Below are 138,684 nucleotides of genomic sequence, written 5' to 3'. Positions count from 1 at the left end.
GTAATACAAGATTAACATAGCCATGTACCCATAAAGCAGGCAGACGTTTGTGGGTTTTACTGATAACTTGTTTCCTTTGGCTTGAACACACAGCCTGGTTCTTTTATAAAAAGGTAAAGTAGATTGATCAAGACACTTTGGTGTTTAACTGGTGGTTACCAATTAGAAAACGCAGAAGTTGTGCTTTGTTTTTGTGTTCATAAGACACTGTGATAATGGATTCTAAGTTAACCACTAGGTTCTATATTTAGCTGTCTAAATTAAAATCAACATTAGTCAGCCTTGCATTTTTCCTTCAGTGACCCATGTTAGGCTCTTTTTCAAATACAATTATCAGTATCAGAGTTAAATTGGTTGCACTGTGGCATGTTACCTAATCAGTGTGGCGTTTGTTTCTTATGATGGATTTTGTTAGTCACATGCTTCACTAGTTGGCCACAGCCACATATCACACAGAGTTGCTTTTTTAGTTTAATATTTGTTGAGATACAGACATGATTCAGGTTATGTTTTCCAGAAACAAATTAGTGCCTTTATGAATTTCCACCAATAGTGCATTCTTATATGTAAAGTAAAATAATTATCGATAATTTGAGATTAAAATTGGCCTCATTAGATTTGAGTGTATAACTGTGTGCAACTATAAAACCAGAGACTGGCACATTCCCTCTAAAGTCGTATAAATAGCACAATCTATATAAATTGTCTATTTAAATAAAGAATACCTTTTTTCTGTAGGTTTTTTAAGTTTAGGTTAAGGATAAGGTTAGGTTTAGCGCTGAGTTAGCTCTCAGACTACAGTCATAAAATACGTGCCTGTGTGTGTGTGTGCTTCTGTCCTGCAGGAGCGGGAGCAGGTGCCTGTGTACCACCCCACGCCCAGTCAGCCCCGTCTGGCCACCCAGCTGACAGAGGAGGAGCAGGTGCGAATTGCTCAGCGCATCGGTCTCACCCAGCACCTGCCCCGTGGCATCTTCGACCCAGGCTCAGAGCCCTCCGACAAGAAGATCAAAGAGTAAGTACTGGCAGTCTTCCACAGATGGCAAAAACATGACTAACATTTGAACGAATGTGGTTAAAGGGATAGTTTTGGTGGTATCATGAGTTCTGACTATAATGAGTTTGGTTTAGCCTATAAACATGATTAAAGGCACTGTTCAGACAGAGAGTGCTAACTGGCAACCTTAATTTTCATCTGGCACTCTTTGACTGCACAGTGACTTTTACTCTGCTTGTGATGATTGATTAGCATTACTTGCATGAATTGTACATTAAAATTCAGAACATTTTTTAAAATGTTATTTTGTAGAACAATCATGAACTGAATCAAAATTTAATTTCTATAGGACGTGCAAGCAGCTCGTGAAAAACAAGTCAGTATCGCATCTGTGGTAGATGGCAGACTTGGCCGGCCCCTGTAGCAACTGGTGTGTGTGTGTGACGCGTCCTCTCTGCAGGTGTGTGATCTGCATGCTGGACTTCGAGTATGGCGACCCGATCCGGTTCCTGCCCTGCATGCACATCTACCACGTGGATTGCATCGACACCTGGCTCATGCGCTCCTTCACCTGCCCCTCCTGCATGGAGCCTGTGGATGCAGCGCTACTCTCCTCCTATGAGACCAACTGAGCGTGCCCGATGCCATGGAGACTGCCAGCATGTGGGGAGGGGCCGGTACACACTGGAGGGTGTGTCTGATGTGTTGGCCAAGGGAGGGGCAGAGAAGGTGGTATAGGTGTACGATTGAGTGTGCGAGTGCGAGTGTTAGTACCAGCTGAAGATCAGGAGTTAAAAGAAAGATCTAAAGTAGTATGGGTGCAGATTAAAAAAAAAAAGCCCTGTGTTGATCAGAGATGCATTTTTAAGATGTTTTCTTGAGATCAAGTAGCTTAAAATTTGATGTACAAGAGTATAGAACTTAACCCGTATGGGATAATAGATGATATAGATCTTTAAAGGATAAATGTAGGTCTTGTGTAGGATCATTTTGGGAAAGTGCTTCAATTAAATGTGGTTGGATTATTTTATTGTTACCCAGCCATTTTTTTTTCTCTAAGCGTGCAATATATATATAAGAAGCAGCCGTCTTTTTCCGATTGGTCTTTTGACCTGCCCATCACAGGTTTCTCCCGTGGAGGTTGTTTGCTCGCTAAGAGCAAAGGCTTGGGTGTGCTGTTGAGGTATCTAGTGAGTCCTTGGGTCTTGTGAGTCATACTGAAGAACAGCATTCTGTAATTACAGGATAATCAGAGCCATTTATTTGTAGCTGTTCAGTGAGAGACAACATGCAAACGTAAAAGGCAGACGTGCAGTAATTGGCGTGTCTGCTTTACATATATTGCACTTTTCACTTTCAATCTGCTGCATTGCATGTCTTGATGTGAGGCTTCACACTGGAGATGGGTCGTCCAGTCCTGGCAAAGCACAGCACAATGCAGTGTCTATCTGGCGCAATCACACCTGATTCAACTTGCCTTTGCTAATTCGAAATACACTGCGCTAAAGACTAAGAAACACTACGTTGTACAGCACACAAGGAATTGCCCTTCCTTGATATAGTCAGGCTTGTCATTGGAACACTGACATGTACTTTGAATAACACACGGAAGGTAATCTCCAGAGATGTCTCTTTAGAGCAGAGGAACCCAGCCATGGTTTGGTAGGGCCAGAGTCAACGGCACAGTCTGGTGATATCACTGCTCAAACACACCTAGTAACCCTGGTAATCAGCTGATGAGGTAGATCAGGTGTGTTAGACTAGGGAAGTCACCAAACTATGCACTCCAAGGCTGGGGTTAGACACCTCTGGTTTAAAAGATTATGTTTCTTACTCTTTTTTTCTTTGTTTTTGGCTTGTTTGTTTTGATTTTGTGTTTTGTTTGGTGCATTGCAGGAAATGGATTCCTTGGCTGCTTTTCTGTTGGCTACCAGAGTGGAAGATGCTCTTATTGTGCTAGTCTACTGAGATTCCACCACAAAAAGCCTTGTCCTTAACCATGAGAACAGAAAAAAAAAACAGCAGCCAAAACTGTTCTCAGATCAGCATAAGTGGGTTATCTTCACTATAAACTGTTCTTTTCATATGGTTTTGCCTTTAAATATATTGTACTATATGTCTTTCTATCCAGTCTGCTCCGCCTTGATCTTGCATGCTGTTGAAGTATATATTTTTTTTCTTTGTTTTTGGTGTCGTCGTGAATGATCTTATGATACTTGGAGGAAAGTTACGATGATACAATCGTGTTTGTGCACCTTTTCAATTATCTTGGCCAACCAAAAACCGACACTGAGAGTTGAAGCTTTACAGTCATTCCCCTTCCTTTTTGTAATGTTATTTGAAAAGAGACAAAAAGACTGTCATAAGAGCTTCAGCCTTTTCTCAATTTTGATACTGCTTGTTGTAATGTCTTTTGTATGTGTTAACAAAACAAAAGGAAAAAAAAAGTTCTGTTGTCACCAGATGATGCATTATGCTGAAAGCAAAAGAATTGCAACTTTTTTTTTTTATTATTGTTTAAGTATAGGGCTGATTTAATCAGGTTAACGTTATTGAACTGTATGATTGAAATGTTGGAATCTGTATTCAGAAAGGTTCTCATGTCTGATGTAGGATTCGATTCTTGACTGCATACGGCTTTTAAGATGTACTTTAAAAATCTGATTCAAACTCTCATGAGAACATTTATGAATGCAGTGACTGAATTCAGCCTGACAAGAACATTGGTTTTAGTTAAGGTTGTGACATTTTGTTTTGAGGAAATCAGCAGTCTGACATTTTGTGTACTACTTTTTTTGGGAGGGGGGGCTCAGGATCTGTGTGTTTAAACAAAAAATGAGAAGCTACATAATTGAAATATTGGGTGAAAAAAAAAGTTTGACTAATTGTGAGAGTAAATTGTAAGATGTGTCGATTGCATTTGATCTAAAGTTGAATATGCTTAGAAATGTAGCTCTACTATAACCTTTCTTCCATCTTTTTCTTAATGCAAAATGAAATGGCAAACTCCTGTGAAGTACAATCATCATCTTTGTGGTCTGTGTTTTTTTTTAAAGCTTATTATTTGAGGTGGTTGACTGGTGCCATCTAACAGCTGTACGTTTGTAATTTAAATTCCTGTGCCTTTTCTGCGTGCACAAAATGACGGTACGTCTTTTAGGAGTACGGCAAATAGCCTAGTAATAAATGGCAAATTCATTTAGATATTTCATTTGTTTGTGCATGTTATACGTTGATGATACTATTTACTGGCATCTGTGAATGTACTTTTGGATGATAGAATATGGAGAAAGTAATTAGGACGAAGCCAGTTATGTTCTGGAATATTCTCGTGCAGTTTTGTCTTCAACGATTTGGTTCAGTCCACCAAGGCCTCGAAGGTGACGTCAGAGAGTTGCTGTAACAACGCCACTGTATGGGCGCCATTTTGGCTCTAAGACTGTACAACTTGCTGTTCTCTTGGTTGGAGCCAATATGTCGTCGTTCGCGGACCCGCGGGCGTCTATCTTGGTACATTCCAAGTGACTTGTGTACAAGATGGCAGCTTCATTGGAAGACGAATTTGAAGATGCACCCGATATAGAACCTTTAGAGCCGACGTTAAAAAATATCATAGAACAAAAATCTCTGAAATGGATTTTTGTAGGAGGTAAAGGTGGCGTGGGCAAAACAACTTGCAGGTAATTCAGCGCGAATGTGTTTGAGACATGCTAGCCGGCTGAACATAAACGCTAGCATTAGCTTAGCCATCATGCCTGTCAAGCTAGCTAACGTTAGTTTAGCTTATCTTATCTTACATTTCTGCATTGCCAACTGGATTGTGTCACAGCAACACACTTTGTGACAAATGTGTGTAAGAAGTCATTTGGATTTGAAATAACCGAAAATGTGTTGAACATATTTTGCATGTCAATTAATTAATAACACTATGTAAATAATTTGATAAAAGGTATTCAACGAATAAACCGATATTTTCACGGGAGCGTTTTCTGTGTCGGTAAAGCCATTTTTGTAATAGTTCACAGCTATGTTGGTTTTACTTCACTGCATACTAGCTAAGCAGCCAGCTAATGGTAGCTTTTAGCTAACCAGCTAATACATTCGACATTTTCGTAAGCGTTAGCAGACAATGAAACCACTGGAGTAATAGTTTGCTAGCTGGCTATATTAACAACTGGGCGTTTACTCTTTGTTAAGTCTAATGTGTTGGTAACAGGTCTTCACAAATAACTATTGGAAAGGCATACCTTCTAAGTACACTTTACAGGCGTACAGACTGTGTAGCCCATCCGTGTTGGCTGTCCTCTACACTGTCGTCAATGTTGACTTTCTGACCACAGACCCGTTGATGGCTGGGTGTATTCTCAGTCCAGCAGTAGCACTGGCGCTCAAATTCGTCCCACTACGATGTCCTCGTTAAAGTTGGCTTGAGCAAGGTCCGCCACTCTAATAATATTCACTCGACGTCTGCCTTTGCGGTAAATGGTGGCTAATTGTATATGGCAACAGACGGGCTACGGTGTGTAAGCGCTCGTGTGCAATGCGCCAGGCCGATGGACATCCGTAATGAAAGGACTTGAGTATAGATATGTGTGAGTCACTTGCAAGGAAACCAAACGTGCTGCCATTTTAAGTTTACTAGCAACATGGGAGCGTTTTCGGAACATGGCAGAACAGAGCAGGGTTTATTTAAAGTTTATACCAAGTATGCTCTACATTATAAGTGCCTCTCACGCTCTTGCAGTTGTAGCCTGGCTGTCCAGCTGGCTGCTGTGAGGGAGAGTGTCCTCATCATCTCCACTGACCCAGCACACAACATCTCTGACGCCTTTGACCAGAAGTTCTCCAAGGTTCCCACCAAAGTGAAGGGCTATGACAACCTCTTCGCCATGGTCAGTTTGGGCCCTGTTAGTTTAGATTTTAAGCTTATGCTGTATGTATGTTTAAAACTAGAAGCAAAATGGAGGCCTACGATAAGAAGACGGTAGTCACAGTGTCCAGCTCTGTCTGTTTGTAATGTTTGGTTTGTTTTTATTGCTGATTGGATGTGTGTATGATGGCTCGCGTTCATGCTCTTCATCAGTGCTAATGACCTGAGTGTTATCTGGTGTGGCAGCAAGAAACAAGCCGGTCATGTTTTATCCGATTTGTAAAATCTACTGAACTACTCCAATTTTAGGAGTCAGAAAGCTGAATATCAAATGATGAGCTGTGTCTGAAAGCAGGGGCTGGTCAAAACGGTGCCTCACCCTGGAGCAGCCCTGCATTGTGCGCTTTAGTGTTATTCCTGCTCATTCCCTCTCTGTCCGTCTGAGTAGGAGATTGACCCTAGTCTGGGGGTGGCAGAACTGCCGGACGAGTTTTTTGAAGAGGACAACATGCTCTCTATGGGCAAGAAGATGATGCAAGAGGCCATGAGTGCCTTTCCTGGCATAGATGAAGCCATGAGCTACGCAGAGGTCATGAGGTCAGACACCTTGGCAACCAGTCACTCATTCCTTTAGCAAGGAGCATGTCAGATGTGTTTTTTTTTCTCTTCATTTTAAGAAACAAGTGGTTCTCTTAAAATTGGTAAAATCTATTAAAACTCCAGTTCATAAAATGTAGTCACTTATGGACCACTAGATGGCAGCATATACAGTCTTGAGACCCTCATGACAATTACCGTGTGACACATCCAGGCCATTACTGCTGTTTGTCTGTCTTTCTCTCGGTATCTGTCCTTTCAGCAACTGCCTTTTGAGGTGTGTGTGTGTGTGTGTGTGTGTGTGTGTTGGGAGCACTGTGTACCTGCTGTAACCTTGCCGTCTCGCTCTGCTACACAGGTTAGTGAAAGGGATGAATTTCTCTGTGGTGGTGTTTGACACGGCCCCCACGGGTCACACGCTGCGTCTGCTCAACTTCCCGACAATAGTGGAGCGCGGCCTTGGCCGCCTCATGCAGATCAAGAACCAGATCAGCCCCTTCATCTCGCAGGTCTGGCACACTGCATGCTGGGATGTGTTCTACATTCAAAGGATGTGAAAGTACATGCAGAGGCGAAACATAGGAGGCAGTAATATTAGCAAAATGTGTGTCGATCTTAGAACAGCTTACTTGTGCATGGAAGTGCTGTCATCTTGAGCATTGCATTGTGGGGAATGTAGTCTAATTGGATCCGTATCCCTTTAGATGTGCAACATGCTCGGGCTAGGAGATATGAATGCAGACCAGCTGGCATCTAAACTAGAAGAGACTCTTCCTGTTATTCGCTCAGTCAGCGAGCAGTTTAAAGATCCGGTAAGTCATGTCACGGCCTCACAATTCTAATGCAGAGCTAGTCATGATTTATTTTGTAGTAGGTTCTGCAAGGACATTTGGTTACACTGTAATTTCATTGTGGAGTTGATTTTTATAGACAGACTGATTAGTGTTGAAGAAAAAAAAACTCCTTTGATTGGCAGCTATAAAATTCTATATAATTTAATATTTTTTTGTAATCGTTTCAAATATTTTATGTGCAGTGCATTTCAAAATAACTGGTGACTCTTTGATATGTTAAGATCTTGAAAACTGCCAAAAAACATGGCTGTCTTATGTCTGTTTGTTGCAGTGGGCTTAAGTGTCCTCAGACTATGGCCCGTATAGCTTTGTGAAACTGGTTAGGCCCTGAGTGATGGGCTGTGTGTTTGTGTGTGTGTGTGAGATTAGGAGCAGACGACGTTTATCTGCGTGTGCATTGCCGAGTTCCTGTCCCTGTACGAAACGGAGCGGCTGATCCAGGAGCTCGCCAAGTGCCGCATTGACACACACAACATCATTGTCAACCAGCTTGTTTTTCCCGACCCTGAGAGGCCCTGCAAGATGTGCGAGGCCAGACATAAGATCCAGTCCAAATACCTGGACCAGGTGTGTGGGTGGGGCTACAGGCATATGTGCACATGCATGTGTAGTAAAGAGAAGTATGGTTTTTTGATGTGGTGTTTTTGTTTTGGAAATATGAAGATGTCCTCTGGTAAAGTGATTGACAGTAATCAGTCTCTCTTGATACTGTTAAATGTGTGTGTTTCAGATGGAGGATCTGTATGAAGATTTCCACATAGTGAAACTGCCTCTCCTGCCTCACGAGGTGCGAGGAGCAGACAAGGTCAACACGTTCTCCAAACAGCTCCTGGAGCCCTACAACCCCCCCAACAAGTGACTCCTAATGTCTCTTTCTCTCTCACTCTCTCTCTCACACACACACACACACACACACACTCTCACTCTCTCTCACTCTTACTCACACACACTTTTGCACACACATTTTTGACACTGCTCTCTGGTGCATTAGTCCCCTCAGAATCCACAGTTGCACACCATCTTCACTGATATTACCATCCTCCTCCTCACACCTGGAATGACTGATGAAAGCCTGATGGCCTGATACAGGCAATCAACACTAAAGAAAACAGCAGCACTCTCTCCCTTGCTCTTTCTCTTTGGTTTCTGTTCAGTCTCTTCTCCATATCTCCCATAAAGAACCAGTGCTATTCGCTAGTTCACTTACTCATCACTTACTAGTCACAGCCAGTAATTGTTCCGTTGCACCAATTAGTGCCCCATTTCTCTTTCTTCATTCAGGAATTGTTAATAGTTATTTTATTGTGTGATGGGCACTTGTGCATGTGTGTTTGTGTATAATACTATAAAAACTACTTTAAAGATGGTGGAACAAGCCTCTTCTGCCTCTGATGTGTTTGATCTACTGAACCTGAGAGAGACCAGTGTTCTTAATATACCAGTGTAAATCTAGACTGCACCTGCTATGATCCAATGACATCCAATGATCCAATGATCATTGCAGTTTCCAGCAGGGACACAAGTCCAATCCAGTCCACGTTTTTGCTCTGTTCCATCTTTGTTACTTGTTCGAACCACAAACAGTGTTTCCGCAGCCTTGCAGGGTGGACTAAGGATTGTAGGCCTGTGCTGGGCTCCTGAGAATGGGTTTGTTTTTGGCATGCTGTTTGGGCTTGTGAGCTGGTCAAGCAGTGAGAGAACCCAAACTCAATAGTGTCAGACCTCGTGACCTTCAGAAGGTCTGTGGGGAGCGTAAGGGGTGCAGAGTCCACAGTGCATCCAAAGGTGTGCACAGCTGGAATCCAAGGGAACCAGAGTCCAGCACCGCTTGGTTTCTTTGCTCCAACAAACCTGGTTCACCTTGTCAATTAAATCCCAAGCATAGGAGGTGTTTCTCAACTAGTGTTTCTCACTCCAGTCTCACTCTAGCCCACTGTGTTGGGAACTTGGATAGGGAACAACTATGGAACGGTCACATTCGTACTGAAGACTAGGGTGAGGAACATTTCCCCCAGACCAGTATTCTGTGTTTGAGAGAAGAAATTACAGAGAGAGGAAAAACTGGAAGTTAACAAACGGTGCTGGTCTCTGGCTTCTGCAAACTGCAGAATGACAGCCTCACTCCAGCACTTGCTGCATTGTAATGAGCTCCTGGGGTTCAGTGAGTCCCATACTGATGAGGGAAAATGAAGCATTGAAACATCTCTCTCTCTCTCACACACATACACCCACACACACACCCTGTGTGTGAATGTGTGCCTGAGACAGATGGGGTGTCTGTGTGTGTGTGCCTGCTTGTTTACTCGGAGGTGAATGATTTATGTACAGAAATGAAGTCTTCCCCAAGATTTTGTTCCAGCTCACTGGATTTGCTAATTCAAGCATGCAGGCACACGTATATTTACCAGTTTACAAATGTAACCTGGACTTGAACAGTTCTGCTTAAAGAGGGCCACGAGACATCACATTCTTCTTGTTGTCTCTTAAGATTCAGACACTACGTTTTGACATTTGTTTTAAATTGTGCATCTCAGTGATGTGCTAAAAAAATCCCAAGAGCTTGATGATCTCGGGAACGTGACGTTGCAACCCCTTCTGATTGGTGACAACATCAGAGAAGATTTAACATGTGGGGATTGGATGGTACAGCTGTCGTGTGAAATGGGTGGGTCTACAATGATGCAGTGCGTCCTTTCACAATTCTCATCCTGTACTTGCTTTTACACATTTTGAAGGGCAGCTTTTCATCCTTTTTTTGTCCCTTTATTTACAGTGAGAAATTTCTCACTAATTATTGCAGTCAGTTGATGTGTGTGGAAATTGGGTGAATGTGGAGATTATTTCTGTTTCGTTTAGTTTGATAGCAGGATTTCTCTGAGCGTATAATAAACTAGTATGTTCTGTTTTCCTTTGTTTTTATTGCTGCTTCTTACACACACACACACACACACACCTCACTAGCTGCCTTTTTCTCACACACATGCGCACCTCTCACTGTATCTGCCTTTTTCATACGTTAAACTTTCCAAGCCACTTTCTCTCATTACTACTTGTCATGTCTAATACTGAAGTAAGTGTGTGTGTGGTCTGCTTACACTGTTGTGTTCTGTGGCCTCTAACACACCCATTCTCCTGAACTGGAATTATTTTGTTTACACGTTGCCTTCCCTTGCATTTACTTTAAGCAGATGTCAAGACGTCAGGAAGCCTCAGCCAATTCTGTTGTTTTTGTTCAGGCCTAAGGAACTCTTCATTACCTGGCCCAGGTGTGCTGGGAATTGACAGTAAATGTAGACTGGCTTGGGGCCCGAGACATGGTTAGTGACTAAGCTGCTTACCACACTAGCTTCCATTAGTTTTTTGGGGAAGAGTTAGCATATTTTACCTTTTTGGGTATTCATTTTAATGTTTTACAGTTGTGGATTTTTTTTCTTCTTTAATTTTAATAAAAACGGTAGACTGTGCTCAAATATAAGCATTTTCAAATAAAAGGTTTTATTCTGTTTGTGACCTTATCACCAGTTTTATGCATGACTAGAGGTTGCGTGTCTGATTGCTTGTACCTTAACCTCTGCAAAAAACTTAATGAGCATCCACCCTGAATAAACTCAGTCTGAGATCAAACTGCTCCCAGTTTGACATGCGATGCATTGTGCGGGGTGGGAGCTGATCACCCGCGCGCTTTAACTGCGTGCGTAGGAAACCGGGAGTTAGTCCAGGACACAAACCCTATACAAGTCCTCCGCGCGACCCGGTCCAACGAAATTGAATTGAAATTCTTTCATCCCTCACGCGAATCACAAAGGGCTTTCTTGTGTTACACGGGGCGTTTGGCAGGAAAAAATCAGTGTATTCCTTAGTTTGAGTGATGCGAAACGACCGCTGTGGCGACCTGCATCTGCTCCTTGTCCATAATACATGCAAACTAGGATCCCCGTCGCGCCGCTCCAGGGGCAAGGTTTCTCAGCAGGCGGCCACAACTTGAGATTAAGTAAAACACTTGAAACGTCCACATTCTGCATTAGGCTGTATTTAACACACAAAACATATCCACCGTCTTATTAAGTTGTACGACGTCGGGGCAACTGACAACTGGCCCGTCGCTTTCAGTTCATCAGCGCGCTGAAGCGCGCGGTCGTCGCAGCGGGAGCGTGCGCTAACGAGCTTTCTCCACCCCGCTGTGCGCATTCATCCCGGGGCTGTAACTTAAAATGTGCTCATAACCTTCAGACCGTGCAATGTACCGAAAGAGGTCTCAGGACGGCCGGGGATTCATTTACTTGTAATCCTCTCTCTTACTGAAGAGGAGGAGGCGGCGCGTTTGATTTTGGGTTCAGTTACCAGTACAAAGTCAAGCAATAAAAGCCGATGGATAAATTTAACTACGTTAGAATCTCACTGTCACTCTGTGGAAGATTTACTGTAGATATTTAACCTTAAACGTCCTGTTGTTGAAAAGGTTGTGTTGCAAAAGGTAAGGATTCTCCACCTCGATAACGAGATTTGTTTAGTAACATTTAAAATACACTTAATTTATTGATTATCTAGTGTCTAAGTGTGCCTATTGAAAGTAATTAGTTAAACCGTTTTCTAAACTCTCACGCGCGGACCCTAAGCATATTCATGCAGTCAGGTTAATCTGTATACCTATTTACAGAAATTAGAAAGGTAATAACAATCTTGACGTTTACGTGATTAACATAAGAAAACTTTGGATTGTGAAGTATATTAATGAAATTATTACAAATGAAATATAAAGTGAAATGATATATAAAAAAATGATAAAAATACAACCCCACCAAAATTTTAAATTTGATAAATTACATACAGACCATGTCAAAAACAAAAGTAATTCTTGATCTGGATTTAAAAACACCTAGAGCTGCATTCCTGATATGTTCAGGAACGTTATTCCATAGTTTAGAAGAAAAAAAGTAATCCTGTGGCGTGCTTTCAGACATGCCTTGTGCTTGTTGTTTGCCAGTTTATTTTCAGTTCACGCTTCTGAATCTGAACATTATTTGTGCGTCATGACGGTGACGTATACCGCGAGAGTGGCCAACGCGCGCTTCTGTGGCTTCTCAAAGCTGCTCCTCGCGTGGAAAGGAAGTATTTATAAAGTTTTGTATAAGGAGTTTTTGGCTTTTTTCGCCATGTACACCGCCATCAGCATTACATACAGGCGAGTGATTAAGTTTCTTATTTTTATGGGCCTAAAATGAATTGTAGACTAGCTCCAGAGCTAAATTTGCTGCATGCATCGTGTGTTCATGTTTCTTTCCAGGTTCTGTCTTTTAGAAGAACAAAAGAGATACTTTGAAAGACTCTCAATTTACTGCAACCATTACGCCAGCCTCATTCCGATGTCTTTCGTGTTAGGTAGGCCTAAATATAACAAACAATTATTGGCCACTGTTAAAATTCTTATAGCAACTTAATGGTGTGCTGTAGTTTCTGCACCCATTTGGCATCACGTCTTCATTTCCACAGGATTCTACGTTACCCTGATAGTAACCCGCTGGTGGGATCAGTACACTTCCATCCCTCTCCCGGACACAATTATGTGCACGCTGTCGGGGGGCTTACAAGGCGCGGATGAGCGCGGCAGGTTACTGCGGCGCACGCTGATGCGATACGCTAGTCTGTCCGCCATCCTCATCCTGCGCTCCGTGAGCACCGCCGTTTTCAAGCGCTTCCCCACAATGGACCATGTGGTGGAAGCAGGTAATTCTTTAAAAATCGGCCCCCGCGAAGGGTTTTGTAGCTACGCGCGAGTTTAACACTGAAAGGCGCATGTTTCCCCTGCCATGGGGATGTTGAAACTTTCTCTCTCTCTCTCTCTCTCTCTCTCTCTCTCTCTCTCTCTCTCTGCGTATAGGTTTTATGACACGTGAAGAGAGGAAGAAGTTTGAGGGTCTGCACTCTCCCTACAATAAATACTGGATCCCGTGTGTGTGGTTCACCAATTTAGCCGCAGAGGCTCGACTGGAAGGCAGAATTAAAGACGATAATACTTATAAACTGCTGTTGGAGGTAATCGACCATTCAAAACAACTCATTTATAGAATTTGTCTAGATTATCTGACTAGAATATACATATATAAATATTATTACTTATACTTAGTTCTAGCTCACTAAGTGAATACACTAATTGAATTATATATATATATATATATATATATATAAGGAGGGTAAAGCTGCAACCTTTGATGATAAATGTAGAGATGTATAGAAGAGGATGTGGATGACGCCAACAAAGAGTAAAAAAAAAAAAAGTTAACTAACCCTCAGAAGTGACCCCTGACCTTAACTCTAATAAAAACAAAACAAACCTCCTAAAATAAATAACAAACACAAGGACTGGCAGCATCGCCCCCTCGGGTGTGTAAAAGAGGCGCAACGTATGTGCACACGTTGACTTCCTGAACGTTTCGGGTAAAAGTGTCACACAGCCTTGACTGACAGAGACCAAAGGGTGAGAGAATTAGCCAAACAGGCCATCCTTGGTCATGAAACACTGATGCATAATAGCAGGATGCCTGTGTGGTGTTTATATTTGTTGCAGTATTTTTAAAAGTTGTGATTTGCTTCACATGTAGTGCATGATGCATATTGTTTGTACTGAAAATATATTGTTAACTAAGGAACAGGATGGGTCATTTTATTTGGATCACATATCTTATTTCTGCTAAGATCATTCCATTAAAAAATTGAGAAATTTAATTATGTCAAGAATATGTACAAGATATGTACATTTATGACAAAAGTAAAAAGAGTTTATAGCAGAATACCTTTAATTAAATAGCTTAATGAAATGAACAAGTATTACTAGCTGACTAAGGTAGTGGCGTCCAAATCATGCATGCAGACACCAAAAAAGTGTTTTCGTTTCTCTCATATTTTCTAGGAGTTGAATGATTTCAGAGGGAAATGCAGCCTGCTTTTCCACTATGACATGATCAGTGTGCCTCTGGTCTACACGCAGGTGAGAAAAGTGTGTGTGTGTGTGTGTGTGTGTGTGTGAGTGATGGGTGAGTGATGGGTGCAATATCTTTTTAAGTGCTTAGATCTATGTGCTTAGAAACCAGCAGAAACAATGAAACCAGCATTTAACATTTAATTGACGTTTAATGATGGATAAGTGCGAGATAAGCAGTTTGGATGTTTTCAAAAGGGGCAATGTCAAATGTTAACAAAAAAGCCGGTGAACTGTCCTCCATGCCCCTTCAGGTGGTCACGCTGGCCGTGTACAGCTTCTTCCTGGTGTGCCTCATTGGGCGTCAGTTTCTGGACCCTGGCCAGGGTTATCCGGGTCACGACCTTGACTTGTATGTCCCTGTCTTCACCCTGCTCCAGTTCTTCTTCTACGCTGGCTGGCTGAAGGTCAGTACAAATGACTTCTTCATTTCATTCTTTACTCTTGCCCTTATTATTCAGATATTTAACTGTGTGTTAATAATTAAATTACAATTTTCATATATATTTCTTTGGTGTGTGTGTGTGTTTGTAAAAGCTTATATCTGTCTGTAAAGCATCCTTAAGTCTGAGAAAGGCGCTATACAAATGTAATTAATAATAATGTTAATAATACAGTTATGTTACTTTATTTATTCATATATTTTTGATTAGCATGCATGTTTTTTAATATTGATTTGTATATTGAATGTTGACAGTTGTGGGTTAACGTTAATAAACAGGTGGCTGAGCAGTTGATCAACCCATTTGGTGAGGATGATGATGACTTTGAGTCCAATTGGCTTATAGACAGAAACTTCCAGGTAAACATTCATTCATTCTTTCATTCATTCATTCACTCACTCACTCATATATTCCCAACAAAACAAACTCTTTTTTGCATGAGTGTATTTCTTTCTTTCTTTATTTTATTTTTAATAATTAGTTCACATATAAATAACTGACTCCCAAAGGAATATTCTACATTTTGTGTTCTATAACTTCCAAATGCATACTCTTATATTTCGTTAGTTTGCACTATCCTGGTGTGTATGTGTGCATGTGTGTGTATGTTATTTTGCTCCCTACAGGTCTCCATGATGGCAGTGGATGAGATGTACGGGGATCTCCCTGTGATGGAGCGCGATCGTTACTGGAACAATTCGAACCCTCGGCCACCCTACACTGCTGCCACGCTGTTTGTACTGCGCAAACCCTCTTTCCAGGGCTCCACCTTCGACATGGCGTGAGTCTCCATTCACAAACACAAGGGAATGCAAGTTGTTGAGGTTGGAACTATGGGACTAAATATGTTTAGTGGTTATAGCTTTTCCTTTAACCACATTTATGGCAGTCAGTGAAAAATATCCCCATGATCTCTTTATGAGATCAGGTTGGTTGATGAAGAGGTGGATTGAACAAACACCCATAATCTTGAAACATATAGTCAGAGAGACTTAATGGAGCACTTCATTAAACATGTATTGCCTTTCCTATGAAGCTGCGTTAAAAAACAAGTAAGTCTACTACAATGATATAGGTTGGCTATGGCTGTATTTGGACTCATTGTTACAAGCTAGAGAAGAATCACAAAATATGTCAATCTGTTTTATTTTTGTCTAGGCATACTCCATAACAGTGAACAAACTTCCTGCTTAAACCAATCCATGCAGTGATCAATATCATTAGTATTATTATTAGTCACTATTTATATAGCGCCTTTCTCAAACCCAAGAATGCTTTACAGACGGATATCTGCTTTAACAATGAAATCATTCACACGCCAACGAGAAGAAGCAGCCAATTTGCACACGCCATGCTCTCCATCAGAAACCACAGTCCCCTGGACATCACTGGACCAAGAATCATTCACACACGCATACACACACACACACACACACACACACACACAAACACACACACACAAAAACAACTCTGTACTATATATATGTACACAATTCACATTCATACAGGACAATTTAGAGTATCCAATCAACCTAAGCTAATGTTTTTTTGTACTGTGAGAGGAAACCGCAGATCTCCAAGGAAACCCATGCAGACATGGGGAGATCATGGACCAATGATACTATCTCCTAATTGGGCCATGAAACCATAATGCTATTCAGTAAAGTCTTTACCCAGCGGGTGGCGCTGGTTAACAAGTGGTCTAAATTCTATGGGCTAAATGTTGACTTCCTAAACCAACCATACCTAATTCCTGCTGGTACTTTGGAGCCTGCAAAAGCCCCCATGTGGTCAAACAAAAAGATTTTTAAAATTTAACTAAACAGTAAATTGGCTCCTAAGGAGCATTCACTCATGTTAAATAATCCTCATTAATTTATCGGAAGACATGATAATTTTTGTATTGTTGAAGTCCTCTACTAAAGGAGTTTATCTGCATTAAAGGAAAAACAGTTTCCATGGCTGAAAAAGTGACCCAAAAACTCTGTGCTTCCAGCCTCAATCCTTGCATCTGTAGCTATACTGTCTCAGTGAGTTGCAGTTGGTAACCAGCGCCACCTGCTGGGTAAAGACTTTACTGAATAGCATTATGGCTTCAAACCCCAATTAGGAGCTAGTATAATTGGACAGGCTAGTTTTTGGCATGCTTGCAGTAACAGTAACTCTGAAACTCCAAAACTCTGAACAGTGTTTTTGCTGTTGTTGTTTTACTGGGTTTTGTCATATTTATATAACACTGCTTTTTCCATCTAAATTCAGAATTCCCAAAGAAGAGATGCACTTCCAGCCCCTGGAGGAAATTGCCGAGAATACCGAAGAATCTATGACTCAGAATCACAATCTTACTTGCTTTGACCGACTCCTTGGCTCCACCCCCTCTCCCACAGGCTTTGTGGGTGGAGCTTCTCACAAAACCTCTGCTCAGCTGCCACAACTGACACATTCTGCCACCTCTGACCCCTCCTACTCAGGCAGGGAGAAGGAGGGAGATGGATGCATGGGATGGAGAGGGGGAAGAGAATTACCGCTGCCAGGCTCAGAACATCACACTCACAGCACCACCTGCAGCTGTGGAGGAACCATCAACACGTGCACTCTGCTCTCTGCACTGGAGTTCACAGAGAGTCAAGCAAGAGTTGAGAGTGGAGAGACTGATGGAGCAAAGAGTTCACAGAAGCAGATGGAGAGAGAGGATAAAGAGGAGAGTGAATCACTGCTAAAAATACCACCTTTAACTCAAGTACCTTTGAGGCCAAAGCAGGACAGGGTATGTGAACAACCTAAAGCTGTCTGCTCGAGTGCTCTCGCACTGGGCATAATGAAGCCTCGAATCTCCTATACCATCGCCACCAAGCACTCCATACCAGACTTCTCCTTCCAACCAATCAGAGACCAGGCAAAGATCATGACCCCTCAGTCAACCAATGGCAAAGCGCCATCTGGCTCGGTTCCAAGTTGTGACGTTCCTTCATTTCCTGATCCAAAATGGCCCTTGCTATCTGCAGAACACACACAGTGCCGGAGAAGTGTCAGTATGGGTCCAGAGGTTATTGGGTTGGCTAAAAAGACTAAGGAAGAAATTGAGTAACCTTTGGCCTCTTGGCTCTAAGTTAAACACTCAGATAGCTATCAAGATAATGATGAGCTGAATAGGTAGGTAAGTGAGCTAGAATATGACAGATTGACATGAGATAGGACTAAAAACACATTAACAAAACTAAAGTTCAACCAGTTAGTATTTTGTCCAAAAATAAAAATGTTTTTAATTCAGCTTTGCCCCAGTATTTATATATATTTGTAGGAACTTAGCAAGATGCCAGTCTATATTTAGTAAAACTAAATTACACTCGGATGTTTGTCAATTACAAAAATATATGGGCAAGTGAAGGACCTACATGTACTCTAACCTTCATTATGAAAGTATCCAGCCAAACCTGTCACCATGAACGTTTGCAAAGCCTTTGAGCGGTAAGAGTGGTAGAGCTGGGACTGATATAAAACTTTAGAAAAGAAATTAGCAACTACCGTGTAACTTTATATAACTCTCTCTCTCTCTCTCTCTCTCTCTCTCTCTCTCTCTCTCTCTCTATATATATATATATATATATATATATATATATATATATATATATATATATATAATATGTGTGTGTGTGTGTGTGTATATATATATATATATATATATATATATATATATATATATATATATATATATATATATATGTAAAAATAATAGCTAAAGTGCAGCTAAACAAGATGAAGAATCAGTTTACTTTGTAGTCCTCAAATGAACCACCTTATGGTCCCCCATATGGAGGTGACCATGCTTAAAATGCATTTAGTACAGAATCTCTGACACATCCAGACTACTAGGTGTTAGTGTTGTGATAGTTTGATAATCTGAAGAAGAATCTGTGGAAAATAATGACTTATTGTTCCTTTAATCAAATGTTTACACTAGACTACCTACCTGGACTACAACAGATAATAAAACAAATTAATAAAATACATATTTTGATATATTGTAATGGAATTAATGCTTTACTATTTTAAAGTTATAAATAATGCATATATCATATTTCAAAGATCAGTTTAAAAACCTTTATCGGTGTGTCTACCATGGATGAGACATATTTATGAATAAAAAGGACATTTATGGCAGGATAGTTGAATATACATTAGCCTGGCTGGTGAGATATGTTGTTACATTAAAGACCCTTTCATGAAGAACAGATGCATAGCATAAGTGTTGACTCAATGGGAGCATGACAGAAATTTTAGGAGTTCCAGACACTGTGGACCCCCTGTGCCCTGGGCCTCAGTACAATGCCCAACCACCACCCACCCACCTACCGGTTAGCTATGTGAAACAAACATCTGCGTGAAAGACAACCTGTTCTTTGAAAAAATCACAATGTTTAATTTACCTTTGCACAAATAAAAAATTTTATTACAACAGTGACACAAAACAATGCAAAAATATTTAGAAGACGTTTACATGCAAATAAAAAGAAATGAATTGGACTTGCTCTGCAAGTACTGCACATAGCCCCTTATCTCCACTCTCTAGTTCTTCAACACTGAAGCTGCACAGAAAGAACTTTAATTCATGCAGTTCATGTCTAAAGCATCTGCAGATTTGTTGACCTACTAAACACTAAATATCAAGGGGTGGCCAATTTATTTGAACTTCCAGAGGAAAACTACAGTTATCGTTTTCCAGATATCCAGTTTCTTTAACATACTGGAAGACTGATGGGACAGTAATGACTGAATGTGTTTTGCTGTTATACTGTTTTGCTACTGTTTGAAAACAGCAGCTAGACACCACATGAAGTGCATGTTTCTGGGGTGAATTTGGGACGAGAGAGGAATGGAGTGAGTGTGGCTCACACTGGTGAGGAAGACGAGGAAAACGAATTTTGTGCCTCTATTACTGCACTGTAAATGAGATTGGGATAAGTAATTCCTACTAGGTCACAGAAGTTGTTATCCTATTAGGAATGATCAGATAAAATACATTTCAGTTACTAGTGGTGGGTGAAGTACTAGGCATTTAGGGACAATGTGCTTGATGTTATTTGCCCACATTGTTATACAGGACCATGGAGACGACCATCGCGGCAATCTGAGGAATGACAGACAAACAGCAAGGCAAGAATTAGAATTAGAAGAGCACAAAAGGGAACAGTTTCAAGTGAGGTGCTGAATGTCAGACACAACTGTAGTTCTATGATGTATGTTAACTTGGTGGCTGGAGGACTTCAGCTTCAGACTCCAGTTCTGCCTACTGGGTTATCTAAAGTCAAAAGTTCAAGTCTGATACCTCCAGGGCAGCAATGCCAAGGGCCACACCCCCCAGTATGGAAGCATTGTCTTCTATGAGTGTCACCAGAGCGTTAAAACAGCCCACCTGTGCAGAGAAGGACGCAGCAGGACGGAAAGTAAAATTTCAGACAAAACGTTATATATATATATATATATATATATATATATATATATATATGTATGTATGTATGAAGATTCCAAGGAATATGCAGAGTACTGTAAAGATAGAACAGGATGTAGGATGTTTCAGACAGAGGTCCTTCATGACCAAGCTACTGTTTCTTTATAAACCTACACAGCTGCAGATTGGGCATTTATGGGGCCCCAAAGTTATGTCTGGGGGCTCTAATCAAAGACAGTAAAATACAATATTTACCCACCCCGTACAATCTTTAAGTATCTCCTTACTGCAGTCAGAACTAAACCGTCCTGGTTTCTTTTTCTTAATTCTCTTTCTTTTATGGCCGTCGCTGGGATACGAGAGATGATTTAAGAGAATCTTTAAGAGTTCTGATCAGCTAACTAGCATGTTATGGTATCTCTTTGATGTTGAACAATGAAAGAATGAATGTGTTTTTTGCATCCAATCTCTAGTGGCTAGGGATTCCCTGATCTCTGGGGCCCAATGCGTTTGCATGATTTGCATACAGCTAAAAACTGCCACTGAACCTACATATACAGATTTCACAGCTCCAACCCACATCTAAATCATCAGCTACTTATCTGACTCTACTTAAGATCAGACTGTGATCATTAAGACTGAGATTGTCACCTCTGCTGATGCCTCTGCTGCATTCAGATTGCAAATTGTGAGACTTTTAAAGCAGCAGGACTCTGGGTAATTGTTGGTATCTGTTACAAAAGGAGATCCAGTGAAGTCGGTGTAGTTGTTAAATCCACAGCATTTCAGCTAAAATGACACAAATATCTACATTTATTCATGTGAAAAATACCAGCAAGAATATCTTGTGATTTGTATGTGATTTGATATGATATGAATCATATAATACAAAGGTATATTATATTATATTATATTATATTATATTATATTATATTATATTATATTATATTATATTATATTATATTATGTACCTGAGTCATAGTTTCATTCATCACGGTTGTGAATCCAGCATCTTTTCCATAGTTTTTCTGGATGGTTACAACAAATTTCTCATTCACTTTCACCAACAGTTCCTTTACCTGAGGAAGGGAGAGGGAGGCTTGATGTGATCAATCTTTATGTTTATCGTTTGTTTGTGTCTCCAGCCAGTAGAGGGCGCACTTTGTTCATTGTTCAGGGAGAAAGAAGCCCCAAGGAGAAAGAGCCAAGTGATTCAGACCAGAGCTCAAGGTCCATGGAAGTGCTCCTATAAACTCTTTTAAACTCTTATATTACGCAGGGCTTTTATTGCTGTTTTAAGGTTTTTGATCTTACCAAGGGTTGAAACACGAGGATGACGATGGCCCCAGCCACCTCAGCAATGAAGATGATGAGCACAATGATGAAGAACTACAGATAAGGCAAAAGAAGTGACACATGAAGTAGAGAACAGGTGTTCTGTTTTTAATTTCAGCTTGAGAAACATTCAAGAGGTTCAGAAATCTTCAGCAAAATTTTTTTTAAATTTATTAGTGAATGATAGTAGCGATTGCTAACGTGCGTAGTGCTAAGGGCTCCAATATTAGCACTGTTATGATTCCTGAATGACACTACACCTTTAAGAACAACTTACCCAGGACAGAACTTTAAAACTCCCAGGCCGACACAATACATACCATTTTGTCCAGTATTAACTAATATAAAGCACCATCTCACAATGCATTCTTGCTTACATGGCTTCAAGAAGTGGCCGTCAGTCTCAAAGGTCAGGGTCACTCACCATGAGGAGCATGCACTTGTTCTCGGTGACTGCTCCACAGCAGCCCAGGAAGCCCATGAGGGCGAGGACGGTGCCGACCGCGATCAGCAGGTAGCCCACGTTAGCCAGCTGCGCTAACTCAGGAGGAGCGTCGGGAATGTGAGATAACACGCCCAGCAGAGAGCTGCTGTCCACCGACACCCAGATCCCCACGGCCAAGACTACAGCCCCTGCCAACTGGGGGTGAACATGGGACCGAAAAGGAATATAAAAGGGCAAGACACAAAAAAAGAGACTGTTGAGTTGGGGGGGGGGGGTTGCCACCTACATGTATGAAACCATATTATCTTAAAAACTTGTACAGCCTCAACGCAACTTTAATAGTGTACACAGAGCTCCAGAAAGCTGGTGCTAAGTTGACTGACAGCAGAGTAAACACAATTTAAAAAATCATGCCCAGTTTCACCCTATGAATCTCTCAAGGAAGGCGTCAGACCAGACACGTACATTTCTAACTGTAAATGAAACTATTTCTTCCTGAAAATTTCTCTTCTGGAAGGTTCTACAGAGCAAATGATATTTGAATTTTTTTTTTTTTTTTTTTTTTTTAAACACACGCACACAGGTGAGTCACTTTAAGTCTTTAGTAAAATCACAAGGTATGCATGTGATACACTATCACAATTTCCCAGAGATAAGCAGTTATGGTGCCCAATTTGCATGGGTCGGTGACAGACATTACCCTCTTTCCACTGTTCTCTGATCAGTTACCCTTTCGTTGGTTCTACTTTGAACCAACACCACAGTTGGTCTCAGGTCAGATAGTATGTCACATATGACCTTTAGGGTCTATTAAAAGACTCTGACCTTTGATTTGTATTATTATTATTATGTTACATTTATTCAGCACCTTTCTCAAATTCAAGGACACATTACAGTCACATATTTCACACTGACACGCCCGACGAGAAGTGTTAGCCAACTTCTCTTATAATCAAATAATAGGCATATCATAAGAGGCCCAGCGAAATATTACGCATCATGCGTTTAAGTACACAGTGACTGACCTAAAATGGACATGATGAAATCTACTACTCCATAAACTGGACCTATAATTGCCATCAAGATTCTGTCAGAATCAACCATCAACTCTATCCGCAATCTGTAAATACAGTTTAAAGAAAGAAGAGCTAGCTTACGAAGATCACGCCATTGAAGACGAACATAATGATTTTCAGGAATCCCGAGCAGCACATCTTGGCAGCCTTTTGTTTTGTTTTGGGTTTTTGGTTTGTTTTTTTGGGGGGGGTTAGTCCTAAAAAATAAAAGTAGTGTCAAACAGACAATCTGTAGCATGAAACATACAGCATTCCCATGGTCACCCTGAGCAGCGTGGACTATGAGCTCACACTATCTATAATGGTTTAAACACAGAATATTTGGTAGTGAGCTCTTATGTATGTGTGGTTATGCAAATCATGAGCCACTAGTCTTTAGTGTGCAGAGCTGACCGCTTCATCTTGTTGACAAATCCAGCATGATGCACTGCACTGTGACTCCCCAGAAGGCATGTTTTCAGGCACACACACACACACACACACATTCATTTCAGCATCGAGCTATATGTGCGCTCCCGAACCAGTGAGTTAACTTTAGTTTTTGACTTTCTTTTCTACATGCTCTAAACTTAGTTTAATCATTCATGTCTTATTATTTTTTTTCTTCTTGCAGTAGTGTAATTAGTGCAGTATTGTAATAGTGTAGGTACCACGTAGCATATTCTCTGACAGACAGAATGCCGTCAGCTGCAGTAGTATCTGGCCAACAGTGCTCTGTCTCCCTCTTCGTGCTATCAGTAGGGAGCCCCTTCCCACAACAAACATTGTACTGTACAACTCATTTCTATGTGAGCTTACATTTAACTAACATTTAATGTAAAAAAAAGGAGCAGGTGGCCATTTTCAACCTTCACCTCTTACTTCACACCAAGAATAAATCAATAACAATCAATGACTCTGCACTGAGTCTGTGCAGTTCATTGTTTAAGAGTATCTTATCACATAGGCTTTTAACCCAGTCCAGATCAGCAACACATGACCAGGCAGTGTGCATCGTTATAACTACTGCTATCGTCATACTGATCCGAGATCAGCCTTGCTGCTTTTGTTATATTGGCTCAGGGTGGTTGAGGGGAGAGATGAACCCAGATTGTTCACCTGGGGGTGACTTATCCTCAGAAGTAGCTGAACTCTTATACAGTAACATCTAACCCAATAAACTGTGACAGACTTGTTGAGTGTGCATCCTCTGGTGTTATTCTTTAACGAGTTCCTTTTCACTTCCTTATTGCTCTTCTGGACTGTCTTCTGTCATGAACCATAGCAGAAAAGCCCTGGATGCATTTGCCAACATATCCCACCAACCAAAAAGAGCTGGTGGACTTTGAGACCATTCACCAATAGGAGGAAATGCGTGTTGCATTGCAGCTTCCTGTTCTGGGAAAAGGAACCACGTGTAAACACTTGTAAAGCGTCCATATGACTGTACTTGACGTACAGAACAAGACTGCTGAACAGGAAGTGGACTAAGGTAAGCCACTGTCAACCAGGTGCCCAGACTAAGCGAAGGGCCCCAGAAACTGCCTTTACCATATAAGATTTTTCAAGCTTTTTAGTCTATCAAACAGAAAGGATACAAAAACCTTTCTGATGTTTTATGCATGTCTGCATTTCCTCAATGGAGTGAAAATCGTGGGCGCTCCAAATGCGCTCTGAGAGGGATTAGCTGTGATTGTCTTGTGTGAGGTGAGTGCTGTACAAAGCGAGGCCTGCTCTGGGTTTAATACGGAGCTGTGCTACTGCCCATTCTGGTGCCAAATCAGTTAAAAAGACTACTTGTGTTGAACATCGTTTATTTGACTTCTTATCTTAGTGTGGCCTGTGTACCTTCACCAAACAAATAGCTCTGTGATTGTTGAGAAAGTGTGATATAAACATTCAGGTTTTCCAGAAAGAGCAATTCCAGACTTGTACTCTAGTTCTGCAACACTAATATAAATTGAAATCTGATTGCTTGGGTTGATAACAGAAAGTGGTTTAGGGTGACACAGCCAGAACTTCTTAATAACAGCAATTAAATAAAAGTTTGGTAAATGATTAGTGCTGTTGAAAATGCGAGAGAGAGAGAGAGAGAGAGAGAGAGAGAGAGAGAGAGAGGGGGGGGGGGGGGGGGGCACGCAGACAGCATTTCCGTAGATTCAGTTAAAGTCATATTCACTAACACAAATAGTGAAATGCATGCTATTTATGAAGTTCTAAACAGCACCATTCACAACTAAAACTACAAAGTTAAAAAATAAACATGCACACAAAAGCTTACATGGAGAGAGAGAGAAAAAATTCTGGTTGAATTGTAGAACATATGGGAGAATTAAAACAATGCATATTAGAATGAAGTTCTAACCATGATGTTAAGAACTAAAACAAATAAATAAATAGTCATATTACTTGTACAAAGCCTGGATTGTTATCTGTGTGATGAGAAAGGTTCTTTCTTTGAGGTAAATGCTACATTTACATTGGAGACTAGATTGTGTTTGAGATCATTAGAGCAGTCTAAATTTGCCTATTTGATGTTTCAGTGTTGAACCACACAACGGTCAACATGTTTTTTTCAGTGATTAGAGTGGGCAAGCATGAATCTTACCTGTCCACAGATGAGCGCCCTTACGCAGTCTGAGATGTATATGAAACTTTGTGTATGAGAAAGTCTGTGTGGTGGTTTTATGGCCATTGGTTACTGTGGGAGGCGGGCCTTGAACAGAATGCTCTTTTTTCACCCAATGCACTTTTGGTCAAAGTCCACTTCAGAAAGCAGATGTCAAAACACAAGGTGATGAATCATCAAAGCTAACCAATCATTTTACCTGTTCTAAAGTAAAATAGCCTATGGGCTCACAGCCATTTGTTTACAGAGGTAGAAGGTATATGATGTCACAACCACAGCAGATAACTAGCTCAGCCTCACGTGTTATTTAACCTTGTTTTACGTCAAATTATGGAACACCAATTTTCCACATTTTATGGTTTACTATCTGGAAAGTCAAGGACAAAAGCATTAAAGTGTATGCCATGAAGTTAATGCCAGTATACATCATCAAGTAGTTTCCCATCACATGTACTTAGTGCATCCATAAATAATATGATACCACTCAAAGTCAAGAATCTGAAGGAATTAAGTTGTCTAACTGAAATGACCACAGAAACTTTTTGCTGGTGGGTGGTGTATTTCCCCTTGTATCTCCTCACATGGGTTTGTCATCTGTGGTCTGTGGGTGTAGAAGTAGCTATTTTATTTCGGGCCTTGTTTCTAATTTTCTAAAGTAAATGCACTCATAGAAATAATTAAAAAACAATAAGGCCATAAATACGAAAAACAAAAAAAAACAAAAAAACAAGCAAAAATTAAAAGTGCAGTGCAGAGTTTCTGCTGCTCTACAGGACTGCAGGTTTCCGCAGTGGGACAGCTGTCAATCGTCAGCCCTGGTGACTCCTCACACTGGCCTACACAGTGTGCGCTCACATTCGTATTTCCATGTGCCCTTGTTCCTGCGCTCCCTCCCTCTCTACACGGTTATATTTCCACACTGTCCGTTCACTCATTCAGTCTGTCATTGCATTTCATTTCACTGCAGTTGTGCATAGCACCTGCTATGAAGGCGCGTAAGACAAATAAGCCATATTTGATTTGATTTTGATTTGATACACACACACACATTTCTTTGCTAAAATGGACATTCACCCTAGTAAAACCCATCTCTAACCAAAAAGATGCAGGATGTCAAACAGTTTAAACTTTAAACTTTCACTCTGAAGTTGAGTGTTACTGGAAGTCATCAATAACCAATACCCTGGATCGGGGTTTAAAAATAGCTTCTACATAAAAAATGATAATAAAAGGTCAATAAAAGCAAACAATCAAAAGACCGATGATGATTTTGTAATCCACAGTTTTGTTATACCATTGTGGACGGGGCAGCAGACTAAATGGATGTTTTCCCGTTTTCGTCTGGGTAACCATTTTCCTTGGACAGTGCCTGTTTCTGGAAGCTCCTGTCTTTAGAAATGACCCCATGAATTAAGAACACACTGAAAAGTCCTAAGAAAGACCTGGCAACAGAGCAAACATTTCACATTGTGCTTGTTTTGGCCAGCAATGGGGACTAGCTGCTACTAACAACCTCCACCACTTGCTGGCTTAATTTTAAAGAACATTGCAGTGCAAAACTAAACCAGACGTGTTAGAATCCTCACCATGGCCTCAGTGTTACTTTCAAGAACTCTGTGGTTTTACAGTTGGAAGCTGCTCTTAAAAAGTTTCCACTTTCATGTTTCCTGACCCGGGCATGCAGATTTTTCCTTCATAACATACGAAAGGTTTTCTCTCACAGGAGGCTACCCAGGTGCTTGTGCAATCTCTTGTTATCTCAAAGCTCAAAGACTACCACTCATAGACTGTTATCTTAAAGCTCAAAGACTTATCTCAAAGACTACTGCAATGCACTACTTGCTGGTCTTCCTTTATGGGCCATCAAATCTCTACAACCGATCCTGAATGCAGCAGCACAACTGGTCTTCACTCCACTGCTGCTTCCTCTTCTCTGGTTTCCAGTACCTGCATGCATCAGATTAAAAACCCTAATGCTCTCCTGCAAAGCCAAAAATGGACCAGCCCCTCCCTAGATGATGACAATGTTAAAAACCTGATCCGTACCATGAGAACTATGAAGCTCAAATATGGTTCAGCTTCAAACACCATGCTTCAAGTCTCAAGACAAGCAACAAGACTATTCTCTGTCCTGGATCCCAGATGTTGTAATGAACTGGCTGTTCAGACAGCGCAGTTGAATCTACTTGTGGAGTATTTAAATGACTATTAATCCTGCATCTATGGACTTTTATACTACTGTTGATTAACTGAACACTCTTGTTACTGTTTGATACTGCACTTATTGTTTTAATATGGAACTTATGCTTATTTTGCATTTCTTTTAGGCATCTGTATTGAATCTTTAATTGTAGCAGTATTCAATGGCATCTTTGACTCTAACCTATTGTACTGGCCAGGAAACATTCACTTTCGTAAGTCGCTCTGAATAAGAGCGTCTGCTAAATGCGAAATACAAAATGTAAATATATCCACATCACCACCACATTTGTCTTCTCAATACTTCGTATCTATCGTTTTTAAATTGCTTCGGCCATCAAAATATGACATATGGCATATAAATGAACTGTATTTACTCAATCGCTGTAATTTGACCATGTTCCTTATTGAGACCCTGTTCGCACGTACACCGGTATTTTTTAAAAAAAACGAAACTTTTCTATATGGTTTGGCCTTCCGTCCACACGCAAACGGCGTTTTGTCACTACAAAGAAACCTTTTGCAAAACTCCGTGCATCGTGAAGATATTCGGGACGTCCGTTTACATTGTTCTCATGCAGGAAGGAAAAAGGCATTTTTTGGTTTCTGTCGAGAGTTTGTGACGTTATCTCTCGTTTGACCCAAATGAAAACACGTGCGCTACATGCACAAGAAAACAGAAACAAGGATTCATCCACATTTTCGTTATGTCGTTTATGTTTGCCAAACCAGCATACGGTTATTTTTTGTGTCCGTGTACCATTCATTCATTGGTTTTTTGTTTCTAATCCTAAAACAGAAAAAGGGGAAAGGACCTCTTGTTCAAGTAGGCTACTGAATTGGAGCTACTGCTTCAGATGTTGACAGTAATGTAAATGAAAGCACAATGAAACTCTGCTAAAGTAAAAGTCATATTAGTATCCTACTCATTTCTTTATTCTACATTAAAAGTAGAAAGCAGAAAGAAAGCGTTTTAATAAAGAAATTCGTAAGCGAGCCAACAGTGTTTTACTCAGAAGTCGGTAGTAACACACTGCATTGACTACGTTACATTTGTTTTAACAAATTGTACTGTACGAGTTGTTTAAAAAGAGGGTACATTATACACGAGTACATTTTTGAGGTCAAAATATGTACTTTTAATTTTTTTTACATTTTCTACGTTTCGTCACCACCTGTCATGTGTGGGAGGGTTAGTGAAATCCCTAAAGATGATCACCGCTTTGCTTCAGCCAGTTAGATAACCGGACACTAGACCGACACAATGAACAGAAAACAGGCGCAGGAAAGAATGGCTCGCTAGCTACGCAGCTATAAACTGCAAACAGCAGAAAAATCAATTAAGCAGCTGAACTGCACTGGCGTGCAGGAGTGTAGGAAAATATAGAGGCATATTTTCGAGATTAGAAAGGTTTCATGATTATAAGATGAAGGTTTGTAATTGATTTTATATATTGATATTTCTTTCAAACACATACATGCGCAGATATTAGCTAGGCAACGTAGGAGATCTACATAGCTAGCCAGCCAGTCTGATTAATCGGTCGCTTAATTACAAGTTAAATATAACCGTAAGATGTCTACTATGTGACCTTGGGCAAGAGCTCGGAATATTCCCGCAGACTGTACTAATCACAAAGTGATGACCAAGTCCAATGTGATGCTTGTGTCTTATGTTATATGCACAATATTTATCCTATATGAAAAACCCTCTTCACACGAACTAAGTAGGACAGACCAGGAGCAAAGATGTAATTTTGCACGTTGAATCCAAATATGTTTTCAGTTTTTTACATGTATGGCAATTAGCAGAGGTGCTCTACCATATAACTTTTAGCTCTCTACTTAGAACAAATAGTTTAAAACCGATTACACTTACATATCAGAGCCCCCTGCTCTACTCACTGCACACCTACGACTGCACAGCCACTTCCAGCTCCACCATCATTGTCAAGTTTGCTGACGACACAGTCATCTGATCTCGGACAACGACGAGAGGGTCTACCTGGAGGAGATTAAACACCTGGAAAACTGGTGCCAGGAAAATAATCTCCTCCTAAACGTCAGTAAGACAAAGAAGCTGATCATGGATTGCAGCAAGAAGCAGGAGTGGCACTACCAACCTGTGAGGATCAGTGGAACCACGGTGGAGAGAGTAGATAGTTTCAGGTACCTTGGAGTTCACATCTCGCAGGACCTGTTGGTCCCGCCATACCAACTCCCTGGCAAAGAAGGCTCTTCAGCGTCTTTACCACCTCAGACGCCTAAGAGACTTCAGACTGCCCTCCAAGGTACTGCAGAACATCTACACCTGCACTATCGAGAGCATCCTCACGGGGAACATCACAGTCTGGTTTGGGAATAGCACCAAGCAGGACAGACAAGTACTCCAAAGTGTGGTGCGTTCAGCAGAACGCATCACTCACACGGACCTTCCTGACCTGCAGACCATCTACTACAAGCGGTGCCAGACCAAGGCCAGGAAAATTGTGAAGGACCCCACCCATCCCAACAATAGACTCTTCTCTCTGTTGAGGTCAGGGCGGCGCTTTCGCTCCCTGAAGACCAAGACAGAGAGGCTGAAGAGGAGCTTCTTCCCACAGGCCATTCAGGCCCTGAATCAGGGAAACTGATAAACTGTGGGGACCACCACCACCATGTAACATAACTGTATATCTGTACATCTGTATATATAGATTTATACTCAATTACCTTGTTACACAACAACTGTAGATATGTTATTATACAAAATGGATCTGTACATTCTGTAGATTGTGTACATATATACCCAACCATATACATTGTACATTGTGTATATAATCATAATATACATATATTGTACATACATTGTTAATATATTTTTGTACATACATAGAATATATATATTTATCTTTGCATATATATATTTCACATATAGAGAATATCTATATTTCTCTATGCACCCCTGTTTTCTTTTCCTCAGTTTGGACAGAGCACTCTCCACCATTTCACTGCGGGTTATACTGTGTATGACTATGTATGTGACGAATAAACCAAACTTGAACATAAGTCTAATAACAGCCTTATATATTAATAAATAATATATATTATTATTGTAAAATTAACTTAAAAACCATGCCTGAGAGAAACATCTTTAAAACAGATTTTAATTCAGTGTAAAAAGAACTACAAGGACCATATATATGACTTATTTATATATATTATATATTATATATATTATATAAATGACTTATTTATATATATATATATATATATATATATATATATATACTTATTTATATATATTATTCAAGTAAAAGTACTGTTACTTTAAAATAAGTCATTTATATATATATATATATATATATATATATATATATATATATATATATATATATATATATAAATGACTTTTAAAGTAACAGTACTTTTTTAAAGTAACAGTACTTTTGCTTGAGTACAGGTTTTGGCTACTCTACCCACCTCTGGTCTTACTATACGGCAGTAATGGTCAACAGTTTTGTTCCTTTTTGCACAAAGGAGGAAATGGCTAAAGAAGCAGGCTTGCTGACTGCAGTTCTATGGCATCGCTCCATGAAATCTGTGGTGCCTTTATACTCTGAGGCTTGATTAGGCTACACACGCGTTAGATAATCAAGGGCATGGTTATTATATAATGAAATGAACAGGTGTGGAAGCGGAAGGAGTGGGTTAAAAATGACTTATCTCTGTGAAGGAAAGAATCAATCATATTTTAAAGAAGCATATTTTCCCTTGACCTTAACAAGAAAGACCATCTTTTCTTAAACTGTGTGCCACACATGTGCCAAATCAACAAACTTTGTAGTCTCCTGCATCTTTACATATACATTAGGCCCCCTTTTGTCCTCTGAATTACCTTAATTCTTCATGTCAAAGATTCAACAAGGTGCTGGAAACATTCCTCAGAGATTTTGGTCCATATTGCCATGATAACATCACACAATTACTGCAGATTTGTTGGCTGCACATCCTTGATGTGAATCTCCTGTTCCACCACATCCCAAAGGTGCTCTATTGGATTGAGATCTGGTGACTGTGGAGGCCATTTGAGTACAATGAACTGATTGTCATGTTCAAGAATCCAGTTTGGGATGATTTGAGCTTTGTGACTTGGTGCATTATCCTGCTGGAAGTAGCCATCAGAAGATGGGTCACTGTGGTCATAAAGGGATGGACATGATCAGCAACAATACTGAGGTAGACTGTGGGGTTTAAACGATGCTCAGTTGGTATTAAGAGGCCAAAGTGTCCCAAGAAAATATCCCCCACACCAATACATCACCACCAGCCGCCTCAACCATTGATACAATGCAGGATGGATCCATGCTTTCATATTGTTTACATCAAGTTCTGATCCCACCATCTGAATGTCACAGAAATCGAGATTCATCAGGCCAGGCAACATTTTCGGTGAGCCTGTGTGAATTGTAGCCTCAGTTGACAGGATTGGCACTCGGTGTGGTCTTCTGCTGTTGTTGCCTGTCTACTTCAAGATTAGATGTGATGCACATTCAGAGATGCTCTTCTGTATATTTCTGTTGTAACGAGTGGTTATTTGAGTTACTGTTGCCTTTCTATCAGCTCAAAACCAGTCTGGTCATTCTCTGTAAATCCTAGAGATGGTTGTGCATGAAAATCCCAGTAGATCAGCAGTTTCTGAAATACTAACACCAGTTTATCTAGCACCAACAACAATGCCCTTTTTCCCTATTTTGAGGCCAGGTCAGTTTGACCATGTCTACATGCCTAAATATATTGAGTTGCTGCCATGCGTTTGGCTGGTTAGATATATGCGTTAGTGAATAATAATAATATATATAAACAGTAAAGTGTATATATCTACACTTTATTTTATATATATATATATATATATATATATATATATATATACACACACACACACACACACACACACACACACACACACACACACACACACACGCAAAAACAAACAGGTGTGTGTGTGTGTGTGTGTGTGTGTGTTGTGTGTGTATAAGTTATTATTATTTCAGGCTGGCTAATGGCAACCTAACAAAGCTTTAAGGATGCCACATTTTCCAGTGAAAACAATGAAACGTATGTTTGTTTTGTAGCCTAGACATAAACAACATAATGAAAATTCAGTTTTAATGTATTTCTGCTTTCTTGTGTATAAATGAAAAAAACAAGCCATTTCTCGTGTCTACAATTTATGAGCTCAGTGGTTAAGGTACTTGGGTTGTAATCCAACTGTTACTGGTTTAAGCCCCACCGTTGCCCCCTGTTGGGAAGCTGAGCCTTTGCCTTCAAGTTGCACTCAGTCATAATTGTAAGTTGCTTTGTATAAAAGCATCAGGTAAATATGCAGACCAAGCAATCTGTGTTTGTGTCCTTTTATTTATTATGTGGTCTATATCATGTACAGAATATTTAGAAAGTTATGTTTCATGGTCTGAACCAGTACCCCACATCTTTGACCTGTAGGTTTTGCGCTACACGTTTACCTGAAACATGACAATCAATTCAGTGTAAATTGTAAATAGATCTAAGCGAGACCACTGACGTGACAAAAAACATGTAACACACAGAGGTGAGAACATATTTCTGCGCATATAACATAAATACAAACACAACCATTTTACGATTTTAGACTATATTGTTTGCTGCTTTACATCTTCCCAAAAAATTAACTTCCCTTGAAGGTTTCCCTTGACCAAATGGAATAACCAATATAGTGAGAGAAACAAGTGGCCAGAGAATGAGCAGATCTTTTTCAAGTTTGCCACCCCATTCAGACTTTTACGAACATGTTGGCTGAACAGAAATGATCTATTTCACAATACTTGTCACCAAGAAACCTCTGATTCTGATCATGAGTAGCCAAGCTACAGAATTTCCTCTGATGGTAATACAATACTTTAGTGACTCTCACCATCATATCTCATACAAGAACAGCATTTGATTTTAGATCTCAGCGCAATGGTACCCAACGCTCAGGACAACAATCTTGGCTCTGTATGAACATTTTACTGTTAGTAAGGTCATGAAGCCTCAGTTGAGGTAAAGCCACATATGTAACATATATTCTGCCAAAACAGTGGCAATTGTTGACATCTTTCATAAGATAAAAGATATTTTAAAAACTAAGACCCGATGACTCATTCTCTGTGATACTGTCCAACAGTGCATTTACATGCATTTAATAATCCAATCATAATCAGATTTCTCCAGTTATCTGATGATTCAAGTAGTTGTGTAAACAGCATACTCCAATTTGTTAGATCGGAGTAGAATTAGAACTCTGATAAAGAGCTGGATTTTAGTTCAATAATCTGACGTCTCAGCACATGTATACTATTACTCTGATTTCTTTCAGATCCCTCAGTCTGCGCACGCACACAAACGTAACCGGACAGCGTCGCGCTGCCCTGGAAGTGCCTAGCAGAAGTAAACACAGCACCCACTTGTTGAAAAGAAAAAATGCTCATTTCCATCTTTGCATCAATAGAGAATATAGAAAAAGTTGTATAAAGGGCAGGATTGCACACTATTAATAACCATAAATAAACGTAGGCACATATTAGCCGGTAAAGTAGGTCCATGTTTACAAATTTCCGCAGCAGGAAGTTTGAAGTTTACATCACATCATTCTGTGAGATTATTGGCTGCTTGTGTGTAAACCCAGAGTGTTCCCGTCATCTGAATACACAAGTGTAGGTAGTTATTGGATTATTAAATGCATGTAAACATACTCTGTGTTTTAAACTTAAACAACTTCACTGAGCTATATTAGTGAAAGTAATGTGAAACTATTCTCGTTTGAGAAATAGAATTTGACAAAAATAAAATATCGAGTTTTTCTGTACGTGACGAAATAGGTATTTCTAGTAGTCATAGTCTGCTTTGGTACCAGAGACAGCTAAAATAACACTGAACAAAAAGACCATTCAGTGGGATGAGCAAGTCCAGTGAGTGAACTTCATTTAAAATACAAACCAAAATGGCCGTGTGGTATAGCGGTGCAGTGTTAATACATTAGTGCGAAGTCTGGTATTATTATTCAAAAGCTGTTTGAGTGTCTCAGTGTAGGGGAGCTTTTGCTTGGGTAAAAACTAATTTACAAGATTGGATGAATGCTCTAAAGTGGCATCTGCTGGCCATAGACAAAGACATACAGGCTGCACACAGAACGGCCTGAGGTTATTTGCCAAATCCAGCACACTTAAGTGAGGTCTATCATGAAGCAGAACTGGGAGTTAGAGGTAGGTACACAAAACCATACTGCGCTGCGGCCTACTGGGGGAGAATGTTCAGAACTTACACACAGCGTAATCAGACAGCTGACCTGTGACTCACTGACCCCTGTGGGAAATATCAATTGGGAATTCATTTAGACAAAAAATAAAACCCTCATAAATCCTTAGAAAAACGCCTTCAATTCATACATTCAGGCTATGGGGCATGTTAACCTGATATTCTCACAAATCTAATCCAGGTTAAAATTTAGCCCACATTAACCTGGAGTTTTGGCATTAAAACCCACCGTCTACTTCTTGCTTTCTGTCTCCTGTTTCAAATAATCAGCTACTACTGAGTAGGCTAAATGCACCCAGTCCTGCAGTGTGAACGGCTCCAAGAAGCACAGGGAGAAGTCTGGGAGGGGACGGGCTTTTATAGTCACTAGAAAGTGATGAGAAAGGGAATCAAACGTTCCTTCCATGTTTGATTATGGGGCTCACTGAAACTCAGTTCATACCACAGATTCATACTGGTTTATGCTCATGTGTGTATGCCCGAGCATGGTGACAAAAATTGTGTGTGCGCGCGTGTATGTGTGTTTATGTTTGTTTAGCTTTGTTTATCTTTGTAGCCATATTAGTCAACGATAGCTGTGTATTGGCCTAGGATTGTGTGTATGTCATATATGGGAGTGTGCTTGCGTGTGTGTGTGTGCACATTTGCGTGTGTGTGTGTGCTTGCATGCGCACTGAGTGAGCGATCATTAGCATGAGCAGCCACTCTGCCCAGCAGGGGGCGTGTCCTGCAGGCTGGGGCCCTTGTGATTTGCCAGCGGGCTAGGCTCTCCATCCATACTCTCGTTCATCTTGTCGCAGATGACGTCGACGAGCCGCTCAAACACCTGCTTGACGTTGATGTTGTCTTTAGCGCTTGCCTCAAAGAACTGGAACCCTAAACATAAGACACGACAACACGTGGGCAGGTCAGACCGGCAGAGATTAATTCTAATGTGTTGGAGCACAGAGCCAAAGCAAGGATAACTGTGCACCGCATGTTATGTAATAATGCGATGATTTCATTTGGAAGTATAGAAGCAGTGATTTATGCTTTAGGAGGGATTAAAATGCAAGTATGTGTAACAGTGTGGCATAGATGGGTATTTCTGGTTTTATGATGGTGTTATTGTGTGAAATATTTGGGTAATGATGGCAGATTGTCATCTCTGGGCTGAAACACTGGCCTCATCAGTTGGGTAGCTGGGTAGGGTACCTGTCTGTGTGGTGGGATACAAATTACTTGTTATAAAGTTTGTTTGTTGAGAACCAATTCTGTGTGTGTATGAATGTGTGTGTGTGTGCGCTGGCATGTCACCTAGCTCATTAGCTAGTCTCTGCCCATCTTCCGTGGCCACCAGTCTGTCATCTTCTAGATCACACTTATTCCCAACCAGAATTACCTGAGCATTGTCCCACGAGTATGTCTTAATCTGAGTTGCCCTGACACACAGACACACACACACACACACACACACACACACACATTTAGTATGAAATTAAGGTGTTGACAGTGACTGTTGTTCAGTACAAATACCCCAAATGCTTCTATATTCAGATCTAGTGTGGTCATTTATATTCTGTTATATGCTTTGGTTACATGTGTTTGCTGTTATATATTTCCTCCAAATCTGTACATTCTAAGAACACAAGCAAGCTGCGACATGAACTACAATACAGTAGAAATGACTATTAGGAATGTTATGAGATATTATCTATCCATTACTGACCAGTCCTGGACAGCGTAGAACGACTCCTGGTTGGTTATATCATACATAAGTAGGAAGCCCATGGCTCCTCTGTAATAGGCTGTGGTGATGGTGCGATACCTCTCCTGACCCGCAGTGTCCTACAACACACACACACACACACACACACACACACAGACACACACACACACACACAGGGAAACAATTCTCATAAAGTGGCAACATAATAAACATTCATAACAATTAAACTACATAAAACTACACAACACATTCATAAATGTTCATATTAACAGACATGAACTAGTTTTACATTCTAGTAATGTAATTTCATGTGAAGTTATGAAAACTGAAATGTGCCATTCATATGGTATTTTAGTATGTAAATAGTTCAGTGGGAGTACATTTACATTTATGGCATTTAACAGACGCTCTTATCCAGAGCGACTTACAAAAGTGCAGTAAACTCCTGTAGTTGAGACATGCAAATAACATACATTTTAACTGAAAACAGTGGAGCATACATGGACTTTGAAGTATCGAGTTTCTCCCTGGATACTAAGACTCCATCAGAAAGCTGATGTAGACCTTTATGAATGCATTGTGAAATATTTATGTAAGGAGTTATGAATGATTCATGGAGGCACACTTAAAGCTTTTAACAAAACATTGTGAAACTCTATGATAAGTCATGTATCTCATCAAAACAAAACAATAAATAAATAAATAAAAACCCTGGACAATCGACTTATTACTTTGTTGTGCCAGACTAAATCTGTGGTCACCCCCTCCTCATCTACAGTGCCCTATAGGATCACTTCCTTCTCATCTACACTGCCCTACAGGTTACCTCCTCCTCATCATCTATACTGCCCTACAGGTTTCCTCCTCCTCCTCATCTACACTGCCCTACAGGTTTCCTCCTCCTCCTCATCTACACTGCCCTACAGGTTACCTCCTCCTCCTCATCTATACTGCCCTACAGGTTTCCTCCTCCTCCTCATCTACACTGCCCTACAGGTTTCCTCCTCCTCCTCATCTACACTGCCCTACAGGTTTCCTCCTCCTCCTCATCTACACTGCCCTACAGGTTTCCTCCTCCTCCTCATCTACACTGCCCTACAGGTTTCCTCCTCCTCCTCATCTACACTGCCCTACAGGTTTCCTCCTCCTCCTCATCTACACTGCCCTACAGGTTACCTCCTCCTCCTCATCTATACTGCCCTACAGGTTTCCTCCTCCTCCTCATCTACACTGCCCTACAGGTTACCTCCTCCTCCTCATCTATACTGCCCTACAGGTTTCCTCCTCCTCCTCATCTACACTGCCCTACAGGTTACCTCCTCCTCCTCATCTATACTGCCCTACAGGTTACCTCCTCCTCCTCATCTACACTGCCCTACAGGTTACCTCCTCCTCATCTACACTGCCCTACAGGTTACCTCCTCTTCATCTATACTGCCCTACATGCTGTCGTGTTGATAATAAAACATAGGCACAGTGTGTTTGGATCTGCATAGTTTGCAGCTCAGAGGCCCCACTGATGTGTGTGTTCGCACCTATATGGTGTTCACTGTCTGATCTTTAATAGCAAATTTACAGAGGTCATGTTTAATGGAACGGGTATAGCAGATAGGGTTGAATCAGCTGTCCCTTTCACCAGTCTGAGGGAGTCTTATTAGCATACTATGTGTACATACTAGGTGTGGTAACTAGGCAACCCTTCATTGGTTTTTATGTTACTGCAAGGTCTTGACTTTACAAAGTGCCACGAGCCCTCGTGCGCGAGTTACCCTGGTAATGGTGTGTGTGTGTGTGACTGAAATTGCACCAATGCATGGCTATCACATAAAAGACCAGCCCCTTCTGTCAACAGTGATAAGCTCCACCAGCTGCCTATTAAACACAAACACACAGTAACGTGCAGCAAAAAGAAAAAGGTTGGTGATTGTTATCTGTGTGTGTGTGTGTGTGTGTGTGTGTGTGTGTAACCATAACAATACATATTGGTATTGTTACTCATCTTGTTACTCATCTTGGATTCAACTAATTATCTCAGCAGTCTACACATAATATTCCACGACAAAGTAAGAAAGTTTTATTCCATTTAAATTGGTATCAGAGATGTCCATGAGTAATTTTCTGTACGAGTCTGAGCCAAGTCCAAATCACATTTAGAGTCTATACATAGTATTCCATGTTGAGTCTCAAGTCATAAAAACTAAATAAATGTATGAGGTTGCTGGTCATATAGACTTATGTGCATTCTCAATTGCAACAACATGTAACAGAGTCTGATGCCTAATAAAAAAAAATGTACACTAGTCTGCAATCTATCATTAGCTAACAAGTAAAGGGCAGTATGACAGTAAAGAGTGTACAAAAGCTAAAAACTCATTACTGCTTAAAATGAACCGACTAGAAAATCATTGATTAGCCATCAGTCTAGCTGGCTAGCATACTTTTTTATCCAATCAATAAGCTAACTAGCTAACTAGATGCTCCAGTGAGATTAGGTAAAAATGTTTTAATCAAATGATGGTTAGACTTGATTTCCCCCCCCCCCCCCCCCAACTTAAATTTCACAAGTGTCAAGTCACAACTCTACTTACCTGTCAGACTCATGAGTGGACTCAAATGTTTGCCAAACTATCAACATACATCAGAAGTGTGACTCAAGTTGCTAACTCGAACCTCCATCTCTGATAAGTATTTGGCTTTTAGTCTTCACCTTATACCTGGTTAAAGAACCACTGGCAGCAATGACTTGTTAATGATACTACAAACTTGGAACACTTTTCTTCCGGTTCTGGAAGGTTGTCCCATTCTTCTTGGCAGAATCATTCAAGCTCAGCCAGGCTGGATGGCAAGTCAGTGTACAGTCATTTTCAGGTCTCTCCCGAGATGCTCTGTTGGCTTCAGTCCAGACTCTGGCTGGAGCACTTCAGACTTCGCAAAGCATCTCTTGTGTTTTCTTGGAGGTATGTTTCAGGTCTTTGTCTTATGGAAATGTGACCCTTCACTGCACTCTGAGATTCTGCGTACTCTGGAAGATGAATTCACCTAGGATTGTGCTATAGTTTTCTGCATTAGTGTCTCCCACTCTCCGTCACAGAAAAACATCCCCATAGCATGCTGCTGCATGTTTCATTGTTGAGTATTGTGTATTGATTGATTAGTTGAATTCAAATTAAAAGTATCTGAAGACATTCTGTGTATATTATGCGTAGTGCTAAAAACAGTTTATAGAGTTTTAGTCTAACCTAGAAATCCAAGATTTTCAATGGTCGCTATAAACTTGCTTAATTTTCCATCTAAATTACATTTTAGCACAAGACAAGACTCATGAGAAATTCATACTGCATGTGGTTATCTATATCTCATGTATGTAACACAAAGTATTTACTTCCTGTTATGACATGACATGAGTCAATGCTAAGACAAACCAAATTCATCTCTCATTTTGAGTTACTCCTCCCTTAAGTAAGTATACACTAATCATGTCAGTGGGCAGAGCGAAGAAACACATAAAAAAAAACACATACACACGAACCCTCAGACATCTAGCTTTACGCCGTCCAATCGGATTTATCAGTCTTCCGCCCAGCAAAACACCTAGAGAGAAACCTATTTGATGGTGCTGAAGTGAACTGGCAGTTACTTTAATTTTAACAATATTATTTTAGCAAGACACTGGGCAAATAACTTGTATTTCATTGGTTTAACAGATTGCCTCATATCTCACCTACTTACTTCAGTTCTCAGTGCTCCGCACATGCTTTTGAAGAGTAAGAATGATGAATTTGATGTGCCTTCTGTATGCCAGACTTAAATAGCTACTGCAAGTAGGTGTCAAATTTGGTGAGTAAAAAATATTTATATTACAGATTTCTACATCAACTCGGTGAGCTGTTAGCTAGCTAGATATGTAATGGTTTTAATTTTTTATGATTAGTCTCATGTCCATGTCCCTCATATGCCCCCTTTGGGTGTGCGATGTTCTCATTTTAGGTCTTATTAAACTCACTCTCACATATTCTCACACAGTCTCACACTCACTCTCCTGACTGGCAAGGACTACACACCTACAGAACTAGCACTGCAATAACACATTAGCCTTTCATTAAGCAACTTTAAATATGCACTTAGTCAGCCAAGGCAAAAATCTCCTATAAATCCTCGGATGCTCCACACCTTCGACACACCTCTAAAGCACACAGCAAAAGCCGGGACTAGCACCGCTCAGTACTGCATCTCTCAACTAACACGTCATTATTCAAAAACACTAATGTTGCTAAGTCTTCAGGAAACCTAGCGGGAGGCTAGTTAGTCACGGCCAAATGAATCAACTGGTCTCAGGAAGGCTAGCTGGACCACATCAGCTATTATTAACGGTTACCCATGTGGAGAATGTTTGGTTTTTTTTTACTTTGCATCCTTTGCGCAGTGGGACATTTATTAAAAGGGCAGTGCCCATGTAGGGGTAGTGCAGTGGTTAAGGTACGTGAATTGTAATCGGAAGGTTGCCAGTTCCAGCCGCACCACTGCCAAGTTACCACTGTTGGCTCCCTGAGCAAAACCCTTAACCCTCAAGTTGTGTTCAGTCATAACTGGAAATCGCTTTTTGGATGAAAGCATCAGCTAAATGCTGTAAATGTAAATGTAAAAATTCTACCTCCAGCCATGCTTCACTGCCGGTTGCTGCCACGTGTGTACAGGTTTTGTGAACTGTACAGTGGTCTGTCGCTAGGGCAGAGTTCCTTTCCTTCATGCTAAAGAGAGAGGCCGTGAGCCAGAAATGCTTTTCATGCCGATCTCAGATCAGTTTAGCCATACCCATTATCAGTTTAGTTCAGTACGTATTTTTTAATTTTTGTATGTAGGGCAGGTGACACGCAGAAAAGCAAGTCCAGACAACCAGACAGCAAACCAGGGTAAGGCAAAGCTCCCTGCAAGGGCGTGAGAAAGCCACTCTAAATGTAGAAGCATGCTCCTCACCGTGTCAGCACACAGTAAAGATGGGTCATGGTTCTGGTCTGGTCTGCTAAGAGAGCGGACTTCCTTCAGTATGACTAGGTACCAGCCAATCAGCTGCGGCCACTTATCATTCCCATTGTGGCAGCTACCAGAAGCAGACACTGAATGGACAGCCCCTTCCCCCCTGCATCTCCCTCTCTCCACCTGTGTGTCTCTTTGTCTTTGTGTCCTTCAACCTCCAATCAGCCTGTAGAAAGCTGTATTTTTGAGGTATTTTTGGTGGGTGGGTGTTTAGCCCCTCATTGGAGTCTCAAACATGATGTTTGATGGCAGTGTTTAAGGACACATGACTGCATTATCACCACAAACACACAAATGCGCGCACACACACACACAAAACATACTAAATAATTTCTTCTGACAGCAGAGGACACCTTTCCTATTACAGTATTGATTACATTACTGATTACACACACACACACACACACACACACACACACACACAAGAACACAGCCCTGTCAGGCTTTTATTACTAACAACCGTAGATGTTGCCAAACAGACCAGAGAGCCAGATGACCCTTCAGATTTGTTTTAAAGCAATAAGTGAGTTATTTCCGGAAGCATGTGTTTCTTGTTACTCTGTCCTGAAAGGGAAGAAATGTGTTGCTGCAGAGAGATGGACCAAACCTAGTAATTTCAGGAATAAGTCTGTACACTCCACACTATGGAGTGTGTGAGAATATGTATGTTACACTGAATAGGTGTTACCCTAATAGATGGGTGAAATTGCATCAAAACTGCTGTGTAGCAGACACTACACACATTCTCTCTCTCTCTCTCTCTCTCTCTCTCTCTCTCTCTCTCTCTCTCTCTCTCTCTCTCTCTCTCTCTCTCTCTCTCTCTCTCTCTCTCTCTCTCTCTCTCTCTCTCTCTCTCTCTCTCTCTCTCCCTCCCTCCCTCCCTCCCTCCCTCCAATAGCACGTCTAGTATCACAGTCAGACAATTCTACTCACTGAGGCCCTGGTCTTACTCCATGCAGTGCCACACTGGAATCAATTCCTTCTGAAGAGATAATTGTCATATGGGGGTTACTTTTGTCCTCATTGTATCCACACTGGGACAGAATACTGTCTCATGTCTAAGTCCTTGGCTGAGCAGGGAACCTGTTGCCACAGATTGCACTACTGTAGCTGGACTCTATCAGGGAGCAAATTAATTGTGACTCGTTTTCTTAACAGCATTACTCTAAAATCACATTGATTGCAGCTTGGTAAGGAAATACAGCAGTGAACACATTCTTTACAACAAAACAGAAAGATTACAACTCCCATTGTTAAAATGGAGATAAATGTGGACTACAATGTCTGATGAATGAAGTACTGGTGTCAAGAACTGATTATATCCACCTGCTCAAAAATGAAAACATTTTATATAAAAACATATGCTTTTCTGTTATATGGACTATGATACCATCCATCATAATGAACACAGTGTGGATTTCTCTTCATCCTTATAAAGATTAAGAACATCTACACTTTTATCACATGACGGTTCTTGGAACTATGTTATTTATACAACTTGAAAGTATACATTTTATTATAGTTACTCACTCATATTTCATTTATAGTTGAGTAATCAAGGCCCCTTGAATGAACAACTCCCAGCACCAAAATAAAAAAAAAGTCGGAAAATATGGACTACAACTCCCACAATTCCTACTCACCCAGATCTGGAGCTTGATGCGTTTCTCATTGCGGTACACAGTTTTGACTTTGAAGTCGATTCCCACGGTGCTGACGAAGGCGGAGGTGAATGAGTCGTCTGCATATCGGAAGAGGAAGCTGGTCTTTCCCACGCTGCTGTTGCCTATGATGAGCAGTTTAAACATGTAGTCGAAATTCTGATCGGCCGCGTCCTTCTGCGGCTGCGTTTGCTGGCGAGGGTCGCTCACTGACGCCATCTAGAGGACCGGGGAGCTGACGTTACATGGGCAACAGGTGACCGCACTGTTCCTATCTGTGGCGCAAGGCACCATCTGCGTGTGTATAACTTCCTAAAGGCCTTTTTTTCCCCCAGCTTGTGTGGTACATCACTTATATGTGAGAGTGGGCAACAGCCAATCATGTCACCTCCTCCTTATCTCTCTACCATGTTCACTGTCACCTCCCTTCACCATCACCTCTCTCTCTCTCTACAGTTCTGTTCCTCCTCTGTGTTCCCCAGCTCCCCCTCTCTGTAACATCTGTGGATCACAGCCGCTGAGAGAGGCTTTCTGCCTGATTAGGTCTCGTTTCTGTAGATACCAACTCAGCACAAATCATCCTGGCCATAAAAACCGAAGCCAAATCAGCAAACACACTCATACACACACACACACTCTCTCTCTCTCTCTCTCTCTCTCTCTCTCTCTCTCTCTCTCTCTCTCTCTCTCTCAGCAAACACACACACCCTATTCTCTCTGTAGCTCTCTCTTGCCTGTCTGTCAGCAAATCACCATTAGATGCCAAAATTAGACACTTTGACCAAAACAACTTATCACAGGAAAGGCCTTGCTCATTGTTTATACAAATACACATATAACACGTTAATTAGCTTTAATTAGTACACATTTATGAATGTCTTGAAAATACATAACAGTGTAGTTATGACTACAGTAACATATCCTTCGATGAATTATGACTTTATAATAATGTTTCTTTTTTATATTTCAACAGAAAAAAATACCCTGATCACATCCCATTTTCACTGTAGAACTGACCTTCAATCGGCTTCGTCTGTAGCTGTCGACTAAGCCCAAAGAAACAATCGGTTCTATATGGAAACACACCTGATGCTACCTTCACCAGCACCTAGAACAGCCTATAAACAAACAAACAAACAAACAAAACCCCTTCATCAGAACTTGGCCGACATCCGTCGCCGCCTCGCTGTGTGGGCAGCTTTCTCTTTCGTGTCATAGCGGACGGTTTGGACCTGGGTTGCCACGCGCACCTGATGAGGGGAGTCACCAGGATGTGGCACGCCCTGCGCGCGGCTGGATGGAAGCGCACGTTATGTTGCATCAAGCCGCAATTGTGAAATGCTTAGGTGTTTCACCATGCCTGTGCATGAAATAATGAGTCGTTTATTACATTTACGTCCCCTTTGGCAACTAGTTAAATAAGTGACGATAGGTAGAAGCGTGACAAAAGGGCAGAATCTTAACTGTCCACCCCCGTATGGATCAAACGAACATAAATGACAAGCGCCACGCGAACGCTCGAGGGAGAAAGCAGTGTTGAGTATAAAAGTCTGCACACGTTTTTATTTGACAGATTTGATATTCAGGTTTTAAAGCGAAAGCCACCGTGGCGTCGCAGAAGCTATGGTCTTCGTACGACTCACCTAATTGTAGCTGGCTTCCATATGGATGTCTGCCACCAAATTAAACCAGTGTTTCTGTCAGGAAACATACAGGGTTTTTTAACGTACATCGAAAGCAAAGTCAAAACAACTTCACTAACCTTCTTTGATCGCTTTCTGTTGGTTATCCTGCTCAGAAAAGTTTTTTTTTCGGCCGACCTAGGACATCCGCTGTTCGCCTCGCCCCTGCGCTCTTGGACTGTACTGTCTGCAGACTGCCTCACTCTCTGCCCGCGACGCTCCGGGGAACAAGCGAATAACCGCAACACCATTAAAGGCGACTCTCCTCATATATGTGTATCTCTATTTGCAGACAGCGTCAAAGCACGAAACATTTAAAACGCAGTTGCAAAATTAGTAGGACTACTCTGATTTGCCCTCGACTCCGGAGCAGTTTATCTTTCCATGGACAGGCAAATACTCTTAAGAGACCACGATGGCCGTTCCCAGATCAGTCAATAACTTTTGGTAGGCTGCTATCAGGCATGACGCGCTAGCCGATCACCAGGTTTTCAGCGAATGGCCAAGTCAGCGTGACGTCTTACAGACCGACGGGTTCATTCATATCTGCTCACAGCAGTAAACCAAACGAGACTGATGCATAGACCTTGTGTTCATTACTCACTTAATACTGTAGCAACACTGCGTTTAATTACAATGCAGTTCAATCAATTTAACCCATTGTTTAAAAAAACAACAACCTGCAATTCGTTTCTGAATAAACATACATCGATTTAGTAAAATCATGTATATTTTTGTCCACATCTGACTCTGAAACAGCTGGTGTTTAGAAATGTTATGCAGTTGAAAGAATTATGTAGTTCCCACATCCCATAGACCTAAGCAGAACCAGCAGAGAAAAGTCAATCAGGCAGAAGTGGTGACTCACACACCTCATTCCTTCTAGCCAGGACTTGTAATAATGGACTATATAGATTATATGAAATAACAGAATAAAGGTCTTGGACTCTTTTTACATTTCGCAGAGTTGCAAAAGGACCATTAATCCACTTAATGGCAATGGTTTTGATGCTCTCGTTAAGTCACTCATCCCTAATCACCAGCTTAGAGTGTGTCAGAAGGTGTAGCGCATCTGAGGTTCGTGAAGACACTACCTTCTCCTATACAGAATGAATGTAGCCAATGGGTTTCTGTAAGTGCTGAGGGGTGTTGAGGGGGCTGTGATGTTTAGAGCAACCCTGACTGTTAGATGCTAGGGAGCTGTTAGAGAGCACGTCCACAGCCGGGGACAGGGCTGATCACAGAGGACTTCCAATTCACAAGCCCCTCCTTAGAACACATGAAAAACAGCAAATCCTGATTGTAAAGAGACTTCCATGGCAATTGCTAGTGCAAATAAATGCACTAACTTCAATAAAAGCCAATTGCTCACTCGACTCAGAAACAGTCACGGAACAGCACAAAATAATCAGACTACACAGAAACAGCTCTCTCGTTAATGGGCATGCATGGATTTAAAAGCTCATAGTCATAACTGTGTAGTGGCATAGGGCTCAGCTTTGGAGGGGGGACTCTGCTCACACCACCCATCCTAACATGTTATACGAGTAGTGTGAGCAGGAATTATTGAGGGGGACACCCCCCCCCACCTCCGCCTGTGAAACTGAGTGAAGAGCCTCAGCAGTTGAGTAATCAAGGCCTTGGCTCCAAGACAGACAGACACACAAAGTGTGCATGTCTCAGCTTGATAGAAGCGCGTTACAGTGCTGGAGGAGAGGTTTTCTGGCTCTATGCCACATGCTGCGTAATAAAGATCAATGTATGTTGTAGCGATATAGGAGTGAGGCACTGCAGTTTTGATCTCTCAGAGTGCAGTGCACCATTTTATATATGTAAGCACAATAGTGTCTTGTATTCTCTCTAGTGCTCTCTCCTACCCAGACATTCAGATTCTGAATGTGGTGATTGGTGGCCTAAGTTCAAAATCCCATAAAAATACAGTTAATGTATTTTTTATAAAAAAATGTTTTTTCAGTCTTCCCAGGGTGTCAAAAACAATCTTATAAAATTGTGCAGATATTAAAAAAAAATTATTTAGGAAAAACTCCCTTCATATTATGTAACAACAAAAAAAAAAAGAGACAAAACCTTGGCAACAGGTGATTCAGTTTAAATCTGCCACTAGCTCTTTACTGCGAGCCAGCAGTCCCTTGGTGGCAGTCACTCTGGTTTTGACTGGTTGGGTCACTGGCCTCCCACAGCCTACAGAACTCTTCCTGATAGGGTCCCACTAGATCCGGATCTTCCGTTACCAGGACGTTCTCCTTGTTGCTCTGCACCGCCGTCACGGTCCAGTTGAGGGAGCCGGTAAGCAGCTTCTTTCCGTCCACCAGCACAAACTTGTGGTGCATGTGCACGGCGTTGCTTAGTTCGTGACGCACGCAGATGCCTATGATACCAAACACGACTACAATTAGCATTAGAAATAGCATTCAGTAGTGTTTCAAATTTTTACTGACTGCACAATTGATATGATTCATATACCGTATTTGCCTGATTTTCAGTAAGGAACATCTGACAGAGAACTGCACAAAAGTTATCCAAGTTAGTTAACCTGTCCATGCAGTTCCCTTTACATTTACTACAACAGAACACATAATACCAGATTAGATTAAGGTCTATTGTAAAAAGATCAACCTAGATATTTGTTTAAAGTATCTTAAAGTAAGACTTAGGAACTCCATTATGAAAAGCAACTTTATTTCCTAAAACAAACAAACAAAAAAAATCCACACACACACAAAATGATGTCCGAATCTAAACACTTTGATTGGACATGGTATTTTTATGTCAGTGTGCAGAAAAGAAATAAGATTTGCCTGTATTCTGCAGCCCTACTGTGCTCATGGGCAGTAAAACCGTCCCCCCATTAGGTGGCCCGAGCAGCACCAAAAAAAAACAAAACAACCAAACAAAAAAACGACAACACTTTACCATAATAAGAAAATGCAGTCCAGGTCAGCCAAGCCAGAGTCTGCTGCTGTCATTGCATTTTTTTCATGCGTTTCTGGGTCTATCTGGTGAAGTCGTGGTTGGCTGATGCCTTTGAACACACTAGAAAAGTGCAGCACTTTGTCGGGTGTCTTTTTTTTCTGCCAGACTCTTAGCAGGCCCAGGGGAGCCCATCCTAGCCAGCCATTATCTTTAATAGCTATTCTCATCCATCACGATGATAGATGGGCATTACGGCAGTCATGGGGTGATGTGCCTCACAACCCAGCCTGCCACTGCTCACACTGCAAGGCCTATAGAAGAGCTCCAGTCGTTCACAGCTGGGGCTAGCATTGCCCTGGGACAACTTCTGTAGCTGACTGATCGTTGTCATCATATGGCATCAGGGAGCTCCTGATGCTTGGTTTTAATCAAGTCCAGAAACTGCAAGTGGACTGAGTTGTATCAAGATGAGAAAGGTTTTCTGTATTCCCAACCCTGAAGAACCTCAAACCTGGAGAACCACAGCCTTGGAGAATAACAGAACTGGGACACCAAGGCCCTGGAGAATCACAGAACTGAAGCACCACAGACATGGAGAACAGCAGCCCTGAAGAACCACAGCCCTTAAGAACAACATTTAGAGCCCTTTTCCCTGAAGACCCAGAGATGCTTGTGTGTCATTTGGGAGAATACCAGAGGAGATATTCTGCCCATCATTTGGACATCTTTCTAGGACAATACAGCAAGTTGTGTAGTATAAAAAGGGGCTCGTATGATATGTAAGGGCCACTTCTATTTTAGTATAACTTGCCTAACATGACTCAGGTTCTGAAGGGCTTGCTAATTAGCTGCTCTGCTGAATAAAGTCAGAGTTACCAAGATTTCACACATCTCTTATTGGTTCATCTGCAACTACTCATGGTAAGACAACTTGAAATTGCATTAGACAATATGATTGTGATCCCAGGAACATTGCAGGAATGACTAATTACCCCAAAACAGTTCCTGAACCTATGTGATTTCAGTACTGTACCTGCCCTGCGAAGGGTGCCGATCTGGGAGCCCACGATGGTCATGTATTCTCTGTCGGTGATCACTCGGACCGCCACACCACGGCTGTGCAGGAGCAGCACAGCCCGGCTCAGACTGGCGTTGGAGAACGAAAACACACACAGGTCCAGTGTCGCACCCGCCGATAGAAGGTGTCCCAGCAGTCGTGCGAAGGGAGTGTCAACGCCGTGGGGTAGGGGACAGGAACTGGGGTGGAGATAATCACAGTGACATGCAGTGCTGAGAAAGATTTTTAATGTCTTATGACCAGATTCACATTACAGCTATTTATACTTCACTTATGACCACTTAAGATGATAACCTAACATATCTTTGGCTACAATTTGACTATTAAGAATGATGTGACTGATATCATGGATTGGTTTAAAACTATCTGAAATATTAACCTCAGATATGTAGGTATACATTTAAAATTATGACTAGTCATTACAATGATCTTAAAACGTATTAAAATGTGAAATTTTTAGATATCCCAAATCATTGTTCTTAGTCAGATGAAATATTGCAGACTATTTTGAAATATTCTGATTGGATATCTACAAATTAATTTTGGGCAAAAATGTAATTAAGAATATTCACACACAAAGATTAAAGTGTGTGAGTAATGACTCATGCAAAAGGTTTAATAAAGGAACACTGCCACTAAAAAAAGCAGCAAAGACAGAAGGATTTAAATAGACATTTAAATATTTTATGGGCCAAATGGCCAAACTCCACGTTTTCAGGACCGTTACCTTTACCCTCAAAAGACCGTTTGAAATTTTTGAAGTTAACGGACGTGCATCTGAAGCGCTACCATGACAACGCCCCGGCTGGAGCGTAGAGGTGTTCCACGCACGCTGACGGGGAGGGAAAGAACAGGACCTCCTTCAGAGGCCCCCGAGCGCCTCGCCTGAGCGAGAGGCGGCGGGCCAGCCAGTCCACCCACTCCACCCCCAGCGTGACCGCCGCTGCCCCGATCCCGAACGCCTTCAGGAGCTCCGCCAGCGACACCTGACAGGAGCGAGAGACGAGACCGAGTAACGACGGCTGACGCGTTGCTGTTCGGACTAACCGGAGCACCGTCTCCTTGGTTACGGAGCCAACGTCTGGCTAACGTCCAAACGCAGACTCACTGCCTTACACCGAAGAGACGAGAAAGATGGCCAAGGAGCTGCCAATATCACACCCTAGACGGAAAAGACAGCACTACTGGAGTTGTTCGTGGCTTCTTGGATTTTACACCCCCTGTCTAATCTTGCTATTTTAAACCAAACGTCTTTTACAAATACATAACCCTACCTAATTAACATGCTAGCTATGCTAGCGTTAGGTCATCTGTCTCGCTTGACGGCCTCCTTGGCAAGCTAACTAGCTCATTTTAACTGGAAAGGAAAAGGGCCCATTTTTCCATACTTCGAGCTAGTCATCAAACTAACCTCTTAGCTAAGATAAAGTAACGTTTTGGTGAAACAAGTGCGCTTACCTGCATGTCTAAGACTCGTACTTTATTAATGGATCACTATAGTTGGCTATAGAACTCACAGGTGAGCTTACTCAGTAGCGCCCTCTAGCGCCGCTGGCTAAGAAGTAACACTGATTCCAGATCCGGCGGCAGGTAGTTGGAGTACTCTTGCGTACCTGTACATGTTTCGTTGTACCTAATGTGAGCTTTTTATATAATTACGGACCAAACACATAGTCAGTTTTAACTGAGTTTATTACCCTTGAATGAATTTAGATACATGTAAAATAGCATTTTTAACATTTAATCACATTAAGAAAATTCATTTGTGGAACTTTATGAAATAATATTTATGAAAAATCCACCCACGATCAGTGATCCTTTTTTTTTTTTTTTTACTTAGGCGTGGATTTCATGCTGCGGGCGCAATTCCAAACACTAGGTGGCAGTAAAGTACCGGCAGCAGGCACGAACTTTCTGGAACACCAGTTTAAAAGAAAGAAAAACGGCAGCGTTCAAGAAATATTTAATGCAATCTTGGTATTTGTGTCAAACAAACATTTGTAAATGTACTGTGATCTGCAATGTATTAAATTCTGAGATCTGGGGGAATATTTTCCAAATAGGAGACAATCTGCTGAGACCTTTACAGTAGACTGTCACAATATAATTCATTTAAAATAAACCTGAAATAAGCAATAAGTTAGAATGATCTATTTTTTACTTTTACCAGCAATGCTAGGAAAAATAAAATAATCATACAATAATGCATGCTAGATGATGCATATTTTCATATCTGGCTGATATTAAATGAAGAATATTTTCAGTAATGTATTATTTTGTTTTCTTTGATTAAAGCCACACTTTGTTTTATACAGCCACTTGATTTAGCAGGGACTTTATAGTTACATATGCACTTATTCTTATGAACAGAGAGTTCATTGCAATTTTCTTATTCCAACATATGCCAGTAAATTTGTCTACACTGTCTAATCTATTAAAGTTTAAAAGCCTTATTCTGGTTAACGATTGCAGGTTCTTGAATTGAAAAGTCTGCCTGTGAATTTGAGGTGTGTGTGTGTGTGTGTGTGTGTGTGTGTGTGTGTGTGTGTGTATGTGTGAAACCTCTTGTTCCTTTAATTCACTTTAAAGACTACTGTGTATTAAAATGACAGAGAGCACCTTTAATCCATCCTTAGCAAATAGGATGCCAGTGGGGCAATAACATGTATTACTGCACATTGCAAACATAGCTGAGCTTGGGATGAACTGTGAAAGGAAAAAAATCACAAAGACCTTTAGCACATGTTTATGTAAAGAGCACATACAAAACTAGCGCTCAGAAACTGACTAAGGATTATGTGACTGTGACTGTGCATTATAAAACTGACTGAACATTCCATCCAATCATATTTCATTCCGTCACATTCCATCCAATCACATTCCATGCTGTATGTTCTGCGAGAGCTCAACGTCTGGTGGGGCTGGTAAAAGTTGCCCTTTTGCACTGATCTGAGAAGACCTGATATTCTTCAAAGTGACTTCATTAAATAAATGAAGCCAAGTGGAGCTCAGTCGAAAAAGGCAACTTTGACTGCAAATGTTTGGCCTGACTCTGCTGATCTGGGACCAGTTTGAGGGCAGTTTCTGTTGTGATTAACAACAGAATTCCAATTCCAATTCAAGTAAACAGAACTAGTCCTAGATTAGTGAGAAAAGCTGACTTTTCTACCCAGGGTGCACTTGTGTGAACTACAGGTGGAGGGGAGCAAGGGTGGAATCAGACTCGGGCCTCACACTCGCCCCGTGGGGGGCAATACTTGCGGTCGTAGACCAGGCGGGGGCCTCCCATGGGGGTGAGGCCACTCTGCGACGCCATCTTGTTGGTCCCCATCTGCAGAGACACCGTGGTGGTGTCTGCCGGCCGCAAACTCACGTTCTTCTCCGTCACCTGCCTTGCTGTGCCTAGGGCTGGCATGCCAGCCTGAGAGGCAGGAGAGAGAGGGAGAAGAGAGTGAGAAATGAGAGGGGGAAATAGGAGACAGAAGGGAGAGGGAGAACAGACAGAGAGAAACGGGTTCAAAAGTGAACATGGAAATCGCGTGGAAAAAGTGGGGGGGAGGCTACAGCTCTAAGCCCCTTTTTTCACACTACACAACTTGCTCCAAAGGTGCAGGACAGCCGTTCAGTAGAGTGCATCTAAAATAACCAGAACAGACGCTTCATTTACCTCTCTAGCTAAATATGCCTAGTAATGCTTGGAACCTTTGAACATTCCGGATCTCTAGGTTTCTTTGACTTCCAGCAGTGTCTAGGTGTCCTCCACGTCTGTTGCGGTTGGTGTGGTGATGGGATCTGGGGGGCGGGGGGGCCCTATGCTCTCACCATGCTGGCACACTTATTGGTGCCCATTTGGAGGTGGATTCTGCTGCGCTCCATGGGTTTCTCCATGCCCATCTTGGGGTCGTAGAGGTGTCGTTGTGTGCCATAGGAGGTCATGCCCTTCTGACTGGCATACTTGTTGGAGACCAACTGAATGCAATTAAGATTCAAGTTGAAATGTCTTCTGATGTGACATAAAGCATTTGTTATGTGAACTGCAGGTAACAAGACCGCTGAAGTACATTGTTGTGTAAATGCCAAGGACATTGGCCATTTTCTAGATAACCCACAATAAAATCTACTTGCTTAAGTTCTACTGTAAATCTTGAATATTCTAACGATAAAGAAATATGTCCCTGTTTATCCCTTAACTGATGTGAATGGGACTAGATCCATATATAGTCATGGTATGAAAGACATATTATATATAAACACAAAAGTGACCTTCGGTACTTTTTACTGTCTACATTCACCAATATCTAAATATGTGAATGCATCACACCTGGGTATACGGATGCCTTCCCAAGCACCTCAGAACCCAGCACACAGACTCACAACCCAGCTCACAGACACAGAATGCAGCTCACAGACACAGACCTCAGCTCACAGACACAGAACCCAGCTCACAAAGTCAGAACCCAGCATACAGACTCAGAACCCAGCTCACAGACACAGAACTCAGCTCACAGACACAGAACCCAGCTCACAAAGTCAGAACCCAGCATACAGACTCAGAACCCAGCTCACAGACACAGAACTCAGCTCACAGACACAGAACCCAGCTCACAGTCTCAGAACCCAGCTCACAGACTCACAACCCAGCTCACAGACACAGAATGCAACTCACAGACACAGAACTCAGCTCATAGACACAGAACCCAACTCACAGTCTCAGAACCCAGCTCACAGACTCAGAAGCACCTCAATAACAGGCTAACTCTCCCCACCTTTTCAGCTGTATTATTTCACAAAATCTTTTGGAGAAACAAGGCCGTGGCTGAACCCCACGTGACCCCTGACCTGCTGACAGATTATGCTCTTGCCCTGATTCAGTTTCTCGCTGGTGAATTTCCTCTGATGCTTGGCGGCATACTTCACCCCCACGTCATACTTTGTGTAGAATCCTTTGGTCTTCGCCTGGGAGGAAGACACATGCACAGATGTGTTCAGTAATATGTGGAAGAATGCTTTTAAGGAGGCCCTGTAGAAGGAGAGTATAGACAGAGACAGGATGGACAGAGACAGGATGTCATTCTCCCTATCCTCCATAACTCAACATTTCGGAAAGGAAATGTGCGTGAAACTGAGCAGAAGGCTTACTGGAGATGACTAGATAGCAGGAAAATGTACATGGCTACGTACAGGACTGTTCTAGCATTCTTTGTGTGCATATAAAGTAACACCAACACTGTTTTATATGTCCTTAATAGCTTTGCTAATATAATCTGATATTGAGAAAAATAAACAAGCTGCATTTTTTGTTCCCACTTCCTGATCCTGCACATGCTATCTTTAACTCCCAGAGTTTAAGAGGCCCTGAGGTTCACAGTGTGTGTGTCTGAGGTACCGAAATGCTGAATCTGTGTATAAGAGGTACTGAAGTACTGAATGTGTGTATAAGGAGTACTGATGGGCCGAAAGAACTGAATGTGTGTCAGAGGTAGTGTGCATGGAATATGGGTAGATGTCAGTATGAAGGCACTTCCTTGTTTCAACAGTCGCACGGATATGAAGGAGGAAAGCTCTATATAATATATACTATATAGATAATATATAATATATACTATATAATATATACTATATATACTATAATATATACTATATCTATATAATATATACTATATAGATAATTGGACAAAAAAACTGGTGGAATGGCTTGCATGGATGATATATCAAACATATGCCTTCTAGTCCAGGGGAAGACGTGAGGTTTGAACTTACCACTCCGGCCAGTGTGATGAGGGTACACTGCACCTGGGTGTGGTTTACGTCCTCAAACAGGTCATTGGCCTCAAAGATGTCATGGGGCTTCAGCCCATACTCACTAATGGCTCGAATAAAATTGGTGATGTTCTCCAACTGTAGTAGGGTGAGATCATGGAGGGGTAACGGCATGGAGCATAGAGGAGTAATAGGAGGAGCATAGAGGAGAAATAAAAGGAGCATAGAGGAGTAATAGGAGGAGCATGGAGGAGTAATAGGAGGAGCAAAGAGGAGTAATAGGAGGAGCATAGAGGAGAAATGGGAGGAGCATGGAGGAGTAATGGGAGGAGCAAAGAGGAGTAATAGGAGGAGCAAAGAGGAGAAATAAAAGGAGCAAAGAGGAGTAATAGGAGGAGCATAGAGGAGAAATGGGAGGAGCATAGAGGAGAAATGGGAGGAGCATAGAGGAGAAATAGGAGGAGCAAAGAGGAGAAATAAAAGGGGCATAGAGGAGAAATGGGAGGAGCATGGAGGAGTAATGGGAGGAGCAAAGAGAGAGTGGTGTGGTGATTGATAAAACCAGAAAGTATTGGATAGAGGGGGATAGAGAGAGTGAGGGATGGAGGGTTAGGGAAGGACATAGTTAGGGTCGCTTAGAAGGTGCAGAAAAGTGGGGCTGTTTGGATTCTCTGTGTAAATATGTACAGAGCTTTGACTTCTGTTGCATACATTCCGCTCACCCAGCCAAGCAATGCAGCAGTGATAACACAAAATAATCCATTTATCCCACAAACGTGATCTGCTTTATTATTACGGCCTTTCATCTTAATTGTGTGTTTGTATTAACTTGTATAACGAAGTCAGTCATTTTCTTTCCAGTGCCCAGAAAGTACCCGACCTTAGACACACACACATACACACACACAAAACATGTATAGCAGTAGAAAGCATCTGACGTGGAATGTAAACATGTTAAAGAGAAATAGAACTCCAGGACCCAACCAGGGAGAATATGAAACTGAATCCATTTCCATGTCTAAAGCTTCCCAGTGGGTACTGAACCTTTTCATTAAATTGCTTCTGACATCTGACGTCTGAGTCAGATAGTCTCTAACACAAATCATTCCATTTCAAGCAACATAGGTCACGTTCTTGCTGTGTGTTTGGGTGACAGGAGACGAATCAGACACAGCTGATCTACAACCCGCCCTCAGTCAAAACAGGTCCATCTGTGTAATGAAGATGACCATGAATCTGCCTTGCTGGCAGAGGTGTTTACCTTGTGCCAGTTGAGCGACGACCGGTTGGCCTTTGGCACTGATCCAGGCATCAACTTGTTGATCAGTCTGAGTCAGACAGAGTCAAAGAAGGAGAGTCATAGAAACTAGTAGCTACAAAAAAATTGCAGGAGTGCTGAGCATTAACTAGGGTTTCCTGTTTGACATGGTGTTGCCTGTCGCCATAAAAGAGCAACACCATTGCAGTCTAAGGTCAGTTTTACAGTTTTTCTTGTAATGGTTAAGATATAAAGTTGGATCATAGAAACTGGTAGTAGATCAGCACAAAGAAGCAAGTTCTACCTTCTATACTGAAATTGTCCACAATGTGCTCATCTGCTTTCATACAGCAAGTACATGCGAGCAAAGTACGGTTAACCTTCACTAAACTTTAATGTAGTGCACTTGAAAAATACGGATAACCTTCACTACACTTTAACGTAGTGCACTTGAAAAGTACGGATAACCTTCACTACACTTTAACGTAGTGCACTTGAAAAGTACGGATAACCTTCACTACACTTTAACGTAGTGCACTTGAAAAGTACGGATAACCTTCACTACACTTTAACGTAGTGCACTTGAAAAGTACGGATAACCTTCACTACACTTTAACGTAATGCACTTGAAAAGTACGGATAACCTTCACTACACTTTAACGTAGTGCACTTGAAAAGTACGGATAACCTTCACTACACTTTAACGTAGTGCACTTGAAAAGTACGGTTAACCTTCACTACACTTTAACGTAGTGCACTTGAAAAGTACGGTTAACCTTCACTACACTTTAACGTAGTGCACTTGAAAAGTACGGATAACCTTCACTACACTTTAACGTAGTGCACTTGAAAAGTACAGTTAACCTTCACTACACTTTAACGTAGTGCACTTGAAAAGTACGGTTAACCTTCACTACACTTTAATGTGAGATCTGGAGCTGTGGTATGTAACATTAGTAGCATTGACACGCTGAACTTTGAACTTGGCACACTCACTCGCAAAGGATAACCCCATCCTTTAGTCCTTCCATGAAGTTGTCAGAGATAACCCGACCTGTGACCTCCTGCATCCACTCGCGCAGGTCTTCCTCTGTCTGGGGGTCATACTTCTGCATCAGCTACAGTCGAAGGGTCATGGTTCACATAGTAGGGAGAGGCCTGTTACATTAATTTACTCCTTCACTGACATGAATGATGCATGTTGTAAACAAACTTCAGTGAAAAAAAACCTCAGTGGCTTTTCATTACATATCACTTTATTCAGTGCTAATGGAGAAAAAGCATTTCTTCTTCTAACTGGGAATAGATTGGGTTAATCCAGTAATTGGTAATAGATTTGGTTAATCCAGTAAATGGGAATAGATTGAGTTAATCCATTAACTAGGAATAGATTGAGTTAATCCTTTAACTAGGAATAGATTGGGTTAATTCATTAGCTGGGAATAGATTGAGTTAATCCTTTAACTAGGAATAGATTGGGTTAATTCATCAACTGGGAATAGATTGAGTTAATCCAGTAACCTGCCACTTGTGCCTCAACCTTTTATCTTATCATATTCAGTGTTGCATGTTAATAGGGCTCAAGGCTGACCAGAAGACTGTAGTCCCAGACTGTCTGAAGGTTCATGTAGTTTTACTAACAGCATTCTTAATGCTTTAGGTGATACAGAATGTGTGAACCATGCAGACCTATTTCAGTTTAATCCTGGGAGCTTTTATGAGAGAGCCAAAGAGAACCAATTTCTCTCTACACACACACACACACACATACACACACACACACACACACACACACGTGCATGCACAAAAACATACACACAGACTTGTTTAAGGAGTTGGCAGTGCCCAGTCCTGTGTGTTTACCTCTTCCTGCAAATTAATTTATCATTTAACTGATTCAAGTCGTTACAATAATTTAACAAGAACCAAAATTAGAGAGTTTTAACCTGTAGGATAATTAAACAGGAATTAAATAATTATTAAATAGGATTAAGAATGATAATGAGTGTGACAGAGACATGTTTGCTGTTCGATGCCCTAAAGCCAGAGAGAAGGGTGTACATGCGGTGTTCTGAGAGAAGAGTGTACAGGTGGTGTTCAGAGAGAAGGGTGTACAGGCGATGTTCAGAGAGAAGAGTAAAACAGGCGGTGTTCAGAGAGAAGGGTGTACAGGTGGTGTTCTGAGAGAAGAGTGAACAGGCGGTGTTCAGAGAGAAGGGTGTACAGGTGGTGTTCAGAGAGAAGGGTGTACAGGCGATGTTCAGAGAGAAGAGTAAAACAGGCGGTGTTCAGAGAGAAGGGTGTACAGGTGGTGTTCTGAGAGAAGAGTGAACAGGCGGTGTTCAGAGAGAAGGGTGTACAGGTGGTGTTCAGAGAGAAGGGTGTACAGGCGATGTTCAGAGAGAAGAGTAAAACAGGCGGTGTTCAGAGAGAAGGGTGTACAGGTGGTGTTCTGAGAGAAGAGTGAACAGGCGGTGTTCAGAGAGAAGGGTGTACAAGCGGTGTTCGGAGAGAAGGGTGTACAGGCGATGTTCAGAGAGAAGAATAAAACAGGCGGTGTTCAGAGAGAAGGGTGTACAGGCGGTGTTCTGAGAGAAGAGTGAACAGGCGGTGTTCAGAGAGAAGGGTGTACAGGTGGTGTTCTGAGAGAAGAGTGAACAGGCGGTGTTCAGAGAGAAGGGTGTACAGGCGGTGTTCAGAGAGAAGGGTGTACAGGCGGTGTTCAGAGAGAAGAGTGAACAGGCGGTGTTCAGAGAGAAGGGTGTACAGGCGGTGTTCTGAGAGAAGAGTGAACAGGCGGTGTTCAGAGAGAAGAGTGAACAGGCGGTGTTCAGAGAGAAGAGTAAAACAGGCGGTGTTCAGAGAGAAGGGTGTACAGGTGGTGTTCTGAGAGAAGAGTGAACAGGCGGTGTTCAGAGAGAAGGGTGTACAAGCGGTGTTCAGAGAGAAGGGTGTACAGGCGATGTTCAGAGAGAAGAGTAAAACAGGCGGTGTTCAGAGAGAAGAGTGAACAGGCGGTGTTCAGAGAGAAGGGTGTACAAGCGGTGTTCAGAGAGAAGGGTCTACAGGCGGTGTTCAGAGAGAAGAGTGAACAGGCGGTGTTCAGAGAGAAGGGTGTACAGGTGGTGTTCAGAGAGAAGGGTGTACAGGCGATGTTCAGAGAGAAGAGTAAAACAGGCGGTGTTCAGAGAGAAGGGTGTACAGGTGGTGTTCAGAGAGAAGGGTGTACAGGCGGTGTTCAGAGAGAAGGGTGTACAGGCGGTGTTCAGAGAGAAGAGTGAACAGGCGGTGTTCAGAGAGAAGGGTGTACAGGTGGTGTTCAGAGAGAAGGGTGTACAGGCGATGTTCAGAGAGAAGGGTGTACAGGCGGTGTTCTGAGAGAAGAGTGAACAAACAATGGAGGGGGCACTGCTGAGTTGATGGATTGGTAGAGCAACGGTCTTTAATGGGCTCTCACATCAGTAAAACATGCCGTAAACAAAGCACGTACGCTTCCCGATCTGCTCTGTCCATCATGCCCGCTGCAGGTTTGGGGGAAGGGCTTCGAAGCAATCACCCACTTGTCATGTTTTGAAAGGACCCGTGTCAGTTCCTGGATGGGTACCTACCAGTCTAAACATTCTGATTACATTTGAACGCCTTCTTGGCTCACAAACTAAAAGTTTTGCCTTGGCGTATGGTGCAGTCTCATTTTAGAAGCAAAGCTGCACTCTTTCTGCATGACTATTTGATTTGTAATCAGAAGGTTGCTGGTTCAAGCCCCACTGTTGGGGCCCCTGATTCTCAACTTGTACTCAGTCATAATTGTAAGTTGCTTTGGATAAAAGTGTCAGTTAATTATAATATGAACCAAAAACTACAGGCATGCTCTCTCTATTGTCCACACACTCTTCTCCTACCTTATTCCTGACCTCGGCAGACAGTCCAAAGGCGGGTCCTTTGCTGAATGGGGTTGCCATGTTGTCGCGATAAGTGCTGAGCCCTGCTGTAGAAGCTTGTCTCTGATCTCACACTGAGATGCAGTCCATGGTCACCTCCTGTCCACGCTCTCTTATAAAGCACACCCTCTCTGAGCGGAGTAACCAACTGCTTTTGATTGGCACGGGTCTTGGGATCGTATGACCAATCGGGAGATTGCTAATGCTGCGATAACTTGACTTCGGTTTGTTTTAATTTAGAGATTGTTCATAAACTGAAACTGAATTTACTACAGTATGTTATTAGGTTATTAATTTATTCACCTCTTCCATTACTTCCTCCTGAACATAAATATATTATATTTATTTCACTCATTAGTTATTAGATTGCAGTAATCTTGGCCACAGTTTATACTTCACACTCTATTTGAAAACAAGGCCAAATTAAAAGGCAATTTTAGTACCTTAAACTGAGGAAAAGACAGAAACTGAGAAAAAGTGACCACACCGGAATGCTAGAGCTTTATTGGGTAAGGATGATGGTGTGTATATGTGTGAGATGAGAGATAGAGAGAGAGAGAGAGAAAGAGTGAGAGATATGTTTGGATCTCTGTCAATGTAGAGAATGAAGTACTTCTAAAATGAGTGCGCAATGCTAGGAATGCAAGACACCTCCTGTATCTCCGTAGATTTCACAGGCACTTACACCACTTAACCGTAATCTACACAGTCAACCACCTAAACCTAACCAAACCTTTTCAAATAACAGGAAATGTTTTACCTTTATGTAGGCCCACTGACACAGGCATGTATGTGGACGCACAAACACCACCGGCCAAAAGACAGCAGGAGTCCTGATCGGAGCGTTTCGGCCTGTGGTGAGCATTCCCTGCGCTCCTCACCTCGCTTTTTTTGGTGTATATTCTCCAGGTCATTGCTCTGGAGACTGAAGCCCACACCTCTGTACTGCAGCTTCATGCCATCTGCAGTTTAATTCAGCCCAAGAAACACACCGTTAACCCCGCGTTTGTTAATGAGCCTGTTTACAAACAACGATTCCTCTGGCCTGGGTCCTGCAGACCGTTTTTGCCTGATACAGTAAGATGAATTTAGGTTGTCTTAGAATTCCAAGCACCTGTTTACCATTATTATACTTCATATTGGTATTTCATTGTCCCAGCTGATCTGAAGACTCGAGAGCTTGCGAAAAGGGTAAAAGTATAACTGAATATTGTTGAACAATTGATCGACGTCTTATAACGGCTGTGACTAAGCAGGCAGCCGAGAGGTCACTGGAGGTTTATCTAATGAGACCGTGTTGGTTGGCGGGCGTATACCATGGTTGTGTGGCGGGTTCTGTGCGTTCACATTGGCTCTGTGGTGTCGTGCAGCTTACTTTACTCCCTACTATAGTCTGCATCCTCAATCTCTCCCCTCCTGTCCAAAATAAAAAGAGAGGATTCTTCCCTATAATTAGTTGTGCTTGTGAGAGGATGTTATAAGGGCCCAGTCTTCAGTAAGAAAGGATAATGGAACATTCCAGCATTTCTTAACCTATTCTGTCCTCATTATCGGCAGTGTTAGGATGATTTCCACTGATGGTCATTCCTAGAAAAGGCAGGAAAACCCTTAAACTGGAAGCATGTTTATTATTTAAGTGCGGTTGTTGCATAAGGTCAACCAATATAAAACATATACAAAACTACATCTTTTATTCCATAAATATGTTAGGATGAGACAGACATGAGATAATGTCTTATCAAAGCTATTTTTATGAGGTTTTATCCAACTTTTCAAGCACTGAAGCAACACAGTAAAAAGTGTTTCCAGTTTATTTCACTTCCATTAAGATTTTGTGGTATTCATATGCAGCCAGGTGGACCCATGGGTGGACAGCAGGCTCAAGTCAAAGCCAAATTTATTTATATAGCTTTTTTTACACCTTATGTCACAAAACAGCTTTACAAATGTTTGGATCCAGATCCCGAATAAGCAAACCAGTGGTGACAGTGGCATGAAAACACACCTTCAAGAGGGAACCCATCCTCCTTGGAGAGCCCAGTTTATAACTAGTCCATGCCTTGATCCCATACAGTCTATCTGGCTAGGCTTTTCCGGTGGGTTTAGGGTGGGTGGGCCGTCTCTACATCTGTCAAAGTAGATGAAGTGGGTGGATGAATATGGCAGCTCATTTTGTTCATCGACTGGCGGCGCCGGGACATGTTCTGGCATGGTCTCAGATTCATCATCACCGATGAGCAGATCTGGTCCAGCGTTGGCATCACCTCCACAGTAGCATGCAGATAAAACAGAAAGATGTAGTTAGATCCAGGGACATTTTGCACACAGGCGCGAGATAGAAGTGCGTAGGAAAAAAGCAACATTTTATTAAGACAAAATAAAAACACAACAATGAGCATTAAAAAACAACAACAAATACAACTGTGTCATACAGGAAATGAATAGAAGAGAAGACCAAAACAGGCTACAGACCAAGGCACTGGAGACAGGCGCCTGTGGGGTTTAAATAGTGAGAAGGAGAGATTGAGCACGGGGTAACGGAACGAATTAATATTTAAACAATGGGGCTCGAGGGCGTGGTTGAGGGCGTGGTTGGAGGCGGTGATTGACAGGAGCTTGTGAGTGCGTGCGGCTGGGTGGTAGCCGGAGCATGACAGATCTGTAAAGATGAACGACAGAATAACAGTCCACAAACATTTGCCATTGATTAGCATGTGACTGTGGCAGGTTTATCTGCAGGGGCATATCTAGAAGGTGAGGGGCGGGGGGGCAGAGGAAGACCATAGTCCTGAGGGCTATCTGAGACACTGTGCTCCACCCACATCATCTTCATTAACCCCAGGGAATGCTGGGAATGCTCGGATGACAGTGTTAACACCTCGGATTACCAGGAAATGCTATGACTGCGGACCCCAGGCTGTGCACTTTCATATACAGGATGTTAGCCAAAAGCTTGAGTAAAGAAGTCAGTGTTTAAGATAGATTTAAAACCTGGGCATTTGTGTTTGAAGCAGAACACTATACTGTAAACTCTCTCCTCTGGAAAAGTAGTCGTGACATGCTGGGCAAGCCTGGCAAAGGCCATAACCGAGGGTTAGGGACCGTCAGTGTAAAGTTCATAACCGAGGGTTAGGGACCGTCAGTGTAAAGTTCATAACTGAGGGTTAGGGACTGCCGGTGCAATGCACTGGACTCAGGCACCTGTGGGATTAAATAGGGAGAAGGAAATGAGGCATAGGTGAAGGGAATCACTAATAATCTGGTGATAGTGACTAGGGAAGTGGACGTGTGTTGTGATAGGTGCATTTGGGTTGAGGGGGCGGGTGATTGGGACTAGGGAAGTGGACGTGTGTTGTGATAGGTGCATTTGGGTTGAGGGGGCGGGTGATTGGGACTAGGGAAGTGGACGTGTGTTGTGATAGGTGCATTTGGGTTGAGGGGGCGGGTGATAGTGACTAGGGAAGTGGACGTGTGTTGTGATAGGTGCATTTGGGTTGAGGGAGCGGGTGACTGGGACTGGGGAAGTGGAAGTGTGTTGTGATAGGTGCGTTTGGGTTGAGAGGGCGGGCTGACTATGCGTCACGCTGTGACAGTTTACAAATTACAAAGATTTATGGTTTAACTTATATCTTTGACAATCATTTATGAAACCATTTTACCAAAATGTTTCACATAAACATGTTTGTATGAACATTTTATAATCATGTGTGTCATATAACTGTTTCATTTATATGCAGTTTTTTGTCTGATCCTAGGACTGAGCTCTTCTGGACTGAGACTGAGGTTGTCATTCCTGGATTCAATTGGAGCCACTTCTCCATCTTAGGGGTGAGAACCCCATGTGCCCCTATCGCCACCCTGGTGTTAAACTTTCATATTCTCTCCATTTCCCTGCATTTCCTCTCAATCTGTGGTATTTCTCCAAAGTTTTGGGTTCCTTCCTTTGGATGCTTTACTGAGGACTGCCACGGCTGTATACTGCATCCTACCTACTGTACAATGCCTGGCTGACTTGCCATTACTTTCTTATCTGTCTTGTTCTGAAGTTCCAACAGGTTCTTATCTTAGTTCCTCCTGTTTGGACTTGGGGGCTGTCCAGCTCAAACGCCTTGCATATTTCCCTGCATATGATCCCTGGCACTTGGTAGTATCTGTCTTTATAACTGCTGGATGCATTTACCAGTTCATACACCAGAAGACTTTCAAAAATATCAGGATTGCGCCGCACACTGGTGTGAGACTTAAATGAAGGGCTGGAATGGACGTGAATATTCCAACATGGAGTATGTTTACAGGTTTATTCTTTAAGATCAAACATTGGTATTACTGTTTCCACTTTCATAATGATATTCCACATTTGGTGAACCTACAGACCTACGCTTTTAAAGAAAAACAAAAGTTACAGCAGAATTAAAAGTAATTGTGAAAGGCAAAAGCGACATAACGCCATACGGCCACTAGGTGGAGAACGTCACCAAGCGTCCTGCTGTTATTGTCCTGTTGCAAATTCACGTCTGCCCCTTACCTGAAAATACATTTGTATTAAAGACCCGAAAAAACGTTATTCAGTGCTGCTTCTGTTTGTTTTTAAACACTTTCTAATGCGACTCCGATTCGTATTCCTAGTTCGTTTTTGTTTTTTTGTTTTTTTGTTCTGAGTCTGAATCTGTTTGTCTTTCTGTACGCAACAGATGAAGACGGTTTGTCTTGAATAATCATCAACGGGACGGATCAGTAAACAGTTTTCTTACACCGTCCGCCAGCTCTCGTATTCCCCGATAATCGGCATGGTTGTGTATAATCCAAATCTACAACTAGTATAAACCTACCGCTGTTCGTCGTTACTTCCCTTGATTCCGTACTAAAGTTTTTTTTTACACGGCTTTATGACCAACTCCACTAACCCAAATCCTAATCTTAAAAAAAAAAAAAACTTAACAGAGCAGTTATTTTTAAAAAGGCTTTTTCTACCATCCCTGTCCAGATGGAGCCAGCGGCCGTCTGGAGCGCACATCGGGCGCGCTCGTGTTCCCGAAGTGTGCGCGCTCCCGCGCCTCCGGGCCCGTTGATTGGTCGAGCCTGAAAAGTGGGCAGGGCAGGAAACGGTACGCCAGGAGCACGCCTTGCTCCCCGGGAGAGAGAGAATGGGCGAGAGCGAAGAAATGTGTCCTTAAGCGAAGGGGGTCGTACTTTTTGGCTGAGTGAGGGAAAAAAAAAAATTACACAAGAGAAAAATCTCGTTTTTGTGGGTCGAGTGTCAAGGACGTTGGATTTGACTCGATCTTGTCCTGAAGCCGGCTTCTCCCGTTAGGAGTCACAAGGCTTGTTAATCTGCCTCGGTCGTCGGGTAAGTCTGCTAGACGAATCCACAGCAAATCTGAACTGGTGGGAGAGTGAAGATTCAGTTAGTTGTATTTTATGTGTATGGAATAAAAAAAAATGTAAATGGTGAACTATCAAAAGCTATGTGGGATCTGCACCCTCACGCCCCGCTGGAAGGGCTATTATTGTCTCGTCTAGTAATGAAAAAATTGCCAGAGAAGAAGAGCTGGCGAAATGGACAGCCGTCCGTCATCAGTACCCTGGACGCTCCGTTTGCGCAATACCTCGCTAATGCGCAAAACGTCTCCATTCTGCCATGGTCGAGGTTTTTTTGGAGGGGGGGCCGTGTAGTTGGTAGTAGTGTAATTAGCTCGCACAGTTAGCATGCCTCGGCTACATAGCCCAGAGCGACCAGTGTGTCCTCTTGTGCGGGCTATGCGCCTGTATCCGTTCAGAGAAAAAGACGCAAAACATGCGAGGTGACCAAAATAACGACAACAAAATTTCGGCTTTGGGACCTTTCGTCGTGTTAGCCCGCACACCACCTCGTCAATGTGCAGCAAATGAGACCTGAACCGTGTAAACGTGCTGTTTTATTGTCGACCTGATGTTGGGTGTGTTCATCGCTGTATTCGCCGTAGACTAACAAAACCCTTTAGGGTGGCGGTTATTCTGCGTGGATAAGTTTGGGAGCTGCGAGTTTGAAACATTTCAGAAAGGAAAGCGGTGGTCTCCACCCTTGCTGGCTTGGTGTGGTACAGGATCCGTAACCAAACGCACGACCACATCAGGTTCAAAGACATGCCTTCATAACCGATTGGCATCCGCAGCGTGGTCGTTCATATATCGCTTATTCGGACATTTATATATTGCGACGGTATCTTGTTCCATTGTCCTGCCCAGAAGACTTGGCCGGTAACTTAGATGGATGATTTTGCAGTTCACGTCCGCAGCGATAGGACGGTGCCAAGCGTAACCGAAGTGAATCGATTTTACAGAGAATGGTACAGCTCAATCTCTCCTTATATCACACTCTTCACAATGCTCCTCGACACGCTGGGAAGTTTTGGTCGAGTAATCGACTCTTATCCTGATTAGTATGAGCTAATCTCATTACACCGCCGCCCGACGTCTTTGGGTTAATTAGCTGGCGAGGGCGACCCTGTTGGACAGATGTGGGCCGCCACTGGCGATTAAGGACGCCCGCTTTGCGTTTCCTCCACTGTCTCTACAGCTATTTTTGCATTTTATATCGTTAGCCGCTAACTGGGTTATACAGAATGTTTTCCTGTCACACCATAAAATTACGTTTTGCAGGTTAGTTTTAACTTTAAAAAAAAAGATTTCGCACATCATGATCTTTATGTAATAAACAACATATAAACCTCCAGTTAGTTGGGCAAGGATTCTTTTGGTGGGGGGGGGCATTGACGTCAGACCTCAGCCAATTGCATGCGTGTGAGCAGGCGTGCGTCGACCACCACCTGGCCGAGAACAAACGCAGGCCTGAGGTGCAGTGTTTGCCCACGTGCACTCAGTGCCACGAGGGAACTGCAGGCATAGTGACCATGCCTGAGGGCAGCTCAGCCTCCAGGGCGTAACGCTTGGCTGAGAGTCACCGTCCATCCTCGCAACTGGCAGAATCTCTCTCTCTGCGTCCCTGGGCTCCGTCCCGGTTTCCTTTGTGCGCTGTTGGAGCCTGAGCCGAGGAGAATACCGGGCAGAAACGCCTCCGTTTCTCCGCGCACTCCAGCTCCGCGCTCCTCCCTACAGCCATGTCACCCTGAGCGGAAAAGGAGGCTAGTCGTTTCCCCCCCCCCCCCCCCCCCCAGGAAGTCCCCTGTCAACATAGAGACGAGGCTGTGTCACCATGTCAAGTGCTATTGCGAATCTCGGGACTCGAGTATGAGAATCCACCCGGGTTCAAACGGGTCAGTTCTCCCCCGTGCTCCTGGGAGAAGGCCATTGTTGGGCAGTGCGTGGACCTCAAGCGTATGCTGTGAACTTAGTTGCTCTTGGCTTCCCAGAAGAGCCCAATCCTACAGCACGTCTTGGTGTGGAGCTGTCGCCTTCCGTGACGTTCAGCCGGAGGGTGGATGTCGGCTACGTCTGCGTTCCCAGGCTCGGCGTGCCGGGGGTGCTGTTTCAGAGTGGCGCCACGCCCCGAGAAGCTTCAGACAAACTCGCAGTCGACTGTGATGCCTCCCCTGCCTTCGCGTTCTGCTTTTGGCGGAGTGCCGAATTAGTGCACTACCTTCAGGGAAGGAATAAGATGGCCTAGATTGTCGTTACCCAGTTCTGCTTTTGGACCGGCGTGCCCCGAAAATTCCTCTTCTCATCAGCTGCTCAGTGAACAAGCACTTCTGAAGGCCACGTAAGACCTTGGGAGCTGTTGGGACAGGGAGAAGATTGTCCGGGCAGCTCCGCCAGTGTGGCTCAGGAAAACACTAACCCTGCCGACCTGGAGAGCGAGCAAGTCCGTGCTTCACCATGGGTTGTGGTAAACACGGAAGCCGCCAGTCCTACTGGGGGGTGGGGATGTGGGGCTCTTCTGTGGGTGTTGCCCCTGAAGCAGCACGTCTGATGAGAAAATCAGCTGCCTTAAGACTTGACAGAGCTCCTCGGGGGGTAGATGATACAAAGGCTCTGTGTGTTTGTGTGTGTGTGTGTGTGTGAGGTCACCTTCAGTCTACTAGCTATATGCATCAGCGGTGTCCCTGTACATTTTGTATCTTCTCAGACCGATCCAGGATCAGTTCAGGTCTTCTCATCTTCCTCTGATGAATTTGATTGTCTAACCAAGTGCAGGTCTGAGACCAGCACTTGCTTTGATCTGAGATGCTCGATGCACACATGCCTCAGGCCCACCGTCCCTGCTGTAGGTGGTGTTGTTTTACCAAAGAACCCTCCTGGGAGTCTGAAGGGAGGTTCAAAGAGACGTAGCCCTCTGTAAAACGGAGTCGGCAGGTAGAGCGAAACCGGAGAGGCGCACCTGGCCGGCCGCGGGATGGGATGCGGCTGTCCAGACGATGAGCCGACGGTCCCGTCGTTCTTTATTGGTGACTTTGGGTGCCAGCGATGAACCGTGATGGACTTCGGAAAGGCTGGTCTGATCATGTCTGGAGAGAGTGCGCGAGAGAGAGTCGTGGGGGGGGATGAATGACACGGAGGGACGCTTCCCATAGTGCTGGCAGTGGCTCCAGCATTCCAGGGAAGATTGGGTGTCCTATCCACTGTCCAGTTCCTGAAGGTGTTCCCTTGTGTTTTTGCAGACAGTACCATCTTTTCCTTGGCCCAAAGTTCTATTTATTTTCATATGTAAGAGTTTCTCTTGCCCTACGTCATCCAAGGTGGATTGCAGTGCGGATGATGTTTTGCATGCTTACGAGCATGCTGATGTTTTGAATGCTTAGTGGACAATATGACTTTTTTTTTTTTTTTTTTTTTTCCTTCACCATAACCCCTCAAAATAAATAAACAGGGCACTTTGTACAGGGACCAGGCTCAGCTCAGCTGGCCACATGAGTAACTGGGTGTACTCGTTTACACATCGTTGTCCTTCCTGAGAGACGTGGACGGCTGCTGGCTTCAGAGGGGCGACTTTTAGCCGCTTATTTGATTATTGAGCACAAGTGCTGTAGCAGGTGGCGGAGTCCCCGTCAACAGCAACCGCCAGGCAACAGCAGGTGGTCCCCTGCTCATTAGCATCCCCCGCCTCTGCGCTAGTACAGTGTGGACCCTGAGGTCATGTGACAGGAAGTGGGCTCCCCAGGGGACTTCTATATTTTTCTGGGCCAAATCCAAATCATTCCGTGACCTACAAAGCGAAATGCGCACGGCCTCAAAGCGTCGAGCTCCTGTCCTGTGAAGTGCAGGGTGCGTCCTCTGGAAAAGGCAGCGTACTCCAGCGAAATGAAGAAAACCTCTGTGTTCGCGTGTCACGAGTCACCTTGCGAAGTGTAATGATTTGTCATAATGATGCTGCCCTAGAGCTGTATGCTGAGGATGACACGGTAATGTCGTTCCTGGAGGAACTCTAGTCTGTTACGCCCTCGACACCCCGGGGTGAGATGGGACGCACCCTGCCTCTTTTTTCAGTCCTGTTTCGATACAGGTCGTGGGTACTGGTGCCGTAATGACGTAGGCTAAGACTCGACCAGAGGAAACCTAGATGGGCTCACGATGGGCCCTCGATCCAGGCGCAGCTAATGTTGGAGGGGGTCAGTTTCTGAGACCAAGAAGAACCCGAGTACCAGTCAAAGTCAAATGTGTTTATATAGCACTTTTTACAACAGCCATATAACAGCATTTCATAGGCCTACAGACAGCTGAACAGGGAGCCACAATAACCTGAATGCTGAAACATAATATGTTACGCTATAGGGCTGGTATGTTTAACCCGACCAGCAGAAGTTTGGTGGAAGAAATGGGTAGTTTGTAGTGGAAACACATGCTGTCTTCTGCTTTTTTGTGAAAGGATCTTAACAGTTCTCTTAAACTGTTCATGAATAATAGTGAGCTGTCTTGTATACTAATTAGCATATGCTAATGATCATGGACGTTTGGGTGGGGGGTGGTTGCCGTGTGTCCACTATTCCTCTTGGATCCACCTAGAGCTGCTTACTGACGTCCGGTCCGATGGGAGGCCGCGTACGCGAGCTTTTCTTTTTATCGTCAGTGGGCTCCTTCCCCTCGGCCGAGGGGCCTTCCCTTCCCAGAGCTGGACGTGTTCACGTGGAAACGGCCCGGGAGGCGAGGGGGAGCTGGCCCCATCGCCTGGCCCCATCGCCCGGCCCCGGGCACTCCTAGAGACTGAATCTTCATATCGCTCCAGTGAAATTGGAGCTGACCCTTCTTGCCTCTGACCCTTCTGGCTTTACGCTGATGTCTTAACAGTGACTGAAAGTCAGGGGACGTGATCTCGTTTGAATGCTGTCGTCTGACGTTGTGTCGATCAGTTTGAACTCTTAACCAGCCACCAGATGGTTTCACTTATTATTAACATCAACTCGCTAGAAAGCGAGTGCATCACTTTTGATAGCAGATCTCACATGAGCTCTCACCGACTCTCATCATATCCAGCGTTGTGAGCGAAAAGTAACGTCCAGACTCCGGATCAGTATCTGAGGGCGTCGCTCTCTTCAGCTGTACATCTTCCTCTGCATTTTTTCTGTTTGCCTCATTGTCAGGCTCGCATTCCGTTTTCCATGTATCGCATCCTTTAGAGAATTCTTTTGGAATTTTCGAGATGAGATTCATGTCCTGTGCAATTTGCGGTGCATGAACTTGGGTTAATGCAAGGTTGTGAATCATGGCTTGTGGCATTGGAGCTCCCCTGAAGCGGCGTCTCAGTGGGGGAGTTTCTACGCGTCTTGCGCTTCTGGGAGCTGCTTGTTTTGTTCAGTTCTAAATACGAGCAGACCCCAGCCATGGCCTAAAACCTAACAAAGGAACATGTATGCGTTACAAATTACTTGACTGGTCATATTCTCTGACAGACCACCACCACAAACGCTGTGCTATTGGCTAGCGTTAGCCTTTCAGTTATAGCCTCTGCTTCTCCATATGTAAACGGGGTCATAGACCCAAATGTTTTGACAACCTTAATAGATGGACAGACATACCTCAAGACCAGACTTTATCCAAGTCACAATCAGCATTCCTTCACTCATTGCGAAACTTCCAGAGTGCCAGAAATCCTGGAAGCACAGTAGCTGTGTTGCATGCTGAAAGTTAACTGTGTGTTTGGGGGGCGGAATGAACCCATTTTTAACCCATTACCCCAGACCACCGCAAGCAGTAATGGACCCGGACACCTTTTAAAAATGCAGCATCCTCGCTGGCTCTTCGATGGTCTCTTGGTCGGGTCTCTGGACCAGAGGCAAAGCCCATTGTCCTTGTCTGTCAAGGGCTTCGGAGTTGGAGGCCTGATCTAAGTCCAGGTCTCCCTTCTGTCTAACGTAAATGTTTCACTTGGTCATACGTGGCAAAGCCAGTCGCAGGACACCTGTATAAATATGGGCAGAAGTGATGACCTTTGCAAACGTAATGTGTGGAAACGGGTTAGTCTTGTCCACATGGTGGGTGAGTGTTGTGTGGAATGCGGGAAAAAGTGTGTGTGTGTGTGTGTGTGTGTGTGTGTGTGTACTTGTTGAAGGGCCCTCTGCTTCATGTTGAATTTTCCATCTGCCCATGTCTCCTCAACCTCCACTGGGCTTCTGCAGAGGAGCTAAGATCAGCTCATAGAGTTGATCTTTGTAACCAGTGGACAGTGATGCAACGTCAGGGCAGGGTTACTGTGTTATCGCTCTCAGAGAAATAAAGCGTTCAGTGACCTGTTCTCCATTAGTATTTCCTTGTGTTGCCAGTGTGTACACACACACACACACACACACACACACTCGGGCTTTGTGCTGGTTCTTTGAAAGGAGCTTTGAACAATCCGGTGGAAGCGTTTTGTTAGTCCTGGTTCGTCACCATCCGCACAGCCGTGGCCATACAGGAGTAGTTTTGTTCCACCTGGATGTGTTCTGTTTGATGTTCACAGCCGTGTGTGTGTTTGTGCTGAAATATTGAAAATAAGTCTGAGACTGACACACACACACACACACACACACACACCCATTTCCGAAGAGTGGCCAGACCTCAGTCACCCCTCTGTTAATGCCTGAGCTGTGGGTGTCTGGCTCTGTGTGGCTGCTCTAAATTACTCACCCACGTGCCAGACGGGGGTGGCTAAGGCCTGTCCCCAGCTCAGTCTCAGCACTGCCACGCACACTGGCTCTTTATGGACCACATCCTGACCCAGGATCAGCCAGCCGTGGCAACCATGGGCAGTGATGGGGAAAGGTCCCGCTATTGAATGTGTGTGTGTGTGTGTGTGTGTGTGTGTGTGTCTCTCTCATGTCATAATAAATTAAATTATATGGACATGGAGGTGCTGTAAAATCCAACACCACAGCCAGTGATCAACCCAGGCCTTCGTCATGGTCCAATCACAGATTACATTCCTGAAATAAAACCTCCATGTTTTGCCTGCTCCGTTTTTGTATGTGTGCAGGATTTTGCTCCCCATCTTGCTTGGTGCCCCATGGTCCATCTCTTGCACCGTAAATTCTTTGATTATCCAGAGCGGCGGTGATGGGTTTTTTCGCTGCATAACTTTAACCGGGTTCAAAATCAACCCTCACCGTGTGGTATCTGGCAGCTTCCTAACACTGCACTGTAGGTGAGGTTTAGGTGGGGCAAGAAAAAAAAAAGAACGAGCTCCTCTCCGTATTCCCTGTCGCCGTGGGAAAATTCCATGTGGATGTCGGCCTGTGATTCCCAGGCCGCTGCGGAGCCGTGGCGAATGCTGCTGCACTGAGCGGAACAGCCTGCTTGCCGGATAATTGAATCCAGAGCCCAGTGGGGGGCCCTGGATAATGCTCACTGCTATAACTCACGGTCTGGGGCGCTTCACTTTGGAATATGAACTTTGGCTTTCCCTCCACTGCGATGGACTGCGCAAACATTGGCAGTGAAGCTCCACGCGCCGTCTTGTTGTTCTAGCACCGTGTGCTAGAGGTCTGTGCATTTGATACTAATGCGAGGTCACGTCTTTCCTTGACTGTCACTTATCCGCATTGACGCTCTGTAGTAGCCACAGTGTCCAGTGTAACAATAGATCAGGATTTGACTTGCATTGTGTGGTTGTTTTTTTGTTTTGTTTTTTACACGTGGTGGAAGGGCACTTTCCCATAAAACTGTTCATTTATTAAGGATTAGTTTATGGATCAGGAGAGACATGGTCTCGCTCATGCTATATTCCTTAAACGATGCATTGCATAAGATGTTGTGTGATCTAGGCATGACATTCAGTCCCTCATGACAGTCATGCAGTTGCATTCAAATATCTACTTTTCTTTGAAATGCAGGAAAGCTTGGAAAAAAGTTAGCGAATGCCAGTGCTCTTTTTTTTTTTTTTTTTTGTATTTTTTGTTCTTCTGTAGTCCTGAAGATTTGTCAAACAAGACATTAAGGTAGGCTACTGGCTTAGCAAGGCAAGCTAACCTAGGGAGGCTAAGGTACTCTCTGGCTACAGAGTTTTTTCATGCATGCCATGAAACGTAGCAGAGCTAGCTGGAGTTTGTCTTCTAAAACCTGTGACGTCTGTCATTTAAGATGCTAGCTTCAGCCAGTTAGCAACGCGGGTGAACTGACCCGTGACTGTCACTAGCCAATCAACTTGCTGACATGATTTTTATTTTATTTTTCACTTGTGTTCACTGGTCCGTTCATACTGTGCCGGTCATGACTCTCGAGCTCTTCCTTTGCAAATTTGGGTCCCAAAGTCTAATTGTAGTTGTTGCAGTATTTGAGGAGAGTTGAAAAAGATCTGCTTCCAGAAAGGATCAATGCACGACTAAGCAATCAACTCTGTGTGTGTGTGTGTGTGTGTGTGTGAGAAAAGGGACATGAATTAGGGTTAATCATCTCAGAGCACAAGCTTCACTTTGAAATGAGATCTTTTGTGTGCTCGCTCTCTGACGGGGCCTTGCATCAGTATTCTAATTCCTCCCCTCCCCTCCTGTTGTTCCCTGGGTGTCATAATTGTCATTGGTGTGTCTGGTGGTGCACATCCTCTAACAAATACACACATCCCAGCCCAGACTTTGATGGGTAGAGGTATACTAGAGTATTTAGGTCTATAGATACAACATATCCATTTGTGTTTCCCCTGTAAAGGAATATTAGAAAGAAAAGTGTGTGTGTGTGTGTGTGTGTGTGTGTGTGTGTGTGTGTGTGTGTGTGTGTGTGAGTGAGCAAGGAGACCAAAGCATTTGAGACAGAGTGAGGATTTTGTGTGCAATGTATGCTGCGTGAAGACCTGCCATTCCTGCTCCAGTTAGTGCTGACTCACTGTGGGTAGTCAACTCTCTCTGTCTCTCTCTCTCTCTCTCTCTCTCTCTCTCTCTCTCTCTCTCTCTGTCTCTGTCTGTCTCTCTCTCTCTCTCTCATGTGCCGTTCTGCTCTCTAGCTCGTTAAGCCGCTCTCAGCTCTACGGCCGGGAGCGTCCATGTTCCACTCCTGTGTCTCCAGAACAGTTCTGCACTGTTCCATCCATGCTGAGGTCCCGCTGATGGGGACTTTCCCCTGACATCACCTCCCAGTCCGAGTCTGACAGCTCCCCCTGCGGCCTCGCCCCACTTCCTGACCTCGCAGGAAGCCGGGCCTTTGTGTTCCGCCGCAGGCGTGGCCTAGACAGGAAACGGGCTGCTCACGGACACACCTGGCCAGACCCCGCCGGGGTGTGTGCGAGCGCGCGAGTAGGTTGGTCGTCGCGTTCTTGAGGGCTCGGGCGATCACGCAGGGCTCAGCTAGTTCCGCTCATGCTTGTTTGTTTTTTTTAAAAGGTGGTTTTTTGGTTCCCCCCCCCCATCCCCCCATCCCTTTTAAAAGCTGCCGTCCCCTGCGCGGTTACAGCCAGCTCAGCAGAGGTGACGCAGTCCTGCCCTGTCAGTCTGCGGGATGGCCTGCTGCTTCGGCAGGACGCTCTGCCTCCCGCCAGACCGGAGCCATCCTGACGCATGTGGGTTTGCACTCGCTTTGCCTATGTGGGTAACTTCCCGAAAAACAAACAAACAGACGGACTAATAAGCCCACACATCTCTGCTCCGTCTCATTAGTCAAACCCATCCCAGACACTGGTGAGAACACCCAAGCTGCCACTCTGCATTCTGGGAAGCGGGCAGTGTAACCGGACTCCTGGGATGACGGCGTTGTGTGTTTGAGGTTATTGTAGTTTCAAAAGTCATTTTTACCTTCAGGGGAAATGAGCAGACAGGTGCATCCACAGAAACCAGAACTTGACACCAAAATGTGTGTGTGTTTCTTTCTATGTGAGAGCACGTGTGTGTAAGAGAGACGGTGATTAAAGGAGACTGAGAATTCCCTGGCCTAGGCTGAGGCGGTGTGTGGCGAGGGGTGTCCTCCTTGATGCCCACTGAGCTGGAGTTTAACCCATAGACAGTATTGCACACTGCCATGGGTACCCCCCCCCCAACCACCACACACACACACACACACACACACACACACACACTTCACCTACTTACTCGTTCAGATTAGTGAGGGAATTTTGGTATTGACTCTGTCACTTAGTCTCATCTCTCACACACACACACATACTGCTGAGCTGTTTCCATTCTTATCTGGCTCCTATTGTTTTTAAATATTCTGTTCAACCAGCTAGTTCATTTTTTCCATGCGATTTTGGGGAAATTGCGTTTGCTGGTTTGTAAAGCGAGCTGTTGGGCATTCTTGGATGCTAAGTTTGGATCAAATGTGTGAGTTTATAAAAGACCACATGGTGGGCAACTTTGTGAGAAGTCTCTTTGTCATGCAAGACACACACACAGGCGCCGGCTGCCGTGTGGACAGACAGCTTGCGCAGTTGTGCCCTGGTGTGCAGCTGCGGCCTGTTTTTTCTCTCTCTTTCTTACACACACACACACAGCCTGTGCTTTGTCTCTGACTGGCTGGCTGTGATGAATGGCTAAGTATAGGATGTCGTGTTTCATATGACTTAATTGCGCCGTGCATCACGTAGGGTGAGCGCGCGCGTGTGTGTGTGTGTGTGTGTGAGAGAGAAAGGCGTTCATGAGGCACCTCAGCTCTGACACGCGTTAGGAATGACGTGCGTTTCAGCTGATGAGTCAGCTGTGAGTGGAAGACTTCTCCTTTCCTGATGTACACCCCCTGAAGCCTGTGGTTTTAGGTCTGGATGTGTACGATACACAGAAGACACAAGCACACACAGCTGCCATAGCTCATGCTGGTGTGTGTGTGTTTGGGGTGGGGTTCTGCCAGATCCCACTGAGCTGATCGGGTCTAAAGGCAGTTTCAGGGGCAACTTGCTACTGGTCATTTTAGTTCCTGCAAACAAAAATTCTGGTCTCCCCTGTCTTCTCGTGCCCAGGTCTCCAGTCCTGTCCAGCGCAGCGTCACCTCGTCCCGGCAGGACTGTCCTAAACCAAAGGTAGGCCACTTTCTTGAGTTTGCTTTGTATAGTCTTTGACAGGGTCCTGTGGGGCCATTTTTACTGTCCAAACAAAACAGCCTTAAAAGAACGGCTTGAAGAATGATGGCAAAGGGGCTGAATCCGTGAGAACTATAGCCACCAATTAGCAGATATGCATTCTTTCTCTGTCTCTCTCTGTCTGTCTCTCTCGTCAGCAACATTAGCCTGCTTGGTCAAAGCACTCACTTAAAAGCCTAAAGCAGTAGATTGTAGAACACACTGATTGGGCTGCTGGGAGATGTGGCGCCACACACCTTCTCTTCTGGCATCTTCACGGAAGGGAGACGCATAAACCGGCTCAGGTGCCGTGATGGCGCAGTTCTTGTAGAGATCTGGGCTGAATGAAAACACGCTAATGCTTGTGGAATGAACGCCTCTGTAAGAAGACGCCGAATAAAGGCCTTTAAACTGGGTTGGTACCGCAAGCTGGTTGGCACCGTCTGGCCGTCTTGGAGCGCGGCAGATCTGGTGTTCCCTGGGGGAGAACACGGTGCAGTGTGCCGGCAGAGAACGCGCGAGATCATGAGCTGTGAAATTCTTCCGAGGCGTTAAAAAAAAACAACAAAAAAAAACAACAACCAACAACAAGGATGTGAAGCAATCGGCGTAGCGTCTCCTGACGCCGGCCACTCTGATGGGCCCTTAGCGCCGGGTCCATGTTCATATGTGCTGCAGGGTTGGGGAAGATCTGATCTGGGCTCAGAGGCAGAGCAGTGTGGAAAGAGAGGGATGATGGGTGGAAGAATGTGAAGGGAGGGATAACGGAGACGAGCGCAGGTTGGGTCACCCCGGGGGCCCCCGCAGCCAAGAAGCTGGCCTCCTCTACCAAATGGCAAGCCCATTCACACAAACATCAGGCTGCTTTTGTTTGTTTTTGTTTTTGTTTGTTTTTGTTTTGGGTAGTGGTTCTTCAGCTGTGAGCACAGCCCACTGCCACTGTGTCATTCCCAAAACATTAGTTCCTGTCATTTCCGTTACCTCGTGTGACAGATCTGACGCCTTCAGGACCACCGCCGTGCAGAAGGGTTACATAACCAAGTGACCCGGCGCCCAGCCATTCCTAACGCAACACAGAACAATGGCTCCTTCTTCCCAATGCCGTAAACAGTCCGTAGCCATCTGCCAGTAAAGGTCAAAGGTGATGGACCAATTGGAGTATGACTGCATGCTACAAGGCACTTTCTTCAGAAGGGGCTGTTTCCTGGTGAACATTCCCAGCTGCTCGGAGAAGAGAGGGGTCATGCCTGCTGCTGCCACACACACACACACACACACACACACACACACACAGCGTGGTACCACACATGCACTGCTGGAGCTGCACAGTATGTTTATACACACACACACACACCCACACACAGCAGGTGGCTATACTCAGGATACTGCAGTGGCTGGGCTAAGGGTGTCTGTTTCTCTTAGGGGCTGCTTTTGTGTGTGTGTGTGTGTGTGTGTGTGTGTGTGTGTGTGTGTGTGTGTGTGTGTGTGTGTGTGTGTGTGTGTGTGTGTGTGTGTGTGTGTGTGAACAACAAGGTAATGGTAATGACATGGTGTAACACTGGTCAAAGTTTCTGAGGACTAGCGGTTGGTGAACATGTATACACCAGCATGCATGCAAATCACAAGGGCATGTGCACTTTAAATCTCGCCCGCAGGATAGCTTCATGGGCAATATACTGCAAAATATTAATCTTCCAGGAAGAAACTCCTGGGTTTGTTTCCACCCCACCCACCCCCATTCACAGGGAATGAGCCGGACCTCCGGACTGCCCTGGTGATGTGTAATAGCCCCGGTCACGGTGCTGGAGGTGCCATTCGTTAGCAGCGGAGGTCCCTTTTAAAATTCCCAGCTAACCTTGGGTTTGAAACATCCCGCTAGGGCAGGGTAAACCTCGCCACAGTCAAAGCGACGCACCCTTTGCTCTCGCGACCTCCTGGAATCATGCCAGTACTTTATCAGAGAAGGCGGATCTGGCAGCCGTGTGTGTGTGTGTGTGTGTGTGTGTGTGTGTGTGTGTGTGTGTGTGTGTGTGTGTGCGTGCGTGCACGCAAAAATCAGGAAATGACATCAGTGTTTTTGAGACCCGGCCACGTCTCTGAAATGTTCTGTCTATCGCTATTTCCTCTCAAATGAGGTTGTTAAACCAAGAACAACATGCAGGTTTTTGTCAACAAGTGAAGGCACTTTTTCCTCAGTGGGTTTATAAATATATACACACACACAAACAGCCAGCTGTTCAACTGTTTGAAGGGTAGCCGGCTGTTGGTATGCCAGCGGTATGTGGCCACTACTTCATAGGTGTGGCATCCTCACAGAATGTCCCTGAGCTGCCAGCCTGGGCCGTTGGGTAGCAGTGACCCCTCAGACCGCATAGCCCCCCCCCCCCCCCCCCCCAAGCCTGGGAACGGGTCAGGCTTCGTTTTTCCCCCGCCGGAAGTGAAGTGATGTTAGCGGCAGGTTTGTGAGAGACTCTGTATCTCTGATGAACACAGAAGTGTTGCTAGGGAACTGAGCTTTTGAGATGAGAGAGAGAGAGAGAGAGATGAGAGAGAGAGAGAGACTGAGAGACACTTGATTGGCCTGTATCTCAAACATTTCTATCACCTCTTCATTAGATTTCTGTCCCTCCAGAACAGAATGCTTTGATTCTTTCTCGCCCCCAGTTGCGTCTTGGGTGGAAGCTTGTAACATGAAAGCGATGTGGTGTGTACGTGTATACAGAGCTTTTCAGAGGTCGTTATTGCTTAAATGAAATGACTGCAATTACAGGATTATGTACAAGATTATGTAGCCTTGGTCCAGATCAGCAGCAGCACTAGACTGCAGTAGCTGTGACGGAGAGGCAAATCACTGAGGATCTGGACTGGACTGTGTCCCAGTAGTCGGGCTGTAACGTCAGCGTCTCCTGTCCGGCTCTGTGCCTCCCCCCTGCAGAGAACCATGCTGGCATACCTTTATACCACTGATCTCAGGTCAGCTCCCAGTGTCCAAGCACTACCCCTAACCATGATTAGCTAGACCACTAAATTGATCTCAGATCAGCGCGAGGAGATCTTGGAGTTGTTTAATAACAAGGCTGTTCACACACCATGCACCGCTGTTTTGAGTGGAGGTTAGTTTTACTTTCTTTGACCTGGCCAAAAATCTTAAGCTGGTTTCTTTTCAAAATGGTCTGCTTATATTGCAACGTTTGATGCACAATGCAGTCTCTTTTTAAAATGTTTTGAAATGTAAAAAAAAAGTATTTCCTTACGGCTCTTTCACCATCTCTGGAGAGCCTTTGTTCCAGACGTAGGAACACGTGAGAGTCATCGGTGCATCCGGAAGGTTCCTTTAGCTCACTGCCACTTCCTGCCAATGTCCAATCACCTTCCTCTCCCAAACTCTTATCTCGAACTTTTGCAAAATGAAGGACTTTGATCAGAAGGGAAAGTTCTAACGTGAACTTAAGTCCTGGGAGTCTCTCCCATTCCTGACTGCAGCAAGCAGCTACCGTTAACAGCCATTGTTACACACCAGTTGAAGCTACACACTGGTTGCCATTACACACCAGTTGTAATTCAAAAACACATTAGCACGCAGTTTCCTGTTAGTATCCATTAGCAACGTGGCCATTTTTAAGGTAAAGTGCTCCCGTCACACTCACACTCTCTCTCTTTCTCTCTCTCTCTCTCTCTCTCTCTCTCTCTCTCTCTCTCTCTCTCTCTCTCTCTCCTCTCTCTCTCTCTCTCTCTCTCTGAGAGAGAGAGAGAATATATGCCTAGTTTAGCATTAACAGCACAACCAGCTGCCCATGCTGTGGAACACTCCGGAAGTATAATGGAGTACTGGGGGTAGTGAACCGCAACTACAACAATACCCATCCCTCCCCCACCTGCAAATGTTTTTCACACGCAAACAGCCATTCAACATTGTCCGTTTACAGTTAGCCACCCCAGTCAAGCACTTTTGGAGCGGTACAGTATTTCTCAAAGGTCAGTTTGTTGTACACCACTGTATTCTGTTCCTTTTCCTGGTGCTTTTCACAGATGTATTCAAATGTCCCAGATGGTGTTTGGATAACTTTTACAGTTCAGGTGGGGCGTTTATGGCTTTTTCAACAGTGTATGATTATACCAGGGGTCATTCAAGGCTGTCGGTTTAGTCCTGCCATCAAGTAGCCTGATACTGCAGGGCGTTCACACACACTCACTCTCTCTCCTCATACATGCATCCATGTGTGTCCACACACACACAGACTTATATACATCTTGTGATCGAGACTTTATTGATTGGATGTGCCTGTGTAATGGTACATTTCTCGGGGGACAATTCTAAATGGTTTATTGATTTATTCTCCATACACATGGAAGCTATAACTAGCACTGACCAGCTAAACCCAAAGTTAAGGACCAGTCAGACTCCGGGTTTGACGTAATGGAGGGGCGGGACCAGTAAGAAAAATATACCGGCTGAGTTGGGAGTGCCCGCCTAAAGTCAGTTTAGTAAGATGCTTGTGCGTCACACAACTTCCCAAACGAAACCGTGATGTGGGTGTGAGTGTGTGGGTGTGGGTGTGTGGGTGTGTCTGAGAGAGAGAGAGAGAGACAGAGAGAGAATGGAGGGGCAAAAGGTGAGCAGCTGAAGGTTGAAAGAAACTGAAGGATGCTCATGAGAGAATTCTGCACATCCTAGACATTTCTCACACACACACACACACACACACACCCCCCCGCTGGAGCTGACAGATGTGATGCGCTGTAGGTGCCCAGACAGGGTTTCCCCAATGCTACTGTGTGGTGGGGTCCAGTTCGTTTCTGCCTCCAACACACGCATGCATATATACACACAGCTTCCTAAGGCATTCAGTCCTGTATAAAGGTACAGTATCTTCATTACTGTCCATGTAGTTAACATACCTACAGAGCAGCCAGACCTTTCCCGAGTCTTTCCCTCTGCAGAGATTGTTTGAACATGCCGTTGGTCCTGTCTTAGTTCTTATTTATTATTATTTGTAGGTATAAAAAGTATTAACTTGCTCATTCTCTCACCGCACCCCCCCACACACGGAGTAGCTATTTTCTCCCAGGCAGCTGCATGGGCGCATACACACACACGTGTGTGTGTGTGTGTGTGTGTACAACAGGCACGTTGAAACTGATGCATGTGTGTGAGATTAGCGATGTATGTCAGCATCTTGTGCTTCAGCTGTGTGTGCGTGTGTGCGTGTGTGTGTTGGAGACCAAGTCCACACCCAAGTAGAGTGGGAACATTTTCTAAAATCAGGCTGTTGAGCTTCAGGGAGCCAACACTAACTTTTTCTTTGTCTTTCCTTATTTACATCACTCCTCTCTCTCTCTCTCTCTCTCTCTCTTAATTCAGTTCAAGTGCTTTATTGGCCTGACAAATAATGGTGTGTGTTGTCTAAGCTGGTGTTCGGTTGGCTCTGTGTGTCTTACCTCCCTCTGTCCATCTCTGTGTGAGAGATCGCCCTTTACTCGTCTGAACACACACACACACAGTATTGCTTTAACCCGCTGCAGTTTACTGTCTCCTGCTAACTTCAGCCCAGTGAAGGGGAGCTTTTTACAGTGGGAAAACCCGGCGGCCTTTCCACACAGAAACGGACAGTCATTTTAGTAGAAGTAGCTACTAAATCAAAGCATCATCAACCCCGTCACCAGCGGCCGAAGAAGAAGTCCATAACGTCTCCTGAGTGCAGCTGTACCAGGGGACAGACGGACGCTCCTGTGCTGGTGTCTCTCAACAAAGAGACGGCAGGAGGAGCCGTCCTCCGCTGGGACGTGTGGACTCCAAATCCGTCTTTTTTTGTCAGCCTTTCAAAGGCTGCTTTTCTCACCGGCCGCCTGGCGTTTAATTTGGTCGACGGATCAGGACACACACGCGCACACGCAACCCCTCTGATCTCCGTTTGGGATCAAAGGATGGGGTCAATTTGACAGGTAATACGATCTCAAGTCATGTACCCCCCAGGGGACTGCTGCTTGGTTCAACCCGGAGAGAAGGTGAGCAACGGAGAGTTCTGCGCGCCCTTTTTCCAGATGCGTGAACTAAACATCCTGATGTTTTCAGATGGACTGACGCTGAGAAAGTTGGACGGAGGGAGGTGTGGTAAGATGGAAGCACAGATGCAGAGCGTGAGAGTGTGTCCCACTGCAGCATTCAATGTGCATTTGTTTTCTAATTCCTACTGTTGCATAACGAACCGCTACAGTTGCGTGCGTACACTTTCACACACTTTTCAGGCCCCACACACTCCTCTCTCTCATGCTGACTCACCCACCCTCATGTGTCTTGGTTGAGGGAGTGGTTGCTCTGGCTGTTGGCTCTCCTGTTGTACAGTAGAGGGCGCTCTCTCCTTACCTTAAATCCTTATGGCGTCTCTGTCGAGGTCAAAACCAAGACAACAGACCTTCCTCAGTGTAAAATACTGCATTTAAAGTTAGCAGTTAGTTTTTAATTACAATAATAGTAAAGGTTGTAGTTACTAAACATAGCGCGTGTGTGTGTGTGTGTGTGTGTGTGTCTCCTGGCTACACTTGGGGTGTGTGTTGTAGAGGTTGGGGCTTTGGCTGTACAGTGGAGGCCCTGTGCAGTGTAGTACAATACCAGGGAACTATAAGGCCGTTGTGTTCTTCACTGAGCCGAAAGGCACGACGGGGAAAGCCCAACGGAGGAGAACGAGGTGGCCGTTGCTGCGGCAACTGCACCAGTCTCGGAGATGTCATGAAGGTTACTATGACAACCATGCTACACTCCTCCAGCTGGCAACTGTGGTGCAGCGAAGGACACACTCGCGTTCCTGTGTGTGTGTTTGCCACGCGGTGTGTCTTTGGGGTGCGCAGGATGGCATGAGCTCAGCAGCCAAAGGTCGCCAGCCCGGCCGCCGCGTGGGCGGAGCTTCAGGTGCTGTGGGCGCGCACACGCAAACACACACACGCACACTAGAGGCGCTAGAAGGAGTGGTCCAGAGCTCACCATGCAAGACGTTGACATGGCAACCGCTGCAGACTGACTTTGTGATCAGAGAAGGCCTTTGGAGTTGCTATGGTGATGGAACAAGTTTGAGTTGTAAGGCATGAAAAATTGTAAGAGAGTGTGTGTGTATGTGTGTGTGTTTGTGAGACAGATGGAGCAGGTTTCAGATGATGAGTTGGACCACGCAGCAGAGGAGGACAGTGATAAGGAGGATCAGGACCTAGACAAGATGTTCGGAGACTGGTTGGGAGAACTGGACAAACTCACACAGGTAAAATGCACCCACCCACCCACACACACCACCCTTTCACAGTTTGACAGTTGATTCAGTTTATTCCATTATCATATTTGTAGAAGATTATAATTCCATGATCTGGAGAGGAGACAATGGCAGTTAATGTTAAATATGTTTCTTATCTCTCTCTCTCTCTCTCTCTCTCTCTCTCTCTCTCTCTCCCCCCCCCCCCCCCCCCAGAGTTTGGATGACGGGCGTCCAGGGAAGGTACACAAAGCTCCTCTCAGAGAAGAGACCAACCTGGCCAACTTCTCCTACCGATTCTCCATGTACAACATCAACGGTCAGCACACGTGTACCCCCATACAGGAAGCATCCCAGAATGCACCAGTGCACTCACACAGTTTCCACAATTTTGCTTTTCCCTCCTGTGAGCGTGTGCACGTGCTGTTCATTGATTTGCCCAAGAAGTCCCGTATATAGTGTAACCGCAGTGTGCTATAGGGGTAACTGGAGTGTACTGTAGTAAAAGATGGACACAGTCAAAACTCCTATGAAGTTCAAAAGATTTCCAGAGAAAAAGGATGTTTTGGGCAGAGCTCCATCCATCCTTCATTCCATGGAAGTTGCTTTTTGCAGTGTATCTACACTGAAACAGCAGACTATAGAAAGAGGTGATCTGGATAGGTGTGTGTGTGTGTGTGTGTGTGTGTGTGTGTGTGTGTGTGTGTGTGTGTGTGTGTGTCTGTTGCAAACCCCTCTGCTCTATCCCCCACAGAAGCCATAAACCAGGGCGAGCCGGTCGACCTGGACGCCCTCATGGCTGACCTCTGCTCCATTGAGCAGGAGCTTAGCACCATTGGCAAGCCTTCCTCCGGCCGCCCGGTGGACCCCAAAACCCGGCAGCGCCCCGGCCCAGGTCGCTCGGGCAGCGCCCGTCAGGTGGGGGGAGGGGGCGGGGCCGGGGGCGGGAGCAGCAGTGGGGGCAGCGCCTGCAGCAGCACCCGGGCCTCCCCTGCTAGCACTGTCCGCGGAGGTCAGCCCCGCCCCCTCGCTTCTAACTTCTCCTTGGATGACATCACTGCCCAGCTGGAGAAGGCGTCGCGGAGCATGGACGAGGCGGCGCGTCAGACCTCACCCTCGTCCTCCTCCTGCTCCTCCTCCTCGCATTCATCGGCCGCGCCACGCAGCGCCATGGCGACGGCGGGCCCGCACCACCGGCGCACCGGCTCGGCGGGAACGCTCGGCGAAGCGGAGGCACGCTCGGTCGGACATTCATCGCGCTCCAGCATTAACTCCGCCTCTGCCTCCAGCACGGATTCGCTGGACATGAGGGGGCAAGAGGGGGAGGGGCATGGGGCAGGGATGGGCCACGCCCACAAGAGTGCAAACCTGAATCAGACGAGCACAGAGGTACAATACACACACACGTACGTACACGTGCGTGTACACACAATGACAAACTCATGTCTGTTTTTCTTTTTTTTCTTTACATCACATTAGTTTTATTTGTTATTTAATACATTTTTAGGGTATTTTAAAAATCGCAGCTGTGGAATTAATTAATTTAAAAAAATGAAATCTGTGACTGCAGAGATTAGAACAATTTCTTTTTTCAAATCTGCCAGTCCATGACTGCATTTCCCAGGGTACTTTGCACTCTGAGGTCATGGAGTACAGTAGAGCTTCTGGCTCCAGGGTGGGATTCCAGATGTCTGCACTGTTAGCAAAAGCCAAGTGAAAAAAGCCCCCCACCCTCGTTATGTGTAGGGTATTTGTTACAGCTCAAAGCCGGCTTGGCTCACCACTTTCTCTATTGCCAACTAATGTTAACAGAGTTTCTCTTAACCAACAGATAAGTGCAGTAAGGGTGTGTGTGTGTGTGTGTGAGGGAGAGTAAGTGACTCTTACAAAGGTGCTGAGGGGAAAAGTCACACTTTAGTTACTGTTAAGTCTGAGTTTCAAATGACTCGCTTGAGTATTTATTCAGCAAAAGATGTGGAGTAGCTTTTTAAACGCACACACACACATATACACACTTCTGTTCCCAGCTCTTCTCTGGTCTCACAAGCAGAGGAAAGGGTGTGTTGTGGTTTTAATGTGATGATGATGACTGTTTTATTGACTTCATCCTGGAGCTGTTGAACAGCTGACTCATGGCCTGGATCGACTCCACACCACACACACACACACACACACACACACACACACACACACACACACACACACACACATACCACATACACATCCAAAATCTGTGAGGTGTGTAATAAGGTTCCAGTAATCTGGTGCAGTCAGTGAAACTACTGCAGGTTAGCTAAAATCAGATGCAGTTTATCCTTACAAACCTGAGTGTGCATTCATATAATGTAACATGCCTTGCAAACGGTTCTAGTGTGTGTGCATAGAAGCCTTGCTGCATGACTGCTGTGAAGAATGTTTGACATGCTGTAATTAACCCCGCTGCACACTCTATGTAATTATAATTACCATTCCAGTCTTTTTGCTAATTAATTGTGCTAATTAGCCCACGGTAAATGAATAACCTCCATGCGGATCCGCGTGCACCGTGACGCAGAAGGTGCCATTTTCATCGGCAGCACGACGGGAATGTGCACATTCTGACAGGTTTAGCATGCAGCCTGTGTCCTGTGTGTGTGTGTGTGTGTGTGTGTGTGTGTGTGTGTGTGTGTGTGTGTGTGTGTGTGTGTGTGTGTGTGTGTGTGTGCGTGCAATGCGCTGTGCTCTTTTAACAGTAGTGAAGCAGTGAGGCTCTCCATTGCTCAGCCTGCTTCATCCTCACGCTCATTTAGTTTCGCCTTTGGTGGGGTCACGGGGGTCCAATGACTCCAAACGCAAATAAGTGACTCTGTGGAGCGTCATTTTCTTACGTTGCCCCCCTCCCCTTGCCTGCCTGCATGACTGATGCCACCCTCACTTGTCTGCCTGCATGACTGATGCCACCCTCACTTGCCTGCCTGCATGACTGATGCCACCCTCACTTGCCTGCCTGCATGACTGATGCCCCCCTCCCCTTGCCTGCCTGCATGACTGATGCCACCCTCACTTGTCTGCCTGCATGACTGATGCCACCCTCACTTGCCTGCCTGCATGACTGATGCCACCCTCACTTGCCTGCCTGCATGACTGATGCCCCCCTCCCCTTGCCTGCCTGCATGACTGATGCCACCCTCACTTGTCTGCCTGCATGACTGATGCCACCCTCACTTGCCTGCCTGCATGACTGATGCCCCCCTCACTTGTCTGCCTGCATGACTGATGCCACCCTCCCCTTGCCTGCCTGCATGACTGATGCCACCCTCACTTGTCTGCCTGCATGACTGATGCCACCCTCACTTGCCTGCCTGCATGACTGATGCCACCCTCACTTGCCTGCCTGCATGACTGATGCCCCCCTCCCCTTGCCTGCCTGCATGACTGATGCCACCCTCACTTGTCTGCCTGCATGACTGATGCCACCCTCACTTGCCTGCCTGCATGACTGATGCCCCCCTCCCCTTGCCTGCCTGCATGACTGATGCCACCCTCACTTGTCTGCCTGCATGACTGATGCCACCCTCCCCTTGCCTGCCTGCATGACTGATGCCACCCTCACTTGTCTGTCTGAGATGTCACCACCTGACCCCTCCCCTGTCCCCAGCATGCCTTGCCGAGAAGGGCGAATGGTAACGCTGCCAGGCGGCACCTAGACTTCTCCTCGCACGAGTGGGAAGTGGATCAGTGCACTGTAAGTGTGTGTGTGTGTGTGTGTGTGAGAGAGAATGTGAATGTGGTGTGCGCCCTTCGATTCCAGCAGTTCATTTTTGTTAATCTGCCAGGGTAACCAGAAAGATTACTCAATAAATCCCTTGCACAAAGAACGTGTGTTTTAAAATCCAGAGTCCATCCAGTTCTAGGGGGTATCTAAACATCAGACAGCGTGACTGTCCCCGTCTTCCCGTTCTGGTTTGCTTAGGCATATATGAGGCTACTGATAATTACACCTCTGCTCTGCAGTAGCACTTAAAAGGGACCTCCAAACAGTTTGAATGCTTTCATCATAATCATCATCTATATCACTCATTTCTTACCTTTTTTTTCTTGTTTTTTTGGGTCACGTCTCTCTCCACCTCTCAGTTAACGTACCACAATCAACACGCTTTCACTCTGTTTAAAAATCACTGACATGTTCTAGATCAGCCGAGATCATTTTGCACTGACTGATCTTGTCTGTCTCCTCCTCTGCTGTCGTGAAGCACTCCTACCTGGACAGGGAGACCTCCCTGATTCTCAAAAGCATTGCGGGGAAACCCTCTCACCTGCTGACCAAGGTGAACACGCACCCTTTCGCTTGCTCCCGCCTCCTCTTTACTGTCCGCATGTGATTGGTGCGCTCACGTCGCTGCCCTCTTAACCCCACCCCCTGGCCATTATTGGACTCCGAGCTTCACCCACCACAAACATCTGTCGATTTGCATAGCTTCACCCCCTATGGCCGCATGTGCGATGCCCATTTGCCTAAAAACCCTGCCCACTTTCCTAAACTCCTCCCACTTTCTGTCTTCAAGTTTTTAAAGGGATTTAAAGCGAGTCCAGTCTGTACTGGACTGGCACACGAGCCTGTTTCCCGACAGAGCTGTAGAACAAATCATTGTATGTAACAAAAATTACTTTGAACGTTCAACAACAGGTAATGGCTGCGATGTGTTTGGAAACTGTACCCAGATCGTCCAATAGCCCCGTTTCTTTAGAATAGCCAAACACCACAGTAAGGTTTTTAAATGTTTGACGGGGTGTATTTCGGTGCTGATCTGTGATCAGTCTTTTTCGTTCATGTTCGTGATCAGTCTGGATCCATGTACATGAATGAAACCTTCCCATAGATCATCACACTTGGTCACAGACACGTGAATGCGCAGGACTGATTCTTTGTGTTGAAAGTACATTCAGAAACTGCCTGCGTGGTTCTGACCTGCAATACTTGCACGCCAACAGGAGATGGTATTTATTAAGAATTGTCTACTTGCAGTGTTATAAAACGTGTTGGAGTAAATGATACTTTAAAAGAGGGAAAACTGCAATGTAATTATTGCTGGACGTAGAGTTCTGTGGAGCCCCGCGCCCTTTTGACTGTAGGCTGATGATTTCAACGTGCTGCCTGTTTGAAAGGCGGCTGTGGGTATACAGCAGTGTGACCCAACAACCATCTCTGCTGATGGAGACCCTCCTGAGCGAAAGCTGCCACACTGCACAGAGGAAACGTCCCCGTCATCAACTGCGTGTGAGATTAGAGAACTGCTCGCGTAGTTTACATTCGCGGCATTTGGCTGACGCGTTTGTCCAAAGCGGCTTACGATTATGACTGAGTACAACTGGAGGGTCTTGCTCAGTGGCAGCTTGGCAGCGCTTGAACCAGCAACCTTCCGATTACAAGTCATGTGCCTTAACCACTGAGCCACCACTGCGCAAGACGTATCTCCCAAAAACAGCCCGGCGCCGCCTTTTTGCGACAGCTGCGTGGTTGGGACCAGGAGAGGCCAGGGAGGCCCGATTCGCGCTCTTCATCCTCGCCAGGCGTCCTGTCGCAGCCGTGGACGGAGACGGCGCGTCGAATTACAGCACGAGGAGCAGGAGGAGGGGGCCGAGGAAGAGGAGAGACTTCAAAGAGAATCTGAATGGGTTTATAACGGGCTTTGCAAAGGCCGCTAACGTCGCGTTAGTGCTTGCGCGCTCGCTGTAGATCACACACATGCTCAGTGCAGGACTAGCACTGCTGGACGGAGCTGAAAGAATGAGCCAAGCAATGGTAGTGATACAGACATGGGTGAAACACTGCTTTCCTGTTTATCTCTCTGTGTCTGTCTCTCTCTCTCTCTCTCTCTCAGCCTAAGAGTAACAGGATAAAGCTGAGTGGGGATGAGGGGGGGGGTGAGTGAACGGAAGGCATGGAGAGACAATTCACTGTCCTGTTCCCTCCAGTGAAGAAATAAATAGTACATCAGCAAAAAAAAAAAACCTCCCTGTGGATCTCCCCACGGAAATTCCAGAAACCGAGCAGTTTCTTTTTCAGCGAGAGCGACAGCAGAGGGGCTGTAAGCGTTGGTCCTCGTTGTGATTGGCTATCCAAAAAAGAAGGTCATGGAAGTGGGACCCTCCGGTTGGCCCATGGGGCCACGGGTGCTTGTGTTGATTGGTCGAGAGCGAGCGGAGGGTTCCTTGTTCGTGAGGGGGATTCATCTCCGAGATAAGAGAGAGGGAGAGAAGAGACAGTGGGAGACGGGCACACTGAGACCGAAAGAAGAGACATGCACACGGAGAGGAAAATGAGACCGTGAGGGAGACAAGCGGGAAGTGGACAGAAGCTGAGAGAGACTCTGCTGGTCTCCCTCTCCCACCCTGCCACATTACCAGACCTGTAGCTCACTAGCGTGCGCTCTGACGCCCGTGGAGCCTCTGGTCGCGTGGGACACCGTCCCCTCCGTCTAGCTCTCGCGCACGCGCGCACGTCTTCTCGTCTCCTCAGGACTTCGTTGGTCTTTGCCGTCTAGGTTGTTCTGTCTCTGCCTCTGCAGCATTAGAGACTCTTGGTAACGCGCACCTCCACGGAATCGCCTTTCTTCCATCCTGGACTATTTTCCGGGACTTGTTTGTTTGCTTGCTTGTTTTTTTTTTTCCCACCCCCGAAACGCCGGCCAGAAGGTCCACCTCGCGCACCACGCAGATAAGCACCTGTGGACGGCGTCGCGGGGGTGGGGGCGCGTGGTGCGGGCTAGCCCACGTGCAGCTGCCTTGGGGGGGGGGGGGGGGGGTGGAAGATGGACGTGGTGACCGCCTGCTGGAGGGGCCAGGTAGGGTGGCGGGGGTCCAGGGGCAGCGGGGTCAGTGGGCGGTGGGGCTCCAAGTAGCAGGCAGAGCTACAGACAAGAAAACTGACCGTGTAGAAAAAGACCGTGCTCCTGTTGGTGTGAAGACCTTTGGTGCGTTTTGTAGGCGTCCGCCCGTGTCTCCGTAGGGATGTGTGTGTGTTTAATGTTATTTTGGTGTTCCTTCATGTTTCTGTTTGTTAATTTTGTCGTGTTTCTATAGGAAGAGCAAGCTGCCAAAGCAAAGGCTGAGAAAATCCGTGTGGCTCTGGAGAAAATCAAAGAAGCCCAGGTCAAAAAGGTGGGTGGGGGTGTGTGTGTGTGTGTGTGTGTGTGTGTGTGTGTGTGTGTGTGTGTTTCTCCATGAGACCCAGTATATCCACCATCTAAGTGCTGCACACCAGAGTGCATCTCTCGCGCACTCCGCTGGGAAAGAGGAGTGAGCCAGATGAGCAAGCACAGCAGAAAATAGGTCACTGTGTACGCATGTGCGCGCGCGCGCCTCTTATCTGTCGCTGGTTTAATAGGAGACCTGCACCGCTACTGACACACACACACACACACACACACACACACACACACACACACACACACGCCTTTATCCCCAGTCCCGCCGCAGCTGGTACACTCCGCCCAGCCGTGTGGGTTCAGGGCTGGTCTAAACGACCACGGGGAGCAGACAAACGCCACCAGGCACGCGCTCGCCCCAAGGAGCCTGTCAAGCCCGGCTGGTGAATGGGCCTCTTTTGCAGTGGCTGGTGCATGTTTGGCTTTACTGTGAGCTCTGAGGAAAGTGGGAGCTCTGAGCCATCATGGCAGGTAGGGGCAGAGCCAGACTGCTTCTTTGTGTAAGAATGGGTTGTAATGACTGTAATGGATGGGCTTTGATGACTGTGTGAATCACCTATAATAACATTTATAATGTCTCTTTACCACATAATTTAAATAATAAGTGTTTTAGGGTAGTGGCACAGTTAGAATATTCATCATATTATAGGGGTTTTATGTGCATTGGGGAAATTGAAGATAAGTGTCTCCAGATAGCATATATTTATGCTAAATTACTTGGTGTGTGTGCTTATGTTTGTGCATACATGCGTGTGTGAGAGAGAGAGAGAGAGGAGTGTTGGGGAGAGGTTGGACCCATCGAGTGTTTTCAGTCGTACTCTGTCATGGTCTCTCTCTCTCTCTCAGCGGAGAGAAAATAGGGTGTGAAATTGGGAGGCGGGTGCTCTTCTCTGCTCCTGACGTTTCTGATTATACACAGTCTTCTGAAGCCCTTCGTGTAGCTCACAGATCGGAGGAGTCGTTTTACATATGTGAAGCAATGCGCAAGAAAGGGGAAATTTATTTCAGTTAATTTAAATCACTAACGCTCCCATTCATAACTGTAACTTCGTTCATATAGAATTGAAAGCAGCTCCAGTGAGACTGGAACACAGTGCCTAGCAGGCCCACTGGTTTCATCCACACAGTCACGTGGAGACACTGATGGCTCATGAGGACGATCACCGGGTCACAGCTGGTCAGGACCGCTGTGTTCGTCCGCTCACGGAGCATCAGCACAGCTGGGGCTTTTAACGGGGAGCTCGGGGCCTGACCAGGGCAGAACCTTGGAGGGTGACGGTGGAGAGAGCCAAGCTCACATCAGCCCTCTGTTGCACAGAGCTCTCTCTCTCTCTGTCTGTCTCTCTCTCTCTCTCTCTCTCTCACACCAAGTGCAAAAGGAAGTGCTATTGGTTTATGGATTTGTCTTTAAAAGGTTAACTTCGACCCAAAGTAGCTGGAGGGGGAAAAAAATAATACTCCAAACCAACTTTAGTCACTGTGGCACACATTTCTGTACAACATCAATACATTACTAACACAGTTTCAGTCTCAGATCTTCCAAGGACTCCAGCAGCTAATGTACCACGTGGTGCCTCAGGGGTATCAGAACTCTGGTGCAGCGCTGGATAATAAACAGCGTGATAGGGAGACATGTATGATGCATGCGGGAAGCCATTAGCAGGTACGAGAACAAGGAGGCACACAGACGGAGGAGGCTTGTGTTTGGCGCGGGCGTCACACAGATAAAAAGTTAATAGCGAGGTCGTGATGACTCGTGGCTTCTCCCTCCCCACCCTTCCTCAGCTGGTGATCCGCGTACACATGTCGGACGAGAGCTCAAAAACGATGATGGTGGACGAGAGGCAGAGTGTGAGGCAAGTGCTAGACAGCCTGCTGGACAAATCCCACTGTGGGTACAGCCCCGACTGGGCCCTGGTGGAGACCATCACCGAGCTGCAGATGGGTGCGGACACACACACACACACACAGTTATACACGTTATCTTGCCTAAGATTTCCTCCTTCCTCTGTGGGTGAGTAAACTGTAAAAGTATGTGTTCATTGTGAAGTCCCATCATGCTACGCTGACCCATCCCCCACCTTTAGAACGTATATTTGAGGACCATGAGAACCTGGTCGAGAACCTGCTTAACTGGACCAGAGACAGTCAGAACAAGCTTATGTTCATCGAACGCATCGAGAAGTACGCGCTCTTCAAGAACCCGCAGGTGAGAACACACGCACAATTCACACGCGCTCTCATACACACTCACACCGATAGAGCCACTCAGTAGTACGCACTCACTCGCTTTCTCACTCACACACACTCTGCGCTTGTCATGCTGCTATAGGTCCAGGTGCTAAGAACAGCTGTGCATGCAAACACACACACAATCTTGTCTCTCCTTCTGCGTGGCGTTTCTCAGATGCTCTCTGTTTTCAGAATTATCTCCTGGGGAGGAAGGAGACCTCGGAGATGGCAGACAAGAACAAGGATGCGCTCCTGGAGGTCACTGACACACACTAGTGTTTTGTCTCTGGGGTGTGAGGGCTCCTCGCCCCTGTGCAGTCCTGTAGCTGAGTTCTACCCTTCCAAGTTTCTCAAGCAAAAAAAAAATCTCCACACTTTCTGCCCAAAACAACTCACCCAATTTCAGTGACACACAATAGATTGTTGTTTAACGGCAGCAATATACTTCTTATGATGGTAACATTCTCTCTCTGTGTGTGTGTGCGCGTGTGTGCGTGTGTGCGTGTGTGCGTGTGTGTGTGTGTGTGTGTGTGTGTGCGCGCGCGCGCATAGGAGTGTTTCTGTGGTGGCTCGGTGTCAGTGCCCGAGATCGAGGGTGTACTCTGGCTGAAGGATGATGGGAAAAAGTCATGGAAGAAGCGCTACTTCCTACTTCGAGCATCTGGCATCTATTTTGTGCCTAAGGGCAAGGCAAAGGTGTGGGGGGGGGGGTTAAAATACATTTCAGAATCAGACCAGACAGTGAATTCTTCCTGGTGCATTGACCAGGGAACACTTCCAATACACACAACTGACACTGTATGTGTGTAGCAATATATATGTACAGTTGTCTCGTGGTGCTCGTTGTATGAGAGCATTACACTGCCTGATGTCGCATAGTTAATGTGAGGATGCATGTGAGTACTTTGAGTAAGTGATCGCATGCGTGAGTGCTTTTACATGTGTTTCACGTGTGTGTGTGTGTGTGTGTGTGAGCCATCACTTGAACTGAATGATCTTCTCTGTGGCATTTCCTGTTTAGGGATCCACTTAACGTAGGCAACGTAAACCATATGCTGCCTGCACATCTATGACTGCCTGCATTAGCCCTCAAGGAACAAGACACACACTCTCTCTAGCTCGCACATGTTCTTACAGGCTCTTGGCGTTCATTTGTGTCTTTAGCATGTCACTACAGTAATTTCTTCAGGAATAACTAAACTTAATCTGTCCATCCAACCTCCCCTCAACAGACGCACATTTACATCACACTGTAATGGGCTGCTTCTGGCCTTTATGTTCTAGTGTTTGAAATGGCAGTGTAATGTTCTATCAAATATTTGAACTTTGTCTCACTGCGTTACTCTGAAGCTGTTCTGAAAGAGCTCCCCCTAGTGGTGCAATGTCCACATCACAGCTATCATATAGAAAATACTGAAACCATGCCATTCTCTTTTTATGCAGGCATCCAAAGACTTGGTGTGCTTCTTGCAGTTGGACCATGTCAATGTTTATTATGGACAAGACTACCGGAGCAAATACAAGGCTCCTACCGATTACTGCCTTGCACTCAAGGTTTGTCTGTCGGTGTGTCTTCATAGTGTCGCCCCTCGCTTATCCATTAGGATGAAAGTGTGCGCACGTGCGCGTCCCTTGGGACAGACGCAGAAACATCCTGCCTTGTAATACCATTAGCCCCCCATTTCACTGCCTCCAAGGGCTTCAAAGCCATCTGTCTGCTTCTCTGAGCCCTCCACAGCATTTATCTGACCCGGACACAGCCACACATGCACCATGGATGCACAGTACAGTATCCTGTCGGGTTATACACTGGACCAGGTCCCAGTGCTCATCGGTTTCTCAACAGAAGTTCTCACTGAAGATGATTACTGAGTAAATCTTGAGTGTGCAGTAGCATTTAAGCGATGGCCGCCTCCAAGTTTCGTCTGCGTCCTGTTCTGAGACAACTGGGCTTGCGTTGGTAAAACAGAAACTGACGCTGCCCTCTAGTGGAGATTCAGGGATTAATTATTTCACTATGAATTTCATGACTGTCATGGTAACACCATGTACTGTCTTCCCAGCACCCTCAGATTCAGAAGAAGTCCCAGTACATCAAGTATCTGTGCTGCGATGATGTCAGGACCCTTCATCAGTGGGTCAACGGGATACGCATCGCTAAGGTAACCAACAGGGGGCTTCTGCCCAATCATGTCCCCTGACTGTTAGAACTTTTAACCATTTAGTTCTCTATAGCCCAACTGGCAAGTTCAGAAATGTGCAACCTTAATCAGGTTCAGTGAATCACTGTCCAAACAATGGTACAAATGTTCCTCTTAAGTTCCTGCACGCCTATAAATAGTCGTATTGCGTGTATTTTCTCTGCAGTATGGGAAACGGTTGTATCTGAACTATCAGGAGGCCATGAAGCGCACTGAGGCTGCCTACGACTGGTCATCTCTTTCCAGCTCCAGCATGAAGTCTGGCACCAGCTCAGCCAGCGTCCCTGGTGAGTCACCATGAAAACTGAGCCCAGATCAGCTGTTACCACTTGCCATGACCGTTTTGGACCGTGGCTTAGTCATAGTGCACTCATACAGCTTCCAAGTCTTGGATCCTGAAGGTGTACTGATTACAGGAACATCCTTTAAGGCCAAAAAAAAAAAAAAGAATCAGCTGAACATTAGGCAAGAAAGCTAATAGGCTTCAGATCATACTGTTTGAACCTCAGCTAACTGTATTTCCTTCACTCTTTCAAAACATTCCAAAATTGTTCTTGGAATTTGGTGTTTTGCCTTAGCTTAGCTTTGTATCCTAGTTTTAGGTTTTTCCCAAGGCTAATTTTATGAATACTTTCAATGTAGACTGATCTAGAGTCAGTGCTGTCTGAGCGAAAGCGCTAACCGCAGTATGAGGATGGTCAAATACTAACACTGGACATACACGTGTCCATGTAGAGTCACAGTCCAACCACTCACAGACAGACGGTGGCGTGCCGGACGGCACCTCTTCCTCCCATGGCCGCTCTCAGAGCGTGGTCAGCTCCATCTTCTCCGAAGCCTGGAAGAGAGGCACGCAGATAGAGGAAAGCACCAGGGTGAGTTTTCAGAAGTTTGATCAGGAACCAGTTTTGCCAAGTGGCTAATATTGCTTGAGATATTTGTTAGGAAAAAGCGTCTAATTGTATATCTAATTTTGAAAATTCGCTTTATTTTAGGTAAAAATGTCGTAGCAAAGAACTGAATGTTTTGAGCCAGCTTGAGAGAGCTTCTGATCGTAGTATATTCTAGTATACACTGGTATACCCTGGTGTAAATTGACTTGTTCACTGAAGTTATTTGCCATTTTTCTTGCGCAGTCAAGACCAGAGTCGACGCGCTCGATCCATTCTACCCACAGTGGACATGGTGGACACAATGTACACAGCGTCCACTCCTGCCCTGCTAACCCTCCTTACGTGGCTCAGCAGCAGCCTATACACGCGTCTGCGCAGACGCAGACGCAGTCTACCTCCCCCGGAAGCAGTCCCCCCACACCTATCCAAGCTCCACCCCAGCCCTCTCCAGCTCCATCCCCTCCTCCACCACCACCTCCGCCCCCACCTCCCCCTGCCATCATCTCCCACCATTCAGCTCCACCCGTATTTGCCAAATACAGCACTATTACCCGCCTGAAGAATTCCTCTCAGGCTGCCAAGCCACACCCCCAAGCCCAGCAGGTGCTTCCAACTCCACCCCCTCAGGCTTTGAAGCCCCACCTCAACAATGTTCCGCCAGGTGCAATTGTCCCACCTCCACCACCACCTCCTCCATTAGCACCCCTGCCTGCTCCAGGTTCAGCCATGGCTGCCCTGAAATTTGGACCTATGAGCCCAGCCACAGTGCCTCACATTACCCCATCATCCTCACCTCCACCTCCGGCGCCCATCCAGCCCCATCCTCCGCCTCCTCCTCCTTCTGTACCTATTCAGTCCCAACCTCCTCCACCTCGTCCTCCTCCTGTACCCATCCAGTCCCAGCTTCATCCATCTCGCCCTCCTCCGGTACTTATGCAGTCCCAACCTTTTCCACCTCCACCTCCATCCCTTGTTCAGTCCCAACCTCCTCCGCCTCGTCCTCCTCCGGTACCCATGCCGTCCCAACATTTTCCACCTCCAGCCCCTGTTCAGTCCCAGCCTCCTCCACCTCCTCCTCCTCCTCCTCCTCCTCCTCCAGTACCCATGCAGTCCCAACCTTTTCCACCTCCACCCCCACCTGTCCAGTCCGAACCTCTCCCCCCTCCACCACCCCCACTACAAACTAATGGCTTGCCTCCACCACCTCCACCCCAGCCAGCTGCCCCTTTGCTAACTTCTAATGGCCTCAAGCATGTCCCGTCCCAGAAGTTTCCCACCTTATCGAGGGATATGTCGCCTCCAGACAGTCAAGCTCAGTCTCCTCCACCCCCTCCTCCTCCTCTGCCTCCTCCACCCCCCACTCCACCGGCCCCTCCTCTCCCACCTGAACAGCCTTCGGTCCCAGCACCTCCACCACCTCCACCACCTCCACCAGGCCCCACGCAGCAGCTTGGTCCACCCCGAGCCTTGCCCAAAATATTCACTGGAGGATTTCCACCCCAAACTGCACCAAAACCTTCAGGCGGCATCCTGCCAGTGTCCCCAGCTAGTCCCCTTCCCGCTGTTCCTCCTCCACCTCCTCCACCACCTCCACCACCTCTTCCTACAACAGTGAAATGTCATCCACCTCCTACACTACCCAAGCAACACAGCATCTCAAAGTCTTCGCCAGTCTCCAGCCCAGCCTCTGCTACAACATCCTTGGTCAAGCAGATTGCCAGCCAGTTCCCTGGGGCAGCTCCTCCAGCAGTCAGCCATGCTGAGAACCTTAAAGCTCCCCTTTCACCACCTGCAGTGAAGGCTAAACCAAAATGGCAGCCTGGTGGACAAGTCCAGCAGCTACAGAAGTCACCCGAGTTTCCTCCTCCTCCTCCTCCGGAGACCACACTTGCCTTCCCACCCCCACCCCCACCTCCACCTCCATCCGCACATGCTCCACCTCCACCAGGCCCAACTCCCCCTCCTCCTCCTCCACTTCCCCCTACCCAATTAGGTTCCCCCATGAAGAAGTCTCCCTCTGGATCCTATGCAGGGGGCAAGAGGCCCCCACCAACCCCGAAGCGTAATTCCAGCATCAAGTCCAACTCTTCGGCCGAGTACCAAGAGTCCCGACGCAACTTGGTGAGCAAGTTCAACCCCAGTGCAGCAGCTTCTGCTCCAGTGTCATCCTCTGGTTCACCTTCCAAGGACTTGCCCACTGGTCCACCTGCACCCCCCAAACCTGGCAAACTGAATCTGACCAGCCTACCACTCGCCTTGCAGAACAGAGTGGCCACTGCAGATTTTCCATCTCCTCCCCCTCCAGAGAATGACATTTTCCCACCTCCTCCATTTGAGATGGACCTCCCACCTCCACCGCCGCTTCCAAGTGATCTCCATGCAGGCACACCCAAAGTAGCTGTGGTGAACCCCCAGCCCAAGCCTACCTGGAGCAAGAGCTCCCTGAAGAAGACGGCGCCTCCAACATCACTCCGCCAGAGCAACACCACACCTGATCCACCGCCTTCCTTTCCGGGAGGGCCTGCTCCTCCAACCTCCCCAAAGAGCAGCGCTCAGCCAAATTTTCTGGACGACCTGAACCGGACTCTGAGACGCAAGTCCTTGCGCAGCTCTGGAGCCAAGTTGGACCCTGTGGCCACCATGGATGACATGGCCCTGCCTCCGCCTCCTCCAGAGCTGCTTCTTGATGAGCAGAGGCACAGCGGGAGTGGGTTCATGTCTGGCAACATCTCTGGCTATGCAACACTAAGGCGAGGACCACCTCCTACCCCACCCAAACGGGACCAAAGTACAAAACTGACAAACTGAGTGTACCAGAACTTCCTTGCACGGTCTCCCTACTTGTCTCTCCTACAGGGTTGTTCTGCGTTTTAAACAGTGCGCTCATGTGACTCTATGGACAAAAGAAAACAAAAGGACTTTCAGCTTTAATACAGATTGGTTCCACTTGGTGTCAAATTCTGTTTCAAAATATGACATGAAATCTCTGCAACATACTGGTACTGCATGGACATGGGGCAAAATTAATAGTCGACATACAAAAGTTCAGTTTATTTTTGGGTGGTTGAATGTTGTGCACTACAGGGATGGAAATGAATAGGGAGGATACATTTTGCTTTTGTTTTTTTTATATAAATTTATTTAAAAGTTTGAAGAGATTTTCTTATTTTGAACTGTTTGAGGGAGCAGTAGAGATTAGGTGATTTTGTACAGAGAATTTTTGACTGGTCTTTTTTGCCTTTTCCTGACAAGAGACAGATTTAAATTTAGTGGTCAATGAATGTGTTTAGCATTTGGCAAGAGTGCTTCAGAAAGGTTTAGTGTTCTTTGAGCCTCCTTAAGTTGTTAGGTAGCAATTGTTTCAGGAAACATGTTGTATAAAAGGATGGAAGCTATTTGACAATTTGTTAGCAGTTGGAAAATGTTGGAAAAATTACGTCTACAAGGTTTGCGAGCAAGAGCCGTTATTTGTTAAAGGGCATTTAAACAAGTCACAAAAGTGAACAGACCCCTGTTAATTTCTGTTGGTTTATTCTGTGAGATTGTGGAATACATGTTAGTTGGACTTGTCTGACTTATTTCCTTTAGTTACATACCTGCAGTATCTGGCTGTAAAATCATCTGCTTTACCTATTTGACTGGTCCTGCCACCTTCTGGTCAAGATTCATGTGTCTTGGCAACAGCTGTACATTTATCAAGAAACTGACATTGGGTCACATGACTTATAAAATGGGAGCAATTTCCTACTTAACAGCTATTGAACATGTAATTCTTCTTTAAGGAGTGGTCATAGAAAAAGGCCCTCTTGTATACACATGCCTTGTGTCTTAATGCTTTGGTTAATGGGTCTCAGAAAGGGCCAGAAGGGCCAGAATACACAGTATGAGGATTATATATTATGAACGGAAAATGCCATAACAGAATATGGTTCAAATGAGGATGGGGCACCCATCTGGGAGCTCATCTTGTGTTTTTTAAAGATTGACTATACAAAAATACCATGTTTCTTTCTAGGGTTGTCGATAGTGTGTACATAAAATTATTGAAGTTAAATACCTGATCTTGAGCCATGGAAGCATTATGGAAATCACATTCCTGCCAGCGAATGGAATGGCATTGGAGTCGATAAGAAGAGTCTTTGCATTCTAGTGTAAGATTGCGGTATAAATGTCCTCATACTTCAGTGTGCTTTTGTTCCTCTATTATGGGTGTGGGAAATGTGCTCGGGGGGCTTAGACTTCATATCAGAAAAACGCTGGAGGGTGTGTGTAACTTTGAGATTCTGTATTTGAGCAGATGGGTGGGTGGGTGGGGTTGGGATATGGGTTTGAAAGTGAAAGACTGAGTACCAGAAGCAATGGAGATATCCTAGCACAGTTTAACCACTTATATTATCATACTGCATCTCATCAAATCCAAATTATATTTTATTTTCATGTTTGTTCAGGTGGAAGAAGAGCTAGGGGTAGTTGTTCACAATGCTGTTTTGAAAACATTTGTAGCAAACACTTGTAGCAAATCTTTTAGCATTGAATCTTTACCAATTCAAAACATCAGTCTTTATTTCCCTGAATCTGCATTCATTAATCATTGCAAGAATATTGTTTGTGAATCAGTTCTGGTTCTTTAGCATACAGCAAAAGAAGTCAGTACATCAGAAAAGCTGATCCTAGATCAGCATGCTCTTTTCCTCAGCTGCTCCATGAGTACTGGCCCAGGCCAAGGTTACTCCAGGTAACTGGTGAATTGATCCCCGCGGATCTGGGTGTTGTCATTATGACGACCAAGACCCAGCCGCGGAGCTACATCAATCCTTGGCGCTGCTGTCCCAGCTACAGGTCCTGCAAAAATATTACAAATTTAAACAGTTCCACAGTTTCAAAGACAGGCTATTTGCAGAAAGCACCGAGACAAGTGGTTAAGTTTTTCATTGACTGGCTGAATCTGTGACATGTGCACTGTCTAAATGTACATACATAAAGAGCATCAGAACTAAGGTGTGATAGACATATTACTCACTTCTAGCAGGATTTGGATTGCGGTACCCAGGCTGCCACTGTCAACATAAGAGATGAGAACGTATTGTATTCTGTATTCTATCAGAACATTGTGTTTTTAATTGTCTCACACCACTACAGAACTAAAGATGTTCACATCGAGCCTGAAGTGGACTGGCATGGACCTGACCATTATGGCAGGAAGGTCTTGAAATCTGTCTGTCTTGTTCACGAGGTTCGTGCATGTGCCTCGTTCTGTTTTTTAGCTTTTGGGGGTTTTTTTTGTTGGAAACCACATGGTAGAAACTTCCATTAAGTGATATCCAATCCTATCAAATTAGTTGCTAAATGAATAACATTAACTTGACTTTAAAATGACTTTAACCACTTCTCTTCAATAGTGCCCATGTCAATGACTGATGTACAATTCTACCTCTTTAAGAGCAAAGTCAACCTGGCCCCACCCCCTTTCCTCACAGAGAAGAGTCATTGCTGATGATGAGTATTTTGCAACTTAAATGTAAATACCAGTACCAACTGAGGGGCTACACACACAGTTTTGATCCGTCACTAACTCACCTCCTCGCTGGACTCTGAGCTGGAGCTTTGTGTCTGGCTGCATTTCAGGGACTGGATGGTGGTGCTACTGTCAGTCACGCGCACTCGAATGGAGCAACCTGAGTCAGGCTGGTCAAGCCAGCCCGGGGGGGGGGGGGGGGGGGGGGGCAGTGAAATAAAGCGGTCAGGTGTGTTCTTAAAACTGTTATGCAAGAGCAAGTTAAACAGTGCCCAGGAAAAGGAAACGCTTTCATTCCCTCGTGGTAGGTCAAGTTCCAACTGTTCAGATCCGCTGCAGATGACTGGACAGTCAGTGTTGGGAGCAGCACAGAAGTTGAGCAGTTCACGCACGGTCAACACATGGGTCCAACCTTCACCATGTGAACGCAACTCTCTGTGCATCAGCCCCATATCGCCTCTGGGGCAGGACTCGTGCTTTCTTAAGGAAAGCAGAATACGTAGTTTTGTTTTTTGTTTTTTTTGTTTTTTTACATTGATATTCGATTCATCTTTCTAAACATAAATAATAATTATTCTTGATAAAAAAATTTAAAAATAAATTAAAAATACATAGACAATCCAATATAACAAGTAACTGTGCAGGAAAATGATTATACTAAATATTTCACCTTTTTGAACAGAACATTTGTGTTTCAAGCTTCACATTAAGACCAGTGATCAAGTTTTGCATGTTGTAGTCTGATTATAAATATAAAACCACTTGGACCACAGGGAGTAACTCCTCAATGCTGATTGAGATCAGCCATGTTATTCTCTTCGAATGGTTCAGGTTTGAAGTTGAATCGGGAGAAGTGGTCTCAGATCTGTATGTGGACGCACGAACCTGCGCTTACCACGAAGAAGCCTCTCCGGTAGGCGCATCCCTGCGGGTCGAGGCCAGAGCCCTTCACGCAGTCCGTCTCTCTTATCCCAAACGCCAGGATCAGGTCGTACGTGTTCAGCCCAAGTGGAATGACCTGAGGGAAACGTGAAAGGAAGAGCCTTGTTCCCGTGAGACGTCACTGACGTAATGAATGGGGGTCAGTGTGTCAGCCGACTAAAGGAAACGCACGCATTTTACACAAGCCACATTCAGCAAAAATGCAGCGAATCCGTTTCACCCAACAAAACACAAAATCAGCCGATACCCATGACAATGTGAGAAAACATTTAAAGAGAATTACATTTAAATACTTGGTTCATAGACAGCTATCTATTTACAAAATGTATCATAAGTGTTTCTGGTGTTACAGGACCAGTTTCTTCAGCTTTATGCTGATATTGAGAAAAATGTATTTGGAACCAGTTTGCCTGCTCAGGTGAGCCTTTGAAACAGGTGATCTCTAATCAGAGCCGATGACGGTAGTGGCAGGGCACGTGCAACATTAGAGGGGAAATAAACAGAAATGAAGGTCTTAAGTTATGTGCTGCTTTTGGAAAATGACATATTTGCCTTTGAGACCTATGGAAGAGGTGGAGATGTGTTCACCTGCTTTGCTGATAGCTTAGTGGTTGGTATAACTGAATTGCACATATCTCAGGCCAGCTCTAATAATAGCATCCACTTACTTTGGTCACGGAGGCCTTGAACACCCTGTAGAGGTAGCGCTGGGACAAACTGGTGTTGATCTCATCCATGGCCATCTGCAGGGCGCCATCGGCCTTAGAAGCCACGTCAAACAGGGGAAAGCCTGCCAGGTTGTGGGTCAAAGGTCAGGTTGGTTTGTGATATACAAACCAATCAGAAAAAAAAAAATCTAGGATTCTACTGTTTTCAGCACGTCGGTTTGAATGCACGTGCGTGACTCACCCGAGCCTCCCAGACACTGCAGAAACAGCACAAGCTGAACATAGCACCTCATCCTCATCCGCCAGTCCCACCGAAGAGTGCCACAAACCGCAGCCGTCGCTATCCTTAAACTCCCACACTCCTCCTCCCCGGCTCCGTTGGCATTCACAAACGTTCATGTCCTCTCCTGCTTCCCCTAGCTCCTCCCACCTGGGGCAATCCATGTTGTAGGGGGGCATGCTGTATTTAAATACAGATCCTTGTCATTCTTTTTTAGTTTGTAAGTAATGTTCAGGGTTTTTCTAAGACTGAACTACTGTAAATCTAAAGATGTTACATGTTAAATCCACAAATAGGATTAATTCTTGCTTCATGGATTTGTCAAGCGTAGCTGGGTAGAGGGCACAACCAGGGGCTTGGGGAGTTTAGTGTCGATTGGAACCAAACACTCCATTCCTAGTACACTGATCTGTTTTACTTGGCCTGTGTCTCTCCTGTCTAGACAACCGCTAGCACACCGGGGTCAACGCTTCCAGGAACCGTCTCTAACCGTGCTGGTCTGATCACTGGAGGACAGGTTTGGCCCTCTGTGACCTTTCAAAATAGCAACATGTTTGGGGGACTGAATTTTAAGGTCCCAGGACCTCATGTGGCCATGGGTGCTCAAAATTAAACTCCAGGGTTGATCGCTGGAGGTCAGTAATAGAGCAGCATGTGATATTGGGTAAGATGAAGAGAAGAATAAACTTTTCTGTTGCAATGTCATGATATTTTGAAGGAACAAGGAGTATATAAAACAAGATTTAGGCTCTTTCATAAAACATCCCCAATACCTACATAAGCAAAAGTCATTTATAGATACTTAAGAATTCTTAGCTTCTTCAAAGTTGCAGAAAAGACGTTAGCCAAAGTCCTTTTTAATCGTATAATTTAATGTAAACATTCTGATAAAACCTTTGAATAAAAGGTAACGCACATCTGATTGAGAGCTTTCCTTCCACAATAAACATCACCGTGTCCCAAAACATGTTTCTGTCTGCATTCACTGGTAAATAAGTATGCAGAAAACCCAAGACACAGAGACTGTTGTACAGCGTCTGATGCAGACATAGAAAAAACAACAACAACAACAACAACAAAGAAATGAATCTAAACAAATGTGAACAAGGAAAAGCTGTGAGTGAAAACCAAGAGGACAGAAGCAGCACAAGCAACCAGCACTGGGTTTCAGACCTGACCCGACTTTCCTTAGTGTTTGCAGGGTGCACACTGGACTCCAGTCAGCCACCCCCAGCAGCGTCAACACAATGCCACAGGCATTGGCAGAATTCAGTCTGATCTGAGACCAGTGCTGATGTTTTCTTACAGCAGTTAAGAGATTGGGTAGGGTCAGCTGGTCTTGGATCAGGATAAACAACTCCTACAGAGCCTAGAAGAATGGCTCGTTCTACAAAACCGGATTTGTGAGTTACGAGAAGGATCTTACTTGGGCGGGGGGCCCTGAAATCAAGCAGTTACTTTAGGTTGAGTGCAAAGCTACAATAAATTTAACCATTTAGCTCCCTAAGTGATGTCTAGTTTTTTGGTATTACACTGCCAAATTTTTAAATACGTTTCCCAAGATGCATCACAGTTCCCCAAGGACCCATAACAGACATTTTCCCAGAAAAAGAAAATCTACAAGGATTCTCCCAATCTCTTCCAGACTGGAATGTTCTGCAGTAATGGCGTGGTGACAGCATGTGGCCAGCTGGCACTCTCCATCCTTCCCTGCATGATGACGCGCCACTACACCGAGTCCGTGCTCATGAGCGCCGAATCGGTCTGGGAGATGTCTGCTCTCCTGGAATTCAGGACTCCAGAGTGCCCATCAGAGGCTCTGTAGCTGCCAGAAAGGAGGCCTCGAACTCCGAGTCGGAAAAGCGGGCGACGGACTGGCGCGCCCGGCGACGCATCTCCAGGCGGGAGGCGGGAGGCATAGCGAGAATGCGCTCCATGGCATCAGCGTAGCCGTCCTCGTCGTAGGCCAGGAAGCCTGTAGGTCCGCCCTCGAACGGTACGACGATGTCCATCTTGGGCCCGCCAGACTTGTGGGCCAGGATGACAGTCCCGGCAGCCATGCACTCCACCACGCCTGAGAGAGAGGAAGTTGGGAGAGAAGGAATTCCTTAGCTTAAAAACATACGTACAAACTCAATTTCTTACAGACTGTTTTCTTGCCCTTAGCTGGAAACATGTCCTATTAAAAATATAGTTTTTAAAAAATATAGTGTACCCCTTAGGCAACAAAAAGTTGATTCATTTTGATGCACTTCACAAAATAAGATGTTATCTCCGAACACACACACACACACACACACACACACACACACACACACACACACACACACACACCGTTATGGTTTCTGAGGCAAACACTGCCATCAAACTCCGATTCTGTTCTAGCTTCCTGTCTCGGCCATCATTCGGCCCCCCGAACTGTTAAGGATCTCACCGATTCCAAAATGTTCGTTCCACATGGTGTGCAGGCCGATGGTAGCTTCTGCCAGTTCCTTCTTCAGCTCCTCAAACGGAATGTTCAACTTGAACTCCACCCTGTCGGCCATGCCCAGCTCCTGGCACAGCCCCCTCAGCATCAGCACCCTGTCCTCGTCCTCCTGGTTCCGGCATCCGCCAATCAGCACCAGCTTTACAGACTCCCTGCTGCCAGGCTCCGCCCCCTTCCTGTCCAGGAGCTTCCGGAAGGCCCTGATCTGCAGTCGGTGGTCCTTCTCCGGCCGAAACTGGGCCACCGACACCACGGAGTGGCACCTCCCACCTCCTTCCTCGCCCTCCTCTTCCTCGTCCAGAGGTACATCCAGGAAGGCCTGGACGTGGCATGGTGGGTAGACCACGCTGGTGCGGTTGGGGGCTCGCCACAGAGCGAGGACGTGGCCCAGCGTCCAGGTGGAGTTGACCATGACCACGTCGCTGCAGGAGCCGGCGAGGCCGTAGAGCAGGGCGAAGGCGCAGTAATACACCACCTTGACGGCGCTCAGCACCGGGTTGCGGCTAACGTAGTCGGCGTTGTTGAACCTGCAGGCCGAGGAGAGGCGAGGAAACGGGGGCAGAGGATCATCGAGCGATGCTGAACTGAGCAGCAAAACCCACATTACTGAATGGACACCTACAGGGCCAAAGTCCAACACTGTAACGCCGTGTACTGCATAACCATTTCTACGGAGCGGCAATTTATTGCATAAAACATGATGGATTTATGAAAACCCCTGCAGAGATGAGACTCTCAGTCTTTTAATAGTAATACATAACAGAACGACAGGAGTGCACCGGATGAGTACTTGCAACTTAGCACAATGACAACAGATCCAGTAGGACCAGAATCTAAAGGAGTAAAACACTACAATTAGATTAGATTTTAGATTAAAATCAGTGCTGGGCGATTCATTTAATCCGAATTAATGGTTTAAACTGATTTTTGCAATGTGATCATAGAAAGTTCTTTGAAAGGAGAGATTAAAGATTAGTTAAATATCACTTTAGTGATACTGTTATATGGGGTGATGAACATTCAGGCTATTTATGGCAAATCTGCTCTCATGCACCTCAACACAGTCCCTAGTCTGATAACTGTTAGATAAAGTAGCCAGGCAACACAATGAAACGCAACAGCCAATAATGGATGCAATCACAACAATGACTGACAACACAAAAAAGCCGACGAGGTGGAAGTGGAGAGATTAGGGAGAAAACGGGAGCAATCGGAGAAGGTATCGCCCAGCCGGGGATTAAACGCAGGACTAAGAAGTTATAGAGCGCGTGATTTCCACTGAACGCTCTCACCTAGACACGCACCGTTTCCGATGGGCTGTACGTCAAAAGCAGTGCAAAGTCACTGACCCTCCGACAACTGCAAGGCAAAGCTGGGTAACTAATGATAAACACCAACCTGGGGCTCCTCTCCCGCACCACAGACAGCATGTCGGTGCTGATCGTGGGGTAATGTACGTAGCTGCCCACCCGGCACCCGCCCAGGTAGCGGAAAACGGGAAGCGTGAAGGCGTAGCCCATGGAGTCGACGCACAGCTCCGGGGGAAAGGCGGACAGAGCCTCCCAGGCCAAGAACATGGAGCCGACGCTCTGGCCGAGCAGGGTGAAGTATGGGTACAGGCTGGCCTCCACCAGGAGGCGCCGTTTCAGGAACACGAAGTGCACGGGCCGCGGGAGGCGCACGCCGAAGCGCAGCCGCGCCCCGTCCAGGATCTGCTCGGCCGTTGCATCCTGGTCACCCGTGTAGACCACGAAGTCCACGTCCTGGTACCTGGGAGGGTGGGGGCACAGTGAGGCCAAGCACTAATCGGAGAGCTAGTTCAACTGTCGTTATGGTGTTGAAATAATGGATGTTTTACAAAGCATGTGCTTGTGTTCCAACCACAACGCATGATGGTTATTTGAACGGCTAATGCACAGGCGTTCCAGGCCCAGAACTTTCCAAACTTTCCTTTCCCAAGCTATCCGGTGTTAACGACGGTTGCATGAACTTAACTAAGGGTCGTCACACACAAGCTGTGGGGTTGCATTTGCAGGACAGCGCTGAGGACGCGTCTGGTGTCTCCTGCAACGCCAGGGCCAGTCTTGCCGTGGTGCATGACGTTGGCGTCGACGTTAACGGACACGTACCTGTTCTGCAGGGCCCTCACAGCGCACCAGAGCACCCGCTCCCCTCCGCCGCCCGCATGGCAGTAGGGGTGGAAGAACGCCACCGCGGGACGCCCGTCTCGAGCTCGTCGTGCGTTCCTTTTCGCTCGGAGCCACGCGCGCACCCCCGCGACCAGCGTGAAGAGCAGCCCGGTCAGCGCGAGGCACAGGCAGAAGCACGGCCACACCAGCGAGCAAAGCAGCCTGCGACGGACACACGTGGCGGACTTTAGGCTGTACATTCGGGCTTCGTGTGGAAAGAGAACCGTAAATGCACAACGCGAACGATCCACGTCAAGAGCACGAACGCCCTGTGGCCATCAGGGGGGCGTTCGTGTGACGCACTTATTTTTGAACATGCTATTTTTTAATGTTTGTTTGTTTGTTTGTTTATAGAAGTGTGTATCGCTCATCGCATGATGTGCCCTGTTGGAGGTTTAGGTAATATTTGGAAACCCATAACATTACAGAACGAGGACGCCACAGCAGCCAGTAGGCACGTTAACTTAATTAGACAACCAACTAGTTCGGCCATCATCTACCATAGCTTAATATTACTCATCTTTGTATCGGACTAAAGGCTGCCACATAAAGCTTAAATGAATAGTTACCTGATTAAATCGCACAAGCAGAAAAACGAGTGATTGTGACCAGTCATCTTTGACAACACCAGCCAGCCTCGTTTACGCTTCCGGTTAACCTTCTTCTTCACGTTTCTTCTTTTCAAAGGTTATTTTTAAATGAATCATGAGCGCCATCTGCTGAGCAGGTCAGGCAAATGAACCGAGAACATGTTAAAAACGGGCAGAAACGCTGCAGTTTGACTTATTCGGTTTACTTATTTTATCGTGAGCGGAGACTGGCTTCCTATAGCTTTAAACTTGACTATTTTTATGGTAATACATCAAACTACATGGACAATAATAAATGAGAAACAGTTTTATACATAGAATACTAGTTTTATTGTATTCTCTAGTATTATAATATTACTAATGCACAATAGTATTATACATATCATACTAGTTAATGTTTTGGATGTTTAAAAGAAACATTTTACGTCAAAATCTTACTTGACATGCTTTCTGTGGGGGAGGAACGCAAAAGTTTAACTTGTAAAGTCAACAGGTCCGAATCAATACGGTTCGCTTTGTCGTTATTGCACAAGTAGCCACGGGTGCTTGTCCGCCGCCAGACTAGAGATGAGGGCTCTTATTTTTTGGGCTTTTGCAATACATTTTTGCTTAATTCTAGATAGATGCCACTGTATACCAAAACAGTAAGTACTGCTTTTCGCATTTTGTTGCAGCAGCAAAAACATTCAAACTGAGACAAGTCGCGGCTTTAATAATATTATATTATTATATTATTATAATAAAGCGGTTTCAGAATTCCCACTGGGAGTGTTGTGTTTATTGATGCACAAGAGAGCCACGCACAAGCGCGTTTGCAAGACTTTAATCGGGCAAAGTTCAACGTGGGAAACGTACCGCAAAGGATTTCACAGCACCCGCTCCCATAAACAGGCCGCATAACAGCTCGACGTGTTATAACCTCTTTATTATTATGTAACGCACCTAAGACCGAAATATCCGAAGACCTGACTGCGCGTTCTCTTTTTCCGTTTTTCCTAAAACAGTGACAGGGTTCTCTCCATCACAGCCGCAACGCAGGAGCAAGTGACCGTACTGCGGAACATATCCAGCCATAACGAGGTACTGGTCTCTGCGTACAAATATTAATGATGCTAAAGGATCTATTCCGACAAATACCTAGCCCAGAATGTGACTAGGCGAAGCAAACAAATAAACAAACAACACAAAGGAAAGTCTCAGAGAACAAAAGCCTTTAGGTTTTACGCTTGAATTCGTAGTGAATCTTTGCACTGTTCAAAGCAGCTGTCCAGAGACAGAGAGAGCATGCCACCCCGTGGGGCAAAGCGGCGCATAGTTTCAGCAGTCAGGGGAGCAGAACCACGAAATGCTACATTGCAGCCTTCTGTTACGGGCCGACGAGCTCGTCCTGCCACCAGAGGGAGGCAGTGAGCTGCTACCCAGTAATTATTGAGCATCAGCTCCTGGGCTAATCTGGGCTGCTTGCGGGCACTTTCTAAACGCTTCCAGAGGTTCATGGTGCAGTAGCACTCTCCCTTCAGGCGCATCGTGTTCGCGTTTAAAATCCGCCTTTGGTTCAGGGAGCCATTACACCTCCATCGGAGCGTTTAAAGGCAGCCCGTAGCGCCACCACTGTCTCTTTGCATCCCGTTTGGTTTGAAAATGGAAACCAGGCTGGCATTGTGTATAGAGAGTTAATTTTGCGCTTGGATCCGTTTGCCCTACTTTTTTGTATCACTTCCTCATTGTTGAGGGTGTACTTTGTGTCAGACGGCGCTATGGCAACCAGCTGCCCCCAGTCTCATCAGGACAGACTCTCCAGTCCATCTGCACATCCGTGCGGGCGTTGTGAACCATGTCACCAACCTGCTGCGTAGTCATGGGCTCACATACAGGTAAACTGGCCTCCGGGAAGGATTACTCGACCCGAAATGCTAATTATAATTGCATCTCATTTGCATCCTGCTAATGGAAAATGAGATCTGTTGTCCTGATCTCATTTGCATATTAACTGATCTTTACTAGACTTTGTTCGTTGGGGACAATTCTATATCTTCAGATTACCATCCTTCAGACAAATATCCTAATACAAGAGCACAGGCACTATCAGGCACATTTCTAATTCTGGCATGTGTAACGTACGTAGCAGGGGTCTGTGTGTAGGATTTCCTGCAGTGAAAGAGAGATCATCGTTCTCACTCCGAGAGGCTCTGGACACGTGGAGCTCCATCACTTTCTGCCCAGAGAAAATTCTGAATTATGTTTTAAAGAAGACGTTAAAAATACATTTTATTTGCCCTTGTCCTGCTCCATTTGACTAAAAATCGCGCACTGTGGGAATCATTTTAAATTGTTTTGTGAACCTTGCAGCGCTCTCCACAACTGAAGTCCTTTAAGAATGCTGATCCAGGATCAGCTCTCCACTGTCGGCATATTTATAATCATTCACATCGCAAATGTCTGAGAATGATCCCAGACCTGCATGTTCAGTGTGTGTGGGATGAAATGTGCTCTTTTGGGCAGCATTCTGCTAGAGAACACACAGGAATTGATCGAGAAACAGACGAGAAATGAGACAAGTGATCCTCGAAGCAGTGGCATGAACCATGATAAATTTTACTCTTTAGACGAGGTAAGGCTTCAAAACGATCACGTCGAGAAATGTCGAAGAGCGGTTAATTGCCACTTGTTTATCCTCTTGGGAGTTGTTTGTAGTTTTCTTTTACCGGAGTTATATTTTTTTTTACCCAGATTTATAACTGGGTGAATAAAACAAGTGAAGAGTATCCAGATATGGTGAAAGTCATTTTGATTGGGTCGTCATTTGAGAAACGTCCGCTTTACGTTTTGAAGGTAAACACTGCATTCCTCTGGATACATGTTTCCAAGAATCCCAACTCTGACAGCATGCTACAAACATTTTGATGGTTCTGACTACTTAAAGGAATATTTATCTAAGCATTACTAATGTTAAAGTTAGTAACATACGTATCTTTAACTCTTTCAACAAATAATCTACATTTTATCTTGCACTGAGAAATATCAGATTCCCGGTGGGTTTCTGTCTGTCTGTCTGTCTGTCTGTCTGTCTGTCTGTGACGTAGTTGTCAGGAAAACGGCCGGCGGTGGATAAAGCCATGTGGATGGACTGTGGCATCCACGCCAGAGAGTGGATCTCTCCCGCCTTCTGCCTCTGGTTCGTCAGATATGTAAGAACCTGAGACATCTGTACCGTTCATCACCCCTCATTCATCACCCTTCATTCAGCACATATTTACTGCTCACTCACATGTGGAAAGTGGAGAACAACTTGATTTAAATGGTGATCAGAAAAGACTCACAGGAGAAGATTCGCGTGTAAGGATAGACGTAACAATAATTAAAAGGACGCTGTTTTGCTTCTTCACAGGTTCTTATGTTTTACAAACAATATGTGGACATTACAAGCATAATGGACAAAATGGACATTTACGTCTTGCCTGTCATGAACCCAGATGGTTACGTGTATACATGGACCACCGTAAGACTCTCATTTCTTATGTGCTGAGGGGGTTTAAAGGGTTTTAGGAATATTTGATTATATATCTATTTAATTGAAAAACCTCAGTGTTCACTGAGGTGAGCCGTTTGCTCTGTCTGTGTGTCTTGGGTGTTAAATTGAGCTCAGAAGTGCGGATCACCCCATCCAAACCCAGCCAAAGCTTGCCAGCGCTGCCTGCTTCAGGTTCATATGAATGGACGAGAAGTCATTACAGCCCCCTACGCAAAAAACTGTTCTGACTTCATTTTGTTTGCTTAAAGGGACAATTTTACGTGCTATTTTAAAAGAGTGATTTTGTCTAGTTAAATGGGCTCATAAATTGTGGACTCAGAAACATCCTGTCATCATGTATGTCTATACATGCATGCAAAGGCTCAGCTAACCCGAACTTGAGTTTTGTTTTATATCTTCTCACGTTAATCTTGGGTATATGGGCACATGCTGTGCTCATGGAACGTTTGTCCTCTCAGTTTGAAAGATCAATAAATGTCTTATTTCTTTTGCCAGAAATCCTGCCCTTCTGTTGTAAAGTGGGCTGTCCCTATGTTGGGTAAAGCTTGTGTTACTCTCAGCACTCAGGAAACTGATCTCCCACTTTTTCACACTCATCAAGCCAGTTCAGTCTAGCTAGCATGCAAGTGAAAGAATTCTAATGAGCAAAGCCTTAGTGCGTCGTGCTTAGCACTGAGCACGTAACACGCAGCACTAATTTGCATCTATGGGATGGTTCTTCTAAGGGAATTTGCATAGCTATGCTGTGAAAAAAAAGAAAAAGATTTGAATGTTAATTAATAATAAACTGCAGTGCAACAAATTCTAGCTATTTGTGTCTAAGCCTATAGTTTAATTTCTGTCCTGATATGAAACATAAAAACCCCACCATTGTGTCAGCACCTGTGACTGAGGCTTCTCTGGTGTCTGAACTTCAGAATTATTTGTATTGGTATCCTTATCAGTAGTTCATCCATGTACAGTTAGGTGTAATACTCCGATGCTCCCACCTTAGCAGTAGCAGTGTATATATGTCTGTGTCAGTGGGCTGTCAATCAAGCTTCATCATTAGAATATTATGACCATGCCCAGACCATTCTCAGCTAGGACTGATGACCCAGCTTGATTGGTTTTTCTGTTAATAATATTAAGATAATATAAACATAATATTTCTGATTTCATTTTAATTCAAAAGTAATTCCTGGATGTTAACATTCTAATGAAGTATGAAAAAACATTTTTAATATTTCATAATATGTTCACTGGGTCTTTAAATGGATGTCATTGTTTTGTGGATATATAGCCCATGTTTTGATGTTTAAGCATTCACTGTATAAAAAGTGAATATTTATTATCCAGCCGTGAATGCGCTAGTTCAGCATTGCACTTGGTCTCGTGTGGGCAGAACCGCATGTGGAGGAAGAACCGCTCTGTGAGGGAGCACAGCCCATGCGTCGGAGCCGACCTGAACAGGAACTTCGATGCCAATTGGTGCTGTGAGTGACAACATTGGGAAGGTCATAGCAAACCAGGGTAGTTTTGCAGATGCGGATGAAGTGTTCAGACTAAAAGTAATGATGGCTGACCCAATACTGGCCTTAAACCAAGAAGGTGTCTTAAAAAGGAACACTTTAGAGAGTTTCACTGTTAGCAGACATTAAGATGAGTTATGAAACATTGTGGGGGTAAAAGGTTTCTATTAGCATTTGTGTTGGTGTTTTGAGGGGAAGTATTGTTTTAAATATTCTAAGTAAAATATCCTTTTTAATATTCTGTTTTAAATATTCTTTAAATATTCGAAGTATTCTATGTTTTATTGTAAATAGTGATGTTTTTTTGCCAGCTATTTGAATTCTCTGGTCTCTCCGACTATTCTCCTCAATCCAAAAAAAGTTGACATTCCAAAGACAACCCTTAACCGTCATAAGATAACCAACGACTCTTCTTTTTGAAGCACCTTAAAAGGGCAACACCCACGAGCGCAGTCTTTATTCATAAAGCCCTGACTGACTGTCATTTCCCTTTGAAGCGGAAGGTGCCTCAAGCTACGCCTGTTCGGAGATTTACTGCGGCCAGCACCCAGAGTCAGAGCCGGAGGTGGAGGCCGTGGCCAACTTCCTCCGCTCCCACAAAGACTCTGTCAGGCTCTACCTTTCCATGCACTCATACTCCCAGATGCTGCTCTTCCCATACTCCTACACCCATGAGCAGGCGAGGAACCATGCTGAACTGGTGAGCGCCCTGTTTACACACTGCTCTCAAATAGGTCTTCCCTGCCCCTTCATCCAGTCTTAAACTTCACCTGAGAACTGGCAAAGCTGGTCTCAGGTCAGTGGTACACGGCACCTTCCATCAAAGCAGTATGTCACTACAACACATCCTTACTAATTATGTTGGCTACTTTTGCTGTGATTTTGCGTATTGCTGGGACAATTAGAGACTGGATTTGTAGAATACGGGTATTCGGTGTAGATAGTAGGCCTGTCACTGCTGATGTAATGAAGGAACGAAGACTCTGTTTTAATAGTCATTGCCTGGGTGTGTGTGTGCGTGTGTGTGCAATCTCTTTACCAGCTTGCACTCGTACAAGAGGCAGCCGCGAAAATACGTCAGTTTTACAGAAACCAGTATCGGTTCGGTGCCGGAGCGAAAACAATATGTAAGTTTGTCTTCCCTCTTCCATGTGACCTCGTAGACTCTCCATGTGCATTCTGTCACTGGACAGCACTGGACCACTGTCATGCTGCAAATTCCAGTGCTCTTGACCTCAAAAATACAATTACTATTTCATCATAAGCTGGCTGTAAGCTTTAGTAGTGAGGAACTACTAACTACAAACGCTTCTGGTCTTTGGCAGCTTTGTTGCAATGGGGCCAACTGAACATAGCCAACCATTTTAACCACTTTAAAGAAAATCCTGACTGAACTGTGTTCATGTGCACATCAATAAATGAAACAGCTGATCTCCCAGTGTGCAGCAGCTGTTGGGGCTCCACGTGCAACATGCGACGCATGTGTATGGCGTTCCTGTCGCGTAGGCTGATGCTTCCAGCATCTGCTCTCCTGTGTGACCTCTCTCCTGGTCTCTGCCTCATCAGATCTAGCTCCCGGCGGTTCTGATGACTGGGCCTATAACCTGGGCATCAAGTACTCGTTTACGTTCGAGCTCCAGGACCGCGGTCGGTACGGCTTTCTTCTCCCTCCAACCTTAATTCCCAACGCATGTAACGAAGCGCTTCTGGCAGTCAAGATCATAGCTTTGCGCGTCCTGGAGAAGATTCAATGAGTTGCTACTTTTCTAGATCAAATGACCACACCAGTATTTTGCAGCTAAGTGTCTCCTATATGTGATGTGTGGATTTCATGTGTGACTTAAAATTTTCACAGACCTAAAGATACCCATAATAATTGTAGCTCTTGTGAGATATTTCCCATAGGTCTCTGTACTGCAGGGAAAAAAGACAGTAGAAATAAAAAAGATTTCAAACAATACAAACAGGTGTCCCCTATTCTGTTTGCGTGTGCGTGTGAGTAAACTTTTATTTCACACATTTTTATGTGACATACTGTTAACCTCACTAAACGATTTAAATATTTAATGTTTCTTTTAATAAAAAAAAAAAATCAAAGATAAACCTGACCTCACATAATACCTCCAGTTTCCCACAATCCTCTTCTTCGCGCTAACTGGGGAGTTGCAGCTTTTCCAGTCTCGCTAGCATCATGAAGGCGGCTTGGGGAGCGCCGTTTAATGAGCCGCTAAATTATCGCTTGTAAATACGAAAATCACACCTGCAAGTCTATGAAACTGGACACGGTGCTTAAATAGAATTTTGGGTGAGAGACATTTTTTGTGGTTTAGTGATTAACTTGCGTTAGGTCGTTCAGCAGCTCTCGCTAGCCAACGCTAGGCCGCAGTTCCCGAGCTAACGGCTAACTTAGCAGGCTAACGGGTGGTCAGTTAGTGAACCAGTGGGCCCAGTTAGTGCAGCAGTGTGATATCTTGGAAAAGATGTTAGGGACATCACGTTTATCACAAAGCGGCGAAAAGAAGGCGATTAAATATACTGCCCTTAATTTAGCCAGCCAGCTAGCTAGCTCCATGCCCGCTGCCGCTTGTTTACAGGTCAGCCACGGTTGTCTGAAAGCTCCCAGTAAACGCAGCGGCTGGTGTCGGTGTTTGTTTTTTTGACGTGTGCTGACGTGCGGAATGAACCAGCGTGTCTAAAATTGTATTAACTAACGCTAATTGTCCCGTTAATAAGTCACGTGTGGAGTGTTTATTTAAAGCCCTGCAGAATGTCCAAGATCAGGCGGAAGGTAACAGTGGAGAATTCGAAGACCATATCCGACAGCAGCAGCAGCAGCGGCGGCACGACCACCCCATCCCGCAGGCCCAGCGTGTTTGAGAGGCTCGGACCCAGCACGGGGAGTAATGTTACCGAGGTGGGCCGCGCCGCACATTAGCACCGACAAAACGCAGCTCAGCTTCGTGCCTTGTTTGGATGTTGAACTGCGGTGGCCACGGCGCCAAATGAACTCGGGTTTGTTTTACTTCCGTCAGACCCACTGTAGAAATTGGTTAAAGACAGGAAATTGCAGTTACGGCAACACTTGTCGCTACACACATGGAACTCCGTCAAGAGGCAAAGGTTTTTCCGGAACGTTCAGCAGGTGAGGCTGCTTTTGATAAGTGCTGCCTTAACTGTGGCGTTTGCGCAGAGTATTGAGTTGGGCTTGTGTGTGTAGGTCAGCGGAGAGGCCCACTGGGGATCTCCGGGAGAGGATGAAGAATAAGAGACAGGATGTAGATGCAGACACTCAGAAAAGAGAGCCAGACGAACCGACTTCACCTGCAGCCAGAGTGAGGACACTTGGAATTGATTATTTTTGTTATTGTTGTATTATTGTTGTTTTTTATTTGCACAGCTCCTAAAGTGTGTTTGTGTGTGTAGCAGAGAGATTCATCCCGAGGCAGACACAGAGAGAAAGAGGACATAAAGATCACGAAAGAGCGAACGCCAGCCAGCGAAGACGACCCAGTAGAGTGGGAGCCCACTCGTGAAGGTGTAGTACCTCGACTGCACCAATCACCATCAACCACCAACCAACCACTCCACCGCCCACCATCAACCACCAACCAACCAACCACGTAACCTGCGCTCATCCTCTCCTCTCTTCCAGACTCTGATAACGGTGACTACGACTACGAGTTATCCCTGGAGATGAAGAGGCAGAAGATCCAGCATGAGCTGATGAAGCTCGAGCAGGAGAACATGGAGAAACGAGAAGACATCATCAAGAAAGAGGTAGAACACCTGGCTGCTGAAGTCTGACCTCCCTAACCCTAACTCTACCCGTATACAAACGAATGTGCTGTTTAATCCAGATTAGCATGTTGGTTCAGTAAATTGTGACTAACACTGCTTATTCTTGGAACAGGAATCGCTGGCCAAGACCCGAACCAGCAGCACTTCCAAAGATCGAGTATGTGTGTTCATGCAGCATCCATCCCTTGTAATCCCTCAATGTTTTTGTTAGGCTGGACTACACTGGATTGAATGTAAATGAGTCACTGAATCTTAGTATGACTGAAGGATGTAACAGTTTCAGGGCACAGACCTTGTAAAATCAAACATGAAAGGTTCATTTCTTTGATATTCTTTCCTGGACACAGAGGAAGTTCAGTACAGTAAACTAAAAAATAAATAGTGTCACTGTAGGCCATTACGTGTCTTGCGCTTAAATTACATCAATGGACACGATGCTATAGTGTTGTATGCTACATAGTGAGTGTTAAGTAGAGAGTCATTTTACTGTGGTGATTCTTTGTACTGTAGATGTTTATAGGTATTAATTTTTGTAGTTGTATGTGCTTTTGTTTAGTAGTGCGTCTTTGTTTTTAGGGGTCCCCCGAACGCTCCAGCTCCAAGGGCTCGCCCTCGTCCCGCAAGTCGGGTGCCTCGCCCAAACGCAAAGGTGCCGGGAAAGGTGTCGGCTCCGGCAAGAAGGAGAAGAAATCGTCCTCCTCTTCCTCAGTCCTGTCGTCCCCTGTGGTAGAGCAGGGCCGGCCCGAGGAGGCAGATAGCAGGTGAAGGAGGGCTGGTTCAGGGTCAGCTGTCACTCTGGCATGTGAGAGCAAGATTAGGATAGAAAGGGCAGGCTCGGGTTCTAGATCAGTAGTGTTGGTTTGATGGGAACGAAGCCTGGTCAAATGATGTTTGTGCAAAACTAGATTTGATGTGTGTATTTTTAAGCGATTGCGCTGGAAACATGTTTGCGTTAGTGGCGATATTCCTGAGGAAAATATAAATTGGTCGTAAAGGGGGTCACCATTAGACTTTGTTGTTATCCACCAAAAATAAAAATCCCACAACACCCATGTTCTTCTGCTGGGAGGTAACCTGTTACTGTTTCCCCCAGTCCTGGCTTAACACTCCACTGAGAATGCACTAACGCACCACTGTTAAGCCACTTGTGAGCGGTTTGACTGGTGTGCTAAAGCAAGCCACAACCGTTGGACCAGGCCAGAGAAGGGACACACTAATCGTCCTAATTATCCAGCAATGTTATGAAGAACCCCGAATGACGCCCCGAACTCCTCCCAGGTCGTCCAAGAGCAGCCACAGCAAGAAGAAGGGGCCCCGCACTCCCAGCCCGCCACCCCCCGTGCCCCTGGACCTGCCCGTGGGGGGCAAGAAGCACAAGGGCAAGCACAAGAACAAGGAGAAGAGTGAGGACAAGGTGCGGGAGGGCAAGGAGAGGGGCAGAGATGTGGAGAAGCACAAGGAGAAGAAGGAGAAACGCAGGTGCGCTGGCTCTCCGAGGAAAGGCCTGGCTACGTGGCCTGGGAGTAGAAGCCTTCGTTACACCGACGTTCATTTGAATAATGGGAGGTAGACTTTTTATTTCCATAACCGCTATAAGGGCCACAGTTGAAACACTGGTGTTTTTGACCTGTCCGGCACTGCAGGGACCGTTCTGACAGTTCCCACAAAGCCAAGCGGTCGGTGACGTCAGAAGAACGGTCTGCCAGTGTGTCGCCGCCAGCACGGAGGAAGTCCTCGTCCCCTAAACCAGGCGCCCAGAAACAGGGCTCACCCCAGAGGTGAGCGCTCATCCCCTACTTGACCTGTCTGCTCATTCACCACCTGTTTTTACTAACTTGCTTTTCCTTTTTTCTTTTTTGTCCTCTCCCAGGTCCCGTACCCCACTTCGTCATCACCGTAGCCCCTCCCCAGTGTCCCGCCCCCACCACTCTCCCTCCTCCCATTCTGGCTCCTCCCACCAACGCCACTCGCCTTCCCCCCCACCCCGCCGCCGCCGCGGCTCCCCCTCCCCGTCCTTCCAGCGTGACCACCTTCCTCCCTCTTCTTCCTCACCTCTGGCCTCCCAAGCCTCACGCCGTTCCCGATCGCGCTCACCCCCCACCCCACACAGGGAGGCGTCGCCCGTCCGCGGGCGATCGAGCCCCGCCTCCCGCCACCACTCGCAGGGCCGAGAGAGGGGGAGGAGCGAGCGGGAGAGGAGCCCCACCCAAGACAGACGTCACGAGCGCAGAGACGGTAGGAGGTGTGTGTGTTTGTGTGTGTGTTTGTGTGTGTGTTTGTGTGTGTGTTTGTGTGTGTGTTTGTGTGTGTGTGTGTGTGGTGACGACGACGTGGTTCTCTCTCCTGGATCCAGAGAGCCGCGGCAAGCGTGAGAAAGAGGGAGGACGTGACGATCGTGGCTACGATGCCGATCAGGGCTCCATGCGGGACGATCGCGAGAGCCGGGACCGGCGCGCAGACCGCGACCGCCGAGACGCCCGCGACGACCGGCAACACCGCGGCGACGCCAAGGACCTGCGGGATGCCCGCGCAGCAGAGTCTAGGGACCGTTCTGGACGGGACTCCCTGGAACAGCGGGACCGGGAGCGCGAGAGAGAGAGGGACCGGAGCGATGCCCACAGGAAAGAGGACGCGTCCGTGCAGGAAGAGAGGAGTTACGCGAGGGGCCACGGGAGAGAGGAGGGCCGCGCGGACAGCAGGAACGACTCGCGGGCCGAGAGGACCGGCAGGGGGAGGGGCCGCGTGTCGGACGCGGTAGACAAAGGTGAATAATCTGAACTTACACACACAGCGAGAGAGAGAGAGAGACAGAGAGACACACACGCTCTCGTCTGCTGTCCAGGTTCGTCCCGCGGGTCCCGCGCCTCACAGGGTGAGAGCGGCAGTAGTGGCGGCCACGACAGCTGGGAGTCCCGCAGCACTGCGCTGAGAGAGAGGAGCTCAGAGAGGGCGGTGGAGCGCGATCGCTACGATAATGACAGGCAGCGCGGCGAGCAGGCCAGGGACTCGTCCTACGACCGCCGCGGAAGTCACGTGGAGAGAGATCGCCGTGACAACAGGGACAGAGGTTCGGGACTACTTCACATGGGGCATTTTGAAGTACACGAGGTTTCCAGAGACGTGGGACGAGCACAACCTCTGGCTCAAACGTCCCGGTAGTCTGGAAACGTTGTTTGACGACCTCGTAACAACTACAGCCCTGCGGCTGCAATAAAGCGCGAAATGTGATTAAATAATGTGTAGTTGTTGATTAATAGCCACCTTACAGCCCATAATGCAGCAGTATTTGTGCTAATAATGGTTTTTATTTAGTTTTGGGTGCAGTGCAGAAAAAGAAAACCTGTCTGTGTTTAGCAGATCAGAGAGCGCCCTCACCTGGCCGCCACCAGAGCCGCAGCGAGGAAACCGACCGCGACGAGCGGCGAGACGAGCGAAGGAGCGACCGGGGGGAGGACAGACGAGACGACCGCGGTCGCGAGCGCGACCGGGAGAGGGAGAGGGAGCGAGAAAAGGAGAGGGAGAGGGAGGCAGAGAGGGAGCGGGAGCGCGCCAGGGAGAGGGAGCGAGAGAGGGAGGAGCGGGAGCGGGAGAGGGAGCGAGAACGAGAGCGAGAAGAACGAGAGAGGGAGCGCGAGCGGGAGCGGGAAGAGCGCGAGCGGGAGCGGGAAGAGCGCGAGCGCGAGAGGAAGGAAAGGGAACGAGAAAGGGAGCAGCGGGAGAGGGAGAGGCAGCGGGAATGGGAGGAGAGGGAGAAGGGCAGAGAGGAGCGCAGGGAGAAGAGGGAGGAGCCGCGAGATGAGCGCTTGGGCCGGGACGCTCGCGACGAGAGAAAGAACAGGCGAGTGTCTTCTCGGCAAGCTCCGTTTCTTTGGCACGATTCGCGAAGCGGGACGCTAGGTCCTGCTTCCGTTAAGCGACGACGTAGACGCTCGTCATGGTAACGCCCTGCATTTTCTCCGTCAGCGGACGCAAGAGGCATCGCGTGGAGAGCAGCCCCAGTCCTCGTCCGTCTCCTAAGAAGGCACGGGAGGCCAGCCCTGCAGACAGCGACGGCTACAACAGCACCGAGGAGAAAGGTGGCTTAGCTTTAGCATCTTAGCTGTAGTTTGGGTTGGAGACGAACACATTCTCACGACCCTCCTGACTCAATGTAATACCACAACATTTTTTTTTTTTTCTTTCCCTTCTTTTTGCGCAGGTGATAAACACCGCCTCCTGAGTCAGGTGGTCCGCCCTCAGGACCCCAGCCGCTCCCCTCCGCGCTTGACCACAGAGGAGAAGCCTGCCCGCTGGAGAGAGGACGAGCGCCGCGCCGACAAGAAGGATGTGCGAGGTGGCCGGCACGAGGAGGTGGAGCCTCGCGGCGAGCGAGGCGCGGGCCGAGGGGCGGAGCGCCGAGGCGAGCAAGTCGCGGAGAGTCCAGGGGCTTTGGAGTTGCGGAGGGGCAAAGAGCAGAGGGATTCCGGCACGCCGCCCCCCGCCGTCTGCACCGCCGTGCCCGAGGGCCGGGACTCTGCCTCGGCCGTGCACGAGGAGGGCAAGAAGAAGACCAAGTCCCAAAAGAAGAGCCAGAAGAAGAACCGCAAGGACGAGGAGGCCAGCGGCGCAGCTGCGGACCGCTTTAACCCCGAACCTCTGCCGTCCTCCGCCGCCCCTGCCTGCGAGCCGCTGCGCCCCCTCCTCTCCCCCCGCAAGATGGGCAAGAAGAAAGGGCTGGACCGCAAGCGCAAGCGCTCGCGCGGCGCCGAGTCGGACGGGTCGGAGGACGAGCAGGCCATCGCGCCGCACCCCGTCAGCAAGAGGCGCCGCGGCCCGCGCACGCCCCCGCCGATCAACAAGGAGGACCTGCCCTCCCAGCGGGCGCTGGCGGCTGCTGGCCACGCCCCCCCCGCCGCAGATCCTCAAGATGGACGGCAACTTCAGCGACTGGTCCGACGAGGACGTTCCGGAGCGCGGCGGCGGCGCAGGCATGGCTCCGTCCGCGCCGCTCCTGGCCGAGCGGCCCCCGGAGCGCCTGCTTCCTGCCTCGCCCCGACGGAGCCTGCGGGGCCGGAACCCGCCCATCGCGCCGCTGCTGCCGGACCCGCCCATGCTGATGCAGACGCTGCCGCTGCAGCCCCTCCTGCCCCAGCACATGCTGCGGAAGCCCCCACAGGCCGACGCCCACCAGCTGCAGCGCGGCGGCATCCTGCCCGGCAACCAGAGCCGGGTGGTGGCGGCACAGGCCCCGCCCCGCAGGATGCGCTCGCCCTCCAACGATTCGGTGCACCGCGCCGACGATGGGCAGCAGGGGGTGCGCTCGCGGCGTGGACGCATGCAGGGGGGCAACTCCCGCGACAGGGAGAGGGCGGCCGCCGTGGCAGCTAACGAGATGATGGGAGGTGAGAGGAAGTCGAGGATGGACCAGCTGAGGAGGGGAGAGCCGAGTCGCAGCAACTCCTCTGGTGAGAGGAGCACAACTTGAGCCTTTTTTCCTTCTTTTTTTCTTTGGTCGTTTTGTCTGTTTAACTGTAAATCTGTACAGTTTTAAAGCTCTACGGACTGACACAGTTTTGGTTTTGTCACGGTGCAGACCGGCAGGATTCTCGCAGTCACAGCTCACGGCGCAGCTCTCCGGAGTCTGAGCGGCAGGGCCGCTCCCGTGCCGGCTCCTACGACAGCCGCGAGCGCGACCAGTTCGAGCGCGACAGGAAGGACCACCGGCAACCGCAGAGCCAGCTGCCGCCGCCGCAGCGCGACTGGGAGCCGGAGCCGCGCGAGTGGGTCGGGCGGGGCCGTGAGCCCCTCCTTCGCGCCAACCGAGAGCCAATCAGAGAGCGGGACCTGCGCGAGAGGGAACGGCTGCTACCCGAGGGGCTGCTCTCGCACGACCGCCTGGAGCGAGACCGCGGGGAGAGGGAACGGGACCGGGGGGAGCGCGAGCGCATGCTGCCGTTTGACCTCCTGCCACTAGGGGAGCCCAAGAACAGAGCGGAGATGAGGATGGAGCGGGCGGACTATGAACCGCTGCTGCCCCGAGAAACCCTCATGGACCCGGACAAACCAAGCAGCACAGACGAGCCCCACACGCAGGCCGAGCCCGGCGAGCCAGAGAAGTTGGATGTCCTCGATGGTGAGAGAAGTGCTGCACGTTGTGGGGTGAAACGCAGTGCTCCAAAAAAAACCAGTGCAGTGAAAGAGGGGAGGAAAAAAAATCTTGAATTTCTAAATCGGTCATAATTTAGCTTAATTTGTCTCATCTTGACTCCGTACACAACTCTCATGTCTTTTAATTGGTGTCTCTTTTTAATTTAGTTTCCATTTTCATTTAAATGTTAATTTATGTAAAAAGCTTATGTATAAACAGTAATGAAATGAAGTAATTACAGAGAAGTTTAAGAAAGTTCATATATCCAAGTTTAAATCTAGCATAAATCTACATAAAAGGAAATGAGGTTACCAGTTCAAGGTCACTTATATGAAGTGCGTCTGTGCATGTTTTGTCTGCTGCATCAGATGAGGATGATGGGAAGGGTGAAGATGCCCAGTCTGTGGCGTCGGGCGGCGAGGAGTATGAGCCAATCAGTGACGACGAGCTGGACGAGATTCTGGCCGACAGTCAGAAGAGAGAGGAGCAGCAGGAGGAGGAGCGGGTCCCCGGTACGTGAGTTTTACTGGACCACTCATAGACCTTCTCAAACTGGTGAATTTAACATGCGTCCTCAACTCTTAGTGTTTCTATGATTTCTTGAATGGGGCCCAATGAGTCGGTTACTTTAGCCTACAATCCTTTCCCACAATCCTTGAGAAACTGTTAATCCAGGGGTGAGGGAACATAAAGATTGTAGGTTTTTAAGTATAACTATATCTAGCAAAAGATAATTGATCCACAATTTGAGTCATATGTACATAGACTGATCTGGGGACCTGTCTGTACAGTGGACCATCTTCCATAAACCTTTGCTAACTTGAGAAATATTAATTCACAGTAATAAGAAAAGGAAAACAAAATGCTACCAGATTTATTACTTGACCTGAAAAGATTTTTACTCCATACGTCTCCATGACCAACTGGTGTCAGTTTCACCGTGCCACTACACCACAAAACAGTCGAGATGGTCATACTCCTTTCTCCACACAAACGCACCACTCTGCCACCACGTAATGGCAGACCGAGAAATGGTTTGAATGCGCCGCAGGGCCCCTGGACGTGATCGATGTGGACTGGTCCAGTCTGATGCCCAAGCAGAAGCAGGAGCCGCGGGCCCCGGGGGCGGCGCTCCTCAGGTTCACGCCCGGCGCCATGCTACTCCGGGTGGGCGTGTCCCGTCGGCTGGCGGGACCTCGCCTCCTCACGCGCGTGAAGGACGCCTGCGCCAAAGAGCTGGAGGACGCGAAAGGTGAGCGATGTGATGCAAAAGACTCTGAAGGTCAAGGGTCGACATTTTAATTATTCGGTGTCACGTAGGCCCCGAAATGGCCCTCTGTCGTCTAAAAGAGACAGTGCTTCAGGAACTCCGAGCTAGAAACAGTACTGTCGTATTCAAAGCTGTGACCTGCCGGTAGCTGCTCGGCACTGCGTGAGCGCAAAGATAAGGTTGCAGACGGCCGATAGTACAAGGCCTCTCTGTATTCTTACCAATAACACAATTACCGGTGCGTTTGGATCGTAGCACACAACAGAATTGCTGTAGAGTAGCCCTGTTGCTGCCCGTGTTCCTCAGATGCTGAGAAACTGTTCGAGCACGACCTGGGGGCGCTGAACATGGCAGCGCTGAACAGGAAGGCAGAGAGGGCGAACCTGCTCCGTAGTCTGGGCCCGTGCTGCAAGGCGCTGTGTGCCCGCCGAGACCTCGCCATCCGCAGACAGCTGCTGAAAAACGACAAGGTAATGGAGGGGTGGTAGTCTCACTACACCAGCAGCACTATACAGTGAGAAGTGACAACCGCACTGGTTGTGTGTGCGTGTATGAAGAAGAATTCAGTAAGCAGCTAGTGCATGTTAGGTACACTACACTTACTCCTTGGAATCCTTGGTCCTCAAAGGTGTGTGTGTGTGTGTGTGTGTGTGTGTGTGTGTGTGTGTGTGTGTGTGTGTGTGTGTGTGTGTGTGTGTGTGTGTGTGTGTGTGTGTGTGTGTGTGTGTGTGTGTGTGTGTGTGTGTGGACCGAGTGCTGCACTGTTGCGTGATGTAGGGGACAACTAAGCAGATATACACCAGTGCGCCGGTGGTGGACCAAGAGTTGCTGCAGCTCACCTTGCGTCTCTTTAAAAAGAAAATGGCCACTGGTCAGGAGAAGGCTGACCCTGCATCTGCGGCAGCCGAGGTGTGCGTCTCCTGAGGCAACGCCAAGCGTGCGAAAACTGACCTAGGATCAGACGCGGCCACGGTTCTAAAACACTGAAACTGTAAGTCGGTGATAATGGAGGATCGTGTCCATGAGACTTGGGGAGGACAGCACCATAGAGACTGGAGGAATGCTAGCCTATGAAGACACTGTCCGACTCATGCTGGCCGGTGAACTTTGTGTTCTGAGTGTGTGGCGCAGAGAAGGCTGGGTGCTTTAATTTGAAGTTTAAATGTTTTAGAGAACATTTAACATTTTAGGCTGTCCATATAATCTTGTTTGTTGTTGAGTTTATACCGAAGTTGCTTTGTTTAATTGATGTACTATGAATTGCCTGTTAGAGATGTACATTAAAATGTGTGCTTCAAGCTGTCTGTCTTTTGTTTGTTTTTCTGCTCTCATTAGAGTTGTCGAGTCTATGTATTTTATTATTTATTTTACTTGACTAATGTTTGAGGGGAATTTCATCAGTGTAAGTAACAATATTCGGTATCAAACTAAATAATAGATTGAAAGGGGCGTGTGTGTGTACACAGTATATTAAGATCAGCAAGTCAAACATGAACTCAAATCTATTCCCCTTTAAAACGATACATCCACGAGTTTAAGCAAAAGTCCTCTTCGTTCCCACAATGCCGTTTGGTGGATGACGTGTCGGGGAGTAAAGCGCTTACGCAGGCAGGCCGCAGCTCTGCTAACCCCTCGTTGGATATAAATGAGCGACTCCTCATATCGGCGCCGCTTTCGCATGTAGATACTTTTAGATTAGGCGTCAGGACGTCGTATGAGGTACCATGTTTGTCTTTCTCCAGCTCCGTTTCGTCGCCGTTTCCCTTTTCATCTGTGGAGCGCTGCTGCGGGAAGCTGGAAGTTTCTACCTTCCGGGTCTGGCGCCCGTCAGCTTCTGTGAGGCGACGCCGGGGGACCGAGAGCCGGGGGCAGAGTGTCAGGTAACTACCCCAGCGCGGGGCCCGCCGTGTCGGCGTGAGTGAAGCCGTTTTCCGCTGTATCGTTTCGTTGAGGCGCTCGCTAGCGTTGGCTTTCTCTTTCGTTAGCCGCCGGCTAACGACCGTTGATCCGTAGTGGCTGCTGGAGGCCTGCGAGGTCGTGGGACCAGACCTGTCTGGTAACTGTAACTGTGTGTGTGTGTCTATTTTAACTGTGTAACTGTGTGTGTGTCTCTATTTTAACTGCCTTTAGTATGTGCGTTTGCTTCCCTTGCACGTTGCTTGTCATTAGCTTAAATGAAGCTGACCGGCTTACCGGCTTGGTTACTGGGAAATAGGCTGCTTGTCTAGTGTGTTTGACGGGAGAGCGTAGTGTTTATTTTCCGATAAATCGTCGCTTACCGACCGTGATCCGATGAAGTCGGCTGTTAAGCCCTGGGAACGTTTTACGCCCCCGTCTCAGACTTGAAATATAAACCAAATAAAAGTTTCAGATGTCTGGTTGCTTATTTGGTTACTAGTCTTTTTTCCATAGACTCCTAGTTAGTTAACCTATATGTCACGGGAGTGGGCGCAAGTGTCTACTTTCTCGACTTCTCTCGGAAGTTAGTGATGATGGTCCCTTTCATGTTCTAACCCGTTATACATTTATAAAGACTTTTTAACACACCTTACACTCGGAATTCTTTGTGGTGGTCGTCTTTTCAAACCCAAGGCTCCTTTCTGATGACCTAAAGACTCAACTCGTAACAGCTCATCAGTTCTTATTGCGTCATTACGTTCATAATCTTATTACTGTCGTGCAGTCAAGGTCTTTGCGTACTTAGAAAATGCAGTATAACTTAAAAAACTAACAATTTTCTTGTTCACAGGACAAAATCGAGCTGTTTGTAAACAGGTTGGATTCAGTGGAATCGGTTTTGCCCTATGAATACACTGCGTGAGTATACTTTTAAAATGGTTTTTCGTTGTTGATTTTATGTCCTTACCTGCTCAGACCTTTCAGACTGCTTCTAAACTGTAATGACTGTTACTTGTACGTGGTATTCGAGTACATGACTTAGTCACAAAGGATGCTTGGCTTGTTGGATTTGCATGTAGACCGTGCTTTTACCCGTTCATACCTATAGAAGTTAAGCAAGTTTTGCCAGAGAATCCAGAAAGACTGCCAAGTCGTGTCCGATTTTCTATTCCACTAAGAATAGTTGCTCCTTGTGTAGCACAGATTATGCAACACATTCTTGTTTGCCAGTGTGTCAAATGTCAATAAGAACAAAACTATAAAGTTAATTTGATCTGCTCTACATGTGTTCTCACCTTAAGTCTGCAGCTGCTACAACTGCTGTTATGAGTGACCTACATTAAAATGGGCATTCTTGATTTCTTGTGTTCACTGAAACAAGGCTTGCGTATTGCTAACGAGCTACATCGTCAGCCTACACAGTTGTAAATGTTGTGCTTTTTGCGGGTTCTTCTTTGGAACGTTTTCTTCTGCAACCAGGTTCGACTTCTGCACTGATGATAAGTTGAAGCGACCTTCGGAAAACTTGGGCCAGGTTCTTTTTGGAGAGAGGATTGAGCAATCTCCTTATAAGGTACCTCACAGAACCGCTGCCCAACTGTCATCCACGCAGCAACGCACATGCTCCTTGGCCCTTTTCATTGCATTTGGTTTTTGTGTTGCCATCAGAGGGATTTAGTGTCTACTTAAAACAGTGCAACTCGTTTACTTATAAAAAACAAAGTTGACTTGATTGTACAGTGAGTCAGATTTGCATGAAAAATGGTCCCAAATATCTCAGCGTTGCAAGTGAATGTACTGGCACTGACGTTAGCCTAAACGCCCTGGAAATTTACTTTTAAATCATTTTAAAAGGAGTCTTTTGATTCATTCGGTCTGTTTGAAAGATCCAGTGATGCAGCGTGAAATATCCGTGTATCTTCAGTTTTCAAAACCACTTAGCTTTGCTGCTCTGGGCCGCCTTAAATTAATGCAGCTTTTTGTCGTTAGTGTCTGTAAATGAAAACCACATTTTAAGTGAGCCTAGATACAAAACATTTTAAATGCATCATCCCCCCCCCCCCCACTGTTTGTTTATGTTGTTCCTCTGTTGCAGTTCTCCTTTAAGAAGAAAGAGGAGTGTAAACATGTGTGCACCAAAAACTATGACACCAATAAGGCAGAGGACAAGACCAGTGTGGACTTCCTGAAGAAGGGCATGCTCCTGAACTACCAGCACCACTGGTGAGCTTCCACCTCTGCCTACGTCATCTCCCTCTCCTACCCCCCCACCCCCCAGCACCCCCTGTTGACCCTGCCTCTCTGCGGACTGCAGGATTGTGGACAACATGCCTGTGACCTGGTGTTACGACGTGGAGGACAACCAGAAGTTTTGCAACCCTGGCTTCCCCATAGGATGCTACGTCACGGACACCGGCCGCGCAAAAGACGCCTGCGTCGTCAACGTGAGTGCTGGCGGCCTTTGGCTCGCTCTGTTACTCCTCAGCTTTGGGTGGAACGGGTTCAGAGAGGAGCACGCGCGTCTCGGTTGCACGTGGGCAACGCTGATGTTTCTAGATAACGTTCCCCAGCTGCTAATTGTTAGCAAGGTCATTTTGCTCAGTTTGTAGCCTATGTGTTGGCTTCTAGCCATCGCCTGTATAGTGTCTAGTCATAATAATGAAGAATAATAATTTTTTTTTTCTTATTTACTATAAATATTCTTCTTTTAGCTTCGCTGATTTGTCCTGTGGTGATCACAGCTGCTTCTTCGTACATTTTTTTTTTTCCCTTCTCCCTTGTACAGTCTGACTTTAACGACAAAGACACCTTCTACATCTTCAACCACGTGGACATCACAATCTTCTACCACAACGTGGAGAACGAAAACAGCGGCTCCAGGCTGGTGGCCGCCAAGATGGAGCCCAAGAGGTGGGGTGACCATGGGGCAGTCGCAAGCACCGCACCGTGGCACGCTTACTACAGCTAGACTTGGAGGATCTTGCACCCCTCTCACTGTGTTAGCCACGAGGCATGAGCACTGCTACTGTTCACATTTACAGGGATAGTTCAGGGGGGCAGGGGGGTTAAACACTCCACGTGTGATGCTAGCTTCTGTTCTTTGTGGAACAGCCGAACGGTCCATGTAGCTGTACTGCAGAAACCACTGAAGAGAAATGTGGACAGTCGGTCACATTTTAGCTCTACACCACAGTGTCCCGAGTCCCTTTTCACCAAATCGGTTTTACTCTGGGACGCACATGACGTGTGTGGAGAGGGTTCTTTGGGGTGGAGGTGTGGGCTGAGCTGGGCTCTAGCGTGACTCTTCACACGTCCACTGAGTGAGGTGAGCCACGGGGCTGTGTTCTGTTCACGCTGTGAAGGGCTTTAGAACAGCATCGCGTTTACCTTTCATATCCGTCATGTGTTCAGTGACTGAGACGTGTAGATCCTACATGCGAAATGGACATATGACGGGTAGTGTGTGTGTTTGTGTCAGCTATAAGCAGTCCAATCCCGAGACCCCAGACTGCACAGGGCCTCCTATGAGCCTCAGCAACAAGGGCACTGGACCGATCACAATCCCCTACACCTACTCTGTACACTTTAAGGTCAGTGAGCTCACTCTCTCCCCCATTTCTCTATTCTTTCGTTCTCACGTAATAGAAATGACGCTTCTTTGTCCACGAGGAACTCGTTAAGGGGGGGGGGCTGATGTGGAACGTGTTCTGTTGGCTGTTTGTGTTGAACCTGTAGGTTTCAGACTAGGCTTTTCTGTGTGAGGTCAGCGTATAGCTGACTGCTGTTGTCTTACTGGTTTGATGCTTGTAGGAGGAGCCAACCATCAGATGGGCCTCTCGCTGGGATTATATTCTGGAGTCTATGCCGCACACCAACATTCAGTGGTTTAGGTGAATGTTCACACACTCTTTGATGTAAAGCAATGCCCTTATATACATACGCAGTGTTCATTCCTTCCTTCTTTGTAACTGTGTGTGTGTGTGTGTGTGTGTGTGTGTGTGTTGGACCACAGTATCATGAACTCTCTGGTGATCGTGCTCTTCCTGTCTGGTATGGTGGCCATGATCATGTTGCGTACCCTGCACAAAGACATCGCCCGCTACAACCAGATGGACTCGGTGGTAAGAGACTCTGCCTGTTCCGGCGGGGGCGCTGCTCGGGGACCCTCGGGGAGGCCGTGCTGGCCGTAGTCGTCCTCAGTGTTCTCCTGGACGTTATGTCTTCAAAACGCGCTCTTATCCAGTGCCTCGTGTGTGTGTGTGTGTGTGTGTATATATTGCATATAGTTTCATGTTCCTCTCACACACACACACACACAGCCGAGCCCTGCTCTCATTATGCAGACCCCAGGCAGGTGTAGAGGGACGGTGTACGTCCATGTTCTGAACACACATTCACCATTTATTAGAGCCCAGCACCTGTACTCCACTTACTTACACAGTCAGCCTGCTCAGCCGTGTGTGTGTGTGTGTGTCTCCCCTCCAGGAGGACGCTCAGGAGGAGTTTGGTTGGAAGCTGGTCCACGGTGATGTGTTCCGCCCGCCTCGTAAAGGCATGCTCCTGTCCGTCTTCCTCGGCTCCGGAACCCAGATCTTCATCATGACCTTCGTCACCCTCTGTGAGTACTGACCCACACACAGCAGTATGCACACTTGGGGGGGTATGCACACTTGTCCCGTCCGGTCCGGTCCGTACTGCACTCTGTTTAAGTATGGGCTGAGCTACTTCCTGAAGATCTGCTATGTTCCATTACACACGCGCGCGCGTGCTTTACTAAATACTATGGCGTAAGAGGAACTGAAGTTGAGTTTGATTTATATTGATAAAACAGTGTCTGTTAAACAGAGATGCTGGCACATGATGGTGAGTCACGTGTCCAGAATAAACTGGTTAATGTTCCCACTGTGTTTGCACAGGTTATTAACCCTTTTTTCCCTTCCTCACCCGGATAGTTTTTGCGTGTCTGGGCTTCCTGTCTCCGGCTAATCGCGGTGCCCTGATGACGTGTGCCGTGGTGCTGTGGGTGCTCCTGGGAACCCCGGCCGGCTACGTCGCCGCCCGCTTCTATAAGTGTGAGTACAACACCGTGCTCATGACCCCTCACCTCTAACCCTCCTCTCGGTGATGTTTAGACCATCTCTGGATCATCAGGCCTAATCAGTGTCAGGAGGGGCCCCTATACACACACACGCCAGTCCATTGAAAACCACTCGCACAGCGTGCGGGCTGCTGCCTGAACTCCCTGCTCGCCTACTCTTCTCTTCTGTCTGCATTAATATGTCTACTTCATTAAGACAACAAACTAGAGTAGGAATGTGTCAACACTAATGCGTCATGTCATGCGTCAACACACTGACACTGGTGTTTATTCTTTCTATACACACATATAGCCTTTTGTGTGTGTGTGTAGGTTGATGTTTGCATTTCACATGTAAGCAAGTATGTGTTTTGTTTCGTTGGGTTCTGTCTACACAGCTTTTGGCGGGGAGAAGTGGAAGACCAACGTTCTCCTGACAGCCTTTCTCTGTCCCGGGTAAGTTGGAACGCTGTACCCTCTACTCTACTGGGAATCACAGAAGTACAGGAAAGAATGCAAACCTGTACAATTAAGCAGAATACAATATTAGATGTGTATTTCGACCCTGTGTGCGTGCGTGTGTGTGTCTCATAGTTGGGTTAGACTTGTTTGCAACAGGGTTCCAATTTGTAACAATGTGTATGTAACTGTTATCCTCCTCTCTCAGGGTGGTGTTTGCTGATTTCTTCCTGATGAATCTGATCTTGTGGGGTGAGGGTTCATCTGCAGCCATGCCCTTCGGCACACTGGTGGCTATCTTGGCTCTATGGTTCTGTATCTCTGTCCCCCTCACCTTCATCGGGGCCTACTTTGGCTTCAAGAAACCTGTGAGTGTACACACACACACACACACACACACACACACACACACACACACACACACACACACACAGAGACTGCTAACCACTGTTTGATGCTAGCCACACACTGTTGTCCGTGGCAACCCCTCAGCAGCCCTAACCACGCTCTGATCTGTTTTTGGATTGGCCAAGGGCATCGAGCACCCCGTGCGGACCAATCAGATCCCTCGACAGATACCAGACCAGTCCTTCTACACCAAGCCCCTACCCGGCATCGTCATGGGTGGGATCCTGCCTTTTGGCTGCATCTTCATCCAGCTCTTCTTCATACTCAATAGCATCTGGTGAGTCCCGACCGTTACCATGGGGATCAGGTGACTTGTGGCGCAGGACAGGACAGTATAATGCCAGCTTCACTCACGGTTCTGTGCTTTCCTTAAGGCTGTTCCCGTCACTGACTCGGGGGTGGGGGGGTTCGTTCTGTTAGAGAGTTCATGATGGCTCATGATGCATGTGTTGCATATGCAGGTCCCATCAGATGTACTACATGTTCGGCTTTCTCTTCCTCGTCTTCATCATCTTGGTGATCACCTGCTCCGAGGCCACCATCCTACTCTGCTACTTCCACCTGTGTGCTGAGGTGTGTGTGTGCGTTTGTGCTTACACACTATGCCACCGTTGACACAGTAACGACCTCATTGGAGTAGATACTGATGATGTTGTTGTTGTGGCGGGCTCCACCAGGATTACCACTGGCAGTGGCGTTCCTTCCTCACCAGCGGTTTCACGGCGGCGTACTTCCTGGTCTACGCTGTGCACTACTTCTTCTCCAAGCTGCAGATCACAGGCCTGGCCAGCACTATCCTCTACTTCGGCTACACCATGATCATGGCCCTCATCTTCTTCCTCTTCACAGGTACACGTCACCGCCGCGTGTAGATCTGCCCTGCATGTGGCCTACTTCAACCCCCTTAAAAGCTCCCTAGCGCTGGGCGATTTAAGACGATCTCAAAACAGCATTGCGATAAATTTTGTGTAACTGGGTTTAGCTTTTGATGTTTTCACTTGATAAGGGTGGCTGTAACAGCCCTTCGCACAGCGGAAATACACACGACAACGGCCGATCAGGCACTGTTAGCATGCCCGTTTCTTGCCGCAGGGCGCCAGCTGAGCTTCCAGTACTGAAGAAATCCCAGAACGTTTATGTAAACATGAGTTCACCTGCAAGTGAACTTGGTGTCCTCCAAAGCTGAGGAAATGGTTGACAGAAAGGTACCATGACATGTTACATGGGAGTGGTTGGAATATCTGAAAAGCGACAAAGCACGAATTAAGACGGTCTGCGGAATGTCATTGGTCGGTGCAAGCCGAGACGGGACACGCAACAAGTCTGTCCTGTCGCCTGATAAGGTGCCATCCCAGAGACTGCAGGGACCGCGTCTACAGTCTGAAGATGCAGCAGTAGTGAGGCTGAACCAAAACGGCAATAAATGCTGTCCTCCTTTACAGTCGCTGTCAGGGTAATGTTCAGAGTGGCAGCACTGTTGTGTTAATTAACGTTATCGTGGTCATGTTTTTGCAATATTGCCCAGCCCTAGTGCTGCCCTAGTCGGTGTCTCACACAGTTGCACAAGGGCATGTACATGGTCGCCCCGAATGGGTGGGTCTGACCTCCTGAGTGCATCTACTGTTGCGATCAGAATGAGGACTGATGGAGAGCAGGAACTGGAAGAGAAGTTTGTGACTCCCTGTGTTTGTCTGTCATTCCTTCCCTTGAGAAGTGTCGGAGGAGGAAGGGAGAGCAGCGTGTGTGGCAGAAATAGTTTGCCTGCCCATATTGGTAGAAAAGTAATTGCATTCAAGTTCGGTTTATGTCACATACGTGGTCATACACAGTATAACTCGCAGTGAAATGGTTGAGAGTGCTCTGTCCAAACTGAGGAAAAAGAACACAGGGGTGCATAGAGAAATATATATTCTATATATGTACAAAAATATTAACAATTGTATGTACAATATATGTATATTATGTTTATATACACAATGCACAATGTACATTCTGTCTTATTAGGCTTAAACCTCATATGTGTGAATCTTTCCCCCCCCCCCCCAGGTACAATTGGATTCTTTGCCTGTTTCTGGTTTGTTACGAAAATCTACAGCGTGGTGAAGGTGGACTGACTAGTACAAATCTCAGTGTACACTTTACCCTCCTCTGACCAATGAGACACCCTTGGGGGAGGGACAAAAGCACGGTGGAAGACGCCCTATTGGCCCATCTCACCACTCAGAATAAATCCTAACAATCTTAAGCTTCCAATGGAGTGAGTCTGTAAAAAAAATTTTTTAGAAAGGTTTTGATTTTGTGTGTTCGTTCACACCTGCTTAAAAACACCACTCGGGCCATGACAGACCGACAGTCACCACATTTTCCTTCATGATTTGCAAAATGAAAATTTCCAATTGACATTTGTAAATATACTGTAGCTAATGTGGAGGTGCGTTAGCTACAGTAGGAAGTCGATATGTTGTTGAACAGTTACGATGATGGAGTTTTGTAAATAACCCCCTACCCTTCAATGCAGAAAAAATGTAAAATGTCCAAAAAACACTTTTTTTTGAGGAAATGGTAATGTTTGCATGTTATTAACCAACGGGGGTTCTTTTTTTGTTCTGTTTTTAACTTTGCATTGTGTTCCTTCATTTATGCCTTCACACTTTGTATGTGCCTCATCATATTGGAATGGAGTCGGGTCAGTGGGGTGCACTGTAAAACTCTACCATGATGCACTCGGTGCGGACTGGCTCCTACTAGCTTGTTCCTCTTTTTATTAGCAAAACTCTACTTGGTGAAGGCCGGAAGGTATTTTTTTGAAGGTCCCTGGGTCCGTATGTGTTAAATATATGATCTAGAATCAGGTTTTGTCTTTTTGTATCCTATTGAATACAGTTAATAATATGTTCAAGAGCTGATTCTAGGTCAGCACTCTGAGGCGCTTTGTACATATAGATCTAGGCTGTTTTCCGTAGGCTTAACTTGTACTCATAGCAGGGGGAGTAAGAAATCCATCTACGTAAGAGTACGTGGATAGATTTGTTTGTGTGCTTTTTGTTTGATTAGTTGTTTTGGTGGGCATGTACATAAGTAGACTGTAAACATGCATAAGTTATGTTTTGATTTACAATGGCCTAGTATTTTTTTGCTCACTGATTTGAAACGATGTGATTGCAAGGGAGAAAATATGAATGTTGGAAATAAAAAGCATTTTCTTGTCCAAAATAAAACTGGACTTTTTTTATTTATGGTGTTTTTAAAAATACTTTGTCTCCCAAAACATTGGAACAGCTAACCATAAGTTACTGTGTTGTGTAATAGCAATAACAAGCATAAGAACTTGGTTCAGGTTTGGGACCAAAGAGAATTGAGTTATGCTGTGATTTTGGTCAATATGTTCAGTGGACGTGTCGGACAGTCGCTGGGTGTTTTGGGGTAGTGTCAGCTTCTGAGGGTCATCGTTTCCTATTGGTTCCCATTTCTTTGACAAGCCAATCCCTGCCGAGTATGGCACGCTGTTCCTGATGGGAGCTGTTGCAGACTGAACGTGATCTCGGCCCGACTACGCCCTCGGCTGCTACGACGTGGAACTTCCTTAACGCTTTCCTTGCACAAACAGTAGTTAGAGAAAACATGTAGGCTGCTGGAAGGCTCAGGTGAAGAACAAATTGAGAAAGCTAAATCAAAGGCACGTGTTATATGAATGAACGTGCACAGTTCCATGTGAGAGAGACACACCCACACCCCTCGTGCTGGTGAATAGCCACAGTGTGTTGGTCGTCTACACTAGAGGCTTGAATATCTGTGGGCAGCTGAGCAGAAATGTTGATCCCACATGTTGTCAAACCAAACACACCTAGAGCTTTGTATGCATAGGCGCCCCAGTCTGGGGTTTGTGTGGCGGCAGGAGCCAGGAACACTAGATGTGTTGGCTAGAACATGCATTTTCAGTCCTTACCTGCTTTTGAGAGAGTTGAAACGCAGACCACTCTGAAATTGTGTACAACAACAGTCCACTATACTGCACTGGTTCTAGTTTTCCTCTGATTTAGTTCCTGAAGTTTGGCGATGAGCTAGTCACCTGGACCAGGTGTGTTAAAGCAGACAAAGGAGGAATTGGAAACTGTGCTAGGCTGTTTCAGGATGGAGCTGAAAGTTATGCTATACAGATAAGACTGATTGACCCTCCCATACAGCCTATGCTAGTAAGCAGACTTTTTTTTATGCATCATCACTTCCCTTGGAGAACTCTGAGAACTAGTCTGCCATTCCTGGATTTCCGTTATTAATTTGGTTTGAGATTTGGCAACTTCCAAGTCTAGGTCGTGTCCTCAAACAACCCACAAGCAGCAGGACTTGATGTTTGGTTAGGATCAATGATGGTGTGCTACCAGTAGGTGGCGCCATTTTCACTTCTGTTTGGAATCCAGTGCTCAGGTTTGCTCCTGCCTCATGAAGGAAAGAAGCACATAATGTATACATTTATTTATACATTTATTCATTTTAACCAGCAGTAAATATTTCTATGGTCTCCTTTACAGGATCATAGTTAAAACTGCATCTTCGCTGTGTTTTAATGGTTTATGAATTTAGCTGTTACAAAGTCAGTAGTGTAGTGGTGAAGTAGTAGTAGTGCTGAGCTGTTGATAACATTTACTGAACACAAGCCTGGAACATAAAGTGCTCCTTTTGTGTTAATACCTTCGTTTTGAAGTTACTTTCCCAAGACGTGGTTTTGAACACTCTTTTTGTGCACACACTCTCTACCACATAAAGGGCAATGGAGTGGAGGATTAGGAGAGCATCTGATCTCTCCTAACTCTACTGGAGTGGGAGATTAGGAGAGAAGCTGATCTCTCTTAACTCTACTGGAGTGGGAGATCAGAAGAGAAGCTGATGTCTCTTAACTCTACTGGAGTGGGAGATCAGAAGAGAAGCTGATCTCTCTTAACTCTACTGGAGTGGGAGATCAGAAGAGAAGCTGATCTCTCTTATTTTTACTGGAGTGGGAGATTAGGAGAGAAGCTGATCTCTCTTAACTCTACTGGAGTGGGAGATCAGAAGAGAAGCTGATGTCTCTTAACTCTACTGGAGTGGGAGATCAGAAGAGAAGCTGATCTCTCTTAACTCTACTGGAGTGGGAGATCAGAAGAGAAGCTGATCTCTCTTATTTTTACTGGAGTGGAGGATTAGGAGAAAAGATGATCTCTCTTCTTAACTACTGGAGTGGGGGATCAGGAGAGAAGCTGATCTCTCAACTCTACTGGAGTGGGGGATCAGGAGAGAAGCTGATCTCTTAACTCTACTGGAATGGGGGATTAGGGTAGAAGCTGATCTCTCTTAACTCTACTGGAGTGGGAGATCAGAAGAGAAGCTGATCTCTCTTCTTAACTACTGGAGTGGCGGATTAGGAGAAAAGATGATCTCTCTTCTTAACTACTGGAGTGGAGGATTAGGAGAGAAGATGATCTCTCTTAACTCTACTGGAGTGGGGGATTAGGGAAGAATCTGATCTCTCTTCGAAACTTTACTGGAGTGGCAGATTAGGAGACAAGTTGATCTCTCTCCTTAACTTGAATCGTTTCTTCAAGTAGT

General features: G+C 45.7%; 13 protein-coding genes across 17 annotated transcripts in view; 7 read left to right on the top strand and 6 right to left on the bottom strand.

The window, feature by feature from the left end:
• The window catches only part of rnf11a (ring finger protein 11a), a 6,051-nt gene extending 2,029 nt beyond the window's left edge, over positions 1-4,022 (top strand). Inside the window, exons 2-4 of one of the 2 annotated variants that reach the window (XR_003411456.2) lie at positions 846-1,015; positions 1,458-1,688; positions 2,894-4,022. Coding sequence is in view for 1 of the 2 variants with exons in the window: in XM_027022301.2 (XP_026878102.2) it covers positions 846-1,015; positions 1,458-1,629 (342 nt within the window). In the remaining variant the exon portion in view is untranslated. Of the gene's footprint in view, positions 1-845; positions 1,016-1,457 lie in introns of both variants that reach the window. The other variant, XM_027022301.2, reaches the window with a different exon arrangement.
• Positions 4,023-4,122: 100 nt separating this feature from the next.
• Positions 4,123-10,821, top strand: get3 (guided entry of tail-anchored proteins factor 3, ATPase). The gene is made up of 7 exons (XM_027022300.2): positions 4,123-4,677; positions 5,742-5,889; positions 6,316-6,464; positions 6,823-6,973; positions 7,169-7,276; positions 7,688-7,885; positions 8,049-10,821. Exons 1-7 carry the CDS (start codon positions 4,535-4,537, stop codon positions 8,175-8,177), a joined length of 1,026 nt encoding a protein of 341 aa, XP_026878101.1. The 5' UTR covers positions 4,123-4,534; the 3' UTR covers positions 8,178-10,821.
• A 114-nt stretch (positions 10,822-10,935) lies between these two features.
• On the top strand, positions 10,936-18,303 carry best2 (bestrophin 2). The gene is made up of 8 exons (XM_027022299.2): positions 10,936-12,697; positions 12,809-13,042; positions 13,197-13,351; positions 14,226-14,303; positions 14,549-14,701; positions 15,016-15,096; positions 15,364-15,518; positions 16,997-18,303. The coding sequence occupies exons 1-8, from the start codon at positions 12,574-12,576 to the stop codon at positions 17,823-17,825; spliced, it is 1,809 nt and encodes a 602-aa protein (XP_026878100.2). The 5' UTR covers positions 10,936-12,573; the 3' UTR covers positions 17,826-18,303.
• An 895-nt stretch (positions 18,304-19,198) lies between these two features.
• On the bottom strand, positions 19,199-25,705 carry tspan34 (tetraspanin 34). Its single transcript, XM_027022320.2, has 8 exons — positions 25,630-25,705; positions 23,124-23,239; positions 21,946-22,161; positions 21,501-21,575; positions 21,158-21,265; positions 20,838-20,975; positions 20,064-20,150; positions 19,199-19,865 (listed from the first exon to the last, which is right to left on the bottom strand). The coding sequence occupies exons 2-8, from the start codon at positions 23,178-23,180 to the stop codon at positions 19,815-19,817; spliced, it is 732 nt and encodes a 243-aa protein (XP_026878121.2). The 5' UTR covers positions 23,181-23,239; positions 25,630-25,705; the 3' UTR covers positions 19,199-19,814.
• Positions 25,706-33,226: 7,521 nt separating this feature from the next.
• On the bottom strand, positions 33,227-45,666 carry rab3da (RAB3D, member RAS oncogene family, a). 2 transcript variants are annotated; one of them, XM_027022323.2, is made up of 6 exons: positions 45,329-45,666; positions 44,584-44,684; positions 43,549-43,785; positions 36,872-36,990; positions 36,460-36,584; positions 33,227-36,039 (listed from the first exon to the last, which is right to left on the bottom strand). In XM_027022323.2, the coding sequence occupies exons 3-6, from the start codon at positions 43,783-43,785 to the stop codon at positions 35,852-35,854; spliced, it is 669 nt and encodes a 222-aa protein (XP_026878124.1). In that variant the 5' UTR covers positions 44,584-44,684; positions 45,329-45,666; the 3' UTR covers positions 33,227-35,851. The 2 variants fall into 2 exon arrangements, with proteins under 2 accessions (XP_026878124.1, XP_026878125.1); XM_027022324.2 differs by lacking the exon at positions 45,329-45,666 and adding an exon at positions 45,210-45,280.
• A 1,711-nt stretch (positions 45,667-47,377) lies between these two features.
• pld6 (phospholipase D family, member 6) lies at positions 47,378-50,724 on the bottom strand. The gene is made up of 4 exons (XM_035535113.1): positions 50,719-50,724; positions 50,050-50,246; positions 49,216-49,439; positions 47,378-47,637 (listed from the first exon to the last, which is right to left on the bottom strand). Exons 1-4 carry the CDS (start codon positions 50,722-50,724, stop codon positions 47,378-47,380), a joined length of 687 nt encoding a protein of 228 aa, XP_035391006.1.
• Positions 50,725-52,477: 1,753 nt separating this feature from the next.
• cnn1a (calponin 1, basic, smooth muscle, a) lies at positions 52,478-60,237 on the bottom strand. The gene is made up of 7 exons (XM_035535112.1): positions 60,178-60,237; positions 57,275-57,396; positions 56,282-56,348; positions 55,021-55,158; positions 54,100-54,216; positions 53,083-53,229; positions 52,478-52,681 (listed from the first exon to the last, which is right to left on the bottom strand). Exons 1-7 carry the CDS (start codon positions 60,235-60,237, stop codon positions 52,478-52,480), a joined length of 855 nt encoding a protein of 284 aa, XP_035391005.1.
• Positions 60,238-65,361: 5,124 nt separating this feature from the next.
• raph1b (Ras association (RalGDS/AF-6) and pleckstrin homology domains 1b) lies at positions 65,362-100,100 on the top strand. 2 transcript variants are annotated; one of them, XM_027022308.2, is made up of 16 exons: positions 65,362-65,563; positions 76,499-76,558; positions 83,728-83,847; positions 84,052-84,154; positions 84,590-85,224; positions 88,068-88,142; positions 90,898-90,975; positions 92,808-92,967; positions 93,110-93,231; positions 93,447-93,512; positions 93,807-93,950; positions 94,698-94,808; positions 95,318-95,416; positions 95,622-95,742; positions 96,191-96,330; positions 96,592-100,100. In XM_027022308.2, the coding sequence occupies exons 3-16, from the start codon at positions 83,728-83,730 to the stop codon at positions 99,154-99,156; spliced, it is 4,539 nt and encodes a 1,512-aa protein (XP_026878109.2). In that variant the 5' UTR covers positions 65,362-65,563; positions 76,499-76,558; the 3' UTR covers positions 99,157-100,100. The 2 variants fall into 2 exon arrangements, with proteins under 2 accessions (XP_026878109.2, XP_035390717.1); XM_035534824.1 differs by lacking the exon at positions 88,068-88,142.
• Positions 100,101-100,758: 658 nt separating this feature from the next.
• On the bottom strand, positions 100,759-103,838 carry spp2 (secreted phosphoprotein 2). Its single transcript, XM_027022321.2, has 6 exons — positions 103,715-103,838; positions 103,474-103,595; positions 102,759-102,881; positions 101,926-102,033; positions 101,369-101,405; positions 100,759-101,190 (listed from the first exon to the last, which is right to left on the bottom strand). Exons 1-6 carry the CDS (start codon positions 103,770-103,772, stop codon positions 101,075-101,077), a joined length of 564 nt encoding a protein of 187 aa, XP_026878122.2. The 5' UTR covers positions 103,773-103,838; the 3' UTR covers positions 100,759-101,074.
• Positions 103,839-104,604: 766 nt separating this feature from the next.
• On the bottom strand, positions 104,605-109,107 carry alg11 (ALG11 alpha-1,2-mannosyltransferase). 2 transcript variants are annotated; one of them, XM_027022328.2, is made up of 5 exons: positions 109,000-109,107; positions 108,371-108,592; positions 107,640-108,011; positions 106,188-106,768; positions 104,605-105,827 (listed from the first exon to the last, which is right to left on the bottom strand). In XM_027022328.2, the coding sequence occupies exons 1-5, from the start codon at positions 109,044-109,046 to the stop codon at positions 105,544-105,546; spliced, it is 1,506 nt and encodes a 501-aa protein (XP_026878129.2). In that variant the 5' UTR covers positions 109,047-109,107; the 3' UTR covers positions 104,605-105,543. The 2 variants fall into 2 exon arrangements, with proteins under 2 accessions (XP_026878129.2, XP_026878130.2); XM_027022329.2 differs by lacking the exon at positions 108,371-108,592 and having other exon boundaries at positions 109,000-109,096.
• Positions 109,108-109,803: 696 nt separating this feature from the next.
• Positions 109,804-116,023, top strand: cpb2 (carboxypeptidase B2 (plasma)). The gene is made up of 11 exons (XM_027022303.2): positions 109,804-109,862; positions 110,025-110,100; positions 110,770-110,894; positions 111,523-111,631; positions 111,751-111,852; positions 112,104-112,208; positions 112,409-112,519; positions 113,937-114,027; positions 114,561-114,763; positions 115,106-115,190; positions 115,630-116,023. The coding sequence occupies exons 1-11, from the start codon at positions 109,804-109,806 to the stop codon at positions 115,815-115,817; spliced, it is 1,254 nt and encodes a 417-aa protein (XP_026878104.2). The 3' UTR covers positions 115,818-116,023.
• Positions 116,024-116,227: 204 nt separating this feature from the next.
• Positions 116,228-126,558, top strand: zc3h13 (zinc finger CCCH-type containing 13). The gene is given in 22 exon segments (XM_035534530.1): positions 116,228-116,368; positions 116,822-116,977; positions 117,096-117,205; positions 117,281-117,395; positions 117,487-117,598; positions 117,716-117,840; positions 117,974-118,018; positions 118,438-118,622; positions 119,140-119,340; positions 119,505-119,639; positions 119,732-120,096; positions 120,215-120,625; positions 120,704-120,928; positions 121,219-121,699; positions 121,825-121,937; positions 122,060-122,760; positions 122,762-123,305; positions 123,434-123,973; positions 124,357-124,500; positions 125,040-125,240; positions 125,565-125,728; positions 126,036-126,558. Coding segments are annotated over 21 exon segments (5,211 nt in total). The 5' UTR covers positions 116,228-116,368; positions 116,822-116,830; the 3' UTR covers positions 126,183-126,558.
• Positions 126,559-126,824: 266 nt separating this feature from the next.
• Positions 126,825-136,319, top strand: tm9sf2 (transmembrane 9 superfamily member 2). Its single transcript, XM_027022315.2, has 17 exons — positions 126,825-127,138; positions 128,008-128,075; positions 128,637-128,730; positions 129,253-129,380; positions 129,472-129,601; positions 129,943-130,067; positions 130,636-130,747; positions 130,968-131,047; positions 131,170-131,278; positions 131,643-131,775; positions 132,110-132,229; positions 132,633-132,690; positions 132,902-133,061; positions 133,227-133,378; positions 133,563-133,674; positions 133,779-133,950; positions 135,148-136,319. The coding sequence occupies exons 1-17, from the start codon at positions 126,983-126,985 to the stop codon at positions 135,213-135,215; spliced, it is 1,977 nt and encodes a 658-aa protein (XP_026878116.2). The 5' UTR covers positions 126,825-126,982; the 3' UTR covers positions 135,216-136,319.
• Positions 136,320-138,684: the final 2,365 nt, after the last annotated feature.

The sequence above is a fragment of the Electrophorus electricus genome, chromosome 16 (genome assembly GCF_013358815.1).
Source record: "Electrophorus electricus isolate fEleEle1 chromosome 16, fEleEle1.pri, whole genome shotgun sequence".
In the NCBI taxonomy this organism is placed as follows: Eukaryota; Metazoa; Chordata; class Actinopteri; order Gymnotiformes; family Gymnotidae; genus Electrophorus; species Electrophorus electricus.
This window is presented reverse-complemented; position numbering and strand designations above follow the sequence as displayed.

Coding starts and splice junctions, on each gene's coding strand:
- pld6 (XM_035535113.1), bottom strand. Junction 49,440..50,049: donor CCAGCCGGGGCGTTGTCATG/GTAGCGCTTCAG, acceptor TCTCCACCCCAG/TTCCTGTCCCCTACCCCACG. Junction 47,638..49,215: donor CGGCACCCTTCGCAGGGCAG/GTACAGTACTGA, acceptor TTGGTATCATAG/GCATCTGCGTGCGTCACGAA.
- tm9sf2 (XM_027022315.2), top strand. CDS start 126,983: ATGTTTGTCTTTCTCCAGCTCCGTTTCGTCGCCGTTTCCCTTTTCATC. Junction 128,076..128,636: donor TTGCCCTATGAATACACTGC/GTGAGTATACTT, acceptor TTCTGCAACCAG/GTTCGACTTCTGCACTGATG. Junction 132,691..132,901: donor ACAGCCTTTCTCTGTCCCGG/GTAAGTTGGAAC, acceptor CTCCTCTCTCAG/GGTGGTGTTTGCTGATTTCT.
- cpb2 (XM_027022303.2), top strand. CDS start 109,804: ATGCACAAGAGAGCCACGCACAAGCGCGTTTGCAAGACTTTAATCGGG. Junction 110,101..110,769: donor ACATATCCAGCCATAACGAG/GTACTGGTCTCT, acceptor ACTTTGTGTCAG/ACGGCGCTATGGCAACCAGC. Junction 111,632..111,750: donor AATTTTACTCTTTAGACGAG/GTAAGGCTTCAA, acceptor TTTTTTACCCAG/ATTTATAACTGGGTGAATAA.
- raph1b (XM_027022308.2), top strand. CDS start 83,728: ATGGAGCAGGTTTCAGATGATGAGTTGGACCACGCAGCAGAGGAGGAC. Junction 84,155..84,589: donor CTCCATGTACAACATCAACG/GTCAGCACACGT, acceptor TATCCCCCACAG/AAGCCATAAACCAGGGCGAG. Junction 93,513..93,806: donor ACAAGGATGCGCTCCTGGAG/GTCACTGACACA, acceptor GCGCGCGCATAG/GAGTGTTTCTGTGGTGGCTC.
- best2 (XM_027022299.2), top strand. CDS start 12,574: ATGCATCGTGTGTTCATGTTTCTTTCCAGGTTCTGTCTTTTAGAAGAA. Junction 13,043..13,196: donor GGACCATGTGGTGGAAGCAG/GTAATTCTTTAA, acceptor CTCTGCGTATAG/GTTTTATGACACGTGAAGAG. Junction 15,097..15,363: donor TTATAGACAGAAACTTCCAG/GTAAACATTCAT, acceptor TGCTCCCTACAG/GTCTCCATGATGGCAGTGGA.
- alg11 (XM_027022328.2), bottom strand. CDS start 109,046: ATGACTGGTCACAATCACTCGTTTTTCTGCTTGTGCGATTTAATCAG. Junction 108,593..108,999: donor TGCTTGTGCGATTTAATCAG/GTAACTATTCAT, acceptor TGTCCGTCGCAG/GCTGCTTTGCTCGCTGGTGT. Junction 105,828..106,187: donor GAACGAACATTTTGGAATCG/GTGAGATCCTTA, acceptor CCTCTCTCTCAG/GCGTGGTGGAGTGCATGGCT.
- rab3da (XM_027022323.2), bottom strand. CDS start 43,785: ATGGCGTCAGTGAGCGACCCTCGCCAGCAAACGCAGCCGCAGAAGGAC. Junction 36,991..43,548: donor GCATCAAGCTCCAGATCTGG/GTGAGTAGGAAT, acceptor TGTGTGTTGTAG/GACACTGCGGGTCAGGAGAG. Junction 36,040..36,459: donor GAGACTAGCTAATGAGCTAG/GTGACATGCCAG, acceptor TCTTATGTTTAG/GGTTCCAGTTCTTTGAGGCA.
- cnn1a (XM_035535112.1), bottom strand. CDS start 60,237: ATGGCAACCCCATTCAGCAAAGGACCCGCCTTTGGACTGTCTGCCGAG. Junction 57,397..60,177: donor CTGCCGAGGTCAGGAATAAG/GTAGGAGAAGAG, acceptor CTTCGACTGTAG/CTGATGCAGAAGTATGACCC. Junction 55,159..56,281: donor CGTCGCTCAACTGGCACAAG/GTAAACACCTCT, acceptor ACCCTACTACAG/TTGGAGAACATCACCAATTT.
- get3 (XM_027022300.2), top strand. CDS start 4,535: ATGGCAGCTTCATTGGAAGACGAATTTGAAGATGCACCCGATATAGAA. Junction 6,465..6,822: donor AGCTACGCAGAGGTCATGAG/GTCAGACACCTT, acceptor TCTGCTACACAG/GTTAGTGAAAGGGATGAATT. Junction 7,886..8,048: donor AGTCCAAATACCTGGACCAG/GTGTGTGGGTGG, acceptor TGTGTGTTTCAG/ATGGAGGATCTGTATGAAGA.
- spp2 (XM_027022321.2), bottom strand. CDS start 103,772: ATGAGGATGAGGTGCTATGTTCAGCTTGTGCTGTTTCTGCAGTGTCTG. Junction 103,596..103,714: donor GCAGTGTCTGGGAGGCTCGG/GTGAGTCACGCA, acceptor ACAACCTGGCAG/GCTTTCCCCTGTTTGACGTG. Junction 102,882..103,473: donor TCAAGGCCTCCGTGACCAAA/GTAAGTGGATGC, acceptor CGTTTCCCTCAG/GTCATTCCACTTGGGCTGAA.
- tspan34 (XM_027022320.2), bottom strand. CDS start 23,180: ATGTGCTGCTCGGGATTCCTGAAAATCATTATGTTCGTCTTCAATGGC. Junction 21,576..21,945: donor ACAAGTGCATGCTCCTCATG/GTGAGTGACCCT, acceptor CCTTATCTGTAG/TTCTTCATCATTGTGCTCAT. Junction 21,266..21,500: donor TCCTCGTGTTTCAACCCTTG/GTAAGATCAAAA, acceptor TCCCTTCCTCAG/GTAAAGGAACTGTTGGTGAA.